At 41.3% G+C, this 121,896-nt stretch overlaps 4 protein-coding genes across 11 annotated transcripts; 3 read left to right on the top strand and 1 right to left on the bottom strand.

The window, feature by feature from the left end:
* Positions 1-13,469: 13,469 nt before the first annotated feature.
* Positions 13,470-72,924, top strand: MARK1 (microtubule affinity regulating kinase 1). Of its 8 annotated transcripts, none has more exons than XM_082049051.1 (18): positions 13,489-13,905; positions 36,839-37,042; positions 37,729-37,782; positions 44,629-44,677; positions 45,829-45,894; positions 46,896-46,966; positions 47,931-47,987; positions 51,704-51,940; positions 52,030-52,149; positions 56,276-56,375; positions 56,959-57,071; positions 58,334-58,508; positions 59,622-59,815; positions 62,362-62,462; positions 64,709-64,870; positions 65,683-65,937; positions 68,671-68,715; positions 70,826-72,924. In XM_082049051.1, exons 1-18 carry the CDS (start codon positions 13,855-13,857, stop codon positions 71,178-71,180), a joined length of 2,409 nt encoding a protein of 802 aa, XP_081905177.1. In that variant the 5' UTR covers positions 13,489-13,854; the 3' UTR covers positions 71,181-72,924. The 8 variants fall into 8 exon arrangements, 7 of the variants coding, with proteins under 7 accessions (XP_081905181.1, XP_081905177.1, XP_081905178.1 ...); XM_082049052.1 differs by having other exon boundaries at positions 13,490-13,905; positions 65,686-65,937; XM_082049053.1 differs by having other exon boundaries at positions 13,491-13,905; positions 58,334-58,487.
* A 3,097-nt stretch (positions 72,925-76,021) lies between these two features.
* On the top strand, positions 76,022-80,311 carry LOC309437780 (required for drug-induced death protein 1). Its single transcript, XM_082048479.1, has 2 exons — positions 76,022-76,593; positions 78,923-80,311. The coding sequence occupies exons 1-2, from the start codon at positions 76,306-76,308 to the stop codon at positions 79,040-79,042; spliced, it is 408 nt and encodes a 135-aa protein (XP_081904605.1). The 5' UTR covers positions 76,022-76,305; the 3' UTR covers positions 79,043-80,311.
* Positions 80,312-90,258: 9,947 nt separating this feature from the next.
* On the bottom strand, positions 90,259-90,663 carry PFN3 (profilin 3; the record flags this gene model as incomplete). Its single annotated transcript, XM_082048121.1, has 1 exon — positions 90,259-90,663. One exon carries the CDS (start codon positions 90,661-90,663, stop codon positions 90,259-90,261), a length of 405 nt encoding a protein of 134 aa, XP_081904247.1.
* A 929-nt stretch (positions 90,664-91,592) lies between these two features.
* On the top strand, positions 91,593-101,621 carry MTARC2 (mitochondrial amidoxime reducing component 2). The gene is made up of 7 exons (XM_082048366.1): positions 91,593-91,941; positions 92,148-92,321; positions 95,204-95,366; positions 97,050-97,190; positions 98,224-98,285; positions 98,374-98,445; positions 98,986-101,621. Exons 1-7 carry the CDS (start codon positions 91,670-91,672, stop codon positions 99,113-99,115), a joined length of 1,014 nt encoding a protein of 337 aa, XP_081904492.1. The 5' UTR covers positions 91,593-91,669; the 3' UTR covers positions 99,116-101,621.
* The last annotated feature ends 20,275 nt before the right edge of the window (positions 101,622-121,896 follow it).

Here is a 121,896-nt window from a genome sequence, read left to right as displayed (position 1 = left end):
ACTAAAAAGAACTGATGTAGAGACAATTAAAATAAATGGAATCTGTCTTGTAACTCCATTGGGATTTGGGATTTACATGCCAGAATGCTATCAGCATTTTATCACAAGCTTATGTACTTCCCAGTAGTTTTTCTTTCTCTTGGATTTGAAGATCACACTCCTTGAACAGATCACAGGAACTCCAAAAAGAGGCAGGCAAGGAAACCTTTATAAATGTATAGTAAGGGAAATGGATAGATCCAGTAAACTAAACCCATGACAAGCATGGACAAGAATAAAGATCATATAACTACTGTATGGTCAGAATCATAATTCTATTTTTTTTTTGTAGTTGACCTCTAAAGTGCAAGGGGTGTCATTCTTGCCCCCTTGAAACTGGTGGGATTTGTGCCACTGACTTCAAGACAGCCAGGATTTTACCCCATGTAATGGGATATGAAACCAAACCAAAATCCCAAGTCTTCCTTAAGCTCCGACTGACTGAAAATCCAGTTTCAAACTTCAGAGCCCATGTTCAGCTCTGTATGTAACAGATGCAAAGCAGAGGATGTCATCTTGAGAAATACATCTGTAGGGGAGCTAGTCCCACAGACAACCTGAGGGAAAAAGAAAGCCACAAACAAAAAAATCTGTTTTTCATGTTGGTCTTGCTACTGCAGCTAACTGTGTTTGAGTCAGCATGCCTCTCCACTTCCCCCAAAACCAATGTCTTTTTCCCCATTTTCTTGAATGAAAGCATTTGAAGTACCAAAAGCTGTCGCTAAAAATTTGCCTGCTAATGTCTCAAACTAATCAAGGGGATTTTTACTAACAAAAAGGAAAATATGATTTATGGCTGTGTTTAGAAGATAACCAGATTCATGATCATTTTTATGGTACATGGGAGATCCCCATGGAGAATGTTCCCATATCCAAGTCCCCATTTAATAGAAGAAAGAGATTCTTCTGTTGATGATTCTGTAACACGGAAGAACTTGGGGTTTAAAGATCACATTTATAATGTGATATGCGTGACTTCATTTGCAAGTGTAATAGCTAATTGTACATAAAGGAAGGGCTGTGTTGCTTCATTGGCAATATACAATAAATTATTGACACAAAGAGTATGTGCCCAGTGGCTGCAAATTCCTTTCTAGAGGGAATCTGGAAGGATCATAGTTTCTGGAGGAAATCCCCAGGTGCAATAATTAGTAAGTCATTTTCACTGTCCTCTCTCTGTTCCATCATTAATCTGTCCTCTCATGTCCACATTCATTGTACAATGATCTCAGTGGACTGCAATCAGAAATTAATAATGGATTTGGGGGCTTGCCTTTCCTATATTTCCTCCTCCTGCATCTCGTACAAGGGAGATTTTACATCTCCCTTGAGCAGACATTCACAGCGTGGAGAATCTCTGCCTCAGAGTAAACCGATGTGTGGAAAAATAAGTCAGAGCTGGTCCAGAGAGCAGTTGACATGATGCAAGACGGCTGCCCACTGCACAGACTTGTCTATCTTTCTAAGTGACTAACTGCAGAACTGGCAGTCAAAAGAGCCCTCTGAAAGCTGGGATACATCCTGGATGCGTTCCTGACTGAGAATATTGGGAAATACAGACAGACAGGGAGGAGAAAACTTGCAGAAGGCTCTTCGTCTGATTTGCTGACTGCTGTTGGGAAACCTCGTTATAGTCAGGCCCCAACAGCAACATCCTGAAAACATTTAGCAATAATATGTTTCCATTATATTCACAAGATGTTATAAGACAGCTAGACACACACTGTTGCGCATCAGCAGCATGAGATTATCAATATCTATTCCCACATGCAGAAGAGTAAAGACAGCAACTCTCACCTAACTGTCAGCCCTTTTGCTTTTTAGCGGTTATATGTTTCTGTTTAATTTTTCCTCTGGATTTTATTAAAATCACAGTGGTACAAGCACTCTGCGAAATTTTTATTCTGTACTATACAGCTTGATAAAGTATTTTGCAAGCAGGGAAACACAAGTGAGATTTTAATGGGAAGTACAAAAGTGTATCCTGGATACAGTAAGGTCCATTTACCTGTATCAAGAAGAAATGTCACACTGAAATGTGTGTGCATGTGTTACCATGAGATAACACATGCCTTCTGGGAATTAGGAAACACTTTGCTTTGCTTGTGCCTTCAGCAGACCGGCAGGAATTATCTCATGGTAATAAGTAACCCAAAATGTCTAATTCCTGCAACAAGATGGCAAGGAGAAAATAAACAATTACTTCATTGTTATGAAAGATCACGTTCCTTCCCACTGACAAAAATGTTAGCAATTAAGGATGCCTTGGGAATGTATCTAAACTATCAATATGCCTGTACCTTGCATATCTATGGGTGTGCAGTTTATTATGCATACAAGTATAAATATATAGTGACAGGTATAATTTTCAGATGTGTGTAGACATTTGGAAAAAAGTTCATGCCTATACATAATAAATTATGCACATGTATTTATCTTTACAACTTTACTGTTTAATGTGATGTTCTGCTTTAGTCGGAATTTGGAATTGCTTTGAACATGTGTCACTATTGCAACTTTTAAAATGCTCTAAAGGTTAACGCTGCAAGATCTATCAATATTTAATTTTGAAAACAATTAAATAGGCATATTTTAAAGGATTATATAAATGGAATTGTTTCTATAAATTACAATTAGGGGATTTTTTTAAAGACTTTTAGAAAGAAGCAGCTTTAATCCAGAGAATAATACCTTTTGTCTCAAAAATTTCTTGTTTTATAGGTACTATGTATTGAACCTTCTCTTGATTAGAGCAAACTGCAGGATTATGACACATCATAAAGCATTTGCCTGCATACGTAACTTTTGAGCTTACTGCGGACTTATATGCCTGAAATCTGGCACAGACAGGTAGGCACGTAACTGTCTCTTTTTTTTTTGCCATCTCTGGGCAAATTTCTACTACTCTCAGCCTTGGGTTCTTTAGGAATTTTCCAGAAGCCAAGGGGGAAAAAAAAGTAGGAAAAGAAAGGAAGGGAGGATGTTAATATTTGACTTTAGGATTAGGATGGCTTTACGTTAATTATTGATTTGTGTTCTTTAATGTATATGACATGTCTCTTCAGACTAACTAGATAGCTATAGAATACTAACGACCTTTCCCTAGACTAACATTAAGCAAAATATTAACAACAAAAATTGCATTCCTTCAGTCTTCTTATTGGTAAGAGATCAAAGAACAAATTTGTAGCTCCATAAACATGGGCCTCGAGACACATTCCTCATACCAAGGTGCAGGAATCAGCCTCATTCATCCATTTACAGGATCCTGCCTTTGCTGCTCATTATTATTTGATAAATGACTAACACAAACATATTGTAGCCAATGGCTTGCTCATGAACTATGCATTAGGACAATTGCTTAGAAAACCAGCTGCCTATAGTTGGGCCTGATTTGTCATATGGCACAGTTTCTAATCCCTGTCTGCACCACTTTCCAAACCATAAGAAGGTTTCAAGATGGTCCAGTTGTGCAGTTTATGAACTGGATGAACATTTGCACAAATATTTGCAAAACTTTCGTGCTACCTAGAGATGCTTGTAAGTAAAATTCTGTTGATCAGCATTGTCAGAGGAAGCAAAAACATATTCTTACTGAACTCAAGACCCAAAAACATGAGGAAAAAAGACCAGTGAAGCCTGAATTAACATGTAGAAAGCACAGCTTCACCAAAAAAAAAAAAAAGGCCCAATAGCTAGGGTAACAGACTGCATGTGAGACAATTTATTTTTTGGGTCTCTTGCTACTGTAGACTTTCTGGATAGCCTCACTTATTCTTTTCATGCTTCTGTTCCCATTAGTGTGAAGGGCGTAAGATTTCCCAAGAATCTCAAGACAGACGGGCAAAAGTGCATTTTGTAATTGCACTGAGCAGATCTGAAGGGAGCAGGATTGGTAAGACCAGTGAAATGCAGATGAGTAGGAAGAGTAAGAGTTTACTTTCTTTCTCTCTCCAAAAAGCATTTTCCCTGAGAACCAGCAATCATGGCATTCTCTCCTGCATCCCTCATGCTGGTGGGAATAGAAGGAAAGATGGCTGAGATTGTGGGGTTGTTCTGTTGCAGGGAAACCAAGAGCAAAGGTGAAGAGAAGGATGGGATGGGATGGGATGGGATGGGATGGGATGGGATGGGATGGGATGGGATGGGATGGGATGGGATGGGATGGGGAAGGCTTGGAGAGCTACTGCTGGGTGATGGCGCCAGCAGCTGTGCTAGTATGAAGTTTGGCTCAGCCACTCAGGCTAGGACACCCAAGGATGCCTGCTGCTGTGGACCTGGTCTAAAGCTTCCCAATTGCATGGGATATGAGGGCCATTATGAGCAAGATACTCACGTGCCACAGTAAAAGAGGCTGTATAAGTACTGGAGACTTTTCATCTTGTCAAGGTATTCCCATATTCATTGATGGCATTTTAAGTCTATACTAAGGGGCCCAATCAGTACATTTCTCTCACCATTCATTAGTGTTTTTCTTGTTGCTGGTCACAATAAGTGACTCTACAGTGAGCATGTGGTCGTTAAGTATTAGTCAATTTTGTTGGACCACCTACCCTAACTGAACAATCATTTTCTTGGCTTTGTCCCTAGGCATTCCATTCTCACCCTGCTATTTACTATGCCCATTTATTGCATAATTTGAATTTTAGGCTGCTCTTCTGTAGAACTTGCAAGGACCATGATCTTGACACTGAAGTTGCATTTATGTGTGTCTTTTAGCACGGATCATGTCACAACATCAAGGCTTTTGTTTATGTGAAGCTTTTAATACACTAGGCCCCTGATCTTCCTGAGATTATTAAAACAAGTGCTATAAAGAATAAGTAGCACTGATAATTAGTAATGCAATTACAATGAGAGTGGAACCTATTCACCATGCACTATTTTGATATTATTCCTATGAATTAACATTTGCTTTGGCCCATAAGGTGAGTCACACAAAGGACTGTCTGCATTAACAATGATGGGGACCAATTTGTCTGCTGGTATATACTGGGATGGCCCCAGTGAGGCCAACAGAGAGGAGCTGTCTTGCATCCCTGGGGATTATGGCCTTGGCAGCTCTATCATGAGCCTCACTTGGGAGTCGGATCCAGTCTCTGGAGTGTTTTCTCTCAGAGGTAAATAAAATGCATAGCTAACTAGGAATGAAAATTAGGAGAAGAAAAAATACTCACACAGATGTGTGGTTCACTTTCAGTGACTCAAGTGTACTGTACATGCTACATCAAAACAAATCTTTGCAATTACATTTTTCTTGGGGGAAGGGAGGTGTGGTTTGTGTTGTTTGGTTTTGGGGTTTTTTTGCTTTTTTTTTTTTTTTTTTTTTTTTTTCTGAACTCCTACACCCTGGTTAAAAGCTTAAAACAGGCTGAGTTGTGCAAGGCTGTGTGGAGACCGATTAGGCAGGAAAGCGCGCTGTGACACTCCCATCCGTGTGAAAGAAGAATGGACCAGCTCCTGAGGTCCGTCCTCACCAAAGCTTGATATTCCTCCCACTTGTTCATGTCAGCAGTCCTGAGGCAGGAGCAGGAGACGCATCCAGCCCTTACTCAGCAAGAACTGCTGTGGAAATCAGAGGGAAGGGTGCGTGCTCAGCTGCTTTTCAGCCATCAGGATTTGAACTACTGCGAGTTCTCTTTCTAGTAAGAGCTCAATAAAAACTGACCAGAAGGCCTTAAGATTTGATCCAGTGGATTTTCAATGTACTCCTGTGGACGTAAATATTGGCAACACAGGAGCAGTGCCAAAAGTTAGGCTGGAGACACAAACCTACCCTGAAAAATTTGAATATATATTTCAGTTTTGCAACTGAAGTAGATTTTGGCATTCTCAAAGATGGACTTGCAAACCATACTGTAAAATGTTTTGGTACTCCAGTGAGATCTTTTGTCCCATACTTTGTTGCAACCTTATCAGATCTCTGTTAAAAAAAAAAAAAAAAAAAAAAAAAAAAGGAACTATTATCTTAAGTAAACCATTAGCTTACTAATGTTATTCTGAGATATGTTAGTTAGCTTTTTCATGCTCTGAAAAAGTACTGGACTTTACATTATTTTACCCATATGTCCTTAATTGATTTTACATCACTATCACTAACACTGCTTAGCTGAGTTTTGAATAGGTTATCTCAGAATAAAGACTGGCATTTTCTTCCACCCCTGTAAGCACTGGCATCATCACAGTGTTTTCAGTGGCTCTAAACTAAGTTGATGAGTTACAGAGAAGAACAACTTTTCCTCTAGCAGCAGAAGCATACCAGGTGTCAGATCAGAACAACTGGCCATGGTTAACCCCTGACAGATTTGAACAGTGACCTAGATATCAGAAGCAGTATATCACCTAACAACATGAAATACAAACATAATCCATAACCTTTATTAAATATAGTGTTGCCTTTCATCCTACTGCGGATACGTCATTATCGTGCTGTGGGCAAAGATGAAAATAGCATGCCTGATATTATGCATTTATGTAATGCATAATAATGCTTAGCATACATATAGCACTGTTCATTCTCAAAGCACTTAAAATCATTTAAATGTCAAAAAGCTGTGAGGTAGATCAGTATGTCACTTCCATTTTGGTTTTTTTTAATCACTATTTTCCACTAAAACATATTTGTAAATGCATGACATCAAGGAACAATAGATCTACGGCCAAATTCTGATCAAATTACTTTGGTGAAACTGCTAATTATCTTTGAAGCCAATGGAAAATTTCCAGCAATATAACCAAAATCAGAATCTGGATCCTATTCCTACATGCCGTAAAGCTGAGATGTTATTGGATAGCTTGGTACATCTAAAAATAAATTCTTTGGTCTATTTTTAGCTCATTCTGGAAATCGGGTTGACATTGTTTCTTACTTCTCTGGCTAACTTAAAAAGTAAAATCCGACTATGTGCTTCTTTTCTTGTTTGCTGTGTTTTCCTATTTGTTTCCAGGAATGCTCCTTTCACAGGCCGGGCAGGCAAGATGATGTGGTTTTGCAAGATGAGGGCGCTGGTGTCAGACTACAGCCCCGTACGCTCAGTTATCACAACTCAGGGTGACCACGTAACTCAGAGTAAGGTCCTTTTTGATCTCCCTGCACCTGACTTCAGGGTGTTGGTTTTGTGCAGTCATTCAGTCAATGCAAAGTGAGCCCTGCTGCCCAGGTCATTTTACACCCTCCTAGGACTCTTTAAAGGAGACCTCTAGAATCTGTCGTCTTCTAAACCCACTGCTGAAGCTACTGCAGCCAAGGTTATTGCCAGCTCCAGTTCATGCCTGTTACAGGAGGTCCAGATGGCCTTTCTTTGCCCCTGGTAACCTCAGAGAAGTAGGGATAGATTTCAGCTTAGTCTTTAGCTTCCTCTAAGAGGTAGTCAGTATGACTCACGGCAATACGCCGTTGTTTGCCATTTTGTTCCACATACAAATTGTGGGAGGGATAAAATACACTTTCTCTTCTGGAAGTAATACATGCATTTGAACAGGCCACTGTGGTTTAACTGTTAAAAAGTCCAGGAATGCCTGTGTCAGTTCTTCCCTTCCAACATTTTATTCTATCCTGTCATTTTGTCAATTATCTTTAAGGCTGTTCTGCCAGTTCAGTGCAGTCAGCAGAAAACAAAACAGGGGGGGAGATGAAAAAAAGAAAAAAAGTACCCAGCATCCCAAGCCATTTTATGCCTCTGAAGTGGTAGAATGACTCAGTAAAAAATGAAAGCCAGTCCACTCAACAAGATATCTTAACCAAATGAGATATTACAAAAAGATTAAATGAAAGTTGTCCTAAATAAGTAAAAAATATTCACTCACACAGGCACACACACGCATGCTTAAATCTTGCAGTCGGAAGTTTAGTTCAAATCTTTCTTTCCTTGGTCATCTTAAACACGGGAGACAAAAGAGTCCTGGAACTGATGTGGCACTAACTGGGGATCATACGGGGTCTTTGCAACAGTTACAGAATCATTTATTGGATTAACTCTCATCAAAACTGGATTGAAAGCTGTTCTAAATTGGATGGGAATATGCAATGCTGCTGTGGGATAGCTTGGCATCTTTCTGCATCAACAAGCTCTTGTTGTGCTACTGTAGAATGCATCTTTGGAAAAAAAATAGATCCTGCCAGGGAGAGCAGCTCCATTTATCACAGAGTTTCTGTTTCCACAGAAACCACACCACTAAAGTCTGCAGAGGGCATATGTAGAGTGAGAACATCTGTGACCACTTAGGTTAATTGCCTTTCCCAACTCTTCCCCCACTGCTGGTCTCTGATGGCCCTCTGAAGATCAATGGCAGATCACCAGACATCTTGCTGCAGGCTTTCTGCCATCCTGCCCCATCTCCTGGGGTTATCTAAAGCTGGTTTTAAATCCGTACCCAAAGGGTCCCAAAGGACTACTCATACAGAGTCTGCTGTCTCCTTTGTCCCTGGCTTCCTCTCTGTTCCTGGATAGACCACTTAGTCCCTCCGCTCCTCAGATCTACAGCTGAGCACCAGCTAGGGAAGCTTCCCAGGTCCAGTGCAGTGGTGCATTATGTCTTGTGTGATAGCTCAGATACAACTGTGACAGGAATCACGCAAGTACCTGCTTTAAATAGTTATTTTACTCTTTAACGTGCTTTTGTAACAAGTAAATATTTTTCACATAAAAGGGATACCGAGACATTGCATTAAGTTACAGGTATTCCCAACATGCTACACTATGTTTTAATTGTTATTACTCTCTAATATATAGCCTAAGAATGCTAATATTAAAAAAAAAAAAAAAAAAATAAAAAAATATATGGTCAGTGCTGACACATGAAAATGATTAAAGCCTTACCTCCTCTGCCAATATATTTAATCTAAACTCGAGCTACAAAAAGGAAAGAAAGAAAATGAGATTTTTTTCTAAAGCAAGTTTGAAACCACTATTGAAAGCCACAACAGTAAAAAAAATACTGCAGCAAATGGAAACAAGGGCTGAAATTCATGCAGTTGCCATTGCCCCAGGTTTCATTGTGGTTGTACCTCAGCGCTACAGTGGCTTGATAGTTTCCTTTTTGAAACTCTTCAGATGTGGGAAGAAGTTGGCTGTGGCTGTAGCAACTGGGGGCGTCAAAAGAAAGATGAGATATCAAAGCTGAAGGAAACAATCAAAACTAGTTATTTTTAGCAATGATTATGAAGAGCCGGTACAGAGATCTTTAGCAATGTAGGACCAATTTATAACACCCTTCTGTTTTTTTCAAGCCATGCCTAGGGATGGAGCAATAGTCCTTACTAGATTCTCCAGACCATTGCCAACCCACTTGTTCTAGAGGTGGTGAAATAGATTGGCTTCTGTAAAATACATTGGCTGATACCATGCTAGAGGCCTTGGGGATGTGCAAGAAAGCTCTAGAACTACAAAGTTGTATTATGATTTTATTATACTCCTCCCAGAGATCCGGGCTGATCAGTGGCAAATTCTGCTTTTATTTACTGTTTTCATACAAAGTTCTTACATGGACATTCTTATAGTTGTTCCTCATAATAGCATCAAAACTATAAAAATCGTTACCCAGAAAATGTGAAGACACAAACTTATCTACATATAGTGACAAATTTCAGTACAACTGAGCTTGAGACAAATTCTGGCCTATTAAATGTATTTAAACCTTTTTTTGCATATACTTCATAAGAGTATTCACAAAACATATGTGTTCCTATTAAAATGGAAAAAAAAAAAAAAGCTCGTTTGGAGGCTTAAGGTATTTGGGGCTAATTATACATTATTTAACTTTTAACCAAGACTGTACTTCCTAATGGTTCTTATGGCAAAGCTGGAATCTTGACTGTAACTAATTATATATTTACAAAGTCTACATCTGTTCAGGGTACATATAATTTTGTCCTGTGTCCCTCATGAAAGTAAATAATCCATGAAGCCCTGTATCTGCAGTTTGTAATGACCTCAGGAGTCCTTAATGCTATTGCAGTCTTATTACATGCAGATGGAGGTGCATCACTCTTGCATATTTGCCAGGTCTTTAATTTAATTTTCCACAATACAGTACATGTCCTGGTGCAATGAAAGGCAATAAAGACCAAGATTTTGCTCTGTTTTATTAACATCTTAATGGTCATCTGTTCCTGCAGTATTTTTGAACCTCTCACCCTTTCGCTGTTGAGTATTCAATTTTAAAACTGCAGGGAAAGCTTTCACTCAAGTTAGTGTCTGAAATTGCAATTACAGTTGTGGATGGGATTCAGTTACTGTTAAGATGGTGGACAGGGCTGAAGTTCAAGCAGGTCATTAAATGAACCGCAGACCATCTGAGGTGGGTCCAGAGGGAGCGCTGGAGCCTTGTGCCAGGCTGGAGGGACCAGGGTTTCTGTGCTCACCTGGCTGCGCTGCTCTCATCCAGCACAACCCTGCAAACAAAAAGAAAAGCGAGCGTACCACCCGCCAGCCGGCTTCATGGAGGAGAAGGAGGAGGCACATGGGCTTGGCTTTGACAAGGCACGAAGCAACGAGTCTGTTCTGCCTGTGTGCAGGGAAGCTGCAGCTGACTCACTGCTGGAGCTTCCCTTGGGAGGGACCAGTGCCTACAAAGCTGACTGACACCTTAGTTTCCTCACTGAACAAAGTTGTCTAGTCGTAAATAAACATGTCATTTCTGGCAAAAAAATGCAGAGAATGAGTGCATTTCAGAATAATAATAACAACGGTGTAAGGGCTCAAGTCTTGCACTCTGCATCCTCTCTCTTTGCCTGAACAACTAACCAGGAACAAAACAACCTGGTACTCACTCAGGCTCAAGCACGGGCCTGTGCAGGTTTCTCAGAGCTTGGGGTAAAAGATCTCAACCATTGCCCAGAGCTTTCTATTGATACAAGACTGTCCCTTTCACTTCTGATATGAGGAACCAAGGCTTCCTCCAGACCCTCAAAACATGGATCCCAAGCAAAACACTCCTGCTAGTTCCCACCTTCCCAAAATGACAGTCTTTCCCTTGCTGCCTGCTGTTTGCACCCCTCCACAGCCACATAAGCTGTGCTGCTGCTGCCAACTGAGCCCTGCTTGTGCTCTCTGACTCACACTGGCACCAAGCAGGACTTAATGCTGTTTGAAGCAGCAATAACTTTCTGCATATTTTAGCACAGGCCTCAGACAGTTTGGAGCATCCTTCTTCCAGGCCATTCTGGCACTCAGCCCATTGCCCACTGTCTGTTTTGTCTCTTTGGAGAGCAGCTGGGGGACGACAGGACCATCTCTGTGGTTACCTTCTCCTCCACACAGCTCCTCAGTTCCTGCATTTTTTCACTCGGGGAAACGAGAGGCCTGTAGTAATAACCGAACAAAAGTAAAACAAGCTATTAAATGAATGAGTGACCTTATTAATGTGAAAGAAGATGATAACAGTAGCAACTATGGCCAAAACAACTGCAAAGCAGATCTTCAGCTAACAAGAATTATTCCATTACTACACTTTTAATTTGTGCTGAACCAACATTCTCCTACGAATAACTGACCAAAACATATTCAAATCCTAAGGCAGGAAGTCTTTCTAAGCTTTCTCTTAGTGGTGCCATTAAACACATTTAGAAGACATTTGATTTTACACGCCTCTCCGACCACAAGCACGTACACAAATCCATACCACGACTGGCTTGCATTGAGAGTTTTGACCAAGTAAGTGTTGCAGAGTCAGGCCCCACGCAGAGCCCCAGACACAGCCTTGTTCTTATTTGGGATAAAAGTGAATGCATTTTGATGAGCTAAGTAACCAAACTGGGTTAATATCCAGTTTGTCAACAAACTTGTTTTGGCATGCTGGCTAGACCATGTCTGTTTACCCCAAGTAAACCCAATCTTGGATTTTCTTCCCAGGAAAATTAAGGACCTGGAAATTTCCTTTGCAGCTGATATTGCCAGCTATGTGAGGAGAGAGCCAGGAGGTCACAGAGGCCCTTGCAAGCATTTGGGAGGCTTTGGGCCATGGACTAGCTGGGAACCTCCATCATACCAGACAGACAAATCACGCCTGCTCAGAGCAACGTGATGCTGAATGTGCAAAGAGCAAGTTCAGTTGCACTGCTTGTACAACGTGGGGATGTTCTCTGCCTGTGCCTGCATCAGCTACACAGGAAGAGCTGTTCTCCCAGACACGTGGAGACACTGTTGGCTAACCAGCGCTGAGGAGCTGGGGGCACCTCTTGAATCACTCCAGAACTAGCACAGCCAGAACTAAAAATACTCTATTTAGTGTGTTTACATAGAAATATAGGCACATATATATAAAACCCATAAATATAAGTAATAAATGACAATCCATGACCTTTCACAAGCACATAAGGGCCTCCTGGACACAGGCATATGACCTACCAAGTGCCTTCCAAAGTACTTTTCATATGGAAGGCCTTTCAGAACATGGACTGTGTTACCAGCACTTATGAAGATGTTTACAGCCTCAGCTGTAAAAAAAAAGTCAAAATATTGCAATGGAAATTCAGGCACATTGTTTTTAATTTGGTTTTGGTGCAGGGGAGTTTTTTTTTTTTATTTTTACAGATTACTTTTAGAATTTGGTGAGGGGTTTAGTTGGTTTTATAGCAAAAGCTGCTGTCATGTAAAAACTAGTGACTTTTCAAAGACAAAAATGCATGTATGGTTCTAATTTAAGTACATGAGGTCATCAGTTCAGTGTTTGAGGACCATGTGCTGGTCGGACACGAGCAGAGGGACGTGTCGTACCGAGTCTTGTTGATCCGATTTCAGCTTCAAGTGGGTAAAGGAGGCTGGCTGGCTCAGGCGGACAAATAAATGACTTGATTTACACAGATGCTGACACAGGGGTTTAGGAGCCTCCAGAAAATCTGCGACCTGCGCGGGAGGGGAGAAGAGCTGCTCCACTGCCCTCTCCGAGGCCGGCTCCTGGTAACGGGAGAGTCCCTGAGACCTGCTCGCCAAGCCGCAGCGAGCCCCTGCACTCCCGTGGGGCCCGTCCCGCGTCCCTCAGGCAGGAGGGAGGGCGGTGGCCAGCGGGGATCGGATTGTCAGCCACCCCGGGAGCCCACAGCCTCCAGCCTGAGGGACGCGGGACGGGCCCCACGGGAGTGCAGCCTCCCGGCAGCCGGAAGGACGCGGCCGGCCCTGCCGCCGGGCCCTGACCCGGGCTCACCGGGACGCCCGCTCCCCTCGGCTTCCCGCACCAAGCAGCACACCTGTCCCGACCCGCTTCACCCCAGGCCCGTACCCAACGCGCCCTCCCGACCGGCCCCCGCCCCGGACGGGTGCCGCGCCAGGAGGGACGGTGGCGCCGGCTGAGGCCGCTCGCCCGCCCAGCCCGCGTTTGCCGCGCCCGTCCGCACCACCCGGCCCTTCCTGCGGCGCGGGGCGGTGAGCCCGGCCGGCGGGGCCGGGCCCGGCGCGGCGGGGCGGGGGCAGGCAGGAGGAGGGGAGGGGTGAGACGGCGAAGGGAGCGCGGGGCAGCGGCGGCAGGAGGAGGAGTCGGTGCCGCCGCCGGATGCTGCGAGGAGGCGCCGCGGCCCGCCCTGCGCTGCCGGCCGCTCACCTGAGCGGGCAGGAGGGAGGAGGAGGAGGAGCCGGCGGCCGAGCTGCGCGAAGCCCGGCGGCGGCAAGGCGGGCGGGAGCGCGGCGGGCGGAGGGTCGGCCGGGCGGGCGAGGCTATGGCGCCGGGCGCCTAGCGGGGCCGGCAGCGCGGCAGGAGGCCCGCGTCCCGCCGTGAGCGCCCGGCTGCCGGCGGGGGCAGCCGGCGGCCTCCGCCGCGGCCTAGGAGAGCGGGCGGCCTTCCCTTCGGCGCGCCGGGCGCGGCGCCGCTGCGGCCCACAAGATGTCCACTCGGACGCCGCTGCCCACCGTCAATGAGCGGGACACGGAGAACGTGAGTACCGCGCCGGGCCTCCCTCCGCCGCGCCCCTTCCCCGGCCCGCTGTCCTCTCCGTAGCCGCCTCTCCCGGCACCTGGCAGCTGCCCGGCCTGCGCTGCCGCCCAGGCCAGGTGCCCGAGGGGTGGGCGGGCCGCGGCCGTCCCCTCGCCCGGCGGGCCGGGCGCTTCCCAGCGCCGGGCCGGCACCGCCGCCTGCCCGCGCCTCAGGCTCCTCCATGCGGCGCTGCTGGGGCGGGTCCGGAGCGTTGGGCTCCACGTCGTCCCAGCCCGCCCGCGGCCCCGGGCCTCCCGCAGGGTCGGAGGCGGCTGCCGCTCCGCACGGCGGCCGGGCAATCCCCTGCTGCGCGTTGTTGGGCCGGGCCGGGCCGGGCTGCCCTTATATGTACTTGGCTGTAGGCGCACACAGGCGGTTGGCTTCCGTCCCCCGCCGCGGAGAGGCCTCCGGGGCCGCAGGCCGAGCTGCCCTGCCTTCATCCGGCTCCCATGCCAGGCACCCCGGTCCCTGGGTCGGGGCACCCACTCCTGGGCTTTCTGACCGCCTGGCACTAGGCCCTGTCTGGCCTTTCTGGGATTCAGTCCTAGTTGCTCTTTGTTTGGTTTGCACCTCGACGATAGTCCCCGGCGTTGCTGTTACTGTATTCCTTCCTCTGTTTTGCTTTGTGTTGCGTCTGAGAAAAGCTGTGGTCATGTCCTTGATAGTTCCCGAGCTGATTGTTTGTATCTTCCTTTGTATTCTGTTTAAACATCTTTGTGCTTTTCCTCTGCTCCGCCTGGACTTGATGAAGTAGAAGCAGCGTTGTGCTCTGTTGTGGTGGTCTTCCTGCAGTCTTGGTTATGATAGATGTGGTACCTGAGAAATCGTAAAGTTCTGGACCATGTCTGGTCCTGTCCATCAGTGGTGATTATTTAAATAGCATGGGAGGTGTGAAATTTTCATCTTAAGTGTGGGGACCAATATTTAGAGAGGTATGTCTGGAATGTGTGCTAGATATCGTTCGTTGCCTTTGGGAAGGTGGCAGAAGGTACAGGAGAGAAAAAAGGAGTTGTAGGAAATTCAGCGTGTGCAATCACATCCAACTTCTACTTGAGTGGAAAGTGACCAGTAAGAAACTAAGGAAGATGGCCTGGTGGGTTGAAATGGGTTGAAGAAGATGCTTGTTTGTATTGCATTAATCTATAAAAGTTCTGGCCAGCAGTAGGAGCTCATGTTTGTTACTGTGCAAGCCAAAGCAGCAGTGTCTACTGAGTAGGTTACCGAATTATATTAAATGAAAAGTGGATATGAGAAGAGGGTTTGGAAGTCAAAGGTAACAGAAATGAGATAATATAGTTAAAATCCTGGCTTAGTGTCTTCATATCATTGTGGTTACTAGTTAAAGCTTAAAGCAAATAGGTACACTTTATGTGTTCTTACTTTTTGTGGACTGGTGAGACCTGTATTAGTGTCAGAAGAAAAGCAAGTCCTTGAGGTAAAAATGAAATTTTAGATTTAATTAAATGACAAAGTCCAGGTTTGAGTGATACACGTTACTCATGAATCTCCATTTTAAATATATATCGGAATGTAGAGGAGAGATAGATGACAGGAAGGGATAAGAAATATTTATGCGCATATCTAGTAATATAGCACATAAGACTTGCAAATTACATTTGTACAAGGCTAATGGAAATATTCTTACACATCATCAACTTCTATAGAATGAAGACTTCAATTAAAGTCTTAGTAGTTCATTTAGAAAATATTACGCTACTTTTTAATGCTCTATTTGGACACCTAGAGATAAGTGAGGAATTATTATTATTATTATTATTATTATTATTATTATTATTATTATTATTATTATTATTTCAGAGGGTGCATTTGGTATGTAAAAAACCCCAGGTTTGTAAAGGATATCAAAATATTGAAAATTGCAGATTTGCTCCTGAAAATCTTAGCATAAGTCTGTAACCTAATACTAATGAATATAATCCACCAGTAAAGAGCTGTGTGGTAGTAAGTTCCCATCTCTGCACAAAGTAATTCTAGAGCTGTCATGATTATGGCATCTACTGGGTTTTGGAGCAGGTATCTGAAGGAGGTGGTTGCTTCTGCCCTCTGGGGAGCCTTGGGAGGCCCTCTCTGGCACCTGTGGTCTCCCTTATGTAGGACTTTTTGCTCCTGTGTGTCAAATGTGGGATGGAGGAGGAGGAGGAGATCTCTTACTGATTTTCCAAACAGCAGCATTCCTTGGTTTAAAATGGACTCTGCCAGGGTGAGGTGAGACTCTTAATTTACTTTTAATGTGCTTCCTCCTGCTAATAAATACTAATGGGCCAGAGAAGTGTTTGTGCTGATGTGTCTCGATGCACAAAGTGTAGCTAGTGAGCTCTGGGTAACTGAGGTGGTAGAAGGGAGAAGCTGTTGGAAAGAATGAGGAGTTAAAGAGCAGTGTGCATATGAGTGATTTTGTCCTGGTACTTCCAGTTCCCAAGTACATATATTAGAAAAGCTCTCCCAAGTTCTGCAGCTAATGGTGATCTTTAGGAGAGCACTCATTTCTTCTGTCTCATACACGTGGCTGTCTCAGCCATGTTGCTCCATTGTGTGACTCTCAGGGGACAGACTGTAGCTCTGTGTCCCAGGGAAAGCTGATTGATGGTTCTGAGTACAAACCTACATACACATCCAGCTGTGCATTGCACGTGGCGTGAGGTCGTTGCATGAAATCATGGGGAGCTGTCCTACCACCACCACCCTCTGTCTCTTGGCAGCTGCTTTCCATGCTCTTTAAAGTAGAAAATAAATACAATTTCAACATATGCTCTTCTCAGTGAGTATTTAAGCATGTCTTGTCATTAAAAAAAAAAAAATTATAGTAATTTGATATAGCACCTATCATAAGAATATGCATTCCTTGAGGAGTTACGGGAGCTCCTGGTAGGACAGGTGAAAAACGTGCATATTTCTATCGTTCTTTGCGCCTTTTAACCCATAGTGCCCTTTGAAAATAATCTAGAAGGCAGAAGATCATGCGGCAGATCGGCAGATTACTGGATAAGGTTTTATCAGAAAGCTGGAGTGAAAGGTACAGGGACCGCTGACAACGGACAAACAACAGGTGGAGGGAAACGGTTGTAGTTAAACAGTCAGTATGTGTGTAACCGATATGCCCATGTTACAGAAATTCACCCCCTTTTCTTTTACTTTTTGCTGTTCTTTAGGTCTCCCAGTGCTATGTTTAACTTTCCTAGCATATGTCCATAAATATTTTTCATTAGAATTATTATTTTTCTTTCACAAAAGCTGTGTTTAAGGGAAAAAAAAAATAAGAGTATGATTGCCCTTATTCGTATTGAACAGTTTATTGGGAAACTTGAGGAAATTATTGGGAGGACACAGTGCAGTGAAGATTATTTTTTTGCTTATTACCAAATTTCCTTTTTTTCAAGTAAGAGGCAAAAGTGTTCAAAATAATAATTTTCCTGTGTTTTGATTTTGTACATGTATCAAGAGGAAGCTGTAAATACTTAACATTTTACATAGGTTGTGGTAGGTAATGTTTCAGTGCATTCAGACACTTGCAGTTGGGATTAGTTTGAATGATCTGAGCTTCCTGTCTCTGAGGTGGAGAGAGATGGGAATCAAACATTTTGAACTGGTTGCTCTTTTGCTTTCATTGGGTTGGTATTGATTGAGGAAAGTGGGGCTTTCGTGTTTTTCCTTCATGTTGTATTGTGTCATGTAATTGAATTGGGGAATGGTTTTCCTGATTTAAGGCAAAATAAAAGAAATACATCAGTATATTATCTAAAATGTTTTTGGGGAGCTGTGTATAAGAAAAGACTCACAGTCGGCTGTATACTACTTGCTTTAGTAAAATTAATGAAAATGAGAATGCTATAGTTTGCGTTTTCTGACATAAGGACTGCTTAGTCTGGCATAAGAATACTTTTTCTTCTGTAGTAAGTGGAGTTTAATCTTTGGGAGGTGTTACTATTATTTATAAAGGTATTACTGTTTGTCTTGTGGTGTCACCCACATAGCTAAGTTTTAAGGTACTATTTTGTTTTGCACTTTTCAGCCATGGGAAAGTTGGTCAGTTCTGCTCCAGAGATCTTGCATGTTTATGGCAGAAGAAGGACCAAGCAAGGCAGAAGTGCTGGATAACACTGGCTGGAGTCAAGGAGGAATGCGGGAACTGTAGTTTATCTTGCCTAGCCACTGCCATATGAGAATGATAAAGAGATGTCATGGCAGAGGGAGTTTTAAGGACAATACAGTGACCTATGATCATGTCATTTGCTTCATTATCATACAAATAATTATAGTTTTGATACACACGCCCATTTGCAGGCTGGTGAGCGGAGGGTGATGTCTCAGATGGCAGCTAAAGTGGGTGTGGTTAAGAATGACTTTTTGGTAGTGGAGACAAGGAGACAGCTGCTTTTTAAAGAGGAAAAAAAATTGAACAGGGTAAGAGGTAAGAGGATGGAATGGAGTGGCCAGGTTAGGGTTATAGTAATTATACCATGTTTAATTTATTTCTGTGGTTTTTTTTCTTCTGGAGTTGCTTTTGCACAATAAGAACACATGGTTTTGATTTGGACAGAGGGGGCGTGGGAGAAAGTATCTGACAAGAATTCTTTCTTTCAGTGCCTTAAGCAGAAGAATGGCCTACTTTCCAAGCCTTATGGGTTCAAGAGTACAGCTGTATCTTTCTTATCCACAGGACATGGGCTTTAGCAAAGTGGAGAATGCCTGTGGTTTTTTTTTTCCTTGTAAGATTATTTTTCTTTATCATAAATACACCAGTAGGTCATATGTTTGTTTGAATGGTAAGAACAGGGCATGTTCTCCTAATCTTATTTTGAAGGTTTGTGTTTTCTCTGTGCAGACTGTTTTTTGTTTTGTTTTTGTTCAGGTCTTGGGCAAGCTCCTAGGTTGTGGGGAAAAACACATGTTTAGCTAGAACATTATGCACGGAAAGAGCAGGGTTCATTTTGTTAGGAAGCAGGTTATCCATTTTGAAGTTAACCTTCTGTGTAACTCAGTCATGGCACAGGTGATACAGATCTTCAGTCTCATTTTCCCTTGGTAAAGAGAAATATTTTGGAACAAATGAGTGAAAATGTAGCTTCACATTTCATTGTTCTTTCTAGGCAATGTAAATATAGCCATATAGGCGTATAGTGTTGAAGTTCAGAAAGAGTTAATGCAGTTTGATTGTACTGCTTGTTTCACTTCGCTTGAGGTTCAGAGGTAAACATGAAGTTGGATTGTTTGTAGTTGGCATTCTGAAAACTACTTACATGGTCAGTGGAGTTAAACGCTGAACTAGAACAAGAAGATTATGTTCCATGGAGCCTTGTTATCGGTGGGGTCTCTACCGTCATATTTTTCTGATCACATGGACGTACTGTTTATATGAATACAACTTTTTAATTTTTCTAACTCTGCCCTTAAAATGTTTTGTTCATCAGTAAAGGCAGGATTGTTTTTCCTTGCAGCATCCAATTGTATTTAGAAATTAATCTTTCCACTAGAGTTGTGGTTTTAACCATCACAATTGCTGTTGCTTGGCATAGGGAGCTTTTTCTAATTGATATCAATATTTTAAACATAGATAAAGTAGCAATCCGTTTTTTGTTTTATGTGCGTATACAGCCATTTCGTTTAAACTATGTTCTCAATCAGGGCTTTGTATTTGCACTTGCAGAATTTTTTCTTGTTTTCAGAATTTAATACAGACCTATTCTTAACGTTTGAGAGAGAACTTTAAACACTGTTTTCCACTAGTGCAGATTCATTGAGAAGCTATCTTGTAAAAAGGAGAGATACTTGTGGAGCTAGAAATCTATGCTGCAAATAAAGCCCAAAGGTGGATTTCTTACAAATTGGCCTACTAACAACTTGAGAGTTTGAGCAAACCTTTCACATGTTGTGATATGAGAGAGAAAGCATTTTATCACTTCTGTTTAGATATTATCTTTTAGTAGCTTCAACCTTTTTTTGTGTTTATTTTTTTAAAATATACATTTTTGCTGTATGCTGTCCTCCAGGTTAAATACACTACTTGTAAGTTGCTGCAGACAGTGACATGTTTCAAACTGAGCTTATTTGTCTTGTGGTCATGACATGATCTATTAATTTTATTTGTTGTTGGAAACACGATGCTTGCTTACTTGTCTCCCACCCCCTTTTTTTTAATCTTCCTGGAATTTCAGAATCACCAGGACTTTTTTTTTATGACTTCATAATTTTTTCTGGGTCTTCATTTTCAAATGTTTACTTCTCTCTAGGTAGTGGTAAATTAAGAAGTGTTCACCACAGTTGAATATTTCTGAAAAAACTATGAAAGCAGGTTTCACCAAAACATTCACATCATTCAGTGTAATGAATGTAATGCAACTGCATCTCAGTTTTAATAATAAGCTCTTTCTCCACATCAGCTACCAAGCCTGTTAAATTGTTAACACGTTTTTGTGTTCTCCTTGCTCAGTGCTAAGGAAGAAAATTTCTCTTTTGTTTTTTCTGCGAATAACTTAGTAAAATACTAAAGCTAAAAGATTGCTGAGATCTCAAGGTCAATTTCAGACTTTGTAGCTGTATGTGATGATGCAGCTTAGGCAGTTTTGGTGTGCATCCTAGTGAATCTAAGGTTAAAAATCGCAAGAGACTAAGATGTTGGTTTGTTTTTTTTTTTTTTTTCTGAAGGCAGGTCTCCTTGTGCTTGTTTCACCTTATTTTTTCTAAGTAGTGACCAAACATGCTGTAGCTATCATGGCAAAATAGTTTAAGGCACAAGCAGTGGAAAGCACTCTCTGTGCTTATGATAATCCTGCTTCTTTGTGAACTGAGATAGCAGTTGCAAAAGAAGGTGTGTTTTTGTGTTTTTTGTTTGTTTTCAGATGAGCATTTTGTTAGGGATTTCTTTATGTAGGCTTTCAAAGAAAATGCAACTTATGCTGCAAGGCGCATGTTCACAGTCATAATAAGGCGTGTGCACAGTTGAATTCAGCTGGGCTCCAATTAACCTCTAAAACAATAAACTGGACATGATCTTGAAGCCGGGGCACAGCTTAGGCTGTAATGATTGATCAATAGACTGTATTTATGTAAAAGCCAAGAGTGCATGTTTTTTGTATATCTCTGTAGAACAGAAGATCATGATGTTATTCTAAAATTCTCAGTCTTATCAGGACAGCTGATCGACAGTCACTTTACATCACTTAAATCATCGTGGAAAGCAGGCTCTCTGTTCTGCTGGAATGAATGCATTGTCTGCGTGTTTTCAAGTTCTTGTGTTCTGTTGTTTGTTGTATATGGATCAAGGAAAAATAAATTTTCTTTAATCTTTCTGTTCCTATGCTTGTGGGACACCTTAGGTATAGGCTGGGGGTGATAAAATGAGAAGTTGCCTGCACTCCACTTGTTTTGTTAGCATTAGCATGGCTTACTGTCAAGGTGATTTCTGTAAAGACTTGAGTGCTCTGTACCATTGACTCCTGACCATTTCTTTGCCAACTATCACAAGTTTGCAACATTTTGTAAAAATGTAAGACGTATACATTCATAATACAGTAATACAATGTGTTTTGAAAAAAGGGGTTATTTTTCTTCACACTTGCATTCTTCAAAAGACAGGCAATATATCAGAGAGAGGACTTTTGGTTACAGGAAGCTTTAGATAGTTTCCTGGTTTTAATTTCCAAGCTGTTTACCCAATCTAAAGAAGTACTTGCAGAAAAAAATAGGCAGTGTAACATTCTTTAAACTGCTCAGTCATTTTGGATGCCCAGTAAGTATAATACCATGACATGTGTGTTCATACTTCTAATGGTTTCCTGGGTAAGGATTGATAAACATAGTTGAGTTGTACTGAGGAGACAATGAAACACGTTAATGACTTCAGATCAGTGTCCGCCTTGTTCACCATGACCATTGTGTTGTGTTGACAGTAAGTGGAGTAATAATCCTGTTTTATGTTTAAACATGTGGCACGTAGAATCCACAAAAGTAGGAAAATAATCATGTTAATGAGAGCAGATAATGATATCCAAAGTTATGATATATTTTAATGGATTCTACATAAGGAGGTTTGTCCAGTAATGTTGCAGAACGGTATTTTAAACATACATAGTTGTGATATGAATAGCTTGAATAATTAGACAGAACTTTATTTCACGTCTGAAAGCACTTGTGTAGCACATGGATGTTCACACAGCTGAACACAGGGTGACCTGATAGCCCATGGCAGTCTTTTGCAAGAGCAAGCGATATTACTGGTGACAATGTCTAATTGTTTTTGTATTATAAAGTAATAGTAGTGCATGATAACTTTTAAAATCTCAAGCAGAGACAAAATTAGGCAAGCTTGTTAGAGAGAAGTGTTATCTTTCATTAAACAGATGTGGTTGGAGAAAATAGATTAGATTTGGATAGATGAGGCTCCAGCAGGGCTTGCTGTAAAGGCTCCCGCCCAAGGCTAACCTCGTGGTAAAACCTCTAGTACTTCTGCTCCGCCGTGCTTCTGTAGGAGGGCCCCCGCCTTACTCGTGATGCAGTAAAACACGCACCTTCTTGTAAGTGGAGGCACAGCCTTAGTCACTGCGATAGAATGCTATTTTCAGCTCTCTTGGAAGCTTTCCTCCCCGCTTCCTACTTTCCTCACTGTTGGTTCTTTTCCTTCTTAACCCACTGCTTAGAAAGAAAGAAAAAGAAAAATAAAAACATATTTTGCTTGTCTCCAAGCAGCGCCCTTTTTCAGAGGGGAAAAGGCCATTTATTTGTCATCTTAATGTTAAAGGTTATCACATAGACCATTTTTCTTATTTAGGCCCTCAAATACTTGACCCATTTCATTTTAAAACTTGGCAGTAGTCTGTAACCTGCCATCACAGCAGCTTTATTGTTGCATGCTTCCCAAATCCATCTTTCTGTGAGTCTATTTACCCATGTTCATGAACTTGCTCGCCATTTAATACCTGTAATTTCCTATCTTATCCCATTCTTTCTCCCCCACCTTGTTTTCCCTCACATTTTGCTTACTAACATGCTTTTGTGCTTGAGCTTACGTGCTTGTTGCTGACTTCCTTATGCTTCTCTCTCTTTCTGGGACCTTTTCCAGTTTTGCTCATTTAATGACATAAGCAAAACCAATACAAAGCTTTACTGAAGCTATGTAGTTGTAGCTTCTGTTTATCCTTCAAGAAATAAATATCCTTTTGTATGAATCCCAAGGAGCATTTTATTATGGGAATAATCTGAATTGTTAAGCTAAAGGGAGTGAAGAAATGTTTTGCTGTGGGTGGATTGAGGGGAATTGTTTCTGGTTTGGGGACTATTCTTGAAATTATTAGCAAGAAGGATTGTTAGAACTTTAAATACTTGTCAGACACTGTTTTCCTCTCTCTCCATTTCCTTCCCTCCCCCCTAGTAAAGTTAACTGTGCTTTCTTTTCTCAGATAACAGCAGAGAGTAACCAAAGCTTTATAATGATTACTTAGAAAGGCCATACAATTTTATAATGTTCTTTGTAGAGAGAGATTTTTTTCATAAACTTGGTAGATACACGAGGAATTTAACGTGCGAGAATTGCAGAATTAGGGAAAGCAAAGTGTAGGGCATACTGCAGTACGTGTAGCAGCAGTGTAAATTACTTGTTCATAAACAGTAAATATCTGAAATTCCTTTTGAGAGTGCATGCTTGGCTTCAGTTGTATATAAGTATCTTCCTAATTCTTAGATGTTTCTGTCATTACTTAAAATAAGCAGAGGAATAGCTTAAAAATTCAGAGAATCTTGCACATTAAGAAGAGTCTGATTCTTGCTGTGGAAATTACCTTAGCCTGTTAAATGCTACATTGAGCTCTTACAGAGGATATGGTTGTTTTCCACAAATGGGTTATGTATGTAATGTATTTACTCATATCTCTATTCCAGATAGTATTATCGATTGAAGGTAATATAATTCTTTGAAGCATTTGGGTTTTTATTTAGTAATTTTTTCCAACTGTAATCAGATTTTCCTCCCACTGCAATTTTGGATTGTCCACCAGTGGTTTAAAAAAAAAAAAAAAAGGCAAAATGTCATTACTTAGTGAACGACTAAAGTAGTATTTTTCTCCTTAAGATCAGGCTCCACAAGGAATAACAATTGTAATAATTCAATACAATGAGATGTATATAAAAATATTAGTACTTTCTTTGAGTAGTATTTACCAGGTATATATATGAGCGATAGGTTTTCAAATTTGCTTTTCTTAATATGACATTAAATGAACAAGGCTGGCTGCTTTTGAGAGTCCTTTCTTCTAGTTGTAGATGTAAGATGGCCCATGGACAAAGAGAGTTTGTGAAGTGAAAGCACTTCACAATGAAGCTCTTGCTCCATCTACTGCATAGTCCAGAGAAATCTTATCTAAAGAAAGTTACGAGCAATGAGGGTTGATCTAACATAGGTGCTGGAATTAGTCATTGAAAGACATAATTATTAGAGAAAGTATGCCTACAGTAGTGTTTGTAAACAGGCTAAAGGAAATTTAATCCCTCAACCTTTGCAAAGCAAAGTAGGCTGATAAAATAAAAACTGCATTTAAAGGTTTGTTTTAATAAAGCTATTCCTGCTTATCCAGTGATGGCAGAAGTATAGCGCTCATATAAAAATCAAATTCAATGTTTTCTAAATATAACAAGATATAACAACAGCAATAATAATAAGTATTTTATTTTTGTTTGACCTTTTTTTAAAGCTTTGTATTTTTGTATTGTGTACAAGCTTTTTCACTGTTACTCATTAAATCAATTTCCTAGTAATGTGTAATATTTTGTTTAGATAGGATTATTTTCAAAGTGTGTGGTGTCGAGCCTTCTGGGGTAGCATAGAAGAGACAAACTGGATGCCTGTATCCATCTGTATGTTTTCATTCCCTTCACATAGTAATTACTAAACTAAAGAAGCTAGATTAAACATACCACTTGACTATTAGACTAAATTTATTGTGATAAAGTGAAATATTAATGGTGTATGAGCCATTTTCTTAATTAAAAAAAAAAAGACAAGAAAAAGCAAACTGGGAGACTGTCAAGTATATTGGCAGGTAGTATAGTTATCATATATTGGAGTTAAATTTGCCTCCAGGTAATTTTTGAGGAAAGATAGAAAGCTGTGCCTTATTTCAGGCCAGCTATTGGGGGTAGGAAGATGGTAGAAAATGAACCTATTATTTGTTAGGTGTGTGGTGAAACAGGAAAGATATTTAACGCAATAGCTCTCATCCCCTGGAATTGGAAGGGTTCTTGTTAGTTTGGTAAATTAAGGAAAAAAAATTATAAATGAAGTTCCTGGTGAGCCTAAGATGATGTAGGGATCACAGCATTGCAGAAGGGGATATGTGATCATGTCTCCTACAGCGCTGTGCCTTTCCTTATCCCCTAAAAGGCAAGGAGCATCTTAGAACCGTGAGTGGGAGAGGGACCCTTGGCAGGCTGATGGTGGAGGAGAGAATATGATGTTGCTGTCTGACCCATCCGAGTAGGAGTAATGATTCAGTGATATCCATTTGAAATCTGTATAAGGATAACTCTCCTTTAAGGTTCTGAGGATGGAGTCCCAGTTGCTGGTTGGTAAACTGATAATCCCTGTCACCTGCTGACATTGTCTGCTTTACTGACTTTCTCTTCCTTAAGACTGAATGAAATTAATTCCTGTTTTAATATGAGATGGCATCTGATTAGGTAAGCCACCTCAACTGGGGATTTCCAGACTGTAAGACGCATTGTTCTAGTGTTATCCAAACTGTTGTGATGCCCAGCTCAGGACAGAACCAACGGTTGTCACTGCTAATCGTGGTCTGGAGGCCACCATTGCTGCTACTGGTTATTTGCTGTACCTCACCGTATAGATAAAGAAGTATGGAAATGTCTGACTTTGACAGCTTGCAGGCTGGGGTAATGTCTAAAGACCATAGCTGGGGATCTGGGATTCCTCACCTGCTGATTGTCAAGGACTCAAGAGAGAAAGTCATACTTTCTTTTTTTTAAAAAAAAAAAAAAAATCTATACTTTTTTCCTTGCTGTTGGGTTGGCCGTCTGTTTTAATGACTGTATTAATTTTGAATGCATATTAGTTTTTGCTCAACCCTTTAATTGTAGATTCTTTGACTTGTATTCTTAAGCTTCATCAGTATATATGTACATAATTTCTTCCACATTTTCTTACCTTTTTATTTTAATGGGCTGAGTAAATCAGGCGGCTGTTGGTTTTAGTATTTTCTTTGCATCCTCTGATGTTTTTTCTTTCACTTCCTTTGCTGAGTTATATAACACAGATTATTTCATTTATGTTCATTCTTTTTCTTGTGCTTGGATTTTTACATCTCAGCTATATTCATACATGATTTCTGTTTATGGTTTGAATTCAGTACATTGACAGATACCTGGGGTATATATGCAATTGTCAGTGTTCATTATCTACCGTATTACTATATCTGCCAGTTTAAAGGCATATAAAGAAATATATTATTGTTTTCTAGCTGTATTAGAAACTTCGCAAAATCTTTGAGGAATATTGCTTGTGTTTGCTTTTTATTTCCTTTTTCAGTTTAGGTTCCTAGTTGCATATATTTGTAAAGTGCTAAATTGTGATAGCTTGTGATCATAAATAATTTAACTCTAAAATAGGTGGATGCATGAGTTTAGAAACAAGGGACTTCAAGGATATTATAGTCCAAGCTCTGTATAGAGCACACTCTTTGATCATAAGACATGAGCTGGTCCAAGCAGCACACAATGTTTGGACAGCTTAAAGTTAACTGTAAATCTGTACAGAGTTGGGAATATGTTTGCTAAGTTGAAATGTGGTGTAGCGTTATCCATATAAAGGTAAATACTTACTACAGCCCAACCGAGGATATTTTATTTGATCTGTTAATGAACAGTTAGATGAAAAACGAGGCAGAAGGCACTCAGCAGAAGATTCTCTTCAGTTTGCTTCGTATCGTTTTTTTGTTTTGTTTTCTTTGGGCTCACCATGTCCCACTATACCAGCTGGCTTCAGTACATCATCATAATCTTGCTCTGTATCTAAAATATGGTTTACACTTTCAGAAGACCAACAATGTTCAATGATGCCCACAGCTCCTACCATCAGATCAGACCCTGCTAGAGTGTTCTCTATAGACAAAGTCATGGAACCTTGATAGAAGCGTCCTACACCATATAAGGTGCTTCCTTTTCTTAGGAAGGTGGCTGGTTTTCCCATGCCAAAATATACGTTACTCCTCAAAGTCAATCTTTGTATCAATGCTTATAAAAAAAAATGTGTTTGCAGAATGCTGAGTCTGATCATGTCCTAGCTTAAATATTAAAACTGCATCTCCCTGGCAGGTGTGGTCCAGTAGGCACTGTGCACTTCTGTCTTCTGAGACAAGACTTGTTAATGACACCAGAAGGCCTTAATGTAGAGAGATTGACCAGAAAATATTATCAAACCTTGAGGCTGAAGAAGCTAAGCTATTAATAGTATGCTGTAGTGCAAGAGGCCATGCCAAGTGCTTCCTAGCTCAAGAAGGACTCCCTTCCCCTCCCCAAAGGCTGCAGGTCCAGTGGAAGGCCATGAGATAGGCATTTTGATCTGCTGTACATCCATGCATTATTTTCCTCTTCTAATTCTCAACATTTACTGGTTGCTCAACTACTTTTAGATAAATTTTTGTTGTATGTACTTTATTATACAAAGGGAAATATTAAGATGAGTCTCCATGACCTTTAGATTAGACTTCCAAGATTGCTAAAAGCTGTGTGGCAAAAGAACATTAGAAAATTCAGAATACTGGGTAGCTTCATTGAAAACATAGCTTGACATGATCCTCAAACATCACAGAGGCTGCACTGCCATGTTCTAGGGTTTCTTTTCTAGGACATGTGTGCGTCAGTGAGTATGTATTGCTATCAGTTTGGATATTTTAATTGGCCATCTCATCACTTTCTAGAAGCAGGCTTTACTACAGAAAGTTAATAAGACCTTCAGGTAAAATAGTCTTCAAAATAAGATGGTGATCTATCTTGATGGATTCACCATTGGATCCGTTGGATTAATCTAGTAATGGGGATGTAAAGACGTTAGAAATGCTGCCCAGCTTCCCACAGAAGTAACTTAATTTTCCCTTTTATGTAGCAGAAATGTTAAGGGTGCTTTGCCCATGCACATCACTCCTAAAGGGTAGCTTTGTAAGCTCGCATTGTGTGCTCTTCTATCTCGCACACCCTGTGCAGATACACAACACAAATAAGCAAGTCTGCTTATTTGTTTGTGGGATTTCCTTTGGTTTGTGTTTTATTTGTTTGTGTGTGGGGGTATTCTCTCACACCCCACCCCTTTTTTTTTTTTTTTTTTTTCCCTTTCTACCTTGTTGTAGAACATAAATATCTCCTAGCTTAAGTTTCACTGCTGGTGTAGATTTGCCTCTGGATCATCAAGAAAAGCGCTGTGATCAATTTTCTTTTCCATGTGGAAGCACACTGTCAGGACAGGAATAAGGAGGGTTTAACGTGAAGCTGCTGTGGCCCTGTCTTCCTGGTGCTGGGTGTTCCACTTCCTCCTTTGGCCTGTGCTGATGCTTGGGAAACTCTCTGGGGGTGCTCGTGCTCGGGGAGTTGGAGGTTACCCTGGCAGAAGGGACAGCTGGGTTTTGTCTGTCTTTGGTCCCTGTGTTGACTCTCCATCCCGCTGCCCCAGTTGTGGTGCGGTTGTAAGTGGGTTGCAAGCATGTGAGCTACTTCAGCAGCCATCATGCCACATGTGGACTCTTGCAGAGTTGTTTTAGGTGTGCAATGGGCAAGGAGAAAATTCCCATTTTGTAACCTTTGAGAGAAAGAATGAGTTGGGATTTGGAACCTGGTCTCAATTAGCTGTGTGTTTTCCTTCTGTAGAAGAAACCTCAGCTGGACCAGAAAACTGGTGGTTTGGTCACGAGTGTCAGAGACACTTAGCTCTAGAATCTAGTAGCCCATTTGTGAATAAATGTTGCCTCTTGCTGCTATTCTTCTCATCTGGAGAAAAGCCTCATGTCTGCAGACTGTAAAAACAGCCTTTTCCCCTTAGTCTTGAAGTCTGGTATTTAAGCATTTTCTGTTTCTTGTAGTCCTTCAAGCACCTGAGAAGCTCCATGTGCTTGACATGATCCTGAACTGTAAGTTGTTTCATGTCTCCGTTCTCCTGCCTTTCATCAGGCCGGTTGCAGAATGACCTGACTGCATCATTTATAAGCGCAATAAAAACTCCTGCCAATTTCCTTTGCCAGAAGTTTTGCTTTCTGGGTGTGTTCATGTTCCTGTTTGGTTGGTTCAATTAATGATCAACGTTAGCATTTAGTTTTCTTTTCTGAGGATTTTTGAGCAAACTGTGAGTGCCATGGCATTCAGTAGCAGTGCCCTGTAGCTGCCTGCATCTCTGGCTGCTGGTAGGGTGTTCTGGGTGAACTGGGAACGCTCACTGGGAGCTCTGTGCTGGAGAGCTTGAAGATCTTATGAAATAAGTCAAACAAAAGTCTGGTACGGTTAAACTGATCGCCCCCTGAGGAAAGAGCAATGGCTGGCAAGAAATGGTGAAAGAACTCTTTCTGTGTGAAGGGCAGTGTTTAATTGTGTCCAGGAGGCTGCAGCAGGAATGGCCGTTCTCCTTCCTTCCCCCTCCTGTAACTGCTGCTTTTCAAAAACACAGGTTTGTGTTAAGTTTTGTGGGACTTTAATAATTTTATTTTGACAAGCTAGGGAATGTTATACTCTTTTGCTTAGTAGGAGTGACTGTAGCTTCTAGTAGTATACCAAATGACAAAAATTACTAAATGTGAGAGAATTTTAGGGAAAACTCTGTTGTTGTTTTTTGGTTTTCCTTCCCTCAGTTCCATCTGTGCTTTACTGCAGCAGCTTTTAGCTGGCTTGTCTCAGTTTTCACTGGGGCTACAGGGAGGGTTCAGCTTTGTTGTAGCAATTAATGGCTATGGTATGGGCTGACTGTCCTGAATTAGCCCTGGAAAATCTTGTTTGTGTGTTTGGGATGAGTCAGGAAGGAAAGTGGCAGGTTGAAATAACTGTGCCAATTCTGAGCGAAATGGAACAAAAGCAGGAAGGTCCTGTTCTGCTGCACCTGCACGCCTGGCCGGGCTGAGGGCTTCAGGCCCAGGGAGAGGAGGAAGCACGTTAGTGAGTTCAGGTTACGAGACCTGATTTAATGCTATGAAGGTATTTGTTTTTATGACTTCTCAGGGGATGACCAGCACATTATATTATTTTTTTAATACTTAAAAAGTATCTGTCGTTCCATGTGATAATGAATGTCACTCTTCCATATGACATTACTGCTGTGTTAAAAACATAAAATTGGGAGCAAGCTTACTATAACATGGACAGGATTTATGACAGGTTAGTGTCACCATATGAAAACTGAATGTTCTAAAGCACCTTGTGTATGAACTTTTGAAACTCAACATTAGCTATGTATGGTGCTGCACTGGTAGATCGTGGCCTCCATTTTCTATCCTAGATTGCTTCAAGTATGGAGATGTAAACATTGCATCCTGTGTAGTTTGTGATTAGAAAAACAATTCTGTCTCAGAGTTGGCAAACTTATTTCTGATATGTCTCACAAAGCTATATTAAGCACTTAAAAACAAACAAAAGAACCCAAACAAAACAAATGCTACCAAAACTTCTAAGGGCCTTAGATACCATAGTAACAAGCACAAGATGAGATTTACTAAATGTTCAGCATAAGTTTACCCATCACCAGCATATATTTATGCTTTTAGAAAGGAATCTTTATTGTGTATTGAAATGAAGGGATTGCATTTCATCTTGCAATAGAAATACTTTACCATTAGTTTTGAAGTTGTTTTTGAAATATAGAATACTGCAATTGGGAAGAAAAGGGAAGAGATACAAGAGTAAGGGAAAGTTATTTTGTTTAGTATTTCACTTGATACTATATACTGAACTCCATGCTTATAGTTTGGTTTGGGTGTTTTTTAAGTTTTATATAAAATGCTTTTCAGAGTTACAGCATCAGTTAATGAAATGTTTCCGTATGCTTGACCGAGGTAGCTTTATTCAAAATCATTGTTACTTATTGCTGATAGCTTCAAGCTCTTTCAAATGTTCATGCCTGGAATTCCTACATATTATGTAAATCTGATATAAACAGAAAGATGCACATACGTGGGTTTGATTATTTTCCTTGTGTACTTCTGGAAGGCCTGTGTGTGCAGGCTCAGAGTACAGGTACAAGTTAAAGACAAACGTCACAATTTTGTCTGATTCTCTTCTGTCTCTGCCATGCATTGACTTTGGTATCGAATTTAAAATCTGTATGTATTTTTTCCCTCACTCTGTGTGTGCTTCTTGGGTTTTCCTGAGCTGACTCCTGCATATTATCCTGTTTCAGTGGAGCAGGTTGATTGCTTTGGGCCTTGGTTGTTGTTTTTAGTTTGTTTGTTTTGTTTTTTAAATAACAAAGTTTTTGTCATGTATAGACAATCTAGTATGCATTTAATTGCTGGTAAGAAATCATGGAATCATGTGTGCATACATTTAGTCTTTTTCATTGCTCCCTCCAAAGCACTTTTTCACATGTCTGAAAGATACGAAAAATTAGAGTACATAGTGCTCTATTGATGTTTTCATTGAGATTAGAGGTGTTTTGGTAATTGCAGTGTGATGTGATTGGTACGTGTGGCAAAAGTAAGCTGTGCAGATATGAGATTTACCTGGAAGAGGAGTGCCAGAGCCCTGAAACAGGTTGCCCAGAGAGATTGTGGAGTCTTCTTCTCTGGAGACATTCAAGACCCGCCTGGACACATTCCTGTGTGATCTGCTCTGGGTGAACCTGCTTTAGCAGGTGGGTTGGACTAGATGATCACCAGAAATGCCTCCCAACCCCAACCAGTCTGTGATTCTGGGAATCCTCTTCTTCTGGCACTACCTGATGGATCAGGTACTATAATGTTGTGCAGTTCAAAGTTGCACCATTCTTCATAACTGTAAAGCTGGACCTCTTGGTGCTCTTGATATACGATGCAGAACAAGCTGATCTCAACATTTCAGTTGGTTTCTACATTGAGGTTTACCAAGATCTTTCAAAAAATAGGACTCTTATAGTTTAGTTTGATTATTTCAGCAACAGGAAGACTTGCCTGAGGTGGTTTGCTAGAAGCTCCTAGGTCCTAAAGTAGTTATGGACAGCAAGCACTTAAAACATGAAAACAGCTGGACGTCCAGGACATTACTTCCTACCTTTCTGCCCTTTCCTTCCTGTATTGTGAATCAAAGCTGGTGCAGGTCAGTGCTGTTCAGAAGACAGTCTTCTAAACCCTTCAGAGTTCCTCTGTCTGGGCTAGCTATTCTGATGACCTTGCAAAATATGACAGGTAGTACAAATGTTCATCTGTATGGCACATACTTCAAAATGTTTGGAATTACAAATATAAAAAATTGGCTGCAAGAAACTTAAGTTCATAACAGGAGGTAATATTGAGAGAGAGAGTGTGATGGTGTGCCTTTTCTAGCAGTATGTGTGCACACTTTGCTTTCATGGGCTGACTGTACCAAGGAATTTACCACGTAGTAATTCAAGAAGGGGAAAATTCAGGACTAAGATGTTTGTTTAATCAAGCGAGGTGTATTTGTAGGCAGATCAATGTGTGGAAGTTGCCCTGTTACTAGAGAGGCCTTCAGTGTTGTTTGATTGAGAAAGACTTTGTGGTTTGGTGTCTGGAATGATTTTGGGGACTTTTTAAAACTAAACCGTAAGAGCAGTTAATATATGTGATGATGTCAGTTTAATTACAGTGTCTAATCTGTGAGAAAACTGCTCCAGTGGCTAAGTAGCCAAAGGATGCTGAATTAGTGAAGCACACACTTTGTATCTACCTGGTGGGGTTAGTTCTTCTGCACTTTCTTGAGGATAATGTGTCTGGGCATCAGGTCATCTTGCTTTTGCAAAGCTGCCTGGGGTAAACAAGGAAAACGATAGCTTTGAGTCTTGGGAAGCGATGGGTCAGGTTAGTTCTCTTGTGATTTTAGTGCTGTTGACTTTCTGTAATTAATGGGACATGTCAGGAACAAGCCTAGTTCTGAGTCATAAGTTTTAATTGAGCTCTCTTCAGTCACAATCGAAAAATTGAATACTAAAATTACTTTTTGGAGATTTCTGAAAAGGCGGTGGAGCTGGGTCTCTTTAGTTTGGAGGAGACTGAGGGGCGACCTTATTAATGTTTATAAATATATAAAGGGTGAGTGCCACGAGGATGGAGCCAGGCTCTTCTCAGTGGCAAACAATGATAGGACAAGGGGTAATGGGATCAAGCTGGAACACAAGAGGTTCCACTTAAATTTGAGAAAAACTTCTTCTTAGTAAGGGTGACAGAGCACTGGAACAGGCTGCCCAGGGGGGTTGTGACAGAGTCTCTCTCCTTCTCTGGAGACATTCAAAACCCGCCTGGACATGTTCCTGTGCGACCTCACCTAGGCGTTCCTGCTCCAGCAGGGGGATCGGACTAGATGATCTTTTGAGGTCCCTTCCGAACCCAAACATATTGTGATACTGTGATTTGGTTTTGTATGGGATTTTTCTTTTTTTAATAGTTGCCCGACATGCGCAGTACCTAAATGCCTACTCTAATATACTGTTTCAGCACTAAGCTTTTGTCACTGATGGACCTTCTTTGTTTAAAATTTAATTTTCTTTTAAGAAACATCCAATTTTATGTTGATTTCTAGGCATTTTATTTCGCACTGACATAAAGTGACCATACTGGAAGTTATGTTTATGAAGTACTAGTAAGATAGTGTTTCCCACTAAATTATATATATATATATCTTGAGATATATTATCAAGATATCTAGAGAAATATCAGAATCTTTCATTAAAATTCTGTGTAAACAATGCAGGTCATTAGCTGGAATTGGTTTTAGATGGCAATGAACTTCAAGGAGAGTGTTGGTTTTTACAGCCTTCTTGTTTCCAGCACCCTGACAAATTTCTCAGAATTTAGAGATCGTTCTTCTGAAATGGCATTTTTAAACAGCCACATAGTAGCTGATGCATAATGAATGAACATGTTGTAATAACCAGAAAGATCTTAAGACTACATATCTTGTCTTTCTAGACAGTGTGGATGTTACATCCTTCTGTGGAATTCAGCTTTAGCACTGTTTGGAAATAATCTCTGAGATGCCATTATTTGACCTGATTTTTTTTCAATATCTTCATTATATTTCAGTTTTGTTGAATGCTTATTTGTAGAAGTTGATGAGTTTCTAGTTTAAATTCCTCTGTGCTTTCCAACAATAGCAACATGTTTATGTGCAAAAGAGAGGCCTATTTCAAGACTTAAGAAGAATAATTTGAATTTCATTCAGTGTTGTTAAAAGTTCAAAAATTATATATGTGGCTTACAAGCTAAGAAACTTGACCTTCTTTATGCATGTTTTCTGTCATCCTTGAGCATAGCTGGGGAGAATGGTTGACTCTGAAGATAATATAAGAGGGAATAATTAAGAAACTATCTGGAGTGGCTTAGTTTTTCCATCATAGAAAGACCAAAATTGAGAATTGTCATGACCATGAACCTTGTTACCTTTTTTCGGATTCGGTTCTGTGTTATATTGTCATTAGGATTAGATAACTGCTTTACCTGTTAAATCTGCATTAAAAATGATCTATGCTGTGAAGCCATCTTTCGCTTTGCCTATGGCATTGGTTTTGTTTGCCTATCCAACTGTTTATCTAAAAGACCCCTTCCAGTATCTCCAGGCAGTAGGCTAATCCTATGACGTGTATAAAATTGGCAATTGATATTAGGGTTGCTTCTGGTAGGCATTGTATTACAAGTAGTGAAAAACTAATTGTGTGCATAAATAGGCTTGAGGACTTTTAAAATTTGCTTGTTTAGCATAGTGCTGTAGCTCTAGACAAGGTTCTAGGTACGGCTATAATATGTTAATTATTATATTAATATAATATATTAATTATTAGCACCATACAAATATTGATTTTTCAGGGTGTTTTCTTAGGCAAGACTTGTATTTGGGCTCTGGTTTATTGCATGGAGGACTCGTATCTGATGTTGAAGGAATGTTTCAAAACCTCTTTGCCTGGAGCTGTCCGTCTGATCCTCTCTTTCCAAGTCCACAGAAAGTATTTTAATTATGTGCTTCCAAAGGATAAATACTATTGCTAGTGTGCTATTTTATGGTTGAATAAATTTGTCTGATATACAGAATCTAAACATGTCTGGCTTGCTTGGTTCTGCAGTAATTTGGAAATTGTTCAGCAGTGGGAGTAAAGTAGTATTTTGCAGAGAGACTCGGGTAATGAAAAGACAAACAGAAAATTCTATTTAGGACTGTTCTGCTGGCCATAGTGAATAATTAATAATGCTGGAGGTGATGTAAGCAGAGTTGTGCTACATTTGGGAAGAACATTCTGGTTGTGGTCTACTCCTTGTTTTTTCCGGTTGCGTTGCAGCTGTTTGCAAGTTTTCCCAATTCTACTGGTGCTTATGTCCTGAAATAACTGTGCCGGGCTCAGTGGGACTATCTGTAAGCCTGGGTGTTTACAGGAGGGAATTGACTTAGGTCTATAATAAATGCAGTCTGAAGTTGGAAGCACTGCTTTGAATTCTGTTTTGTATAAGAAAATAGCTACTTGCGTGAGGGATGACGAGTGAGATCAGCATAGGCTGGTGTTAGGTTGGGTACTGGGAGAAAGAGTGGAACCTCCTGCTGCCTTCTGACTCTGCTTTCAGCGTCAGGCCAAAGATCTGGGGGCCTTTGGTCTGTAAAGAAACAGGATCTCTATAAAGATACCAAGATAGCCACTTTTTGATTGTAGCAGTGAATAGTGGGAAAATACTCAGATGTCTTTTGAGTTTTGTTGGTGCTTTATGCTTAGCTGGAACTGAGTGAGCTGGGAGTAAGCATCCCATTCTGTTACAAAATCTAAACACTGGGTCTGAGAAGACTTTTTCTGCCTACAGTATTTGCCTACCTTAAAAGCTGTAACTTAAAAGATCAGAGGCTAAATTTTACCTGTTAAACATTTGTATCCATCTACCACTAATGTCAGAGAGCATTTGATATACTGAAACACTTAACACCCCTTTGACATCTTCCCTTACTTTGGTTTCTCCTTGGAACATGTCCAAGCCCCATCTGTATCTTGCCTCTTACATACTTGGAAGTTAAAAGAGTACAGAAGCACTGCAGATTTCAGTGACTAACGTTTAATGTGGGATGATGTGTGGCATGCATTAAAAATAACAGCCTTTTAGTTCTTCAGACTTTTTGAGATTTAAAATATATTTATATCATGGAGTTTTCTTTAAGAATAGATTATTATTTTTAAATATGTAGATTATTACTTGAATGAGAACTTCTATGACTTACAAAAATATACAAACAGGTTTGAGGAACAAAGCTTACTTGAAGCAATATTTTTCTCATAATGCTGAGTGAAGAAAGTTAAGGAAAAATAATTGAATGAAACTTTGTTTCCAAATATGCCAAAGTACAATTTTTTTTTTTTTTGTACTGTGTATTTTTAAAACACTAAATTTGGTTATGATTAGACAAGTTTATTTGCAACATAGTGGTGTAGTTTGGCATAGTTTCATATTTTAAAAAGTCTAATCGTTTTTTGGTTACTGCCTAGGTGTATCTAGTTTTGCTTTTGGAGCTGGTAAAATCTTTCTGCAGATGTTTTTTCTCAAAACATTCATCAAACTCTGCCTGAAAACAGCATGTCCTGCTTGGGCTACCATCCAAAGTTGTCAGTTACATTGTAAAAGTAAATAAGTTACTCCCCCTACACCTTTTTATACAGTCTGTTCTGCTGTAACTGTCTAAAATACCAGTAGTTAAATTCCCAACTATTTTATCTGTCTTCCAGCATACCTCTGTGGATGGGTACACTGAACCACATGTGCAGCCTATCAAGTCGAGTAGCAGACAAAATATCCCCCGATGTAGAAACTCCATTACATCTACCAATGAAGAGCATCCTCACATTGGAAATTATCGCTTACTGAAAACAATAGGAAAAGGAAATTTTGCCAAAGTGAAACTGGCAAGGCATGTGCTTACTGGAAGAGAGGTAAGCCTTTAAAAAAAAGGCTGATAGAATGTTTTATATTCTCTTTGACTATCTTTGCTTTTATATTACCTTTCTCTTCTGAATAGAAAAAGTGCATATTTTGTCATCACAAAGGAAAGTGCAAAAAGCGTGTTTCAGAATATAGGAAAAGTTACCTGACGTGCATGAGTGTTCTCCATCTAATGGCTCCTTTTCTTAGGAATGTAAATTCTTGGTGAAGAGATCAAAAAGTTTATTGTGCATCAAGGGGTATTTTGAGGTGGGAGTGGGTCAGTTCATCCCCAACCATTTCCAAAACCAAAGAGAAATCTAATGGTAGTTAGACTTTGTTGGTATTGATAAACTTACTGATAGATAGATCCTTGATATTGAAATGTATTGAGACATAGATTGATCTCGTGTTTGAAGGCCCTGGTTTTGCAGTAAACAGGATAACATTATTTGGTCCAAACACTGACATAAGTATAAAACTGATTCCTTGGTGGTACCATCTTGTGGCAAAGTTCTGAACTCCTGCTGGAAGATCATAATAGGTGAGGAAGTTTTGCTTGATGAAATGCATAAAAGTAGACACATATACGTCTTATAGGCACATCTATGCTTTTGCTCACAGAGGTGCAATATATTTTTGTTCAAACATTTTTCTGAGTTTTGTAATCCGTGGTTTGCTTTTTTTTTCCCCAAAGGTCGCTGTGAAAATAATAGATAAAACCCAGCTAAATCCAACTAGTCTGCAAAAGGTAAGAATACACCATAATATCTGAAATTCTATAAACAGTTGAACTGTGATCTTTTATTTACTTGTCAAAATGTTTGGTCCCTTTATCTTGCTAAACAAACATCTTGGTATACCTGTGACCTTAGGAGACAGTGGTATCCTACTGGCTTGGCTATAATGTGCATGTGCAATTTGTCTGAGGGCAGTTGCTCTGCGTGGTTCCTATCTAAACATCACTTCTTTGCTCTTCCTTCCTACTTCAGCTTTAATCTTTGCTGACAAGAAAATATCTTAAGTACACAAGTAGTTTGTCTACATACTAAATCAAGATATAATGCTGTAAAGGATAGTATTTTTCTTGGATTTTTCTTTAATGTAGTAATTAGGTTTTGTGGACATAAGAGTGCCAATTTCATGGCTTTAATTTAATTTTTACCTTTTGTTTTTATATTCTTTCAGCTTGAATAAAATATTTGTTAAACTCAATGGACCTTTAGCAATTACTTTTTGTATATAGAATTGACAAAATGGCTGAAAATAATTGGAACATTCTTGTTTATTTGTAACTGTAGACAAATTCAGAAGTCCCTCATAACCATTGTGATGAGTGTTTCTACAAAACCCTGGGGGATTTTTGTTTGGTTTGGGCTTTATTTTTCTATTTATGCATATGTTTGGTTTTGGCTAAAGGACAGAAATTTTGCATTGTCCTATTGGAGGTTGCCCCTTAAAAAAAAAGGGGGGGGGGGGATATTTTTTCGTTACAAATACTGGACTGCTGCTGTCCGCAGCTGTAAAATGAGAGAGAGAAAGAGAAGCTAGGGCTTGTTTCTCTTTTATCTCTGGCTGCCATTACATTTATTTTATTGTGTAACTTTGATTATGGGAAGTTAAATATGACTTTTTTTCTTTGATGTCTTTTAATTCTTTGATTTATTTGCTTTAATTTCTCTTCTGTAGTATTTTTGAATGTGGGTTCTTCAGGATTTTTTTTTTTAATTCAACCTGCTGTGCAGAGTCCATCCAAAATTTCGCTATCCTTACATTCTATATTCTATATTAAGCAAATTTCTTTGCTAATACTTGGGCTAGTGAAGAGGGCCCCACAGAGGCAGGACGTGACAGAGCACACTGGGGAAATCCTGTGCTGCTCATGTAGCTTGTTTCCTACCTAGCTTGGTATTTATGCTTGGAGAGTCAGCTGAATTTGTCTCATTGTTGAACGAAGAGAGGATAAAAAGCATTAAAATGTCCAGGAAAATGAAGCATGAAAAAGATAGTTCTAGGGTAATTGCTTTAGCGATAAGATATATTTACACAAAAATATTCAACAGTAATTTGATAAATCATTCCAAGTATAAATGAAACTTTCATAGCTTACAAAAGATGCTGTCACACTGCACCACTAGTACACAAAACACTCATGTAATAGGACATTGCTGCTGTTACGTGTTTTTTGAGTGGGAAGATGATAAGAGAAACACTTTTAGGTGCAGGTAGAAGCAGCTTATCATAGAGCTAAGGACAGAAATTGAATTAAGTGATTTAACAACAATTCCGTTCTTCTTCAATAACTTCTAGAAATATTTATCCCATGCATCGTCTGCTTACACTGGAAAGCGTGATAACTTGTTGGTATAAAGTTTTCCTTTGTAACATCTTAATTGTAATTTTCAGAAAAAATAATCTTTGTTTTGAAGCTCTAAATGTCTTCAGCTTCCTACAATTTTTCTGATACTTTTGAGTGAAGCTGAATATTGATTCCCTGAAAGCTTTTAAGTAAATGTAAGCACAGTTTTTGCAGAGTCACTCAGGCAATTGTAGTTTTTTAAAGCAAATAAGGGTGGGAGGGTGGTTCATCAGCATGCTTGGAATTATTTCTTACAGTATTCTGATAGGTCATTTGTGTATTGTAGATAAAACAATAAAAAAATTCTTATTCTGTTCCATGAAATCAGTCATCTTTATTTTTATTTCTGCAGTGAACTATTACGTAAAGTTTGTGATTCTTTATGTACAATGTAGTATCATTGTAGTGTGAATTTTTATGATTTGTCAGCAGGGTTATACTGTATGTAGCACTGTTAAGTAGTCAATTTTTATTTCAAGAGGTAACATTGGAAATGGGAAGTGGTGATAATAGGAACAGACACTTTTCTAATTACTGTTTATAGAGGAATACTGGAGTATGTTATTGCCACAAAAATACCACTCCTGAGTTCGAACCCATCTAAATTAGCATAGTTGACAGGACAGGCTTTAAAACTTCAAAGCTGGTACGTTGTATGCAGGTCGGCAAAACTTTTAGGCCTTCAATCACTATTGATTATTATTAATCAAGCAAGATGAATATGTAGTGATCTTAGGCACAGGGTTATTCACAAAACCATCCTCCTGCCATTCACTGTACTGTAAGGGATACCAAGTGCAAGTAGGTTTTGCCATAGTACTTGCTACTGACTTAATTGAGTTGTCATCATAGCTTCTCCTGCACTATTTTGTTTTGTAAACAGAAATATTTGAGCACATACTTGAGTTTCTGACAGTGTCATAGAAGCTGGGTCTGTAGTTAGTCACGGATATGAAAACAAAGAAAGTGTTTAGTTTGTTCTTAGCCACTCTCCAATGTTATTTATGCCATATGGTATGGACAGGGTACTTCACAGACTTAGTTATTTTATCTTAAACCATCGAATTTTAGGAGATGACACAAGTAAGGTGACCTTATAAATTTTAAAATTTGCATCCTTGTGCATGCAACATGATAGTCTTAAGTTATATTGTATTTCTTCCTTCAGGTCCTCTACCTCTTTAAACAGATAAACAAATTAAGGGCACTACCTTTTATTTTGTTTTCAATTTGTTCAGTATGTGGTTCTCATCTTAGTGAGCGCCTGTTTAGAAGATAGAGCTGGCTTTTTTTGTGAACTCGCTGTCTTGATCGTAACATAGTGTGCTGACTCAGCTTTTTCCAGTTATGACTATAATTTGTTCCCAAATGTAAGTATTTGGGTTTCATCATAACTAGAATTTATATCAAAATAGCTGTTCTATTTTCTGCATGTCTGCTACACTGGAAATGTTGTCTTGTACTGGCTGTGCTAGAGCTGTTTCTGAAGTATTATTCTGTCACTCTTCTGTAAAATGCTAGCACAGCAGAAGGTGCTTTTTTTTTCTTAAAGGGTTCGATTAGCAAGTGACATTTCAAATTTTCCCTTTTTTAGGGTGTCGGAGGGCTTCTTTTTATTTTTAGATGTGTCTAAATCAAACTTAGGTTCCTTTTCCCTACTGCACCTTTGAGAGACCTTTACACATCCCCTTTGACTGCATGGGCCAGGAACAACACAAGGTGTAATGTGGCTGTGTTTGTGGTGTCTACATGGTGCTGTTCCATTACTTCTCTTCTTTCAGCCTTGCAAACAATTTCTTTCTTTCTGGCTTGGAAAGTATCTGTCAAGCCAAGCAGGTTTAGCAAAGCTACTTGACTTAGTTATATAGCAGTATTATGGAATATATGAGTTACATCTGCCTGATTTGTAAATGCCTATACCTGAGTTACTTCAGAAAAAGGTCTGAAAATATCAGGTTCCAAGTACACAACTGCTAGAAGCTTGTCAGAAGCCAATAACAACTGCAAAACACCGACTCTGAGAGGAACATGGATCTCCCCATGAAGAAGGCAACCTTGTGTGCTGTAGTTTCAGCAATGGGCAAGCAGCTGGGGAGGGGATTTCAGTAGGGACTACCATCACCTGGAGTCTTTTGATCTTTTCCAGGGCAAGCTGTTTAGTCAGCAGGTAGATGCCAAGATTTCAAATATTCTTTCAGTCTTACTCTACTGATTTCTCTCTCTCCATCCTCTGATACATTTGGAGGGAGGCTTCTCTGGAGATATTCATAACCCACCTGGACATGTTCCTGTGCAACCTCACCTAGGCATTCCTGCTCCAGCAGGGGAATTGAACTAGATGATCTTCTGAGGTCCCTTCCAATCCCAAACATACTGTGACATTGTCCTATCTGAATAATAAAATAGCCACTACCCATTCAGCTGGTTCTTGACGTGATTTGTGTGGATGAGCATCTTCTAAGATAACTTTGGCTGCTCCAGCCTTGTCCGGTAGTTGCTCTAAGCATGCAAATGCATTTCAACCAGCGCTATAAGTGCCTTTGAGTCAAAATCCCCAGACAAACAAGAAGCCCACCTCAGAGTCACCAACCATCAAGATTCACCTTCTGACTTTGAATACATTTAGAATTTGCCATAGAATAGCTGCTTTCTTTCAAAAGGTTGAGAGTAACTACTTCATTTCTGAAAAATATCTATTCAACAGGATATATAATACAAGATGTTGTAAAAAATTGTATTGGTGTTTGTATGGAATAAAGCTATGCTTTGGAATTGAAATGGCCTGCCCAGGGAGGTGGTGGACTCACCGTCCCTGGAGGTTTTTAAACTGAGATTGGACGTGGCACTTAGTGCCATGATCTAGTAAATGGACTGGAGTTGGACCAAGGGTTGGACTTGATGATCTCTGAGGTCTTTTCTAACCCAGTCGATTCTGTGATTCTGTGATTTAGGTCTTGGTAATGTCTTCTATTCAGAATCAGAGCAAGTAAAGGTTTCTTTCATGTAACAAAGTACCTGCATCAGGCTAGAAGTCACTAATATTCTCTGTTGAGGAAAATAGACTTTTATTCTATTTCCTGATATGCTTTTTCCTTTATGGAAGAAAAAATTGTGTATTATGTGGAACAAAATCTAGTGTCCCTGTAAAATCAATTTGAATCTTAAACCAACTAATAAATTTCTAGATCCTGTGAGAATATTGAGTAGAATAATGCACATCAATTTTTTTTCAATTGCTGTGCTTCACATTATTTGTAAAATTGTGTTTATTAGTAATATTTTTTCTAGATTTGAAATTATTTTATTTATAGAAGCCAAATATTGTAATCCTGCTTATGAAGACGTGTGTTCATTGCTGTAACTGTTAAGTTATGAAATATGAAATATCTTTCTAATCTTCTGGCAGGAATTGCAGTTTTCCACATACCTGCTTAAAAGCTCTTCTGAAGCTATACCACCTACTGTTTTAGATTTGTTAGCTTCTGACTAATTGCTGTTGATTTAACTGAGAAACCTTTTCTTGTGCAACAAATTAAAATACCTAGAAAAACATAAATGCACAAAGAACAGCCTGGTATGAGGGTTTTTTTTCATGAGTATGACTGGCTTTATGAGGAAACAATATTTGCTGAAGTTATTTCTAGTGCATAGTATTACATGCCCATGTGTTACATTTTGAACACAAGCAAACGGTATCATACTGTTTGTGTTTTCTCAGAAAAGTGCTTTTAGAGTCTTTGATTCCTTCTGAAATCGTTTTAAGGGCAATTATAAGGCAAGTGGATAGTAACTAGCTTGAAATAATTAAGGTAGAACTACAATAATGTTACTTGATCAAAAGCTGAATTTCAAAAAGATGTTACTCTCTAGTCTTGTAGAATAAACTCAAAATTCTAGAAGTGTTATGACTAAGTTGCACAAATGGAGTGAAGAAACATCAGTGTTGTCTAAGCAAAAGAATTTGTCTTAACTCGTAGCTTCAGGCATCATAAAATAGAAACTAAAGTGCTACTATTTGATGAGGTGTTCAGTCTCTGGCTTACATCTTTGTACCCTTTTGCAAGAGTAATATCTGAACAAATGGGACTAATTTTGAAAATGGAGGGAGACAAGTCCTCTGAGACATCAGGCGAGCAAAATAGCAACAGTGCACTTCTGTGTGCTGAACCAAGCTTCTCCATAAGGAGGACTGTAGAGCTAAGATGTTTCCAAAATATCTGAACATTAGGCTGAAGCCAGCAAGCTTTTCTTCCTTCATTTCAGGATCCTACTTCAGCCCAATATGGGACCAAAGAGCATGCAGCACAGTAAATGGATGTCACGATGCAGATATGCTGTTCACTTGAAGTAAAACAGTGCAAGCTTAGACAGCCTCAAGTATAGAGTAATAGGACTATGTAGTCGTTTAGGATTGCTTTTGTTTGCCTTCTTCCCTTCAAGCCCCTAGGTTAGTCTTGCTTCAGCTCTTATTTAATCAATAAACCCATGAATACTAGAAATTTAAGAGCAAAGATGCCTTGTTTCTGATTTTAAGGAAAAAAAAAATAAAAGGCAAACTCACCATTTTCTTAAGTATATACACTTGGGGCTATGAGTTTGTCCAGTTCTTTTTAATTATGTGACTCAGGATTGTAAAGCAGACTGTAATCAGTCATAAACATTCAGGCCTTGCTGTGGGAAGAGGGGACATTGCTGTGTAAGTTTTGGTAGTTGTGAGAAAAGTGAACTCACCTGCTTCACATCTGTGGAGTGGCAGGACTGCAGAACATCAGGATTACTGGTCTCTAATTGTGTTTCAACATTTGTGTGTTTGACTTTTCTGTAGTGCTACACCTTATGTTTGCACCTGCAGTTATGTATGTGTTCAGGGTGGTTAGCTGAGCTTCCCGATCACCAAAGAAATGAGAGCAAAGATGTAACAAAAACCTCCTTGAATAATCTGTTGGGTTTGGTCAGTGTGAAAATCCAGAAAGGGCTTTAAAACTTATCTGTGTCTGTTTGTATAAAGCTTAAAAATCAGTTTGGTTTTGATATGTAGTTGGTAGTGGTTATTTTTATCTAACGTATAAGGTATAGCTTACCTATTCTGCAGTTCTCTGCACTATATTTATCTATAGTCTATGCTAGTGCTATTTTATGTGGCTTATGCTGCTCCTTTTTGCCATCTAAAATTGCATATCTTCTGTAACTTTTCCATCATAAATACACACTAAGAAAATTGTCTTTCTTCCTTAACAGTTGTTTCGAGAAGTACGAATAATGAAGATACTGAATCATCCCAATATTGGTAGGAGCCCTGCATTTCTGCAAACTTTTATTATTATTATACTGTTTATATTTTAGTCTCTTTGGCTTTATTTGAATCTTTATTTGAATGTACTTTATGTTACACTTTTGTTCATGAAACTTTCTTGAGATAACAGGAACAGTGGGCATTCAGGAAATGCTTCATTGTCTCCCCTCCTTTATTGACTCTGGCTGGAACAAGAATTTTGCTCTGAGGAGATCAGCTGCTCAGTCCAGGAAAGCCTTAACATGGAGTAGGAGGTGCTGAGCGCTCCAATCTCTTGAGGGTCCTAACTCCCCTCGTCCATTGAAATTACTCTTGAGACCAAAGAGCATGAGTTTCTTGGGTGAAAGTAGCAGAACTCCGTTGAGTCTAGGAAAGACTCCCATTGACTGATGTTTCCAGAAAATCAGAATTACAAAGTATGTAATTTTCCCTTTCTGCTTTAGTTCTTTCACCTGCCCCACAGCTTCAGGGCCCTACTTTGTGATGACAATTCTTCTGGCTGAGGAGGGCTGGACAGTCTTGTTCCAGAGACACTTAATGGTCCTGAATCGGCCAGAGGGCTTGTTGCATACAAGGTATGGATGAGGTGTACAAGTTATTACATGCTAGGTACTCCCTTCTCATCCCTCAAACTGTTTGTTGCTTTTCCAGCATTCTTAGCTTCTGCTGTTTTTTGTTTTCTTGGGGGTGGCGGTGGGAGTGTGTTTGCTTTAAACAAGTAGGTACTATTACAAGCTGAGGAAAGTCTTTTAAACTTAACGTTTCTGGTATCCACTCAGTTTTTAGTTGGTCAGAATCTCAGATTTCTAACTGGAAGCAGTTTAATAGTGAAACAGGGAAGGTTTGTATGATCTTAAAGACGTCTGTGTCAAATTAAACACTAATTTCAGCATGAACTCGTTTGTACAGTGTGCATAAACTTTGGAGAAAATTGTGAATTAATATGCTTTATTATCAACGGTGATTTAGAAATTAATTTTGCTTTTTTCCCCTCAAAAGAATGCTAACCTGAAGGCTATAAGGTTTTAATATGGTTTAGTGTTATCACTGGCCATAAATTATACTCGCTTCATCAGTATAATTTTTTGGTTGTGCTGTGCTTTTGCTCCCTGCTGCAATCTCTCTCTCATACATTTTTCTTGCAGTAAAATTATTTGAAGTTATTGAAACTGAAAAGACGTTGTATTTGGTAATGGAATATGCCAGCGGGGGTAAGTGGATTCTTAATTCTGCTTTAAGGATAAACTGAAATACAGAAAACCATGCCCGTTCCATGCCTAGGACCGATTTAAGGATTTTATGGTCTATGGGTTATTCCAGTCTGGCTTTTACAACAGTCCCAGTGGACCTCCGAGAGCTGACTTTCTTGCTTGCATCCAGTTCTGTAAAGTAACCTGTTAGGTTTGCTTAAGGGTAGTTACTGCTCTGAGGTTTCTGCTGGAATATCAGGAGATAATCTGGTGCAGATCTTGGCAAAAACTTTGCTCAGTATTTATCTGCTATATTTAGGCAACCACTTGTGCCTCATTTTGTCTTGCAAACGTGTGCCAGAGCACTTGGAGAGACAGGTCTGGGGGATGGGAATAAGGATCCCAAGGAAAGGGACTGGCAGGACCACGGGGAGTGAGACGGTCCGTGGGTCTCCGCTCGAGGAGCTGCTCAGCATCTGTGTGGGAAATGTCTGAGTGTGGGAAGGGAGCCCAGCACAGGGATAGGGACCCACTAGGAAAGGCTGCTCCTCAGCCACCCCAAAGGTGGGGATCTGAGAGGCATTGGAGCAGCTTTATTAGAGAATAAGAAGGAAAAAGCTGAAGTAATACAGATACTGTCAAGTGAAGCCACTAGAGATAAGTGAAACAAATTCGGTAGATAAGAAATTGCCTGTTTCCCAGTTTGTCTCATATGCAATATAGATGTTTTTCATTATTAGTCTTCGTTGTTTCACAGTGGTTTTTAAGCAGATTTATCTTTTAAAATTGAAGAAGCCTTAGTGTGAAGGGTCCCTTTTTTGTATGTCTTGACTATTACATGTCTGAAAAATAAAACCCAATGCAAACAGCAAAAAGGAATTTTCCTTGTCTGCTTCTATATCCTTTCCCACCAAGGGTGGGGGGGGAGGGAGATGTTGTTTTCAAGCATTATTTCATTGTGCATGACAGTCAAAAGTAGAACCTGGGCAGCAGGACTGATGTTTTGTGCTTGTCATGGTCAGGAGAAGTGTTTGACTACCTAGTTGCACATGGAAGGATGAAAGAGAAAGAAGCTCGTGCAAAATTCAGGCAGGTATGAAATTAACATTTACTTTTTCTTTTTTCTGTTTATGGTGTTTTCAGATAGACAAGAGTGTGAGCATACTTTTTTTACTTTAAAGAAATATTCATTGTTGTGATAATGTTTATTAAAGCTGGAGTGGAAAAAAATTCCCTGAAGAGAAAAATATCTGCTTCTTACGTATTATCTAAAAATAGTTACATTCTTTTTTAGTGGATGTTCCTAAGAGCCACACTTTTTTTATTGTGACTCACTTGAGGTTTTAGTCCTTTTCTGAATATTTTAGAATTTAACAGCTCTTGTATCTAGAGATGTTATGATGACATGTATTGCTGTGTCATGTCACGCCGTTTCATGTGAAGGATATTCTGTAAGAGGTTTTTATGTTCTTGTTACAAACTTTCTCATATTAATCTTTTTCTTGCCCTGTTTTTAGTGATTATTTTGTGAAAAGCTTTAATTGGATAAATAAAAAAGATCTGATATTTTTCAGAATTAAGGTATATAATTAACATGTAAAGCAACTACTTTTAACTTGCTGTTTCAGACTTGTTTTTTGTTACACATATATGAAAGTTGTATACGAAAACGTTGAGTAAGCTATTCTGTTAGGAATGAATTGCAGAGATATGCTGCAGATATTTCAGAATATAAAATCTGAGATGGTACATCCCACTATGGGGTTATGAGGTGGAATAATGTCCTTTTATAGTTATTGCTATTGGATGATCTGCATTTAAAATAGATGTTTCTCTTATTACCTTAAGGAGTATGTATTTTTTTAATAAGAATATGAGCTGCTTTTAGGGATGTTTTAGTATGTGAGCTTTAATGACATTTACATGAATAGTTTCTAAAATGAAAGCTCTATTTATTAATTTCTTATGTTCTACTGAATCATATCATGAGCCAAAATTGATAAGTCATACGAAAACTTAGACTGAAATAAAATATTTCACTGATTATGGTGTTTCAGATTGTATCTGCTGTGCAGTACTGTCATCAGAAATGCATAGTTCATCGGGATCTTAAGGTAGGCTGTTACTTATTTTTCATTTTGCTGGTTGATAATATAGACTTAATTTCTTTCTATATACTTGTCCTTGCCACTGTTTCTGAATGCCTCAAACATGTGAATGAGGGAACTGTAACTATCACTTGTATTTTACTCTCAGTTTTCTGAAGCACAAAAATAATGTAGCTTGCCTGTTGGAACAGGGGAGAGACAAGAATAGAACATGTTAGTTTCGTTCCGGTTTTGCCTTTAAAAAAAAGACACGCGCGCTCCAAAGAATTGTACCTCCTGGCATGCAGATATCTATACACTGAAGCTATAGAAGCTCAGTGATACCAGTCAGCACTACTTAATGAAAATATTTTCAGGTAAAACGTATTGCAAGATATATAAAATGGTCTTGTCTTAGTGATTCATAAGAAATATGTTTTTAATCCACATGAACTTCTCATTTATACTCTACTATTTAATTGAGGCAGAAGAGTCTAAGGTGAAGAGAAATTAGTTGAACTTCCTTTTTTTGATGCTTTGTAGTCATCTGTCTGCATAAACATATCAGACCATGTTAAAGAGTTCAGAGTTTGCAGGTGCAACCTAAGGCTTCAGTCTGAAGTCTTCTTTGTGCCAAGTTTAGATATCATGGGACTTGGACGCAAGATCTTCACCCACTTAAAAGTTGGCTTGTGCTCTGGCTTTGATGTCTTTGTACATTTACAAAGAAAACACACTAGTGTAGGTTCTTTTTTACTGATGTGTCTAAAAACTTGTGAAAAGCTGAGATTCAGTTATTCCCAAGGGGTTTTCTTTCCACCAGTATCTTTTGTCTTAACTTTATTATAATACACTGTAGCATATGCTTATCCTGTGTCTTACAAATCTGTTCCCTAATACCTCTCAATCTGCCAGCTCCTGTGTGTGCATATGGTGCTAGATAGCAAACACATCCTTCTCTGCTGAGTCCTCCCTGCCCCAGGACCATTGTCATCTGCTGATGGAGGTGCCTGGCCAGCGCTCGGAAGTCAGAATGCAAGGAAGGAAAAGGCTGGATCTCATTGAAATCTTGATTTAAAAAAAAAATATAATAAAAAAAAAATTTCCCTATCTTACATGGTGTTTTGGAGACTGTGAATGTTTTGCCAAGCTCCCTGGAGCTTACTGTGGCTACTGTTGTTGAGCTTTTCAGAAGGCTGTACCCAGGGACCCAGTGGCTTGGCCGGACAGGCTGCTTTCCCTGGTTGCCTCTGCGCTGTGCTTGGCTGGGAGCAGGGAACCAGCCGGCTCCTCATGTATCTGGCACTTCCTGGCTCAGCCCAGCGATGTTATTGAGTCTTATTGCGTTAACCTCTGCAGTGATTTAGCATCCTACATCTCATGCTTTCTCCTGGAGCCTGTTACAACCTCCACCCCTCATTCATGTCTCCGTTCCACAGCACATACACAGCTCACAGCATTGCTTGCTAGACTATCCAAAACCACTTTGCAGCGTTTGCACAGGATCCCTTTTACCATCTGTCACAAGTATTCTGCTGCTGGTCTCCTTCCTATTTGCAACACAGGCAGGCAGAGTCCAAAGTATTTTCTTTGCTTGCTTGTCATCTCTTGGATGGAGTTATGCTAGACTCATTTGAAAAATTCAGTCTTAGGTGTGATTGAGAGCCAGTCAGCCTAGCTGATGAAAAATGCATTCCCCAAATAAAAAAAGGACTAAACCTATGGCTTTGAGGAGGTGTTTCCACTTAATCTCTTCTTTCCAAATATTTTGTGTCATCTGTCTCATTTAAAACTCTTTGCATGGAGCTGCAGAGAAGGAAGAAGCAACTTGAAAGTTGTGTCTGCGTTCACATCTGCTTCTCTTGACTTTTGTCCTGGTATGAGTATGCTGACCAGTTGACGTTGTTAGCGCTGCAAGGCAGAGCACCACTTTGGGGATTTTTGATAAGCCTTTTGGACTCTAATAGCAGTAATGGTAAATTTCATCAAATACTTCAGACTAACCGAGGAAGACATGTAAAAAAATGTGCCAGTTTGTCCAGACTGTTCTGGCAGAAGAGGAAGGAGTGCAAGGTCCATGGGTACTTAAACTGTCTCCCTTTAATTTTCTATGATTATAAACAGCTTGCATAGAAAGAGCTATAACCAACTTTGCTCATCCTGTTATGCACAAAACTTAGCTTTTCAGTGAATGTTAATGTTTTTTGCTCCGAACATGTAGCCAACAAGAGCATAGTCTTTCTATTTGGCACGTTAAAAAGGTTTTTTTGGTGGTTTTGTTTGAAGTAAGAAACCTAGAAGCATGGGGTACTTGGGTAGCAGTGTACTGTTGGACTGGGAGGACTATTGTAATCGCAGAGCAGCTGCACTAACAGTAATGTTTTCACCACAAGAAAAATGAAGTCTTTGTGCACTAATGTAGAAGGCTGTCAAATACAGAAAATATCTCTGTCTGCAGGCACATCAGCTGGAACAAGCTGCAATTAGAGGTTATGAGTTGGGAAAATAAAGTATTTTCCAAGACAGTTAGTTTATAAAAACGGGGCCTATTTTACTCCTGAAAAAAAGCTAAATTATTCAAAACAAAACCTACAAACAAATAAAACCAAACAAAATCATGTTTACCCTTTTAAATCAAAGCAACTAACAAGTCGATTGCTGTTTCTCTGATCCTGAACTAAGATACTATTTTCTGAGCGCAGTATCCGATGAGAGATGCCTGTATTTGCTATAAAACTCATGTTTGGCAATTAGGCGAATCCTCTGCTCTGGCTGGTGTCTGTCCCCCTGCTGAAAAAGGATTCCTGCGCTGCTCAGCACTGCTCCTGTGTTGCTGATCTACAGATCAGGAGCCAAGACCCAGTGAGATGGGTAAACATTGCCCAGTTCTGCTGCTCTCCTTGCACAGCATCCTTGCATTTTGAGAAATGCACTTTATTTTTTTCCAGTAATGTATTAGTATTCCTCTAACCCCACTCTTAATCTTCTGACCTACCTTTGATACTCAGTATGAGATATTGTTTACTGAATACTTTCATCTATGTATGTGTGATGCGTTGTATTCACATGATGATTGCTGCACAGACATTAATATTCTTAGATGTACAATACATGCATTTTTTCATACAGAATGTTATACTTGAGTGTTAAACACCTTGATGCTGTTATTGCTGAAGCAAACACTAATAATTACAGGGAGATTTTTTTTGTTTTGTTTTGGTACAAGATGCTGAGATACAACACGTAGCTTGAAGTGTTTCATCTTGCAAGCAGGAGAGATCTTCTTTTAAAGTCTTAAATCCCTTCTAACATTTACCCCACCAAAATGGTAGATGATGTCTGGGATTATCTGGGATTAGATTTATGCTCTTTGGCATCAGAAGCTGGCATGAACCTGTCAAAAGCTGAAGCTGCTGTTCTGAGATGTCTAGATACTTCAGTCTAAACCTGAACTAGGTTATTTGTTCCAAAGCAGAAAATCTTCATAGCTGAGTCACTAGCTGACTTTAAAGTCTGTGTAGCTGCTTTTAACAGCTGTATTTTCCTGAGTAAACATAGTCGATTTTCAATCTTTGTAGTGTTTTAAGGGGGATTAGTTTCTTTTGTTCTGCAAGAAAGATACAGATGGTGAACCATTTTAGGAAAAGAAACATTCTTGCATTTATTGATAAATGATACACTGTAATATGTTGACCTTATTCTGATACCTAAATTGTCCTTTTCCTCTTCTGTTTTTTTCTTAGGCAGAAAACCTTCTACTTGATGCAGACATGAACATTAAAATTGCAGACTTTGGTTTTAGTAATGAATTTACGGTTGGTAATAAACTGGACACGTTTTGTGGAAGCCCGCCTTATGCCGCTCCTGAACTTTTCCAAGGGAAGAAGTACGATGGTCCCGAAGTGGATGTGTGGAGCCTTGGGGTGATTTTGTACACACTAGTGAGTGGATCGTTGCCATTCGATGGTCAGAATCTAAAGGTACAGCTGAAGTATGAAAGCCTGGCTTTTATTTCATTTAAATCTTCTATGTCATTAGTAGGCTCACCTTTTAAAACTTTACTTTAAAGGAACTGAGGGAGCGAGTACTGAGGGGGAAGTACCGCATTCCATTCTATATGTCCACAGACTGTGAAAATCTACTTAAGAAGCTGCTAGTACTGAATCCAATAAAACGAGGCAGCTTAGAAGTAAGTAGTTTCATCTTGGGGGGGAAAAAGGGGATTTCAAATTAAGAAATAATATAATAATTGCTTAAGACTTCTTTATTTTTCATTGTAGGTACTTGCTGTTTTAAGCACCCAAAAGTCTTAGTGTTTTGTTTGGTTTTTAAACAGTGCAGCTTGAAAATAGAAAGTGTTAATGAATGAAAGTCTAACCTTAATTGCAGCTGACTACAGACTATCATTTAAGAGCAATTCAAAGTGCAAACTGTTCCCACTTGTTTCGGTCAGATAATGGAGCTAGTTCAAACCATGTGGAAAGCAGGACAAGATTGTAAATATCTTCTGCTTAGAGTTTTTCAGAAAAAAAAACAGAGGCAGGCAGTACTGTCAGCATTTTTGACTAACAATTTCCAGCATGACTTCTTAAAAAGGATAGATACAACTGTGACAGAATACTAGATGGGTTTTTTGTTTTAGTGCTGTAATACAGATGAAGACTAAGAACTCTTTGAATGATAAGCTAATAATTGCTAGTTATTTCTGTTCAGCCTGTTCTTTCCCCCATCTGGTAGCTTTGTTTCAGAACAGCTGAAAAATTAACATGCCTAATAATACCTGCTGTGTCCCTCAGCTAAAACCTCTTTTGAGGATTTTTTTACTGAGTTATGGTTTTTTTGTTGTTAGTAAGTTAGGTTTTCTCTTCACAGGATGTGGAGAATATGTGTGCATCATTTGCAAGGTGTCTAAAGGTTCAGTGTTTTTAAGGGGCTGTTTTATTCAAGATTGCTGTATTGGCAGATACTTATGGGGTAACTCTGGAGCTGATATTTAACGTATACTTTGTGTAGAGTTCACTCTAAATGCTGTTCTGTTCTATTTTGTGAGTTCTTTAACGAAGAGCCTTCTAAAAATAACATCTGCTTACCATAGACATGAAAGTAGAGCAGAAGGTAAATAGAATGGCTTTAAAATAGTCTTTGTATGAGTTAATCACTGGTGACTTTTGTTTCATCTTTCTGTGCCTACTTGTGCAGCAGTGGATGGTGTTCCAGACAATGAATCCCATTTAAGCAGCTTTTTATTTGTAGTGGCCTGACTTACATTTCCTGGCATGAATGCTACCTGTGCAAGGAAGCCTGCAGTTACTGAGCTCTGCCTGCATGCAATTTATTTCAAGCTGATGCTGGTTTGTGACTTGTTATAACTAGTTTCAACATGAAAAAAATATGTGCTGTAGAGAATAGTGAGTGATGGCTTCTGCTTTACTGATATTCGTTAATTATGTTGTATTTATTACTGTCTAGATGACACAAAGATAAGAGTGTGGTCACTCAAAGGTAGTGAAAGATCACTTTTTTCCTGTGTCGTGTTTAAGTCTTAGGAAAATAGATTTTCCTTTTATTGAGCTTTCCTCTGGATTCACAGCAATTTCTCTTCAAATCTAATTTTGCTTCCACTCTGTATATTGTAGTGTTCTTTTAAAATTCCTTCTTGTCCCTGGAGAGAGGTGTTGGGTGGCAGCCTCGTTGCAATGGTGTAGTTGTCACATTGTATGGAAGAGAGCCAATAAATGATATGTGTGACAGAGGATCTTGAGCCAGTACCAGAATACTGCTGATCATGGACGTTGATCAGTATGCTAATCTGAGGGAGAGACACATCACAAACTTTTTAAACATTAATGTTCCTGAGATCATGTGTTTGTTGAATTAGAAAGCAGTGGTACATAATTTGGAAAGCAATTATTATTTCTTCTGTCTGAGCACTTATAAAAATACTTATTTAGAATGAAAGTGTATACTTATTAGAAGTTCCTAAAAGTGGAAAGACAATGTCATCTTAGGTGGGGAGGATTTTTGTTTGTGCTTAGTCTTTTAATTACTTGCTCAGTCCCAGCCACGCATCCGCTCCGTTCCCGTGCCTGTTTTTCCCAGACTGTCCATTAGGATGTTTGTTGGTGACATTAACACCAAAGCTGAGCCTGACGCAGGCTCAGCACCATATGGGTTAGGCTTAGCAGTTTTCTTCTGGTAAGGACCAGGTAAATTTTTCTTAAAATGGTTCGTCTGGACTTTCTTATGGTTGCAGCAGAGAGAAAACATTTTAGAAGCAAGAGAACATTGTTGTAACACAGTAAATCTTCACAGGAAGAGATGGAAAAAATGCATCGTCAGAAAATATATCTATCTCTCTTAACTATCAGTATTTCAACAAATTCCTCCTCCCTGCCTAGTCTTCAGTTCTTTCCAATCAACACTACGTGAAATTCCCACAGAGCAGATTTATGCTTGCAAAGAGTAATAAAGCAAATAATTTTGAGATGGACATATCTTGAGCCAGGCCAGCTTTTTTTACTTGATGGTTTTTCTGAAAATTGAGGAAAGCCTCTTCAATAACATGTAGTTGGTTGAAATTCGGTTTGGGTTGATCTTTAAGAAATACATTTGGGTCAGATCTTTAAATTCCCTGACCAAGGCTGCTGCTCTTTAATCAGCTGAAATTAAACAGATCCTGGAACTAGATCATATGTGTCCCTTCAAAACGCTTGATAGTAGGAGCCTGTTTTAAGAGTTGTGCAATAACTCAGCATGCCTACGAGATCATGTATTTAAGACAAAGGCTAGCAAAAGTTTAGATATTTAACAGATGGAAACCTAGACTAGACTGTATTGAACAATAGATCCACCTAATGAAGAGACATGAAAAACTGTAAGTGGGAATTGTTTGGTTTGTCTCTGAATTCAAGAAGGATCAAGAAAGGGGAGGTAGGATTCGAGCAGTGTGATTCCTGGCATCCAAACACCTCATTGCGCTTAAACTTTAGATTTAATTAACAGTGTCTTTTAAAAATTGTAATGGCAGATACTGCTTACTCTTTGGGGAGTCTTATCATGTTACTGCAAGGCTCCAAATACATAACCAAAATCTATTGTCAAATGGAATCATGCTCTATGTGCCAGAAATGTGATATAGCAATATGTGTTCACAATTCCTTCCCCTTTATCCCTCTGAAAAGCCAAAAAAATCAATTCTGTGCCAGAGCTTTGAACAAATCTTCAAGTCTTATTGTCAGCAAAATGTTAACTGGCCCAAATACAAAGTTCTGTATTGTTCTTGTGAGGATACAGCTATTTGGGTCTGTCATTTGGCAGCAGTGTTACGTACCAAGAATTTGGTTATATCAGTGGAAAACTGACTCTTTCCCTCTTTGTGAGAGATAACTAAATTCGGTGTTTGTGAGGCATATTTGGAGCCTGTGGGCAACTTGACTTGCTGGCACTTGTTTCACTCTTCTGTCAATCTAGTGAGCAGTATTAGCATCTGTCCCTAAAGAGGCATGTGTGCCTGTTGCTGTAGGAGGTAAAGTGTTTTTAGCTGATTTAAAAATATGGAATATATCCTGAAGAAGAAATTGTGGTGGTAGCTGTGGATTCCAGCTTGGAATGTCTTGCAGACATATCAAAGATCCAGGCCAAAGCAGAGGAAATTTTCCAAAGAATGCATGAGAATTTTTTTAAGGAAATATCTGCATGGCATAGAGAGAGTTAAGAGGCATTTCTTCCTCCAGCCAAACTGTGAACATATTTAGGTCAAGTGCAGTGAGAGGATTCATAGGAAAAAATGGCCAGCTGGCATCATGATCCAGAGAGCAATGACTGTAGGAAGCATCGGCACGCTCCTGAAATATTCCTTAACTTCTAGATGCTTCCTTTGTTATTATTTGAAGGAGTTATTTATTGTGATAGAGTTGGTATTGTAGTAACGTCTAGGCATCTCAACCAAAATTCGAGCATGTGTGTTGGGCACTTGGCAAAGCAAGATTAAAAGACGATGGAAGTGAAGGGTACAAAATTAAAGATTTTTGTGTGTTGGAACTGCAGGGGTTTTTTTCTCTCAGTAGATTTTTCTGATATTTTTGGTAGGGGGATTGTATTGTAAAGGGTAAATATTAGGTGGAGATTGAATAAAAGGATGCAAAAGATAAAATAAGAAACTAGTAAGATGTGAGGGGGAAAAGGTGTGAGGGAAAGAGCAGCATTCAGATTATTATGAGTTTTAAAGTTTGGGTTTTTTTCCACAGTCTAGCTAGCATGGATTTAATTTGGTATGGTAAACAGCATATAGACCTAAAGTTCACTTATTTTCTTAGCAAATTATGAAGGATCGGTGGATGAATGTCGGCCATGAGGAAGAAGAACTAAAGCCATATACTGAGCCTGAACCAGATTTTAATGACACCAAGAGAATAGGTAAGACTTGTACAAGGATGTTGTAGCTGATGTACATTGGCAATTTTATCTTTAAGTCAAACTAAAATTTGAGATGCAATCTCATCATACAACTGTTTTCTTTTTATTTGAGAAATTTCATTATAATGCTGCTTATAACTGCTGTTGTGACTTCACTGATCTGACATGAATCTACAAGCACAGCAAAAGACAAGTAAGATTACAGAATTTAACAGGCAGAAGAAAACAGATTTTGTTATGAGGGCAACAATTTTTATCAACCGTTGTCAGAAAAATATATTGTTTTGGCCCTGTAGCTATTAATAGTTTCTATTTGCCACTATTTTATTTGTTTATTGAATGACACTTAATGTTGAATAATGTTGAAGTATGTTGAATAACATAATTGAGAGTTTTCAAGAAGAAAATGACCACGAAAGAGGAGAGTTGCAGCCTTCTTGATTTTGCATAGAAGATGATGGTGGTTGAGTTGAACCTAGTTACCTGTTAAAGTATAAGGGTTTTTTCTGTTTTCCTTGTTCTTAAGTTGTCAGTAAACCCAAGCACTTATTCTGCTAATGTATCTGCTTCTTTTTACTTTTAGACATTATGGTTACAATGGGATTTTCAAGAGAAGAAATCCATGAATCTTTAGTAAACCAAAAGTATGATGAAGTCATGGCTACTTATTTGCTTCTGGGTAGAAAACCACCTGAAGTAAGTGCTGTCTAATTTATGTCTTCTATTTTGGCCTTTATACCTAACTGGGTTGAGTATTCTGGCAGTTGATGTTTTTATGAACTGTTCTGTAACATCTTTAAAAAAAAAAAATACCTGTGACTGATAACTTATTAGTGTCTTTCCCTTTTTCATATCTTCTTGGATATTTTGTTAGTTCCCATATGAAGAAATAGATTGAATATGGTGTCTTCATGTTTGCTTGTAAATATGTTAAATTGCTTTTTTAAAAGGCTGGCTGTTAATCTGAAGTGGCATGACTTCTAAATGCTGAGTCTTCTTCCTGTCATGTGTGTCTACAGTTAAAACCAGAAATAGTTGATTTGACTAGAGCAATTATTCTTCTAGCTGCTAAGATGTGACATCCTTTGTGTCTCAGAGCTGTACTCACCCTTTCGAACTCAAATACTATATTACAGTATATTTTATCATTTAATAAATAATTGCGTTGTCATAAATAAATTTGTCATAGAAAACCTTTTGACTCTTTTGGAACTAGAGGAATCTGTAGATCTTTTGTGATCACAGAGATTTTCAAGAAATGAAGCTCAGACCACGGCTTTTCTTTTAGAAGTATTTTTTTCCTGCTGCTTCGTTGCCTTCTTTCATTTCCAAGATAGTGTAGATCTGATATGTGCATCCTTGAGTGCGTTTTCCCACAATATCTCTGAACGAGAATTCCCTTGTGATGGCAGAGCATGGAGGAAATCTGTCAAAAATTATTTTGACTTAAACTGCTTGAAAGAGGGGATTTGTCTTTTTTACTGCTCTTACTTAAAACAACAAACCCGTGACTGAGTTACATACCCTATAAAGATGTGTTGAAGTCCAGAAAGAATCCTTGAATCCCTAGTACTTGCCTTTTTAGCCCTTTTGACTCAGTCCAATGCATTTTGAAATTGTTCTGAAGCTATAAATGCTCTTTAAGCTTTAAAAAAAAAAAAAAAGCAGGGGGAGCCGTTCTTTGGTTTAGGTTTTAAAATAGCACAGTTTTTAATGCTGGAAAGATTCTTCTAATTTTATTTTGAGCATTCATTAACTTCTTAGCTTTAGCTGTGTGTTTTTTAAAGCACATTAAACACAGATGAAGCGATAAAACTCATCTTGAAGAAAATGAAACTCTGGATACAATTTTAAATTTTAAAAAATGCCTTTGACTGCAATGCTTTGCTTTATGAAGCCATAAAAGTACCAGTAATGTTGAATTTTGTTTACGCTTTGAAAAAATGTTTTTCCTGTAGTTTGAAGGAGGCGATTCCTTGTCCAGCAGCAATTTGGGTCAAAGGTCTCGTCCCAGCAGTGACCTCAACAACAGTTCGGTGCAGTCTCCTGCTCACCTGAAGGTCCAGCGGAGTATATCGACTAACCAGAAACAGCGGCGGTTCAGTGATCATGGTGGGGATGACATTCCAACAAGTAAAGTAACATACACAATTAAAGTCTGAATGTGCAGTGCTTTGTGAACCTGGCAGGTCCACCACTCTGTGCATTTGTTGTGTATCTTGTCATGCTCCACTGTGATGCTTTTATTTGTATGAGCGCTTCTATGGTAAATCCGGGTCTATGTAATCTACAGATTTAGGTTTTTGGACTTGTTACTTGGTTGATTCACTAAATAATGAGCTTGAGGATGTTTCCTGTTTAGGAAGTAATAGCAAAATATTGGTCTGGATAAACTCAAAGGCAGCAAACCATTGTGCTTATCAGTACATTTGGAGTTGGGGACAAATTGTTTCCAAGTGGCAACGATTTTACCAAGTATTCAGGAAACATTTTCAGGTGAAAGTGGCTACATCAGAAGAGAGTGCGTATTTAAAACTATTTTTTTTTTCAAAGAGAACTGTCAAATTACTAGAAATATTTCTAGAATGTTTGGCCTTTTTCTCTACCTAGTTTACAGTTTTATTTCTGATTTCCCCCTGCCTTTTTGTTATTTTCCATCTGTGTTAGCGTGGTGGTGTTTTTTTCCAAAAGAGTAACCAATATTGTGAAGATTGTCAGCAGATGGGATTTTATTTCAAAGGAATGTAAAATTATAGTGATGGAGGATTTGCCCCAAAGCATTTTAAAGAATGATAAGAGGAAAAGAATTGCAACTTTTCCAAGTATAAACATGCTTTTAAACAAAGTTCTTGAGTTTCCAGGGGAAAAGGATCTTTCACAGTGTTTAGAAGAAACGACATGTGGCAAAAAGTACTAAAAAAAAATGTGGACAGTATTCTTTAATTTCTTTCTTCATAATATTGCACAAATTGCATAGATTTAAAATGAGAATTCAAATACTCTTCTAGGTTTTACATATTGATGTGAAATGGGAACTAATTCTGAACTGCAAATTGGTCTTGAGGAGCGAGTGGGTAAAAAGAGTGTAGGCTGTCAAAGCTCAATTTAATAGGTTGGTGCTGAGTTTGCAGTCATAGTTTTTCAAATGCTTTTTTTAGACTCAGGGAATTATATTTAGACTATTTTGGCCAAGAAAAACGCAGTGATTATTTTTAGGTATTTATTAATACTGCTTTTATTTGGCAGTTGGTCCCTCAATTCCTCCCGCGGTGTCGTACACAAAAAGGGCTCAGGCAAACAGCGTGGAAAGTGAGCAGAAAGAAGACTGGGACAAGGACGTCTCCCGCAAACTTGGCAGCACTACAGTGGGGTCCAAAGGAGAGATGGCTGCAAGTCCACTTGTGGGTCCAGAAAGAAAGAAATCAACCACAGTTCCCAGTGTGAGTGTGTTGTGCTTTGGGCGTATTATATTTATTTTTCCCTATTTAAACAAAATCTGCAGCATAACGTTACTATAGACATAACGGTTACTGAATAAGCCACTAAGTCTATTTCTGGTGACTTTTACTGGCAGACAGAAATAAGCTACAGTGGTGTCTTTTAAAATAAACCTTTCACTTCCCCATTCCATGAGAATGTCTGCACTTGGGCAAACTGAATATCTGTCAAGACAAATAGTGGATATTTAGGGAAAAAACCATAAAAGCAGAGCCAATACGGAGTGTTCTTTTTCTGGCTTTTAATGCTTGTGTGTCTACAAGGAAGTCAAGGGACTTCCTGAATCAGAGATTTAATCTGAATAATCCTACATAATGTCCCTCATGAACTTTTTCTCTGTAAATTTATCTGTTTAGCTTTCTGAAACCACTTCATTTTGGACTTCAGAAATGGGGTGAGGTGAGGAGGAAAAACCCACTTGTTCCCTGATGTGTGTGCCTGTTGATGTTACGAGTTACAACCTGATTCTTGAATTAAGAAATTATTAAATTGCTAGTTCTTGTATTATGATATCATTCATAGTTTTGTAAATCGCTGTCATATTACTGCCTCAGACGTCTTTGTTCCAAATAGGACAGTCTGTCTCTCCTAATGTGAAAGCATCTTACTTTGCCTTGTAGAAGTTCATGTGCAGTAATATCAATGTTTAGGGTACACAATGAAAAAATACCGCATAGTGTTTAAACAGCTACTTAGGAGCAATAGTTCATGGTGGGGAGGAGGCGGGGAGAAAAATAAATACGCATTAATCATCATTTAAGATACTTTTTTCTATTTAAGAGACACTATATTAAATACAGGAATTCTGGCCATCTTTTAGTACAGTCGACAGGCAGCAGGAATTCTGATTGTCCTTTGGGATTCTATGTGCTGGCTCCCATCTTGGTTATTCTGGGAAGATGATACGCATTTCTGCTAGAATTCTCTTTAAACAAAATAAATGCTGAAGTTCATTTAACTCTTAATGTTCCACAAGCCTTGTCTACAATACATCTGCAGATGCTTTGAACTTTTTTTTTTTTTTCCAAATTTTAAATAGAGTTTTTTCCCCCCACAAAGTCTTTGGAATTATGACTATGTGGATTGCATTCAGGGACTTTGAGTCTTCTAAGATTAGATTTCGTGTCTGAGCTTTCCCAAAACTATATTGCCCCAAAGCTGATTACAGTTACGTGTGGTACAAGCTGATACGTCAAAAGCATTTCTCTGCTTTGTGATAATTAGATGGACTATCTTTGAGAAATTGGTGTACTTGCTAATGGCAACTTCAGTATTTGTACATTTTTAGCTCTGTTACTGTTTTGGGGATTTTGTGAAAGGCTTTGTGATGGGCATGATTAAGGAATAGTGGCGTCTGATATTGCAACAGTAGTTAAGGTTGAGCAGCTTGCCCAGGAAAAAAAGGACTTGTTTTTTAAAAATAATTAAAAATGAACAAAGCTAATGTGGACAATTTTTAAATACTTTTGTGTAACTTTGAGGGTAACAGGATGTTAGGGAAGGCAGGATTTCTTTAAAACATATTTATCAGCTTCAGTCATAGTAGTCTAACTTAGCAGAGTTTCATAAACAGTTACTGCAGTTGTTAATCTTCCTTACAAATTGGCTTTGAAAACAGTTTTTTCAGTAGTCTCTGCAGGGTGATCATCATGCCAAAAAGTTCTAGATGAGGGAGACCTAAACACACAGCAAATCTTGCAGAGTTCATGATGTCCCACAGTACCCAAGTTTATTTGAAGTCTTTTGCCAGCGTGCACGAGTATGTGATGTCAGTACTTTGCAAACTATCTCCAATTCAGTATGAACTGTATTGAAAACTGAGACTTGTACCATGTGTACTGAAAGTTAAGGCTTCAGCCGCTAATCTGTGCGTGGCAGGGGGAGAAGGATATTTGTAGGGATCTTATGAAGTGTGGGCAGACAAAGTCTCATCAGTATTTGTTGCTGCAAGACCCGTTTGCCATGTTACTGGTATCATAATTTCTGGGTTGCTGACACAGATCGATAATCTTTTCATTTTTCTCTTGGAAACTCATTTGACAGGCGGCAACAAACTGTAAAGCTGGAGGCCTGGTTGGCAAACTAATTTTCATAGAGAATCCTTTCAACCAGCCAAATAGATGCGTTCTCTGGGATTCCAGTTTGTTCCTTTGATCCCAGAGACAAATAATTCAGTTAACACAGTATGTGAGAATTGGATAATAATACTTGGTAAAGCAAGTGTCAGGAAAATGAAATTTCTCTGTTTTCTTTTAGTGTACTCTCAATGGTAAACTAATGACATGGTGAAAGAGCTATTGGAAAAAAAAAAGCTGATGATATAAATTATTTGTGTCAACAGATTGCCTAGTACATTTGAAGATATTAAGAATATACATAAATGGCTGAAATTCTGTTTTTATTTGCTTCCAGTGCTTACATTTTTGTAGATTGTAATATACAATAAAAGAAAATACTTCATTTAATTTTAGTCTCAATTTTCTTCTAGAATAATGTATTTTCTGGTAGTGGAATGACAAGGAGGAACACTTATGTTTGTGAACGTTCTTCGGATCGCTATTCTGCAATACAGAATGGGAAGGACAACAGGTATTCTTCAGCTTTTCTTGCCTATTAATTTGGGTACAAGAACTGAGGCATAGAAGAAGCATGTTTCTGAAATTAATATATTACATTATGAAGCATGGCGTGAAATACATAAAGTCTGACTGTATGTTTTCAACTTATCTTCCACTGCATTTTCCAGGTATAGGGTGAAATTTATAACTAAATGTGTAGATCTGCCTTTGCCTCTTTTTATGGAATCGCGTTTATTACCAAGGGTTGTGTTCCAACACAGAGTAAAGTAGCTCTGCTCACAACTAATTAGGCAGTTCTGCTGTGGACATCTTCAGATGGATTTGCCTTAGCACTTTAACGTGATCCTTTCTCATTTCTCCTATTAATCACTCAAAAGTTGAAATTGTTAAGACTTGTCAATCCTTTTCAACATAATTTTTTGGTCTAAATAATATTTTAGCAGTGATGGTAACCATTTGTATCTGTATGTGGGATGATAATTACACTCAGTTTAGTATGTTTTATTAAAAACAATAGTATTTAACACTGCCACAATTACTGTTTTTTTGAAATATGTTCTTTGTTCATCCTTGGTGTTAGTTAACCTCTGTACCTGACTGCAAAATGAAACACTGCCTTTAATGGAATTTAATAAACTAGGTTTGGTGGGGTTTGGTTGGTTGGTTGTTGTTTGGTTTTTTTGTTGTTTTGGGGTGTTTTTTTAGTTTGCAGCAGTAGATCTTACTCTGATTTTTTTTTTTTAAGCTGTTTAAATAAAACAGTTACGGTAAAATGAAACAAAAAATTGCAAGCATGAAATAACATTATCTAGTAAACTAGTTTGGTTTAGTTTTCTGTTTTAATGTTTAAATTTTTTAATGATGCATTAAATTTTAAAAATAGGAAAAGTATTGGGCCGTTGATCTATAGCAAAACGAGCTGTGGAACATGTAAAGTACAGCTATTTAAAGTGCTTTAAAGAGTTGTTTTAAAAAAGGTGAACACTGATTTTAGTATTTAATTTCAAATTTTCTAGATAGGTGCTTTCAAATGTCATCATTACAAATCTTTGTGTATAGTTTAAAATATTTGAACAAAATTTGTAACAATCCTTCTTTAAAAAGAATGACAATAACATATATTTTTTAGATTTAGGGTTAAAATATGTACTACAATAATACTTCTGACTCACAAAGACTGATAAAACTTTTTCTTTGAATAGATTTAATACCAAAACCACTATAATGAGAAGGGATTTTATTTCAAAGTTTTTCATGTCACAGTTACTGTACTTTTTTCTATAGTATTGAAAAGACAGGCAACTCTTAATCCTTATTCCTTTCATGAGTGCAATGGATATGCTCAGCTCTTCCAGCATATTCTGAAAAAGGGAGATTAATTTTCTTTCGAGTTGTGTATTTGCCTTTCCTACAATACGTTGTGTTGCAGTTGACTTTGGATTTGGTGTAGTTGAACATTTTGTCATCAGATTTTTTTTATCCAAAATCTTTACCACTTTGCTACAGATATTATTTAGCTTTGGGACTGTTGTTGCTAATATATCATTAATGTAATTTCATTTGTGCTTGTAGAGGCAAAGCTGTAGTTTGGCTTAAGTGACTTTTGTTTTAAAAATTAATGACACAGCAGTTTTACCGCTACTTTCATCTCTTCTTCACCACTTAGGCGAAGCAGAAATAAAAGTACTGGTAGGTGGAACTGTATCTTGTAAGAGTTGGCTCATCCTCAGCCTTGCAGTGGCTGGGATAGTCCAGAGAACTACAACTTGGTCCTTCAAAATCACGATCTCTTCCAAGAGATAATGTGACAGCGGTTCCAAATGTTTTAGGTGTTTGTTTTAACTGAAACTAAGGGTATTCACTTCACAAAAGGAGAGTCTATTTATTCAATCTATTTGAAGTCTTTTGCAAATTTCTTTTTTGGTATTTTTTACGTTTTCCATGTAGTCTTTGTAGCCTTTCTTCAGTACTTTGAATAATGTGTGTGTAAGCTTTAATCTTGGGAGGAATGAACAGGCCTAATTGAACACGCATGGTGATTCGATTTATGGGCAAACGTAACTGTCTCAGAATTCTGTATTCTTTAATTTAGCTGACTAAGGCAGCCTGGTCACCCATCTTCTGGTTATTTAAACAGTACTTGCTATGTTCTGAAAGAAAAAAAAATAGTTCTTTTCCCTGTTTTCTGTGGGGGTTTTACACTAACCTTTTCCCTTTTCGTTTGTCCGCCCCCCCGCCTTGCTCCGGTGGCAAAAGCCTCACAGAAATGTCTGCGAGCAGCACGTCTTCTGCAGGCTCCGCAGTGGCTTCTGCCGTGTCGACACGGCCTCGGCATCAAAAGTCCATGTCTGCCTCTGGTCATCCTATAAAAGTTACACTGCCAACCATCAAAGATGGCACTGAAGCTTACCGACCAAGGTAATAAATTGATTTTGTTTTTAGTGACATGCCCTTTAAAACTGTGGTTGTTCAGTTCATTATACGCTTCAATATGGTTGCAGTGGATTCAAAACTGTCATGTTGCATTCTGTTTCAGAACAGTAGCTTGCTCAAGTAATGTGGGTATTACAGGTGATTTAAGCCTGATTTTGTTCATCACATGTTTGCACACAGTTAAAGAAGTTCCTTGACTGCCTCCCTCTGGAAGCTTCTGGAAAACTTAAGCAGTTAAAAATTTAACTAATTTAGACAGGAGCATACAACACAGGCCACCACAAAAATTCAAAAGAAATACTGAAATGCTAACCTCTTGGTTTTGTAGATTGCTGGGCTTATTTCTGTCTAAAAGCAGCATAGTATAGTTGCTCTTACTATTAACTGCCCGTATAGCTTTATACATTTATTTGTGCCAGATGATTACTTCTTCAGAAATATCTCTTGGGTTTTGTGGAGTGCTTGTGTGTTAAAGCTTTTGATGAATATATTTTTCTGGAAGAGGGCTGTGAACATTTTTAGATCTTACTACAGACTTTTCTATCTTTTTCCTCTGGCATATTATCTGTGTATACTTTTTTAAAAACTGCTTTTAATACTTGAGATAATTTGATCTTACAGTGATAATATCTCTTGATTATTTTTAAGTGTGAATCATAAGAACAAATCAGTAGCAGATTCAGGTTTAAAAAAAAAGAATCAAGTGGGGTTTTTGTCCTGTCTTTGAGGAATGGTTGTCATGTAGGAGGGTTTCTAGCATATAGTCTTTCTCTTTATTTATGCTTCTGTTTTCCCAGCAGTGCAACTCAAAGAGTGCCTGCTGCTTCCCCGTCTGCTCATAGTATTAGCACTACCACTCCAGACCGAACCCGCTTTCCTCGGGGGAGTTCAAGTCGAAGCACTTTCCATGGTGAGCAGCTCAGGGAGCGGCGTAATGCCACTTACAATGGACCGCCCGCCTCACCATCCCATGAAACCGGTGCTTTTGCACATGCTAGAAGAGGGACATCAACTGGTATAATAAGCAAGATAACTTCCAAGTTTGTTCGCAGGTTAGTACCTCGATTTTTAAGAGAAAGAAAAAAAAAGGTGCCCAGCCTATAACTAGGGCCATAATTGCAAAATCATTGAGAATTTCCAGTTTAAGTCTGAAGTAAATGTAAATTTAGCTAGAATGCTGCTTGTTTTGTGTTTTCCTTCCAGAACCTGCCTTGTTTTACTTCTCTGTGTATATTGTAACCATTCTGTTTGACCAGCTATTCTGATGCTTTATCCTGAAGGAGCAAGAGAAGGCTGCTCAGAAGGTTTTAAAGTTCATGCTTTACAGCTAAAATGCTAAGATGCTAAAATTAAGTTGAAATCACGTGAACTTAAATACTGAAATCAGTGACTTAAAAATGAGTCATTACTTAATGTTAACAATATTTTGCTTAATGCAGTTTGTTGCAAGGGCTATATTTACAACTATGTTATTGCTGTACTTAGGGGAAATTGGTATTTACAGATTGTTTCAGAGAATTCTAAAATATTTGAATAAATGAGAAGCTTAGAAGTGGGCACAAGTCCAGATGTCTGAAAATACTGATGTTTTGGTATCATGTTACCAGCTTTTTCAAACGTGAGTTCAGGATTCTGAAGGAAGAAAATGGGCACATCCTGGACCTCCCTACATCCCTGTGATGATGCTACCAGTAATAATACTGTGAGGAGAGGTGCTGGGAAAGATTTTCAAATACACTGTTTAATAGCAAGTGACTGACTTGGCAGTCACAACAGCTTTCCCAAAAGAGGACGTAGTTTTCAGTTTGCCTCTTTCTAACAGTGATTTACCTCTAATCCTTAAGCCTGTTTATTGACATATCTTTACTCTGTTATTGTCAGTTTTACAACAATTGTATCTTGGAAACCGTTTTGTTTTGTTTTTTTCAGAATTATGCTGTTAGGTACAATTCTATCATTTGTATGTAAAAGAGTGATAAATTCAAAGCTAGGTTAAGCTAGTAGTTGCAAATTTCTAAATAAGATATTACAAGGGAAAAGAAGCAAGAAAGCTATAAATGCATTGATGTTCCTCATAAAATTAATTTAACTTGGTGAGCTGGTGCTGCATCAATGTGTATCTAATACCTCCTGTGGTGACCTAAAAAAAAGAAAAAGTGAATTATTTTCTTTTTTCAGAAACATGAAGATACAGGACTATGATCCTCATTTTTGGTTTCTCCAGCACTTATGTAGTTGGAGGGAAAGAGTCTGTTACCTGGTTTTGAAAAGAAAAAAGTTTACAGCAAAGTTAGTCAACTGTGTTGGCAGTATAGATTTCCAAATGGGAAGAATGGCATTTTCTGTTAAGTAACTACCCAGTTCCAAGAGCACAGGATCACAGGATGTTTTTTTGCATTACAGTTCATTGTTATTTGCAAGGAGCAGTGTCTTGAATTTTTTTAAGAGTCACATCAGAGAATTAATATTTTCATTATGTTAAACTACGATATTATAATAACATTGTAAACTATGTATTTCGAATTAGCCTACTGTAAATTGATGTATTTTTAAATGATCTTTAGAACATTTTTATACTGTTTCCTATTATGTTTCATTCTGCTAAAAATACATTTTCTTACAGTGAAGGCCCTGTAGGGATTTTGTTTGGTTTTGCTGTTGTTGTTGTTGTTGGGGTTTTCTTGTTTTGTTTTTCTTTTTTTAACCTTTGGACTGTTTGAGACTTTTAGTGGCTGGGATTACGTGGATGGGAGTTATGTGGGGGGGTTGCTATTCTTTTAGTTGGATCACATAACTGCATGTCTTTTAACTTCTGTACTGTTCAGGAAATCATGGTTTAAAGCATACTTTGATTAGAAGGTGTGATTAAAAGACTTTTTTGACTTTATCTTTTGGCAAAGGTAAATGCCTTTTCTGGTAAGTATATGAAACAAATGCATAATGAGAATGCTTAGTCAATAGGATATTGAAGTATTTTGTATCAGTGGTTTATGTCAAATGATACTTCTTTGTTAGTTACTAAAGTATTTGTGTTTTGAAGGTATTAATTTAATTAACTAATGGAAATGGGGTGCTAAAATGTACAGCAGCACTAGGAACGTACCTAGGTGGCTTATACAATCTATGGATATTTTTCAAGTTGTTCCACACTGAAAAGGCGTAATACAAAACAGTTCCTTGGTAAACTACAGCTCTAATTCAACAAGATTAAAAAGATACATTTAACCTCAAGCTCACCAGTAATCTTACCAAAGTCAGTGTAACAGCTGATTTGCTTAAAGTTAAGCAGATGTTGAAGTCACCTTCCTCAACTGGGCTCCAAACATTTGGTCTCGCAAACTCTTAGGCATGTTGTATCTTTAATTACTCGAGTGTGCTTAAGCACCTGCAAGAACCTAAGTAGGCTGGGGACTGAGGTCTAAAAGCCTGGCCAGGAAGGGTGCAAAGTGGAGCCCCATGGACCACCTTGATCGACTGCTCCTCTGTGCTTGCTGGAACTATATGTGGCTGTTGCTCTGTCTGCAGGAGGCTGAGAATAATGTGTTAATTTTACCACCAGTTAAAAAAAAATAAACAACTACATGTCAGAGCTGAAAGAAGTTACGATATAAGGGAAAATTAAAATTACAGCTATGAAAAAACTATTAAACGCTATCAGGCTTGACTTTATTATACTGATTTTTTTTTTTTGTTCAATAGCTATTTAACATTGTTCTAGATGTAGGTTATCTTAACTTTAATTTTTCACCTTTATCATTGAATCTCAACCTTAACTTTGTTTTGAGGGATCCAAGTGAAGGCGAAGCCAGTGGCAGAACTGACACCTCAAGGTGAGGAGCCACTATTAATACTTCGCTCCTAGGTCTTTCGCATCAAGGTTTAAGTGATTTCTTAGATATTTTTAATCAGGATGTAAAATAGAATAGTGCTTAAAGAATTTGCTTTTTAAAAATGTTTTTATTTGGGGGGAGGGGGGTTTGGTGAGGTCCTTTATCCCTTATTTTTTGCTTTCTTGCAAGTATTTAATATAAAACTTTATTTATACACATTCCTTTGAATATTAAAGCCCCCTGTAGGAGTTAACCAGTCATATAGGCACTTAAAATCCTGGTTTGGCTTATAAATGTTTAATGGTGTTTACTTTTGGTTTCAGTGGAAAACGTAGTATACTTCGTGTGTGTGTGTATGTATATGTATATATTAAATTCTTACCATAGTTACATACTGTGTTCATTACTTAGGCTGCTGTTTGCCAGAAGTAAACACCTTATAGTCCCTGAGAAATGAATGTCACTTTGCTCTGAGAAATAAAATAAGTGACATTCAGACAAAAAGGGTGATGACTGCTAAATATTGAATTTGTATGGCAACTGCTGTACACGAATCTATAGATGCTTCGTTAGAAATAAAGCATTCCTTCATGTGCTCATTTTCCAGTATATCTGCTCTTTTGCCATGTTTCAGCATTTGGTTCTGCATTTTTGGTGTGCTTAGCACAGTGCATAACATTTTATTTTTATGCTTTCTAATGAACAGGCATTGTAGTTTGCATTCTAAACTTGCCACTTACAGAAATTATCGACTTAGTTTTGAAAACAGAAAGCCTTTATTTAAAAAGGAAAAAAAAAAGGCAGCAAGTTCTTAACAGGATACATTGTATAATACACAATGCATTTTATCTACATTAGCCCTTTTCAATTCCAAGTCTATTAGCTGTCAATTTCTTGACGTGGAAAGAGAGAAGACATGAATCAAATGTTCAAATGAAGTGTGAAGTTGCTTTCAGCTCTTGCTTTCATTCTCCAGCTTCCTCTACTTTTTGTCATCCTACAGTGTCTGTTTTGGGCTAAAAGTCGTTTGAGATCTTATCTCTGCCATGCTCTATCCCTTAATATCGATGTGGTTCTCTGGGGATCACACTGAAAGTTAAATGAAAAATGCTTGTTTTGACTCCTCTCTGAATAGCAACAGTTTATAGACTATCAAAATGAGAACAGCAGCTTTCCACAGTGACGGATGGGGAGGCATCAGGCATATTAAATATCTGGGACAAGAGCAGAAATAGCTGTGGAATTGCTTTAAAATAATCAGTGCTGTTTCTCAAAATGCTTTCCACAATGGAATAAGTAATCTATTTGGTACGGTAACGTCAGTAAGAACATTCATTGGAAATTACTCCCTTGAAATTTTGTCCAAGTCGTTTATCAAGTAAAGCACTTCATGTCTGTATGTCACTGTTTCTTCTTGTGAAAAAGCTGCTGACCGTGTACTCAACTGCTTGACAAACAAGCTGTTTACAACCAAGTTACAGCACAAAATTCTGCTTCGTCAGTTAAAATAAAGTGCATTATTATGAAGTCATTTTTACAGAGAGAGGTCAAAAATACATTATAGATGCCAAAGGGGATAAACGTGGAAAAGAGGGGTGGGAACTTACTGAAGACATATGAATTGCAGGGTGGGACTTCTTCCTCTGCTGCTTTTACAGTATGGGTTACGCTTCAGGGTGGTGTCCCTCAACTTCAGTTTTGTTGGTGTATGGCATGCTCCAGATCATGAAATCAGCAGAACTTCAGTCATGCTTTTACATAGATTCCACTTTCTTTGGAGCAGTATGGAGTAACGTGTGTCTGCCGCAGTTACCATTGCACATCTTCTCATCAGAATGTTTCGGAGCAGGGGTTTCCAAACTTGCTTTGCTTCTGTGCCGCTGCTGGGAGCTGCGCCAGCGCTGATGGCAGCTGCCAGCGCTGTGCTGAAGCGCCCGTGCGTGCGGGAGACGGTGCACAACTGTTCCAGCAGTTCCCACCTAACTCTTTTTGCAGTAGCTTGCGTGTGACAGTCACAGTTTAGAAACCCCTGTTCAAGAACTGTATTTCTCTTCTGTCTCCCGGCTGTACCGCTTTTGGTTTTAACTGCTCTGTATGTCCCTTCTTCCAGGAGCACTTCCGGGGAGCCAAAGGACAGAGAGAAGGAGGATAGCAAAGATTCGAAGCCACGCTCCTTGCGGTTCACGTGGAGTATGAAGACCACTAGTTCTATGGACCCAAATGATATGATGCGAGAGATTCGGAAAGTGTTAGATGCTAATAACTGTGATTACGAACAAAAAGAGAGGTTTTTGCTCTTCTGTGTCCATGGTGACGCACGACAAGAGAGCCTTGTTCAGTGGGAGATGGAAGTCTGCAAACTGCCACGGTTGTCGCTCAATGGAGTTCGTTTCAAGAGAATATCTGGGACTTCTATCGCATTTAAGAACATTGCATCCAAGATAGCGAACGAGCTTAAGCTGTAAAGAGAACCTAAATTTTTTGGGATCAGGGAAGATTCATACATGATCTACACTTTGAATGTACTGGTTACGCCTAATGTGATTGGCCTGTGAAACTCCCCATGTAGAAATTGCCCTTATTGCAATAAGGTTATACATAGTTATTCAGAATTGTAAAGTTAAATCCAGTATGACCTATATTAAATAACTGTAGCTAAAGAAGTTATGTTCACATGTACAGGTAAGTATATAGAGCGTTCTGTTCATTTTATGTTCATAGAGTTGTATAATAAAAAGATGACTGCTTAAATTCAGATCTTGTATAGTTGTCTAGATTTCTGCACAGAAATGTATGTTTGATGCTTTGAGTTGGAAAAGTTCTTCCCTATCATTTACATTTTCGGTGGTTTTTATAAGTCTTACCTCTATCATGCGTTTTTTAAAAAACTTGTGTCCCGAGTCAAATGCACAAAAATAGTTTTCACAACTGTAGCCTGACCATTTTTAATTATTTAAAGATTGTTCGTGATTTGAAGCAAAAGTCGACGAATAATCGGCTTTTGTTCTGCACGAGACTGTTCCTGCTTATCTTTGGCTCTTATCCTTGTTATTGGACAGTGGTTGGTTGGGGAAAAAACAATACAAACATGTTTACAGTGTTGGCACTTACAGTTTAAAAACTTTGTTCTGCCTTGGGTCAGCTCAGAGCTGTGGGGGAACAGAACCCAGGCGTATGTGATGCTCTGCCCGCAAATCACCGCGCTTACTCCCATGGCCCGTCAACAAATGTAGCACCAAAATGGAGAACCGTAACTATTTCATTTGAATATCATGGTGTAAAATATCACTTGTTTGCTGCCTTCAGAATACTATAAATTCCATTTTATGGAAATCTATTAATATTGGGACTGTTTAATAGCACAAGATAATCTGAAGTGTTGACCAATTGTATAAGTTACTAATACCACCTCAGGAATTAGCTTGGCTTTTGGAACATGTGCCCCCAAAGAGTACATGTAATTCCACGTAATATTTTACAGCTAAACATACATTGTTTATAATGAGAAATTGTTGATTTATGCTTTTGTGGTTGTACAGTTTGTTCCCATGTAACCTGTTTGTGTTTAATATTTTACCAGATTTCTTGTATTTATTCCACATCATTATGCTTGTAATGTGCAGCTTTGTAATTAGGCACTTGCCTACAGAAAAGAAGAAAAAAAAACACAACACATTTTTTTCCTTCATAATTAATGATTATAAACTATGTAAAACCACTAGTACTGGTACATTTTAATACTTGTTATTTTGTACTGAATTAACCATAGAGGTTGGTTGTGCAATGTTATTTAATGTCGTAATTACTGTAATATCAACATATGGGCCCCATCTGCACACTCTTGTGAAGAATAGAAAGTTCATTAAGAAATTGTCACTTTAAAAAATAAAAATTAAAAAAAAAAAGCTGTGGTAAACTCTGTAACCCTAAGTTAGAAGGCTGTAAGTGTAGTAAATGTGCCATTCTCTAATGGCTTCTTGACCGAGATGGATTTTTACATACTGTACTGTGATGTAGCTTTCCTATGTAACAGTTATTTTTGACAATGGACGTGTATTGTTGCCTTAGAAAAAGGGTGGTGTTTGGAAAGAAAGAACTGTAGCCCCTTTTCTTTTTTTTTATTTTTTAATCTGATGTTCGTTGAAACAAAATCTGATGCAAGTCATCTTGATTCACTGGTGCACTCTATTAAAACTTACTTGAACAGTTCTCATACTAAAATACTTGTTGTTTGCCCTTTATAAAAGCACAGTAGTTACTGCAGGTAGCCAAGTAGCCTGCAGGTGGACAGACTTTGGCTTCGACACTGTGAATTTGGGTTGAGCGCTGCCTCAGTTCTGTGGTCTTGCACTGGCCGGAGAGCATCGGGGGTTCAGCACTTTCTTACAAATGTGCGTCCAGGAGCTTTTCCAGAAATTCACCAAAAATCAGCTTCGGGAAGGGGCTTGTGCATCTGCTTAATTTACGCGTAAATGTCCGTGGATGTTCAGTTATCCTTGAAAATACACCACTGGAACATAACCATGATGCTAATCGAAGATCATGTGTGAACTTAGTCATGAAACAAAACCCTTTGCTTTTTCGGAAGGTTCAGTGGAAAAAAATATAGGTCATGCTGTGAGACGGTAGATTAAGCGCTTAGGAAAGCTTCCCGCTGTACAGGCCCTGTGTTTGCACGGCTGACTTTGTCCTAGATTGTCGCTGTTTTTCAGCGCTTCGTGTAACCAGAGATGCATGAACGTTACACGAAACGCAGCCTTGCGGGACGACAGAGGTTACAGATTTTAGTTCCGCTCTCCCATGAAACATGGCCCCCAAAGTGCCAATTTAATGTTTCTGTATATGGATGGTTTACAAATGGTATTATTTCCAGTAACTGCCAGCAGTGTGGAATTGCCCTGATTCCCAGCCCCTGCTCACCTCCCTCCTTTGGCCTGTTGGAAGATGAGCTGCAAACCATGTTCTGCTCCCCGTAACAAATACACCAAGAGCTTCAGCGAGGGTGCGATCCGAGTGCGAAAGGTGTAGCTGCATCCAAACGCCTCCTTTGGCTCCCTACATCTCCTGTTCCTGGCAGGAATAAGATGGGAAGATCCAAGAAAGAGGCTGGTTTTATTGGCAAGAAGAGGGTACTTGGCATGGAAATCAGTGAGATGTCACACACTGAACCCCCAGTGCCTGTTTTTTGGGTCCCTCAACAGCTGCCTTGTTACGCAGCCTTTATGTGTAAGCTACTCCTTGGGTAAAAGAGATAACGTTTGGATCTGAAGTGCAGCTTGACTTCAATATGGAAGGGGACCAGCGTGGCATTTTATCAGCACGGTTTTAACTTGGGAAATCCAAGAGACTATTAAATGCCACATCACATTCCACAGCTCCAGGAAGGGATGGGGATGTCTTGGATCTTCAGGGAGCTTACACATTCCATTGGAATTCCTTGGCAGCATTTCTAGGGGGTGGTTGGGGTGGGGGTGAGGGGGTAAACAGTTCTGCCGTCTTGGGTTGGGGTCGTGGTGTCGTTTTATTGATTTATTTAAGGTATACAGACACTTCCAAACTGAGTAGATCCCTTTGCATGCATGCCAGTTTAAAACGTTATGACATGTAGGTCAATGGAAGGGCTACAAACGTGCACTCTTGCTTCCGTGGATGAAAAATGATGCTTGATAAGCAAGTGGCATTGTTAATGCCATATAGTTATGATAATGCTAAAATTCCACGGGCTGTTAGATATGAGACTTTTGATACCCAGGGTCATACACCTGAGAGGTACCTCGGGCCTCTCGATCTCGGTGGTTCCCCTGCTGGCCACTCAAACATGTAAATCTCCATCAAGTGATGTATTCTCTGGGGTTTTGATAGCTGAACTCTGGAAGATAAAACAAACTCAGGTACAAACCCCGTGTGTGGGGAAAGGCCTGCCCGTCTTAAGAAAACATTATCTTTCACTGTCCTTGCACTTCTCATTTAGGGGCAAAGTATACCTTTAGTAATGGATCTATAAATAGAAAACCTAGACGCAAACACTTTTCAAAACCCCAGAAAAATATTTAATGCCATTTTTTTTTCTTCAAGGTGGCTCGAGGTTAACAAGATGAAAGATACCATTCAACAGCTACTAACACATTATTGGTATTTTATTTTTCGATGCTGCTCCTTAGCATCAGGTGATTACTTCATCCGTCAAACTATCGAAGGAAGTAGCACATGAAAATCTACAGCAATACACAAGAGCATGCAAAATTCAACTCCCCCACCTTGCTCTTTCTGGCATCCTACCTTGTGATTGTCATAAAAATAGGTATTTAGGAGGGGACCTATGGTGCTACTCTGTTCCACCAGCTCTGCAGTGCTTAGGACATAGCTGCACCTCCAGGACATGGAGTATGAAACCCTGTCCTGGTGTCAGGTCTTCACCTCAGCCTTCTGGAGATTTAAGTTAAAACCCTGATGATGCCAGCAGGAGTGGTGATGCCTTTACTATAGAATAGGGGAAGAGACAGCTGAGACTTGGCTCACACTCTCCACCCTTCAGAGGACTGGCCAAGCTCTCCATTACACAGCTTTCCGGCTGGAGCTGTGACAATGGTGAAACAACATCCCTGTGGCACAGAACTACACTGGGTGCAGGATTTACTTGCTGAATGTTATGGGCATGTCTCAGGGAGACTCAGGTTCAAGGCTTTGTTCCCTGGTAAGAAAATTCCACAGTAAGGGATCAATCTGTCCCTTTATTGCATCTGCTCACGTGAAATATTTGTACATGCATCAAATGCTGATAAATACACCAACTGGATTAATAAACGATATCAATCCTCCCTGTAGAATTGTGTGTTTCGTGATTTACCGCAGCTACACGAACACCGCTTAGGACGTGCAGCTGTTGAACTGCAGCCCGAGCAGCTGCAGAGGCAGCGAGCTGTCAGCTTCCCCCGCCTTTAGGCAAAAACTTCGCCTTTAAATGAGGGCTCCGCTACTTTCCCCTTGGCCCGGTGTAGCAAAACGGAGCCCCCCCGACCGTCGGAGATGCTGTTCACCCGAGGCTGTAGGCAGGAACACCTTTCATACAGAGATCACCAGGGCGTTTGGCCTTTTTTCTGGACGGGAAAACAGCGTGATCTCCCAAACGCGCTGCTGGCACGGAGCGGTGCGTGGGATGCCAGGGAAGGAGCCATTGCAGTGTTTCGCTGGGGTCACGGCGCGGAGGCCGAAGCGGCCGGGGCACAGTGCGGGGGCTGCGTCCCCCTGTCCCACCGCCGGCGACAGCGCGAGTTTCCCCTCTCCCGAGCTAAGGCGAAGCACGTCCCGGGCTCCCCGTGCAACTCCACAGCAAAGCGGGACACGGTTTTCCGCAGTAGAGCCGCGGCGGGGCCGGGGGTCCTGGTGCCCAGCGCCGCGGTCCCGCCAGCCCTCGCCCGGCTGCCCCGGGCCGGTTTCCGCGGACACAACCCGCAGGACGGCGGGGACCGGGGCGCCTCTTCCCGCCGCCGTCCCGCCCCGGGGAGGGGGCAGTGGCCGCCTCCGGCCACACCTGTGGCTCGGCGGAGGCGGCCGGAGGTCCGCGCAGACCGGCCGGCGCCCGGCGGCATCATGACGGTGGGTGCGCGGCTGGGAGCCAAGGTGAGGAGCAGGTACTCCCGCCGCGGGCCCGGCGACGACCAGGTCTCCATCCTGCCCGGCGAGGAGGAGGAGGCGGCGGCGGCAGCAGCAGCAGCGGGGGGCAGCGCGGGGGCCCCGCAGCCGGCGGCGCCGGAGGAGGAAGGCGCTGCCTCCAGGAAGGTTCGCTTCGCCCTCCTGCCCGGCTCCTACGAGCCCCTGCGCCCTCCGCGGGCCCCCAGCAAGCGGCCCTACGGGAAGCGGCTGAAGAAGTACGGCAAGGTGAGGGCAGGGCGCTCCCGGACCGGGCGGGCGGCGGGGTCTCGGTACCGGCTTCTCCGAGGGGCTCTCGGGAGCCCCCCGTGTCCTTCTGGCGCTTTAGGCGGCAGCGCTCAGCCCGCCCGCCCGCTCTTGCCCTTGCCGGGGAGCAGCGGGTCCCGCTGGGGAAGGCACGATCGTCACCGACCCTCACCTAGATCAGAGGGTCGAAAATCTGCCGTTTCGGAGTGAAAATGACACTAAGCTGATCCATGTGACGGGGGCTTTGCCTGTCTTTGTTCTGCATGTCCCTCGGCGTCATTGTTTTGACACCATTCCTTAAAACTTCTAGTTAATTGGCCTGCCTTTTTTTTTTTTTTTTTTTTTTTTAAGTGACCGAAAGAAAGGCTAATACCTTCCCTCCAGTACAGCAATTTGCCACTTTGCCTTCTAGGTGTTCCCTGAAAAATCAGTGCTGTGAGTTAAAGAAAAAAAACGCAACATGTTCTTTATTGTGTAACTACCATTTTGGATCAAAATCGTTCCTTTTCCTTTCCTGTGTGGAAAGTCACGAGTCCTGCAGTCTGGTGGTTTATTTTTTTTCTCCCTCAAGGGTGGGTGCTGTTGATTACAAAAGTGATATCTGGAATAATTTGGTTATTTTTCTCTTGTTCATGTCACTTAAACGCAGTTCAGGTATGTCTTGTAGCAGAGAATAGTTTCTGCGTTAGCAGGAAAAACCTGTTTGGTGCCTGGAATCTTTTCCTGCCGGGGAGATTACAGATATCAGTACAATACCTGGCTTTCTACTGCATTCTTTTAAAAAATGATGATTTTGCTACAGATATGCTTGCTATGTCTGACATGCAAAAAATGCCAGTTACGTTGGCAAAGTTACTTTTGAAATTCACAGAGTTTACAGATGACAGCACAGTCATGAGCTGCCTCACAACTGCTACTGTTTCATAAAGGGATTAACAGAATATTTCATTATTTCGTGATGGATTTGATACTCCGAGTTTCCAACACTGTGATTTCCAAATCACAAAAAACACATAGTACGAAGCAGTCTCGAGTCCAAAGAGCTTCCAGCGTAGGCGTGATTCATACAGAGCAGGTTGGTGAGTGCCATTGTGTCACAGAAGTTCACAGATTTGCTGTTGTGCTATCGCTATACGTGCCGGTGGTAATAAGGGCACTTGTGATGGCATTTAGAGCATGGGGATGTTCCCTTTTGTACCGGTCAGACAACATCCCCGTGGGGAAGGTTTGCCAGTTTGGCTTTGGCAGTAAACACCAACTCGTGGCAGCACTGGTGAGGTCAGGGTAGGTAAGTTGTGTAGGGTGCAGATGTGGGAAGGGAAGGAGGAGAAAGGAACGGCCCCGCATCTCCTGCTTTGTCCTCAGGCTCTAAACGCTGGATTCAAGCTGCCTTTTTATTTTGCCATCCAAACTCCTTGCAAGTAAGTTTCCATAGGAGTAAATGCAGCGAAATTCAGCTATGTAGTGGCATCGTGACAGCTGAACATTTTCATGTGCCAGTACCACTGTAAGCTAAGTTTAAGAGATCCTAGGAATATAATAGATATTGACTGGATTTCACCAATCTAAAAGTGTGTCCTCTGTTTCAGTGTTTTCCATAGTACAAAAGATGGTTTTGATCTAGTCCCACACAACCACAGTGTGTTGCTAACAATTAATTCTGGTGTTCGTCCCAAACTGACCACATTGTATTAATTCTCCAGTCATGACCAACCATATGAGCAAAAACCATCAAGAGTAAAATTAAAATTAGGTTAAGGTTTTTTGTTTAAAAAACCTGTTGCAAGTTATTTCTAATGCAGTACACAGATGAGTTTTTAAATGTGTACAGACATGAAAGTGGCTCAAAACATTCTTATTTTGACCAAAAAAATACTGTTTTGACAACAAGCTATGAAATTTCCATAGAACTATTCTCAGTGATTTACTACCTTTTTGTTCAGCACTAGTTTTAATAGCTTATGTGCTTTTAAAAGTTACTAGCATACAGACACATACCTCTAGAAACTAGGTGTGAATTTAAACTAATTTTACTCTTGAATAGAAGCCCATGTAAAAGCCCGGCTTCCTGTGGAGGCTGCATCCGTTTGGTTTAACTATACCCTGTGGGTGTGTATTTCGATATAAAAATAGATGGTAAAATGCCATTCCATGCCCAAGCCCTCACTAGCCGTAGAAGAAGTTCATTTTCTGGGTGGATGACACTGTGAGTTAAAGAGGCTGTTGGAACAATTTTATGTGAAGGTGTTTTCTCTCACCCCTCCTTTATTTCTTTTTTAATGTATCCCCTTTTACCTGTCTGTCTCCACAGAACGTCGGCAAAGCTCTGCAGAAGGGATGTCGCTACTTGGTGGTCGGCCTGCAGGGGTTGGCCACGGCCTATTCCGCTCCCTTTGGGGTGGCAGCTCAGGTGGCATCCGCCATGCGCTAGCACAGCCCCACGCGCCCCGCCGGGGTGGACACGACCCCATCGCTGCTTTCTTCGCCTTAAACCTGAGACCCGCACCTGAGAAACCTCTTGGACAATCAGCCCCTTTCCCCCGACCGAGTGCTCTTCTCTGCAAAAAAAAACCTTCCAGCGCTTTATAAAAATCAGACCGGGTTGGAGAAATGCAAGGATGGGGAAATAATCTTCGACTAATTGAGCTGAAGTTGGTCCTTGGACGTGAGCTGGTTTTCTGCGGCTATGTGTGGAAGGGAGCCAAGGATGTACGGAAAAGCAAGTAGATGAGGGAGAGAGAAATGAAGGGAAGCAGAGGATTTGGGTGCAGCTGGGGAGGTGGCGATTGGAGTCTGGCTACAGAGAGGAATTGTCGAAGCAGTGGAGGAAACAGATAACGAGAGATCAGGAAAAGAGGGTTAAGATTACGAGTATACTTAAAAATATACTTGGATATAAGTGGACTGTGGTCTGAGACATAGTGAACTTGGCTGCATCATGGTTGTTCATCTCAAACACTAGAAATCAAGGGCCTTTAAATCTTAAAACTGATGTAAAAATCCAGAAAGAAAATGAGGCGTGTTTGTCTTCTGATTTTGAAGCATTAAATCATAGAATCATTTCAGTTGGAAGAGACCCTCAGGATCGTCGAGTCCAACCAAAGGTTCACTGTGATTCGTATTTTAAACTTTTTCTCTGCTGCTGTGAAACCTGCAGATATATATTTTTTTACTGAGAATGGTCTTTATATCTGACATACCTGATTTTGGAAGCTGCGGCTGTAAGAAAACCCGGTTCTGTGGCGCTCACTGGAAAAGAAAATGGATTACCAGCTGCATCTGAAACAAATCCCTATGTACAGCATTTGGTATAAGAATGTACGACTGTTTTTGTATAAGAATGGGGCCAAATAACCTGCCACCTCCATCTTCATTTCCATAGGTGGAAGTTGTAGCTAGAGAATGTCAACATCAGATGGCCCAGCTCAGTGGTGCGGGTGGAGCAGCTTCCGTGTCACACCTCCAGGGACAGAAATTTTGGATTGATGACACAGGAACAAGGAGTTTTATGGGCCTTCAACATTCTGCGGGTTTTGTGGTTTGTTGTTTGTGGTTTGTTTTTTTCTTTTCTATCAGTTTTTTGTGGTATCAGTCAGTTATTTCCCTGCTAGCATTTTCTTTGTATTATAGATCTTTCTAGTTTTGATAGTGTTTTTGTAATCAAGGAATTGACTTATCTGGAAAAAAAATACTGTTCATTTGTGCGGGTTTTTTTTTTTTTTTCCTTTTTGGAACAAAGGGGTTTGCATGTCGTAGCAAACCACACTTTCTTTCAAATGTAGCAATGAAACAAAAGTGGATCCATGTGGTGTGTTTCCCTACAAGCGTAAGCGCAGAAAGGAGGCGTCGCTCAGCGTGGCCCGGGCAGCGAGGGGAAGCTGCCGTGTAAACTTCCCCGCGTTGTTCTGCCCGCGGCCTCAGCCCTCGCCCACAAGGACACTGTTGTGGCCCAGACTCTGTGGGAACGCTCGGGAAAATGGGACTAGATGATCTTTCGAGGTCCCTTCCAATCCCTAACATTCTGTGATTCTGTGTGAAAGGCAAGGTCTGGAGATGAGGCTGCAGAGGATCCGAGGTTGCGTGAGTTGGGGCAGGAATAGCCACACAGGGATTTCACTCACTGATTTCATGCCTTTGGTTGTTTCCTTCAGCTTCCTTCTGGGGACAGATTTGTCCCCCTGATCTGTCCTGCCAGCATGCCAGAGGGTATTGATCACTGCTGTGTCTTCTGCGGGAAAAACAGGGCTGCCTTGACATCCACATGCCACACCAGCCTGTGCATTTTGGGATTAACTTCACATTTTGTTACACCTCTCTGTTTTACAGTGCATGAATCATTAGGTTTGTTTGTTTGGAGTTTTTTATGACTAAAGCAACGCAGGGGGGATTTGTGTCTCCATTTTTCTGTGTGAAATGAGTGTCCATCTATTTGTTCACATATCTTCTGAATAGCAAGGCTGCTCCCTCATTGCAACATCCAGGGTCCAACCCATTCAGTGCAGAGAGTTTCCACGAAAGTAAACATGAACTTTAACTCATGAACGGCTGAGCACAGTGGTTACCACTGACTTTTGCCTGCTGACCTATGGTCTCTGCTCGCCTGGTGCAACTTTAAGGGAATAACCTAGTTGCCATCCATACAGAACAAGAATGATATGTAAATGGTGTGTCTGTGTGAGCCTGAGAAATGAAAAGCTTGATGTAGATTGGAGAGTCATCTTCTGCAGAACAGTGTTTCTAAAACAGACCAAAAACAAAGAAAGAAAGAGGAAAGAGAAAGAAAAGTAATCAAGTAACCTCTGTTGTTGCTATAAAAGACCTGGTGATTCATGCCAGACTATTTTCTTTCCTCAAAATGAACTGACGGTTCTCACTGAGGCTACCGATTTGTGCTGCTGATCAGTCCTCCTTGAGCAGTAATTCACTCCTCAGCTGGTGGAGTGAATTTGTGAGGCCAAACCTTGGCCTGAGGGTTTGTTACTCTCTTCACCAGCTCAGCAGCATCTACAAAATCTAAATCTGGAGGGGGTGAGGTTCATTTTTCAGCAGGCTGGATGGCAGAGGGCTGTTCTTCCTGTCAATCATGGAATCATTTTGGTTGGAAGAGACCCTTAAGATCATTGAGTCCAACCTTAACCTAACTCTGGCACTAAACCATGTCCTAAGAGTCTCATCAACACATCTCTTAAACACCTCCAGGGATGGTGACTCCACCACTGCCCTGGGCAGCCTGTTCCAGTGCTTGACAACCGTTTCTGTGAAGAAATTTTTCCTAAAATCCAATATAATGGCAGCATCCCTGCTGGTGCAACATCTTGGTGGCTTGAGAGACAAGAGGAAATATTCCCCGACTCACTCAGTATGGGTTGGGGGGTCATCCTGCTCAGACCACAGGAAATGGCAACCTCCATCTGAAGAAGAGCTATTGTGCTGGAATTCTGCAGGTGACTTGGAGGAGAGTGAGATGTCAGTGACGGTGGCTGGGACAGCCTGGGCTCTCCAGGACAGCCCTGATGGTATGACAAGCCAGGAGATCACTGCAGGATGAACTCTCAGCTTCTGCACGGGCTTTATGTGCTCCTGGAGAGACTGGCCTTGGAGGAGCCACCCCAGCAGGCTCAAGCCATGGGTGCAGGCAGGCTCTTTTATTAAACCAGTCTTGTCTGCAGCTTGTTTCCAAGTTCCTTTTAGGAATACAATGGACATTTGACCCTCTTGTTGACAGAGGTAGGATGTGGTGGATAGTACTGCCGGATGAAATGCATTTCTCCCTTCAGGTGCCTTCTTGGCACCCCTACCAATTGCCTCACCTCACAGGTTTCTGTTTTCAGTGGTGTGCTACTGTGCTATCAGGTTCCCTTCAGATTTCTACCCACCTTTCACCATGTTTTATAGGAAACAGCACGATATGTAAGTGTGGGAAGCTGAACACATGCAAGAGTGGCAAGAAACAGTCAGCTTGTCCAAGCTTGTCTCAGGAATGAACTCTACTAACCTGACAGCCTGGCAAGTTGCTTCTGAATTAAATCCCTGGCTATTCCTATTGCCTGCTCAAAGAGTCATGGAGCAGAATAAAGCTTATTTCTGCTGTTTTTGCCAGAGCATTTAATTACTACTCTGGCTTACCGCAAGCTCTGAGGAAATGGCAGAGGACTCGCAGCTATTGTCCTTTGTCCTGCAACATTAGCAGCAAGGAAGCACTCTGGCACTGCTTGCTTTTGAAGTGCTGGAACTGAGGAGAGCTGCACCACACCACGTCACTTCCAGGGCTTTGCCAGTCCCAGGCCAAGGTTCACTTCAGGGATGAATGACCCTTCTGTCCTTTGCTTGTCTGTAAGACTGGGAAGGGGGCAGGATTTGTCTTGGGTTGCTGTAAAACCAGTTGTCTCTTTTTCTGTATCCCAGATCCCTTGTTAGCTAAGCACTGGCCTCTTCTAAGACAAAACTGGTCCTAAAATGTGTACCAAGTTGCTTTAGTTACCTGTGCAGAGTGTGCTTTGGAAATCCTTCTTTTTTCAAGGAGCAGCAGAGAGCCTAAAGAGCTTGTAGATTAATGGAGATCATTAAATTAAAAGAAGTAAAGGAATAACATTCTCCCCTTCTCCTTGTAGGAAGTAGTATGAGGCTACCAGGCCTGTTTTGGGGTGAAGTATAGCCTGAGCTCAGGGTGATGCACCTTCCTGAATCCTGTGCCACCTACGAGGGTCTGCTCAGGGCTCTGGGCTTGTTCAGCGTGAGGAGGGAACACTTAGGAGGAACCTGACAGCAGATTTTCAATATCTAAGAAGGAGTTGCCAACAAGATGGAGCCAGGCTCTTTACTGAGCTTTGCAGTCAGATGGCAAGAGGCCATGGTCATAAATTGAAAGCGGGAAATTTCCAGCCAGATACAAGCAGGAAAAAAAAACACTAATATGATAATTAAGCATGAGAAAAGTTACTTCAGGAGGCTGGGGAGTGTCTGACCCTGGAGGCTCTCAAGGCATGACTGTACAATCATAGAACCATAGAATTGTTAAGGTTGGAAAGAACCTTTAAGATCATCAAATCCAACCATTAACCTCACTCTGCCAAATCCACCACTAAACCATGTCCCTAAGCACCTCATCTACACATCTTTTAAATACCCTCAGGGATGGTGACTTTCCTGGGCAGCCTGTCCCAATGTCTTGCAGCCCTTTCAGTGAATAAATTTTTTCTAATATCCAATCTAAGCCTCCCCTGGTGCAACTTGAGGCCATTTCCTCTCGTCCTATCACTTGCTACGTGGGAGAAGAGCCCAACCCCCTCCATGCTACAACCTCCTTTCAGGTGGTTGCAGACAGCGATAAGATCTCCCCTCAGCCTCCTTTTCTCCAGGCTGAACAGCCCCAGTTCCCTCAGCCGCTCCTCATCACACTTGTGCTCCAGACCCCTCACCAGCTTCGTTGCCCTTCTCTGAACTCTCTCCAGCACCTCAATGTCTTTCCTGTAGTGAGGGGCCCAAAACTGAACACAGGGTTCAAGGTGGGACCTCACCAGTGCTGAGTACAGGGGGTGATCACTGCCCTGGTCCTGCTGGCCACACTATTCCTGATACAAGCCAGGATGCTGTTGGCCTTTTTGGCCACCGGGGCACACTGCTGGCCCAATGATCCAGCCGGTCTAGATCCCTCTGTATGGCCATCCTGCCCTCCAGCAGATCAACACTCCCACCCAGCTTGGTGTTGTCTGCAAACTTACTGAGGGTGCACTCAACGTTTCTTCATCCAGAACATTGATAAAGAGATTAAACAGAACTGTCCCCAATACTGAGCCCCAGGGAACACCACTCGTGACCAGCCGCCAACTGGATTTGACTCCATTACCTGCAACTCTTTGGGCCCAGCCGTCTAGCCAGTTCTTTACCCAGCAAACAGTGTGCCTGTCCAAGCCATAAGCAGCCAGTTTCTCCAGGAGAATGCTGTGAGAAACAGTGTCAAAGGCTTTACTAAACCCCAAGTAAACAACATTCACAGCCTTTCCCTCACTCACAGGTCACCTTGTCATAAAAGGAGATGAGGTTGGTTAAACAGACCCTGCCTTTCATAAACCCACGCTGACTGAGCCTGATTTCTTGGTTGTCCTTGTACGTGCCATGTGATAGCACTCAGGATGATCTGTTCCATGACCTTCCCTGGCACCGAGGTTAGACTGACATGCCTCCTTTTGGCCCTTCTTGTAGATGGGGGTCACGTTTGCCAACCTCCAGTCAACTGGGACCTCCCCAGTTAGCCTGGACTGCTGATAAATGATGGAAAGCGGCTTGATGAGCACCTCTGCCAGCTCCTTCAGTACCCTGGGTGGATCCCACCCAGCCCCATAGACTTGTGTGTGTCAAAGTGCTGTAGCAGGTCGCTAACCATTTCCCCTTGGATTATGAGGACTTCGTACTGCTCCCCGTCATTGTCTTCCAGCTCAGGGGACTGGGTACCCAGAGAACAACTGGTCTTACTATTAAAGACTGAGGAAAAGTGGAGGACAACCCTGTGTGAATTCAATGTTGACCCTGCTGTGAGCAGGAGGGTGGAGGAGAGACCTCCTGAGGTCCTTCCAGCCTGGGTGACTCTCTGAGGCTGTGAGTGGGATCCTGCCATGATAAGCAGAAAGCTTATATTTACCTACCATATGGAGATGTAAAAGACTGACATCCTCACCCTTGCTAAAAGCACAGACGTTAAGAATAAAGCTTGGCTTCTTTCAACAAGGAGCAACTTGAGAATATGGCAGCACAAACTGCCTGAGGAACAGTTTGGCCTCCAGCAAAGTTTCCACTGCATTGCACGGTGCCTGCTGAAAGGCAACTGTCCTTTAGTGCCATCTCCTGGGAAAAAAATCAGATTTCCAGCCTTGTCAGCCTGCCTTGTTGTTCTGCCTCATCTCCTGCAGGGATTTCCTGCCATCCCCTAGGCTGGCCTCCTGGTTTGGCCAGACCCACATTCAGGATGTTGGGTCCCAGAAATGTGACGTGTGTCTCCACATATCAGTGTTTTCTACCCAGTTGAATCCTGAGCCTCCTGTTTGCAAGTGTTTCAAACAGGAAGCCATAGGAACATTGTTCTTCTGTTGTTGGGGTTTTTTTTTTGAGTGTGTGTGTGTAGTTTTTTTCTTTCCCTTCAACCCCTAAAAACACATTACACTTTGCCCTGAGGTTCTTGCTCTGCCTTAAAAATGTTCATTAAGGATGCTTCGCTGCAGGAAGGGATAAGCTACAGCCACTTCTTGTTTCTGAATCTCATCCTCTGCTGGAAAGATCACAGCTGCTTAAGACAGGATGTGTAAATTCAAACACAGGGGGGACAGAGGTGGGCAGACTGGAGTGACCCTCCCCAGGAGCTGCCTTGGACCCGAGCTCCAGCATGCCATCCGTACTTGGATCCAGATGCTTTCTGTTTTCCCATGTTTCTGCTGCCTGTAAAGCAATCCTTGCTCCTTCCTTTCCTGGAACACTAAGCTAGCATTAGATTGCTTTTTCAGCTCTGTCCGAATTGGGGTGGGGACTTTCCTGTCCTTGGTGGATGCTGACCACCCCCATGATGGCTGCTGAACCATAGCTGCAGAAGTGGGTTAGTCCTCAGGCTGCAAAAGGAATGCACTGCTCCCCAGTAAAGCCCCTCCTTTGGTCCTTACCTGCTCTCCCAGATGACATGCAGCTCTTCCCCGACTATTCAAACTCCTAAAGCTGCCTGACTGATGTTATATTCACCTGGAGAACTACGTTTTTGGAACATGAGAACTACTAATGTCATTAGCCTGCATTAGTTAATACTGGGCTGAACATTTGCCTGGAACAACCCTTTCTATAATGTTCTGGTGAATTTAGAGCACCTGAAGTTAAGCATTTGACTGGAGGAAAAAGACAATTTTCAATTCATCTTCTTACATGACTGGACAGTGACTGAAGTAGCCTACCAACCTGCCTGGCTTTTATGTATTTATGATTCTCTGTGTAGGAAAAAGCTAAAAAAAAAAAATCCCTTTATCTCATTACTCTGCCTCCATTAAAAGGTATCCATCATTAATTACTCTATTTTTAATTCAATCATCACCAATTATTCGCCTGAGATTTTTCCATACGTGAATTTCACTGAGCTCATTTCTAGTGCATGACTCACTGAACTCTGATTTCCTTGAAGATTATAAGAGGAAGCAGCAAAGCTTTTATCCTCCCCTCCTTTCTACAAAGGAATCTTTTGAATTTACTGTTTGTTCTAAGTTTGGAAGAAGGTTAAAGTTTGGGCATGTGTGTGGGCGTAACATAATTTTTATCATATCTTGCTGGAATCAGAATAGGATGACTGTATACATGACCATGTCAGCCCCTCATCCCTGCCTTTTGCTGAACTACCAGAAAGCCACTGGAAAAATACCTGGCACAACCCTGGTGTGGGCATTTAACCCCTATTCCTCCACTGAGACAAGCCAGATCCACATTTAGATCTCTCCTAACAAGCTGCCACCTAATCTAGGCCAGCATTTTGCTATCTTTGTAACCAGGATTTTTTTGGTAATGTCTATTCAAATCTCCCCCTCAGCACAGTATTTTATGACTTTCCAAACTGCAGCACTGTGCACATATCTGAAGACCTACAGGATCCGTAGTCACTTGTCTTTTTTAGTTGAAACAAGTAAAATTCTTGAACTCTTTTCTCATCATTCACCTTTCTTAGACCTCTGATTGAGCCACTGCTGCAAGAGTCTAGTTTCACTTCTAGAATTATCTCCAGTTGCCCACTGCATCTGAAAGCAGATATGTCATTACTTTTTCCATAAAACCTGTTCCACTTGAAAATCTGTCACATGGATGCTTCTGAGCTGACACCATACTTTTTCAACATAAACCAGCATCACCGACTTCCAAGATCGAGAGAGCCCAGCCCCAGCTTGCTGTGGGGTTGATGCTGCAAATCCTCCATCTGATCAGACACATTTTAAGCAGCCTGAGGCAAAGACCTGCTGTGGAGAATTTCAGCACAACTGTCTTGAGGTTTGATGGAGCTAAAAGCAGTGGAAAACACAGTAATTTCCTGCTCAGTGCATGTTTACTGTGCCCACTGTGGCTACAAGCAAACACAGGCCTGTTACATGAGAGACTATGGATTGCAACGAAAGCAGCACCTATGTTTTGTCTGAATTGCTCTATTCACATTGCTTTATAGCAGAAGGAGTTGTCGGCTCCTAAGTAAGCACAGGTACACCTGGGATGGAGGATTACAAAAACCTGATGGTCAAGCTATTTACTGGAAGCTTTTTGAGGGGTGCTTGTTGTATGGGTGAAGGTTTTTCTCAAAGGCTGCAGTAGTAGGACTGAGACATTAAGCCACAGCCATGTGCTCTGTAGCTATTTCTAATTTTGCATTCCTTGTATCACAGCAGGAGGGGAGAGATTATGCAGATGCTGCCGCCTTCTGTTGTTCCTCTTTAAGCTCCTTCATGCCACAGTCTCCAAGAAGAGTCAGGGCTGAATGTAGCAGCTGCTTTTCAGGGCTGGTCTGAAGAAAATCTCCTTAGGCTCCAGGCTGGAAGATTTAGGGAGTGAAAGTTTAAGGTCCTTCTTGGATTTCAGATTTTTTGCTCTAAAGGAATCTGTAATCCTAAGCAAAGGTGACTTATTGCTGAATTTAGTTAACAAATACTTCAAACGGAAAGAATTTGCTTTTGTACACCATTGTGCTGCCCATAATGTATAACTAGGGAGGAGCTGTAGCTACTCACAATGCTATTACACTATATAGTTCCATACTTCTCCAAATTCTCATGCTTGTAAAGTATATATACACTCCAGACCTATTTTCTCTGGCACCCAGAAGAAGGGAGCAACCAGTAAATCATCCAAATTTTTTTATTTTTATTCCAAATCCTGTCATTTTGATGTCTTGTAGACTGAAGTTCGGAGGGCAAAAGCGTTCTGCATTTTGTGGTTTGCAGAGAATACTACCAGTGCTTGAGAAATCACAGGAGATAGTTACTCATTTTTGCCTCAAGCTTGTGAAAATAAGCATCAATATTCATAAGGAATGCCCATGCCTTTTAAAAAACTTGTGGTCAGCATAATTTTTTTTTTCATTTATTGCATTTGATGCATTGCTTTTATTGTTAGATTCTAAAACTAGTTTGTGTACTTGTGTTTTTATCCCTTTAGTACTTAATTTGTTTTGATTCATACTTGTAAACACAGCTTATCAGACAGTGTTTACTTATTAGACAGTCACTGCAGCTTTGTTAAACATTTGCTAATACAATAGACGCCTGCTTCCCCGTATAGCGTTTTCTGCTCCTGTGGGTGCAGTTGCAGATTAAAGAAGTCTGTGTGAATTCAATTAAATTACAAAACATTGACTCCATGTTAAATGAGAAGATTAATGGTTATCGAAGAGCATTCAAGTGCTCTCAGTCTGCTCAGCAAGGCTGGCTCTCCTCTTGAGTCTGTGGCAGAGTCATAAAAGCCACCATGCGTAATTAGTTTTGACTCAGTGGGTCAATGATATGAAAGTGGTGTGGGAAATCTGGTCAAACCAGACCAAGCAGTTTAGCACCTGCGATTTACCTGGCACAATGTGGGGGTCCCAAGGGTATGGAGGATGGGGTGTCTCACTGTGGGTGAGCGGTCACAGCCTGCCCGTGCTGTAGCAGGACAGCGTGTGGTGGATTTGGGCTTGCTGCCAGGAGCGATGGAACAAGGAAAGCCTGTACATGAGGAGATCGGCCCTGCTGGAGACAACCCTCAAGTCTTCCTGGCATCGGTCCCATCTCAAGTGCACCAGTTCTGCCCCATTTCAGACTGGGTGCTTAGGGTTACAAGCAGGAGCAGGCAGGGAGGGTTCTACTGGTGAATGGAGGAAGAAATCTAGTGAATGGAGGAGGAAATCTGCAACGCTCAGCACAAGTCCGTGTCCTCCCGGGTGTCCTGGGGGGCTTACAGGGACGCAGGATCTCAAAGGCCAGACAGTGTGCCACAGACTCAAGACAAATAACTTACCTCATAAAAAACCCAATTTGCTCAGTACAGTAGCATAAGAAGGGGTTTCAAATGATGTGGAAGGTGAGCAGGTCTGTCTCTGCACATGCCTTGCACACAGTCCACGAGCAGCACAAGGCTCTTTTGATTAGCAGTTAATCTCCAGAACAAACTGGGCCTGTTCCAGGGGCAAATTCAACCTAAACAGTAAGTCCTGCTCATCTTTATGTTGTGGCCTACTTGTAGGAGAAAGGTCTCAAAACTCACGTATGGCATTAGGGCAAGATTTAAACAGTGAAGTGGCGAACAAGAGGGCAAAGGAATTGCCTTCCCTCCTGCCCTTTCCCAAAGCTAATGTTATCAGAGACCTTCACCCCAAAATCAGTCAGTAAAATGAGAGTAACAGGGAGTGATCACCCAAGAGGGCAGGGAGACCACTCAAGTAATACTGAGCATCTAATGAGGAATGTAGATGTTACCTCCTTGTGCACCACAGCTGGTCAGGTAGCCTGTCAGTGTCCCAGCACTGCTGCCTGCCCAACACCCCACCACCTGAAAGAAGCAGGCAAAGACATACACAACAAAATCAGGTATATTTCCTTTCTCTGATATAGCAACAACCATGCCCCTCTGCTCAGGCAAAAGGTGTCTGTCTCTTTGGCACTATTTGCTTCATACTTTCATGCCCACAATGATATCGTGGACCTTTTGGTTGAGGGCTCCTCCATGGACTCCCTTCTTGCCCATGAGGAAGATCAGGGCTTGGATGGTCTTGCCAATACAGATGGATCTGCTGTCACTGCCCTTGCTTCTGACATCCATCACATTGTCTTCATCCACGAGCAGGTTGTCACGAATCACACTGCACTTTTTGCCAGCTACGGTGATTCCCGTTAGCAGGAGTGTTTTCCGATCCTGGCCTGTGATCAAGCCCACTTCTTGAGGCGAGATGGCTGCAAGAATCCCTCCTGGCTTGGCGGCCCACACGCATTTGTTGTCGAAGAGTCCCACAATAGCCACATCTTCTACATTCCTGTCTGCCAGGATGCTGTTGATGTAGTAATTCCAGTAATCCATCGTGGCTCAGCTACCCAGATCTCTGAAATGCCCAATGCCAAGCTTTCCTGTTTTCCGCCTGCTGGCACTTTGGTCTCGGCACGCTGAGCCTCAACCTTCTGAGCCCTGCAAGCTCGAATGGGGGAGCTGGGTGAAATCAACAGCCAAGGCTCTTCCTTTGCCTGTGACGAAAACCCCGTGACGATAGTGGCGTTTGCCACTCCAGCCTGTTCTATGATGTCATATTTGCCTTGCAGCTGTCTGTCCCACCAAGTGACTTCCCCATGACCCTGCCGACAAGAGGGAAACTCTTGGAGAGGCCTCATTGGCACCAAGCAGCTGGCATGGGCAGTCAAATGGCATGGGACAACCCTACCCCAGCCTCACAGAATCATAGAACAGTTTGGGTTGGAGGGCACCTTCAAAGCTCATCCAGTCCAACCCCCTGCAATGAGCAGGAGCATCTTCAACCAGATCAGGTTGCTCAGAGCCCCGTCCAGCCTGGCCTGGAATGTCTCCAGGGATGGGGCATCTACCACCTCTCTGGGCAACCTGGGCCAGTGTTTCACCACCCTCATTGTGAAAAATTTTTCCTCATGTGCTGCCATTTGCTGCCCCCACACCAGCTCTTCACCTCCCGTTTCCCCCTTTTTCTCTGAGCTGCCCCGAAAGGCTGAATTTCACGAACTCGTGCGTCTCTGCACAGTTCACACTTTCCCTGCAACGTTGCTTTCTATAAAAGCCCAGATACTTAAAGAAACGCATGTGCCGCCTGTATTTTCTCAAGCTGGACGCTGCCAGCGAGCACTCAAACTTTTATTTTCCGCGTTGTGACCGCAACTCTTTCTTCCGCCGACGCTCCTGGCCTCGCGAAGGCCTCGGGCTGAGAGAAGACGCACCGCCCGCCGCGCACAGCGAGGCCCGTTAGGCGGCAGGCGCGGCGGGGCCGGAAGGGGCGGCCGCCCGCCCATGGGCCCGCCCGCGCCCCGGCCCCCTCAGCGGCCGCCGCCGCCGGGGCCCAGTCGCCATGAGCGGGGCGCGGGGCGCGTTGGGCCTGTCGCTGCAGGCGGCGCGGCCGCGCTGGCTGTGGGGGGCGGCGGGGTTGCTGCTGGCGCTGGGCGCCGTGCTGGGCGCCTGGCGCTGGAGGAGGGGAGCTGGGCGCCGCCGCCGCTTCCGCCTGGAGCGGGTGGGGACGGTGTTGAAGCTCTTCGTGTACCCCGTGAAGTCGTTCCGGGGGCTGGCGGTGCCGCAGGCGCGGGTGACGCTGATGGGGCTGCAGAGCGGGGAGCTGCGGGACAGGTACGGCGGGGGCGGGCTGGGGAGCGGGGGTTGGCGTGGTGCTCCTGCCCGGCCGCAGCCCCGCTGCCGGGCTCCCTTGGGGCTCCGCGGTTGTGGGGTGTTCTCTTTGGAGAGGCACCTGTTGTGCCAGGGTTGCGGGGGGACCCTGCGCCCGGCCTCGGCCTTTAGCCCTGTCCAGTGCGTTTCTGTGTCCCGTCACGCGACAGGTTTTGGCTTGTGACCAAGGAAGATGGGCACATGGTGACAGCTCGCCAGGAGCCGCGGCTGGTCCTCATTTCTGTGGGCTCTGAAGACGGGCACTTGACCTTGGACGCCCCCGAGATGAAGCAGGTGTGCGTGCCTGTGAAGCTTCCCAGGAAAAATCCCGTGCGGAACTGCAGGTACCGAAGGACCTCAGCGTGGAGGAGTTGTGTGACTTCCCTGGCTTTAGGGACTTTCCCGCCTCACCCCGTCTCCTTTCTATAAACACTCCTACGTACACGCTACATTATTTCAAGACTGTAGTGGTTTCCATTTTCTTATGCAGGAGTTGGAGGGTGAAACTTCCTGCCATGTGTTATTCAGGAGTCCAGGATTAATTGTTGCAGCGAGAGGTCTACTCTTAGTCCGCTAAACACTGCTGAAAACAAGCCTTGTGAAAAGATGACACAGTATTCAAAGACCGTACATTATATATCTGCCAAATGAACGGTGCTCTTCAGTCTTCATAGACTGTCAAGGTTACTCATTTGCGTTTAGTGTTTTCATTTTGCTTGGGTGAGCAGTTGCATCTCAGAGCCTCAGTCACACATATTGGTATTTCTTGGTCACCACTAGTATATGCGTCAACATTTTTGGATACATGCTGGCTATTTGGAATTGGTGAGATGTTGGTGTTTAGATTCCCTCACCCCTGTCTGTAGGCGTTTCACTGATGTGCCTAAATTAATAACTCGGTTGGCAGAGGCACGCTCTGTGGTCACAGGGGTAAGATGGGTGTCCCCACAGCAAGTCATTCCCTGTGCATTGTATCTCAAAGCGATTTCATGTGAACAGCTTCCAAATGTAGTCATTCAGCTGTGCGCCTCCAGTTATGCTCGTTAAATTCAGGACTAGTTATTTTACGCATGTATTGAAATCCATGCTGGAAAATTGCTAAGGGAAAGCAGAAAACCTTTTCCCTGTTAAAATGTCAATTAATACATAAGGCTGTTTAGTAATTGTAAATGGTGTTAGCCAATACAAAGATACTGATAAGTGTGTTTCCTTTAGATAGCAGAGAAGGTTAATGTACCGGCTGCTATAATTAAAAATAAGAGAATGCTGGAAAGGAGCTGCATTGACTAGCTTTTAGCATAAATCTGTTGCTGTGGAAACCCTTGGTTAGCATAGCTCAGTATCAAAGCAGGTGCAAGTTACGAATTATAATGGAGAAATAGGACAGTCTTTCAAAAATCCATCTATAATGTGTATATGTTAACCAAAGACACACACGCAATGCAAAAACGTGTTTTTCAAGATGATGTTTTTCTAAAATTTGCTGTGCCATTAGAAAAAGATTTAAATAGACTACATGCATTTCAGTAATAAAAATATAGCTTGGACTTTTGAATTTTGAATCTCAATGTTGAGGTTTTTCTTTTTTTTTTTTTCCCCATAACAAACTATTGCCCTCACTGGCTTTAAAATTGCCAGATTTAGGAAATGTAAGTAAGCAAGAGTTAGGTACATATAAATGGACTTCAAAAATTACCACTTTGTCTGGTATTATAGGTGGTCTCATAGGACGTGAAATGAGCGATACCCATAGTTAGACATTGCCTTACACTTTTCAGGACGAATCCTGATGTTTTGGATGACTGTGCTGTCCTTAAACAATTTGCTGTTTTTCAGCTTGAGGCTGATGCCTTCTCATCCGTTCCTAAGTGTGGGGTTTGGGAACAAGAATGTATTCAGGAAAATGAAGATTTGGCATTTGCTCTGAAGTTCTCTCCCAGCTTTTGGGTGGGAATAGCTTTTTTGCTCTGTGGTTCGTGCTGCTGGCAGGGTCCTCTGCACAGACTTGTGTATTTATTTTGCTGCTGGGTCAGCACGGTGCCTTCAAATTGGGATGCAATAACGCATCTTGATGAAAAAAGCTGCACAGACGTTAATCTTTAAAACTGGTAAATCCAGTTGCAGATTTTACTTGGATATTTTAAAAGCCTGTGTTTTCAGGAGCCAAATGTAGGACTGAAGCCGTTGTGTAGGCACAATTTCTATTTCTGCAAATGTTGGAGGGTTGTTTTGTTTTTTTTATAGCCCTCTGGGATATTGCTACAGGCACCCTAATGATTCGTTTCTCCCTGAGATGAGTAAAGGCAGGCTCCTGGGAGCTGGGCTCAGGCTAGATGAGCTGCCTGAGCATCTCTATTCTTTAAGCTGTCCCAGGTATGATTGCAGAGGTAGAAGACACCGCACGCAGCGCATTTGGATGAAAATCACTACTTTGAAGAGCATAGTAAAACTGTTCGTGACTGGTGTTGAAGTTCGTTGGAATGTTGAGTTGAGGTTTACTTTTTCTTGCCAGTGAAGTGTTTCTTGCGTAAACTTGTTTGTGTCCTGCTGCCAGTGGCTTTTTGTGCCCTGTGGACTTCGCCTCCGTTCTAAATGTTTAACCGCACTTAGCATATAGAATAGCTCCAAATCTTAGGTTTGAGCTTAAAAGTTTCACTCAGCTCTGGCTAAATTTTTATAGCACTAAAATCTGAAGGAAAGCTTCCTTAATAATCAGGGACATTTGCAATTAGTAATATTTGTAAAATATTAATTACGGTAATTAACCACGTCCTTTCAAACTGTTGTTCATTTTCTGAAATTAATTACCTTTTAGCTGATTTCTGGGTGAAATCTTTTGGTGTTGCAGTCACATGCAAATGCAAGAGTGGACTCTTTTTTCGCTTGAAAGTGTGGCAAACAGGTGGGTTTGTTGCTGGTCACTGATGTTACAGTTAGCTCTGAGCACCTAAAGGCTATTTCATGGCTCATGCTTTCACCAGCTGGTGTCATCTGGCCATGTCCATGTTCCTTAACTTTCAAAACAAGGTGGGCACTAGGAGGTTGCACACTGGGAATGATCCTTGTGCCGAATTCAGAAGCCAACTTCCACCTTGTTAGAATCCAGGCGGTTTGTTTGCTGTACCTTGCTACTACTGTTAGAACAAGTTATTTGCCTTTGAATAATAAGCATGCTGAAGCCTTCAGCTTTCCAGCTAACTTGCTGATGTGTCTTGTGACCCTTTAGAATCTTTGGGCTGGATATCCAGGGCAGGGACTGTGGAGATGAAGTGGCTCAGTGGATCAGCACTTTCCTGAATTCAGGGCCGTATCGACTGGTGCACTTTGAGTCCTCCATGGTGCCAAGAAAGTCCAAGGACATCATAAACCTTTTCCGAACCACAGATGAGGTAAATTAATGGTCTTTTACTCAGAAGTACTTTCTTTTAACCACTTCCACCCACCAAAACTTACCCATTCCATCATTGGTGATTCAGCCTAGTTTAGCAATCTCTGTGTTCATCTACTTAAACCACATGAATATTCTCCTTTTCTGTGATGATATAATGTGCGCAAATTTTACTTTAAATCTGTTCTAAGCTATTGACCATTCTCAGCTAAAGAATCTGATACTGATATTTGAAGAGGTGCTATTACACTGCAGAATTTAATAGCATTCCCTTTGTGTCTCAGTGAATAGAAAAAGTCACATTTTTAGAGATGTTTTGATAGTGTAATCAGTGTTGCACAGAAAACCTCCATTCTCTATCCCTTGTTAACGTCTAGGCGTGTACTGATGGGTGTTGTTACCTCATATTTTGTTTCAGGGAACGATGCTTAACCCAGGGCTCCATAGTTGTGGGCCTAGGAATTAAAATCCAAAGAAGGTTACAGAGGTTTCATCTCTCTCTCTTGCTGTGGGAAGTGGCTTGAAGGTCTGATATTAGAGAAAGTTAACGCACGTAGGGAAAGGAGACGCTGTGCTCAGACATCCTCATGTCGTGCGCCACTGATGCCCATCTTTTTGTCTGAAAAACTCTCTCATGTGAAGATGGTTTCAACTGTAGCTGATGAGTGTAAGCTTTTTAAGCAAATATAAATTGTGAGTATCTTGCCTTACTGATGTGATATTATTATCTATAGGGCATCAGTGTTTTCCTTGTTGCAGAACAAGAAGAAGGTATATTCAATTATGGACTTTTATACGAATGCATTTATTATGTAAGGGCACTAAAACCAATACAGAAGACTAGGTTTCAGCAAAAAGGGTTGCAGATTAGAAGGGGTGACATTCAGGAATCCTGGCATGAAAAGAGGGCAGAATTTTTTACATAGTTATTTTAACACTCATCTCCTGTGGTTGTAAAGGTGTGTACAAGGGGAGGGAAAAGATAATATAAGAGAAAGACAGGAGTGCTATACACTAAAATTCTTGCCAAAATTTATCTTTTTTTTTTTTTTTTTCTTCCTGTGAAACTGACATACATAGGAGTTTTCTTGTAATACTATTCTTCAGCCTTGTTTGCTAAAATGGCAGCTCTCCCAGTTCCAAGCAAACTTAGACTGATGAATGCACAGTGCAATTTAGTGTTGCTATTCTGGATGTGAAACTCCCCCTGGTGTTATTATAAGGTAGATTCATTATGCAGAGACATTTACTTACTTAATTATAGTCAACAAACATAAGTTCAGGAGGTCCATAAACATCTTAAGTGCCTTTCATACCTTAACATGTTTTACTGATATACTTAATTCTGTCGGTGACACCTAGAATAAATGTCTGGGGCATGCATACATTATTATTTTGTAAGAAGTTGTGCTACCTTATATAAATTTGGTTTAATTCTATGAGTAGAAGTTTAGTTTTACAATTCGAGCAAATGAAACTTGCTGTGGTTACTGAACTAGGAAAAGGCATATTATTTTACTTGTTAACCTACTTGCAGGAAAATTAAAACCTGAGTGCAGCAGCCTAACACTGTCAAGTTGATGTGTGGCCACCGATTCCAACATATCTGTCCTTGTGCCATTCAGTAACTTGGCTCCCATGCTTTCGCAGCAGCCTCAGGATTTGTTTGTGTTTGTTTATGTAGGTTGCCTATCCTGACTGTAGCCCAGCCTTGATAATCTCAGAAGCTTCACTGGAAGATCTAAATACCAGGCTGGAGAAGAAAGTTAAGATAGAGAATTTCCGACCAAATATTCTTGTGGCAGATTGCGGTGCTTTTGAGGAGGTAAGATAACTGTCTTAAACGTCTTTTTGAAGCCTTGGTTATGTTTTATTGTAACTTGATTTCCTTGTGTGGTGGTGCCTGCAAGGATGAGGAAAGCTGCTATTCTGTGATTTTATGTATTTATTTATTTTTTACAACTGGATTTCAGTGAGGTACGTGAACTGCTCACATCAGTTCAGTGAAACATTGAGGAGGGAGGCAGGTCTGTGAATGCTTATTTAGCTTAGCAAAGGATAAAATAAGTGTATCTAAATGACAGGCTCTTGCTGAGAGCTCATCTTTAAGTATGAAGTTGAGAAAGCTATCCATGCTGTAATTGATCAATGATTCAAACGAACAATTTGTAAATTGACAGTGTGATGTTTTATAGCCTTTGGCAGAAGAGTAAAACTGACCCTTTAAATACTGCAGTCTGTCACTGCATCTCTGGCAATATTCTGGAAGTTCAAAAATATTATCTAGGAAGATATCTGGTGATGAAGTAATATTATGATGGTGGCTTTTAAGTGTTTTTGTGTCATGTTGCCATTTATTTCTAAAGAATTTGCTCTGGATAGATCTGATCATTTCCCAAAGCTAAGAAATGCCTAACATAGGAGTGTGGTATTTTGTCTTCCAAGAAGGATTATAACAGGAAGGTTGTGTAGACAAGAAGCAAAAACTTACTTCCACTGAAAATTCATTTTCTGCAAAAACAGTGATTTATTAGAGGTCACAGATCAGATTATCACAAATACAGTAAGAATAAGCTTCCTTTAGGTTCAGACAGGTGCACGCTGCAGAACAGGTTTTATTACTTGTGGATCTTTCTTTTCAGATATAATTACTAGTGGGTCCTTAACTGTATGAATGCAGTGACCACAGAATTTTCATTAAAATAGTACAATAATATAGTTGTACTTACTTTGAAGGTGTGAGTAAAGGTGATCATCTGGAATGGTACTGCTTTTTCTAGGAATGGCTGTGCCACTCCGGGGAAAAAGGGTTGCATGTGGATATGTCTAATCTATGCATAATATTTACCTTCCTTCAGGACACCTGGGAGGATATTCTTATTGGCGATGTAGAGCTGAAAGGGACAGTGTGTTGTGCCAGGTAAACATTTGAGACTGTTACTTTATATCAATGTATAGAGATGCATAATAAGAAGCAGTTATTGATTTGGCACTGTCTGTCATTGCAGGTGTATTTTAACAACTGTTAACCCAGACACTGGGGTCCTCGACAGGAAGGAGCCCCTGGAAACATTGAAAAGGTTGTAAAAACACCATTGCTGCTTAGACTGTGGGAGTGGGTTTAGGCTAGATCCCAACAGATGTTAGACTGGTGTTTTAAAAGTGGTTTGAAGTATGTGTGGGACATAATAATGCAGTGTAAAGGTCTGTGTATATTGGCTTTCATTCTGCTTTCTGTAATTCTATATGGTAAGAAAATTCAGGAAGTTCTCTCTTCTTTCTTGCAAACTTTACATTCCCTGTCTCTTTCATCTCTGCTAGGGTGAATGCCTGGGATAACAGGTATTTCAAGTATTTAAAGGTCTAACTTTGCAACTTTGTAATTTCTTTTTATAAAGTCTTTTGTGTGTGCATTATACATGGATAAGTGAATACAGTCTGGCTGTTTTTTCTCCATTTCAACAGCTTGGTTCTCTTAACTGTAGTATTTGTTTAGTTTTTTGTCTAGTATGGTGACCAAAACAGGGCATCACTGTTCATATGTCTTTTTTCTCATCACTGATATTTTGATGTTTAGAATTTTCTGCCACTGATCCTAAAGCAGTGCTCTCCCTCTGCAGTTACCGCTTATGTGATCCATCTGAGCGACACATATACAAATCCAGCCCTCTCTTTGGAAAATACTTTGCCGTTGACAAAACTGGAACGATTCGAGTTGGAGACCCTGTGTACAAGATGGTCCAGGAGTGAGAGAGATTTTGATCAGAAGACGCCTTTTCACTTTGATATGCAAATTGTTTTCCCATGATCATGTTCACCAGCATAACTTTTTCTTATTCCTTGCAATGTTTTTCGTGCTATTTTCCTTCGTAAGGTGCAGGGGGTTCTTTGAGGCTATGAAGTTTCAATGATTTCAGATCATGTCATCTACTAGCATGCCTGTAGCAAGCACATCTTTAGTTTTTTTGGAGGCCGTAACAGAAGAAACTCTAATCCAAGATAGACTTCACAGCACTACTAAGAGTATCACACCTTGTAAAATTTTATGTCAAGCTCGATATCAGAGTCCAAAATCATGTACGAGGACTTTGCGTGGTGTATTAGATACACTCAGTGCCTATAAAGAGCCACAAAAGCCATTCATGCCAAGTGTAAAGTAAGTATGTTGGTCACAGAGCTGCCTTTACAGGTGAACAGGGAGTGCAGATGACAAGGCTCTGTCCTGGATTCCAGCCTTCTTTGGTCCCAGGCATCTTACCCTGCCTGTCTGGAGGTTTGCAGTGTTTCTTACCCTGCAGTCATTTCCTGAATATTGCCACTGTCTTTTGAGATTGGAGCAAGATCAGAAGGCGAGGGGTTTGTGAGCTGATGAAATGCTACTCCTAATGTACAGGTGGGAACACTGGCTGGCGATGAGTGAGACTGGGTGTTCACTTAGTTTCTGACCTCTGCTTGATAGAGTTTGAACCATCAGTTTCTCCTGTGAAGCACACCATGACAGGCTGCAGAGTAGTGGTGCATTTGCTAATGTATCAGTAGAACTTCCAGTTTAACTAAAAGAATTAAGTGTTCACTGGATCAGAGACTTTCTGCATGTTGGTGGAGAAGAAAAGCTATTGGGAGCGATCTGATTCTGAGCCTGCCCTGTTGCAGCTGATGTGCAGGTCAATGCTGTAGGACTCTGTGTTCATGCATAGTTCCTCTCTGGCTTAGTGACTCTCTTACTATGGAAAGTTAGGCTGCTAAGCACACGTTTGGGAAAGCTGTGGTTTTAAGCTGAGCATGTTAACATCCTTACTGGTTATGCACCTAGATCTCTGGTTGACCCCCATCCCTGCCCCTATTCTAACCAATATATCAGCCATTTGTGTGAAGCTGATAAGTATATTTTCTGCTTTATTTTATACTGCATAAAACATGGCAGGAAGCTAGTTGGATTATGGAAGTAGTGTCTTTAAATATTACTTTTTTATTTTTTTTTAAGTGGCCTCCAAGACAAAAGCCAGATGCCTTTCAAATGCTTGGATGTCTGTTGCTTTGTTATGGATTACTGGATCTAGAAAGAGTGTTGAACTAGCCAAAAAGAGGAATCTAATCAAGCGTGAAGAAGGACAAATCATGACCCAATTTGTTGTTTAGATTCTTTGTTTTCTGTTGTGAATATGAAACTGAAATTTTGCTGCATGTTCACAACTCAGACCTGTAAAATGCAGAGCTGTCGTGCCTTTGAGCAGATTTGGACAGATGTACATGGCAAGCCTAAAGCGGGCGTGGGGAGAAGGTAGTTTTCTGTTATTTGTGAACTCAGAGTTACACCAGATTTCCTTTCCTTAGCAGAGTCCTCTGTAAGTGTTAAGTTTTCATGTGACAGACAAGTGCCCAATTCATACTGCATGTTGCATATTTGTGCATCGTTATGCCTGATACAGCAACTAGTGGGAGGAAGTGAGAGAAAAGACATCTTCTAAAAAGCATAAGTTGAAGATCCTTAACATTAGAAGCTCAAACCTGTGGAATTCCTAATGGTGTTACTAAAGAAAGACAGCCTGCTGGCCTACCCGAGTAATTAGTTAAGTGTGTGTCTCTTAAGTCAAAGAAGTGGAAGGAAAGAGAGCTGAATTTTTGCCTCTAGCCAAACGTTTTTTCAGTGTTGTTTTAGCATCACATTAAGATTTATGTAATGCAAATTGTTTGGTTATAGATCATGTTGCTTCTTGTTAGGCTGTCATCGATTGGGCTAATTTGGAAGTGCGGCTGTCTTTCCAATGAGAAACTGCATCTGCATTCCTGTTAAGAAAGTGCCATATGTCTAAAATCCTGATATATCCCTGTAAAAGCCTCTTAAAGAATTTAGCTGTAATCCTAAAACAGGTGTGTGTCTTGAGTACAACAAATTTCACAAATTACACTTAAATCAATGATGTGATGAAAGAGGGCCATTCTGGGAAGTGGAGGGTGTAACTGAGGAACATTACAATATAAATATCTTAACGTAAGTGTTGAACTGCTGTAACTGTAGGAATTGTATTTGATTTTGCTAAAACCATTTAGGAAATTGATTGAAAACATGTCAGTCATAAACCACTGTTTTTTAAAATGTGCACTTAAAAATGTTAATTTTTCTTTTAACTCCAGAAGAAGAGAACAGCGGTATAAACTTCTATTGTATCCAAACTCTTGTAACGTGTCAAACTTGTGAATCTTCTATTTTCTTTGTTTTCTGCTTTGGCATTAAACTTCTGCTGCTTTTTCCAGGGCCTCGTATATGATTAACAGTGATGATTATTTTTTTAAATCTCATCTCTAAGTTCAGGAAAATATGCAGTTAACTAGAGGAAGCTATATGCGTAAGAGAGCAGAACCACCAGATATAAGTGGTCTTCAGGCTCAATTTTACAACTTTTGTGATCTAGATGATTAAAAAGATGTGTATAGACTGTGTTATTTTTTTCCACAGACTTATGCAAATAGAGAAAAATGTATTTGAAAGTAGAGAAGTTTAGTACACTCAACACAAGGTCATGTGTCCTATTCAAGTCTCTAAGTATAAAGTCAAAACTTCCTTTAGAGTACTTAATGCACCAATGTAGTTCTTGCAGAAGATTCTGTGAGAGGAGGACGGTCCTTGTGGGAAGAAATTTCTTGGTTGCTTAAGATTTGAGGTAGGTACATCTTCAGCCAAGACTCCTCCACCCCAAAAAGAGAAAGATCCATGCTTTTGCCTCTTAATGAGAAAAGCAGCCTTCCAAAGGCATTGCTCCACTTCTCCATTAAAAAATAAAAGAGGTTCCTAGCCCTTGCCACTCCAAATGGCAGAGGTTTCAAAAAGGCCTACCACAGGGTGTTCATTTCTGGTCTGTTCCAGCACCTGAATGTATCTGAGTACTTGGTCACCTTTTCTGCAGGCTGAACATCTTTCCTAGAACTACAGTGGCTCTTTTCTTCATTTGTTCACGTAGCCTTTTGGGGTGTAGTGCAGCCAGATAAAAGCGAGTGATGGGACGGACTTGGGACGCTAATGGGTGGTACTCGCTGCTGATGGTTGTCTTCTTGCCTTCTCTGGAGAATGATGTTGCTTATCTTGGTTTTACAACTTCAGTAAATCTTTTACTGTCTTTTCCAAGTGTCCTCTTAGGTGTGCTGTGCTGAGACATGTGGGATTTTGATTAATGTATCGTCTGACTGTTCTGTAGCTGCATGCCAAATGTTGACCTCTTGAAGATGATATACTGGGAAAGAAAGATGCAAAATCAGTTTGGCATATAGGATGTCCCAGGCTTATTGGTTTAGAATGAATGTATTTGTGGTTAATCCCACTGGTGTCAGGAGTTCTGCTTCTCTGCTTTGAATCTTCACCCCATATTGAACTTGAGGTCTTGGCAATCAGCAGTGCCAAGAAGTAAATAACTGAGTGAGACTCTTTCTTCAAGCCTGTCCCAAGTCAAGTTTTGTGCCTGGTTATTTTTGTTTCAGTTGCATCTGTGACTGGAACTGGGCCCTGCCAGTGCAGTGACTGAACAGCAGCCTGTGCTTTAGGGAACCTTCCATCAGTTGTGTGGGACAAGCCCAAGCCAGGCGGGGACACAAGGCTGACAGTAAGGACATGAAGGTGTCACATGGATCAGCTTCTTGAGGATACCATGCACACTATCAATCTCTGAGAAGGAATAACTGCGTTAGGCAAAATCTTGCAAGATGCTTTTCTGCTTTGAGATGCCCTCGCAAATTCCGCAGCAGGGACAAAACGAGTGGGGAAAAAATCAGCCAGGAAGGAAATCTCTGGAAGCTGCTTTCAAGGCAGGGGTGACATTGCAGAAATGATGCTTCATTCAACAAAGCAGTTCTTTCAGGGAGTTTTTTCTAAAGTCGGCAGATTTATCTGTAATAACCTCTGATTACTGAAATGACATATGAATAGTTGAAATAACCAAGAAGCTCTCTGTGAAGGTTAACACATTGAATGACTGGGCAGCACACCCTGAATGAAGGTGCTGTGGTAACGGCATTCCTGGGGTTGCAGTAGTGGTGATGGGAGGAAAACAGGCTCCTGTTTTTGAGAGCACAGCTTCTTGAAAATGGTTTTGTTTCTCGTATGCCTGCCTTTTTGCCAAAATTTTGGTATTTTTAGCACCATTCTTTTAATATCCTTTTGGTGGTCCAGAAAAAAAGGGAAAAAGCACTCTTCATGTTTTACCAAAAAACAAAACAAAACAAAACCAAACCAACAACAAAAAAATCCCACACCTCTCGGGTGCACTTTCACACTATTTTGGAAGAGCACTGGGGAAATCCCTCCTCTGAGCACTGGGATGCTGTGGCTCAGCCCCAGGCACCAGCCAGCTGCCTCCTGGCCGTGCTGCAACAGCTGCGTGCAATGGAGGTGGCACCAGCGGGTGGTGGAGGGCACTGAGAGTCTCAGTCTCTCTTGGGTTTTGCCTCTGCATAGTAACAAGCTTGTGGAAAATGTTGTTGAGTGTCGTTTCTGCAGCCAACTGGTGGAGCAGGAATCACTTCTGAATGACAGCCAGGAGTCACTTGTAAAATACTCTGGTGACCAGAGTCCAGCAGTGGGCTACAAAGATGATGAGGGGCCTAGAGCACCTTTCTTATGAAGAGAGACAGAGAGCTGGGTCTGTTCAGCCTGGAGAAGAGAAGGCTAAGAGAGAATCTTATCAATGTTTATAAACATCTCAGGGGTGGATGTAGACAAGATGGGACCAGACTCTTTTCAGTGGTGCCCAATGACAGGATGAGGGGCAACAGGCACAGAATGAAGCACAGGAGGTTCCATCTGAGTATGAGGAGAAACTTCTTTACTCGGAGGGTGCCAGAGCCCTGGAACAGGCTGCCCAGAGAGGTTGTGGAGTCTCCTCTGGAGACATTCAAGACCTGCCTGGACACGTTCCTATGCAATCTGCTCTGGGTGAACCTGCTTTAGCAGATGGGTTGGACTGGATGATCTCCAGAGGTCCCTTCAAACTCTAGCCATTCTGTGATTCTGTGACTACCCCGTGAAGGGCTTGCAGCACCTCGAGCATGTCAATTCAGCACCTGGCAGGCTTTGGGCTTCCTTCAAACCCCAGGAGAATGGATGATCATCTTCACTTTCTCAGAGAGGACCAGAGTGAAACAGGAGAGCTGAAATGCTCTGATAATGACAGTGTCAGCTCCTGTCAGCATTTTGCCGTTAGAAAGGGGTGGCTTGCCTATGCTGTAAGGAGCTTGGGTTGGTGCTGTGGGGGGTATTTTTGTCTTGTGTTTGGCATTGTGGGATAGAGACACCTTTAGCTCTTCTTCCCTCAGGTTATGGGTTGTAGTTGTTTCCTTTTCTGAAGCAAAGGCTGGTGATAATGGTGTGTTATCACTAGTAGCTGGGGCTGATCCACAGCTACTCTGTGATGGAGGCAAAACTGTATGTTGTTCCTTCCAGGCAGAGGGCAAAAGGCTAATCTAAGTTTTAATGCTGCCTGTTGGAACAGGAATAGGAATGGCTTCTCTGCAAGTTGTCCTATCTTCCTAACTTTACTGCAACCCAAGCATTTTGCTCACATAAACAGATAGGATTTAAGCAGACCTGTATGTACAGCAGCCCTCAGTTTGTGGGTAGCTGAGCAGGAGAGCTCATCCAGGTTGGGCAACAGAAAAACGTTAGTAAGTGGTAAAGACTGGAAGAAGCTGGACTGGATTGTGCAGGTATTGGGAGAGGCTTTGTTATTGGAGACCTTTAAGGGCAAGTTGGGCAAACTTTGCCCAGAAATAACATATGTGATCATGCCTTGGGGCAGGGATTAAATCAGAGGATTTGCCACAGTCCTTTCCAGCCCTTTGGTTTTTTTCCTTTGCTACTTTATGCTGTGAATTCTTTCTACATGTGCTAGTGCATCAACTACCGTAGTGATGTCCTTTCCCAAGGGCACTGCCAGCATAGATGTGTTATGATCTCTGTCTTCCCTGCTTATAGAAACATGTTAACCTGTGCTGATGCACTCTCCCAAATCAAATTGGTCTTCGGAGGATGTAAGTAAAATTAATGCATAAGTATACCACAACTGGCAGAGGCTGGAAAGGTGCGTAAAACATTGTACCTGATAGGTTCAGCCGTTTACTGTATAGATCTGGCACTTTAAGTTGTTAAAAATTGCTAATTCCTGCCTATGCTAGAACAGATAGCTTTGGTGAGAAAACTGTGCAAAGAATTGACAGTTTAAAAGTGATTTAGATTGTTACTTAACTTTCACCTTCTGGGAAAAGAAACGCAACAAACCAAACCTATGGCATATGTAATGTGTGGACACAGTGAAAAGCTGAATTAGCCTCATATATCCAGAGAGTACAACAGACCTGTGCGGTTTCACTTCAGGTTTTATTTATGCTTGTCAAAACTCACAGCACAATATGGTACATTTTCAACCTCATTTTCCACTGGAAATTGCTTTTAGAGTGACTCACTCCTTATTTGTTTTCTTTTTATGGTTCCTGACATGTTCCACATTTCAGTAGCTCATCTTTTGAATACACACAGCCTTAATCACTGGCACCTTTGGTTCTCTCCTTTGAACTGGTAAAGTTAAGGGATGTATGGCTTATACATCCAGCCTCTCCAAGAGTGAGACCTGAAAATGAAGAATCATTTCACCTGAATACAGTGAGGAAGATTTGACTTGAGATCTCAGTGTGCTGCAGATGATCTTCACCTTTCTCCTTCAGGATGTTTTTGTGGAACAGCACTGCAGGGATTTGTGCTTCTTCAGAGCTCTGGGTTTTGAGGGTTTTTTGTGTGTGTGAGCTGTTTAGCCTGATAAGCTTTCCACACAGGAGCATCTCCGTTACCATGTTGTTTACATACAAAAATGCAGCACTGGAAATGTAGCACTTTTGCTGCAAAACCTGTTCCAGCTGAAGTCCACATCCAAGAAGTTCCAGTGCAGTTGTCTGCTGTGTACCTGCTCACTAGAACAGCTGTTTGTGGATAAATGAGAACTGTGTCTATAAGGAACTTCAACGCAATAAACCGAACTCTTCCCATTTTCGACCATCTTACAAAACTCATAAACTTCCCCCAGGTAAAAGAGTTCAGCGTGCGCTCTCTAGCCCGTTTTAGGACTGCGCATGAACTCGAAGCTCCCATAAATATAAAAAAAGCATAGGTTTCCAGGAAAGGGAATAATTAATTTGAGGGACTGATGTCCTTTGCTGCATCCCGGAGGACAGATCCAGCTGAGGAGCCTTCACTCTTGCCTGGAGAAGCTCTGCATTTGGCAACACTGGGTCCTAAATCTGTGCTAGCTCTACAGTTGTCAGCAAACTATTCTCCTTCCTCTATCCTTTTCCAGATGTTCAAGAAGTAAAGCTGCATTTTACTCTTATTGTCAGCTGTTTGACAGTGCTGCTGCTTTTTAAATAAATACAAAAGTTAAGATCTTAAATCACTGATAAAGTATAAATACACTTTAAAACCACATTTGAATACAGTTGCTGTTGTTCACCTGTCAGGGCTCTGTTACTGTTAGTGGAGCTCAGCTCACCCTTAGCTGAATGTTTCAAGGAGTTTGCTTTGCTCCCCTTGCTATTATATTTAGGTGTTTTGGTGTCACTGGAAATGCAACTCCTTCTGCTGGGGTCTTGGAAGGGACCTCCATCTCCCATGCGCTGCTTGTGGTGTGTCCACAAACACACCACTGGTTGTTTTACTGTTTAATTTTCTGCCCTGAGCGTCAGTGGAGGTTCTGCCATTGTCTTCCATAGAAAGAGGATCGGGCATTTGACTATTTAAGATTTTATGTGCTTTCCTTATTTTACAGTATTTCAATTCACTTGTTGAACCCTAGGAAAAATGTATAATAAACTGGTGAACGAGGCCACCCACACTAGGTAACCTGTAGCCTTACAAATTCTCCCAGATACACTTTGAGGCTCCTTGCAAATCCAGAAAGCACCCAGCTCCTTTGGTATCAGGTGGGGGGGTTTTAATGATGAGCTGGGAAAGCAGAGCTTTGCATATCTACAAACAGGCATTGCAAACATATTTTATACTGCAATATATATTGCCCTCTTTTGTTGCTGGGGAAAGAAAAGTGCCAACTAAAAAACTGTGCTTTAGAGACAGTGTTTCTGCTTTTCTGATGCTGAGTTTAACTTTTACTGGTACTTGAGGCACAACTTAAGTGATCCTTCTCTGAATCATCTTAACAAACTGGTTTCACTTCCCGTGATGGTGTTTCTTAAGGCATTAGCTGCTTCAAGAAGCTTTTCAGTGAGGAGATGCCCCTTCCTGAACACTTCCCACCTAGCTGCAGGGTCCAGCAGAGGAGTCTGGAGCTAGTGGTGCCAAGGCACCCTCAAGAGATGCCTCTGTCTTCTCCTAACTATGAAGAAAGCAAAGACAATCAGGTGCATGGAGAAATCCAAGCTCCCACTTAGAAACTGAGCAAAGGAATACACTTACAGCTATCTGACAATATTTTTTTCCTGAACCACGTTTCTGAAATAACTACTGTATTCCTGTTGGATTTGGGTTTTGCATCACATAGACCTCTGGAAAAATAAGATCCCTGTACAGATCTTATGACTCACCAAACTTTATTTATTCTTTCCTGTCATGTCATGAGGTGATATATTGATGTTTGATCTTCAGGTTTTCTTTATGGCATGAACTTATCCATTCTAGTAGAACAACAGTCCTGAAATGAATATGAAGTATGTTTTAGATCATATGTTTTATCTGATCAGCAGAGTTATGAGGCAGAAGGAATATGACAAGGAAGGCAGTCCTGGTTTACTGTACTTTTTCTAGGAGACCAGTGTAACTAGAAGACAGGTTAGAGGAGAGGGGTGGGATGGCTTTGCTTTCTTTTCTATGCTATTATAGCTTGAACAATGTCCTGAAAAAATATGGTCAGGCTGTCAAATGGCTGTGGTGAGTCATTTCATCATGAGTGTCACTATCTGTATTACAACAGTATTTATTCATTTGCTTCCCTCACCACCTGTCTGCTCTCCCTGTGCTAGTATGTCCTTGTGGTTTTGCTTTGTCTGTGCTCACAGGTTTTTCCTGAAGGGGCAGATACTCCGACAAGTGCCAAGGTTCTGGAGAGCAAGTGCCCCATTTCTGGGCTCTGCTGCTGTCTGAGCAGTGCTGAGCAGAGTCTCGAGCAGGTCCTGCTGAGCTGGAGCTGGCTGCACCTTTGTGCAAGCGCTGAGAGGAGATGCTCCCTCCTGCAGCCACAACCAGCACATAGCATGGTAGTGGGTGTGGGTGTCAGTGACAGCTTCCAGAAATGAAGAATATGTTGGGGCAGCAATTATCTACCTCTGTACTGTGGATGTCCCATGTATAGTCACCCTTTCTTCAACTGGACTGCTTGAAAAGAGAGTGGTCAGAGTACCAGAGAGGCTTAATCATCTGTGACAAAAGTGGGTATGGGAAGGTGAAATAAATAAAAAGATTATTTCATCTACATTACCCCCAGTCAGCCTTTTTAGGAAAAGAAAGCTCAGGCAGCAATATTACCTTCATGCTACACATTAACATAGCATTATTGGGTTCCATTACCTTGTTAGAATTACATTAGAAATACAATAATATTGTCCAGTCATTATTACCATTGAAAAGGCATTACTTTCTGGGATCAGTTTTCCAACTAACTGCATACTGTCTGTTGCAAATGGGACTATAACTCAGATTTTCAAAAGGCGGAGACTCTTTTGAGGGTATGTGACCTTAGGAAGGTTCAACCTTTTGTGAGTAATAGCTCTCACTTTTTACTCATGGCTGCATCATTCTGTGATTTGAATAAGCAGCTCAGATCTTGTGCAAATGAACAGTGTTTCCAATAAGTGTGTATATTTACAGTGCGTTTCATATATAAGAGTTCAAATCAACTGAAATGCTAAAAAGTTTGTTTAAATCAGATTTTTCTTTTTCAAAGGATTCTAGATATACATGGCTTGATGTCACAGGCTTTCATTTTGATCAGCTCTTAGACTTTGTATGTGTTTTATACATCTCCATCCATAAACTTATGTATGAAGCCACAAAACAAAACCAACCAACCAAAAAAAAAACCAACCCACACAAAATGCAAACAAACAAAAACCCCCATAATTCTCAGGTAACAGTCACAGGCTTGAAAGAAGAGATGACTGCTTTTAGAGGTATGTCTATCAAAAGCAACATTGACTGGGTTCCTTCTCACAGATTTATGTATTAGATGGTTAAGTATCTTGAGAAGCAGCTCATGGTAATAGAGAATAATATATTGGAAGGGTAGTGGTGCACATTTTATCCATCTGTTTTCTGCCTGTAGCTGCATAATGGGAATCAGGATTTCTCTGTTCTCCTGAATTTCCTCTTTGCAGTGGCTAATGCAGAACTCATTTGCTTTTTCTTTTGTTAATGCTTATATCTTCATTTGTCTGTTAGTGAAAGTAGACATGTGGGATTTTACCTATAGGCAGCCTAAAGCTCATAGGACTGGCATAATCATTTGGAGAAGAGCAGTGGAACAAAATGGATGAGGCTTTTGTTTAGATGGGGATTCTGTTCCTGGCTCTGCCTGAAGTGACCCAGCACAGCCTGAGCCTCCTGTACTTTATCTCTGACACAGGTGGATTGGTACTCGCCTTCTTCATAAAGTAGGAAGGTGGAGCTGGGCTTACTTATGAACTATCTGAAGTGTCAGTGTTATTAGGCGTAATGAGGGTAAGAAGTAAAAGTCTGACTTGTGGGTCCTCTCCAAGCGTTCCCCTGGCTAGCCAGGCACTCCAGCAATACCTGCTGCTCTTCCAGTACGTGCTGGGGTTTACTGGTTTTCTTCGGTTGTTTTTATAAACGATGGAGAAGGCACAGTGAGTTCAAGAAACATGCTCAAAGTGGGTAGGTGAGGCCTCTTTGGAAGTGCTAAAAAAGCATCCAAAAAGTGAGGTGATTCTTTTATTTTTCAGTGAGGGGATTTCACAGCGGTGCCACGCCACCTCTCAAATCCTGTTGGACTCTCTTCTTGTCAGAATCTGAATTCTTACTACAAACCCTAGAAATACAACAGGCTTTTTAAAGGTGTGCTGTTAAAACAGTGTAGTTTTTACTGTCCTTATTTCTAGAAGTTGATGCAAGTCAATATAAAGGGTGAAGTGTCCTAAAGTACAGACATATTTTTTACATTGTCTGAAAAGAAAAATAAAATTAAACTGAGGCTGACTGACCAGGGTAAATATCAAAAGGTTAAGGTAGGATTTTTGATTTGTTAGCAATTTTGAAGGATTAAAATCTCCAACTCCCTAATTACTTCTTTTTGGTATCACAGATGGCATCTTGAGAATCTAGCCTGACCACAACAGGAATGTCAGCATGAAAGATTTTACTCTTTCAGGTTTTTCTCAGTTTGTTTCATCTAGAAATATGAATGGAGTTCAGATGTAATTCAGTAGGGACCCATGTATAAACATTTTTCTACTGTCTGCATTTATCCTAAGCTTTAGTGTTGCTCATCTTCTTTATCAAAGGGAACTCTTTAAAAAAAAAGAAAAAAATAGGCTCTTCTCAGATCAGCTCTTTTTAGGTGCTTGCTTTGCACTTGATTACACTGTATTTATGTCTAGATTTTCTCAGTTCCTTTTGTTATGGCAGTTTTCCTTGTTTTGGATGGGCCTTTCAAACCAAAAAAGGCAAAAAGAACATCAATTAAAGAGAGTTGAAGGTGTGATATTTAAACCTCTTTAAATCATACTCATTTGTGGTTGAAAAAGAATTCAGTGTATGAACTTTGTTAGGGTCTAGGGTAAACAATCACTACAAAATGAGAAAAATGTAATTTAATCACAGTTAGAGCAGATTAATTGTGTGTATTAATGTGACAAAAATGTGTATATGTGTCCTCAATAAGCCATGTACAGAAAAGCTTACTTGGGATTTCATGTACTGAATCTTGAGCAAGAGCTAGATTTTGGTTGCTAAAACCTCCTTTTCCCTGGCCTGATCTCCCATTTTATCATCACCCCAGCCCTGGGTCTTTGATATTTTAACACCTGCTGGGTCTCAGGTTGAATCCAGTTAATTAGTCCATGTGTTGTTGTTTATTTCAATAAAAATACCAGATTACGTACAGAGAAATTAAGCAATCTTTTCAGCCGCTGAGCACAGCCTCACAGGACAGCCAAGGACAGCTGTAAAGTTCTTCTTTTTAAGAAGTTCTGGTTAATGTCAGCTGAGAAAGCTCTCAGTAAACAAATGAATAATTGATTGCTCAGCTTTCACATAGCTACTGCGTTTCTGGGCTCACATGACTCATTTGTGAACCATTCCTGTCGTCTTAATGCCATAACATTGGAGAAATGATGATTGTTTCTTGGAGGATTCTTCTGCGGACATGGTTGCCAAGACCAAAGCTGTAATGGTTTGTTATTATGACCTTTGTTATTCCATTAGACTCAATAGCTTTAAAAAAAATGATGTGTGCATACTTTAGGAAAGTTTTTACCCTTTACATTGACCTGACATCATAGTTTATACTACAAAATGTATTAATGACAAAGTAGTGTTTTCATGCCAGGAGGACAAATTTTAACAACTATAATCTGCCCTTAGTCATCATAAATACAAATGTATTGGTAAAACAGACCTTGTTAATGCAGCCAAGACAAATGCTAGAGCATATATCAAATCAATTGAAGCACTAGTCTATACACTCCACGATTTTTTTGTGCAACTTCAAATACATTATTGTCAAACCACTGTTAACATGCATTTTCCAGGGGGTATTATAGAACAGTAATGGCCCGTCAGATGCAAACAATCTAGGTAGTTTTTCTCGATTACTTGAAGATGTGCAAATGTCTCTGAGAATATGGAAAGGCATGGGATCATTCCATTAATATTGTTTTGATGGTTTTTTAATACTTGAAAAATCAACAGTAAAAACATTGTGAGCATGACAAGACTTGCAAACTGCCTTGTACAGTAAACAGTTTAATTTGCAATAAATTCTGTGCGTTATAGTTAACTGAAGTACACCCTGTTTAGTACCCTTTGCTCACTGCGGTGATGATATGAAGTAGGCTCGCTATTTTCAGTTGCTGTAGCACTTCAAAGCCAATACACCATCCACAAGTGCTCCTTTCTGCTTCCATAAATTCATTAACCATATGCAAAAGGCAGGTTTGCTTTCTTCCTCGGCTTATACCCTTCCTTGGGCACACAGGGGCAGAATGAGACCATGAAAGAAGCTATGAAGCAGAAAAGCTACGTGCTTTCTTCCAGCTCTCATTCATGTTTTCTAGCTAGCATTCAAAGAGCTTTTGTCATGTGGATGGACCTGCTAGGAGAGGTCCTGTAAGAAACTCTTGAGTCTCTGTTTTTTCTAATGCCTTTCTGGAGGGAAACTGCTTGTCACTGTACCAGTGTACTACCTACACAACTGAGTCTCTCCTTGTGGAGACTTTGCTGTAAGGAATTCATGTAGAGAAAGGAAATAATGAACTTTCAAAACTCTTTCATAGACTTGCAAGAAAGCAGCATCGAGGGAAATCTGGGTGTTTGTGTGTGGGTTTGGAGCAAAGAGAAGTTTCTTCACTCTGTTTGCAGGAGATGTTGAGCTGATCAAATAGGTGTTTACAGGGGAAATGCACCAGAAGGTCTCACTCCTGCTAACAGTGGTACTGAATAAATGTTTCTATCACTTAACACTGCAGTAAGGCAGTGAGAATACTTTTCCTACCCAGAATGTAAACTGAGGACCAGGTATTTACTCCAACAAAAAGTGATGAGGAATTCTTAACATCAGGGAGCAAGAAGAAACTTAGCTCAACATCTGTGCAAGCAGAAAACATCCAGTGCATGTTGTTATCCCATGCAAATGGATAAGAGACTCATCTTTCTGGTTTTAGACCTAAATCCTTGTGGAAAACAGTATGCATCTTAGGAATCCTGGATGTGAAGTTATCATGCTTCTGCTTGGTGCTGTTTAACTGCTGAATTAATCAAGCACAATTGCTTAAGGCCCTGGAGGAAAGGATGTAATAAATCTTGGGAGTATTTGTTCTGGCTTATGGCTGGGAGAAGCTGCGTAACATTAAATCAAACGTTATAAACATTTGCAGTGGCACATTTTCCTTACTCGGGGCACTGTGGCATGAGTCTTGAGAAACTAACGAGGGTATGCCCTAAGGGATGGATGCTTTTTTTTTTTAATAAGTGACGGCGTTGCTTGGTGAGGGGAGGGATGGGGCGGGTTGCTCGGCCAGCCATGCCGAGCGCTGCCGGGTAGAGGGCAGTCGGACACCGTGGACGCTGCGGGGAGCCCGGCTTGGGCTGAGCCTGCTGCTGGCTTCCCTGGCCTGCCTGCCCTGGCCCGAATAAACTTGCACCGCCTTGCACAGACAGAGAGATGGATTCACTGTACCCAGAGCCTGATATTCCTCAGGAGTTGGACAAACTGCTGCTGGTACATGGAGCTTCTACTTCGCGCTGGGAGCAGGGCCCACAGGGATGTGCTGCAACAAGGTGCAAAATGGTCCTCCTTAAAAGTTGTATCTTCCTGAGTTTAAAATGGAGCTGCCTTCAGTTGCTTTACTCGCTGCAGTGGGGGACAGTCCCAGCGCTCTGCACCGAGCAGAACATGTGCTGTTCTTATGCGTGGCACGTCCTGCCCTCTGGGACCTTGGTTGCTGGAAGCAGAGCAGGGAGGCAGATCCTCTCTCACCAGAAAAAAAATAAAAATCAAAAACAACAAACAAAACACTTGCCTGCCATTCCAGCAAAGGGAACTTTGTCTCCACTTCAGCAAACAACGTCCTGTTAGAGCTGGGGGTTTTTTTTCATTTACAAGTACGAGAACAGGCTGGTTGCACCACTCCTGCTCACTGCAGGATTTGCTCTGAGCCCTTCAAGGCTGCTTAGGACCCTTGAAAAGTGTATATGTTGTCAGCCTGTATAGGGGGCCAAGGCTGGACCCCTCTTGTTCCAGGGAAGGAATGGTGAGCTGAAGTGTCTGGCTGAATCTCCATCCCTCTTCCTTCTGCTCCAGCCAGGGGTGTGTGAGGAGCTGCTGTTTCTGCATCCCAGCATCCTTCCCTCCACGACAGTCGCTTGCTGGGTGAAGCAGGCAGGAGGGCTGTGATTATTGTCTTGCCGTGGTAGTCTGTGGCCCTAGATCCAGTGCCAAGAGCCAGTGGTGGTTGGTGCTCCAAGGTCAACATCAGAACTGTGAAGGCCTGATGTGTTCCTCCGGGAATAAGGAGGAACAGTATACCCCGAGGAACCACACCCTGTGGTATAAAGTCTTCTTCTTGCTTGGATATTTGAGCGCATATGGATGATGGGAGGATGCAGCTGCTTGAATTGCTAGAAAGCGTCACTTGTGAAATGGCTGCAGTAGATGCCTTGCAGAATTTGAGCTTTTATCATTCCATTTGTTTAAAGGAAGGCAGAAGAGGAAAGGCAACCAGGCTTTTGTGGTAGGGAAGAACATGGTGACCCCAGTATAAATCAGTGTGTTGTCATAAGTGCAAGTCTGCAGCCAGCCTGAAACAAGAAGCTAGCAGCCCTGTTTAATTCAGGGCTACTTAAAAAATGTTAGTGCTGTCCCTTGGCTTAGGGCCAAAAGGTGTAGCTGTTACTTCAAATGTTTCAGTATTTCGTGACCATGTTGTTGGCCACGAGGTGGATGGTGGGCTGGGCAACCAGGGACAAGTGTCTGCTGCCAGGGCTGAGCAGGTGCTGTTCATCCATCCCCTTGGACTGTAGAAGACCAGCAGGGGCCAGTGGGATCGCTGTGCTTGCGATAATCTCCAGTCTGGTCCCCGTGCTCCTCCGTGTGCCAGGCCATCTCACCCAGCTTCTGCAGGCTGCCCAGATTTTCCCAGTAGGAGCCATACAGTCACCAGGCAGCATACCAACAGAGAAATTAGCTATGCTTTGAAAAAGCAACTGAAAACATAAACTATGTGGGATGGACCTGCATCTGGGGGGCTGGCCAGGGGCTCTTCTGCTTCACATCTTGCAGTGGCTGCAGCGTGAAGAACACCCCCAGAGCTGCACAAGCTGTCCCACCAGCCTTGCAAGCACCTCAACTGGCCAGCTGTTTCCCAGCTGGTCTTAGAAATATCATTAGGAAAGTGCTCCCAGCTGAGAGGCTTTTACTCATCAGAGTGATATTTTTGTCATGTTTCCTATTGGGTTGGTGAGAGGATGGCTTGTGAGCATCTGCATGTGCTTGAGCAGCTGAGGGACCTGTGCCTCTGGGGTAGTGGTGAGGGTGGCCAGGCATGCTGAAATGTCTCTGGGTTTGCCTATTGCAGCCTCAAATCCAAACAAATAAACTCCTGGCTCTGATGCTGGCAGTGCTGGGGATGCTGCCGGTGCCTATAGGCACAGCCTTGGCTGGTGACTGTCTCTGCTCCCTGGTGGATCTGGACCACGTGGACCACATGTGTGCATCTCATGCATGGTGCCTCGGTCCTGACCACTCAACGCCACACTGGTTATGTTTGCAACAGCTGTAGAGAGCAGCAAGGCCACGCCATGAAGTATAATAATTTTTTTATTAGAACAATTTCCTGGAGAGCTTTTTTAAATTTTTTCCGCCTCTTTTTCCTTCTGTAACATTGCTTTAGGTTTTAAGAGGGAAAGGAAAATAATAAATAGCCTAGAGAAAATAGATTGGCGGGACTGTATCATATAACACTGGAACAAAGGGGCATTCAATGAAATTAAAAGGTGGCAAATTCCAAACAGATAGAGGAAGTATTTTTATACGCTGTGTGTTCAGGCTGAGGAGCTCCCCACCACAGGAGATAGCAAAGACCAGCAATGTGGGAGGTTTTGAAAAGGACTGGCGTTTGGGTGGGCAGTGTGAATGCTGAGTCCAGAGAGGGTATGTTGCATTAACTGGATAAAAATACTAAGCTTTTGCCTAGCTTCTGCTATGCAAAAGATGACCTCAGATTATCACAGGCTAGGTTCCGAAGTGGGATGGGTTACTTCAGCACTTGGTGGGACTCCAGGAACAGGTCTGAACATCTTTGGGATAAAACAGTGCAGCGGAGGGGGTCGTGCAGGGAGCCTGTGGCAGCACCAAAATATGAGCATGGGTCCCCTGAATGCCAACCATCGGGCCATCCTTCCTCTTACAGCCAGGCTCTGGCTGTAAGAAGTGTTCTTCGTGTGAACAAGGTGAGCAAGGCTTGGCCACAGACACTCCAGACTTGCCTCTGGTGAGAAATCGTAATTGCAAGTGTCAAGAAAATCGGGGTTTATTCCTTTACTTCAATCTTGTCATAAAAATAAATCTCTTTGGAGATATTCATAAAAATTAATGGAAGGCTTGAATAGAGCTGCTTTTTTTTTTAACCTCTTTCCAACCTAATAAAATGTATTGCTTTTTCTCCCAAGTATTTTTATATTAGCAAGCGGGGGCTGCCACTGGAGGAGAACCGTTCTAGTGCTATAAAATCACTCCAGATGGAGACCCTCTTGCCGACCGCTGACTTCAGGCCCAAGCAAAGTTGAAATGTAATGCTTGTCTTGATGGTCACCATCCTTGGCCAGGAAATGAAGGAATGTATTTGGCTGAGGGAACAGCAGCATTCTCCCCTTAGGATGTCTGATTTATTGTATGTCTGTTAAAACAATAGTTTTGATATAATTTTTAGAGTTGCTTTAAGGAAAGCAAGAAAATGAAGATAGATGAAATGGGATTGGTGCTCTGGGCTTGACAGGCGAAGCACAGAAATCGGTCCCCAAAGACCTGATGCTAAAAGTCACACTAAACGTCTGGATCCAACTCTCCTTGGCAGATCATTTTCCCATCTGCTTGGGAAAGTCATCGTCGCTCTCTCCCAACAGCTGACACGGGGATGCAGCCAAAGCTTCCTTCTGGCAGGCTGAGGCAGCAAGGGCTGTGTCTGCCCGCCGCCATCGGGACCGAATGCCGAAAAATAAGTTAAAAATACAAAACTTGAGTGGTGTGCAGGGAAAGAAACCTTTTCCTGCATGCAGGGGCAAGATCACTGCCACGGCGGCAGTGAAGTGAGGGGCTGAGCAAGCCCAGGGCGAGCTCAGCCCTGCTCAGGACTTCTCCACAGAGAATCTGGTGTTCAGACGCGCTGCTGCAGCACCAGGGGGGCATCCAGGTTGGAAATACGAGGCCACCGCCAAGAGACTCAGTAGCAGTAATGGAATAAGGATTTTCTGTGCCCTAGCACTGAGATGCTGAAATGCTTCAGGGTTTACCTATCGCAGTCTCAAATCCAAACAAAGAAAATTTTGGCTCTGGTGGGGCAGTGAACAGATGCTGCCTCTTGTTCTTTCTGCTCTGGAGAAGGCAAAGGAAGTTATCTGTTAGCCGATCCAATCTAAGGCGTATAGTCGAAAGGATCTTTGCGTCATCCCTCATTTTTACCCTTGCAGAAAACCCACCCTTTCTTGTCTAGCAGATAATTTATGCTTGTTACATGTTTTATTTGGAAATTGCTTGCGCTGCACTAAATTTTGATTCTTTTTCTGTAGTCTGCCAGGTTTTCTGCACTTTTCTAAGTGACCCGCACTTAAACAGCTTGTCCTGGCTGCTGTGCTATTGTTCTGCACACATGTGCTATTGCCGCTATTGCTGCCGGACTGTTTGTCTTTTGATTACGTGTGACTTGAAGATTAAGCCTCAATGAGCCGGCACCCTTAGGTTCACATGAGTTTTCCTCTCCTGCAGCAGCTCAGCCTGGCAGGTGACTTGGGCATTGTTGTGCTGTGTGGGGCTACGTATGCACGTAGGAAGTTCACAGGGGAGATTCTTCTAAGCTTTTCTTTCCTGGTGAGTGATCTGTAAACACGTCGTCGAAGCCAAGCATTTGATTCTTCTGTTGTCCTCATGGCAACACGCTGAGGATCAGCTGTGAGCCGCGGGTTTTTCCCCCCTTCAGAAAAACTGGAGATTTCAAGGCAGTGAATTGTAATCCATTGTTGGATACCAGTTCTGTCGGGTTTCCTTCTCCGCCAAAAAAACAGACAGGAAAGTAATTACAAGAGCAGATGTGGCTTGTGACGTAAATGTTACTTCTGGTCTTTTTTTTTCTTTCTTTTTCTTTTCTTTTTTTTTTTTAAGTAATCCAATGGGCTGATTCCAAAGCAACAGTCAACTGACATATGGGCCTGTGGTGGTAATTTCAAGCTTTTCCTTGATTCAGATGTGTCCAGGGACAATTTTCAATACCTTACAAGTCACTTTTAAAAATAAATTAACAAGTAAGATGGAATTTTGGAGCAGCTTCAATATGCACCCTGCTTAACTGCCTGTGTGAATCCCACCACTCTACCTGCTGACTTAGTGAAGTCTCTGTCCTGAGCAAGATATTGAAGTGCTGCTTGTAAATCCTTTGGAGTCATAAATCAGTCAGTATTTTGCATCTCACGTTTCCCTTGAAGACAAGTTAATTCCATGGTCTAAAGTCTGGAAATAGAGCTGGATTAAACTGTTTAGGTCTTTTAAATCACCTCATTTTCAGGATGTCATGTAATTTCTGCTGAATCAGATCTGGCTATAACAGAGTGTGTTTGTAACCTTTCTAGGTGCTCACTTGTCCAGGTGTTTTGTAAGGAGAAGCCCAGTGAGTTGTCACATTTGATGTCCCTTTGTGCCTGCGTTGAGACCAGCAGTCCAGCTGACTGCTGTTCCCTTGTCACAGCCCCTTCCCTGGGCATTCTGTGTCAGGGTGTCACTCCAGGGCTCTGAACAGCCCCCTCCCCAGGCAGCTACAACCCCAGAGCTTGTGTCTTGCACCAACAGCTGGATGTGGCCCTGGGCTTCCTCAGTGCCTTGGTGCTGTCGCTGAGCTGCACACCAGCCTCAGGGAGCACTAACCACCACTGCTGGAGCCCCAGGAACTGGGCTCTGAGGGTGCTCATCTCTTTATGTACAAGACTTTAATTCTTCCCAAACTCATCTGGCAACATCTGCCCAAAGCTCGTATGTCAACTGGAAGATGGAAGCAGAGGCTATAACCAACTGGCACACCATCAGATGGTGGCAGAGCCAGGAGCAATGGCTGTGCATCTCGTGTGGGGGCTCATATCAGTGAATGTCCCATGAGGGAGGGAGCATACCTGCTGCTGGCCCAGCACCATGGGGTCCCTCTCCCTGCCCCCAGTCCCCGAGTGCTGTAGCAGCACAGAGACTTTCCAAATAGTAGTGGACATAAAACCCTCACGAAGTAGGGCGCTCTGAAGCTTGATTTATTTCATAGAATGGTTTGAGTTGGAAGGGACCTCCAAAGCTCATCTAGTCCACACCCCCTGCAATGAGCAGGGACATCTTCAACCAGATCAGGTTGCTCAGAGCCCCATCCAGCCTGGCGTTGAATGTCTCCTGGGATGGGGCATCTACCACCTCTCTGGGCCACCTGCTCCAGAGTTTCATCACCCTCGTCGTAAAAACTTCTTCCTTATATCTAGTCTGAATCTACCCTCTTCTAGTTTAAAACCATTACCTTTGTCCTATTGCTAAAGGCCCTACAAAAAGATTTGTCTCATCTTTCTTATAAGCCCACGTTAGGTACTGAAAGGGTGGAATAAGATCTCCCAGGAGCCTTCTTCAGGTTGAACAACCCCAACTTTCTCAGCCTGTCCTCACAGGAGAGGTGTTCCATCTCTCTGATCATTTTGATAGCCCTCCTCTGTCACCTCTCCAACAGGTCCGCGTCTTTCCTCTACTGAGGGCCCTAGAGCTGAACTCAGAGGTCCAGGTGGGGTCTCACCAGAGCAGAGCAGAGAAGGGCAGAGCAGAGCAGAGGGGCAGAGTCATCTCCCTCTAACTGCTGGCCATGCTCCTTTTGATGCAGCCCAGGACATGGTTGGCTTTCTGGGCTGTGAGCACACATTGCCAGCTCATGTCCATTTCATGCCCTTTGCTGGCAAAGGGTTTGCTTTCTTGTCCTGAAGGGGTGTCAGAGGACAGGAGGGGGATGGCTTATCTGGGGTAGCAGGAGGGTGCAGCCACAGCGGGCAGGAATGGCCGCCAGCGCGCTGCAGCTCCGAGTGGCACCTGTTTACATGAGGGCTGACTTTGTCTTACATTAAATTATTCATATGCTCTTATTTCTGGCTAGAAAAACATTCTTCCAAAATCTGTCCTGCCTCATTTACAGTCCCCACCCAGAGACCTCCTTTCAACTTGTCCAGGCTTCCCAGCACCTCGCCACAGGGACCAGTCAGGGACACAATAGCTCCAGCCTGTTTATTTCATTTCACTTTTCCTCTCCACTTGGCCGGCAGCCAGCAGAGATGCTCTTTGCAAAGATAATAGTTTCAACTTAATCATTCACCTCTTATGTGTCTAAAAGGAGTTAAGGATCCTGATGTTTCCAAGAAAAATAAATGAACAGAACTCATTGAGGGGCCACTTTAAGGATGTTTTATTGATTTTTAAAAAGGGGGAAGCAGCAATCCTGTTCGTGCACATCACCCATGCCTTATTTATTTTTTAAATGTGCATTTAAATATGCAGGGTTGATCACAAATGGAAAGATTATGAAGTGCTTCTCATTGTGGAGGGATTTGCAGCATGTTTGGAGAGACGGGTCCAAAGAGAATTACTAGTCCTCTTCATTTGGGGTAGTTGTAGAGCTGGAGCTGGACCTTGGGGGCTCCTTCCTATGCCTGCATGTGAATGGGAAGAAAAACTCAGCTATGTATTTATTTATTTAGGAACTGTGATTCTGTCTTGTTCCCTTTGGGCTGTTCATTTTGGTCTGATGTTTCAGAAAGTTTGAGGAGCCAGTCTCTCAATGATGGATCCCATTGCTATCACCAATTTCTTTTAGAAATGAAGCCTCTATTTAAGCCACAGAAAAAACATCTTCCTTCCACTTGGCCTGGCTTAGGAACAGTGATTTTGGGGTGGAAGGAAATCTCTTCTCACTTGTAGCTGGTGGTGGATTAAGACACCAGCAGCAGGCCTGAACCTGAGGAATGAGCTCCTAAATCTTATGACTTTAATTTAACCATCAAACCAAAAGCGACATTATGTTTGGGACTAAATCATAGGAGTGTGCCCTGGTAAGAAATGGTGCCCTCTGGAAGGGCCCTGTGGGCTGCCCTGGGCTTGGGGCAGGGAGCCTGGCTGAGGGTGCTGCTTTTCTCCCCACTCAGGTTTCCCAGCTCCAGCACTGGTGAGGCTGCACCTTGAATCCTGTCTTCGGTTTCGTGCCTTTCACTACAAGAAGGACACTGAGGTGCTGGAGAGAGTTCAGAGTAAAGCAATGAAGCTGGTGAGGGGTCTGGAGCACAAGTCTGATGAGGAGCAGCTGAGGGAACTGGGGCTGTTCAGCCTGGAGAAAAGGAGGCTGAGGGGAGACCTTATCGCTGTCTGCAACTACCTAAAAGGAGGCTGTAGCATGGAGGGGGTTGGGCCCTTCTCCCAAGTAGCGAGTGATAGGACAAGAGGAAATGGCCTCAAGTTGCTCCAGGGGAGGTTTAGATTGGATATTAGGGAAAAGTTTCTTCATGGAAAGGGTTGTCAGGCATTGGAACAGGCTGCCCAGGGAAGTGG

This window comes from Streptopelia decaocto (assembly GCF_964273445.1).
Source record: "Streptopelia decaocto genome assembly, chromosome: 3".
Lineage (NCBI taxonomy): Eukaryota > Metazoa > Chordata > Aves > Columbiformes > Columbidae > Streptopelia > Streptopelia decaocto.
Note: the sequence above shows the minus strand (reverse complement) of the source record. Positions and strands in the feature narration are given on the sequence as shown.

Bases quoted from the DNA above. Each gene is read 5' to 3' on its own strand.
- MARK1 (XM_082049051.1), top strand. From the start codon at position 13,855: ATGTCCACTCGGACGCCGCTGCCCACCGTCAATGAGCGGGACACGGAG. The intron at 51,941-52,029 runs GTACAGCTGAAG...TTTACTTTAAAG, and splicing joins TCGATGGTCAGAATCTAAAG to GAACTGAGGGAGCGAGTACT. The intron at 65,938-68,670 runs GTTAGTACCTCG...CTTTGTTTTGAG, and splicing joins ACTTCCAAGTTTGTTCGCAG to GGATCCAAGTGAAGGCGAAG.
- LOC309437780 (XM_082048479.1), top strand. From the start codon at position 76,306: ATGACGGTGGGTGCGCGGCTGGGAGCCAAGGTGAGGAGCAGGTACTCC. The intron at 76,594-78,922 runs GTGAGGGCAGGG...CTGTCTCCACAG, and splicing joins GGCTGAAGAAGTACGGCAAG to AACGTCGGCAAAGCTCTGCA.
- MTARC2 (XM_082048366.1), top strand. From the start codon at position 91,670: ATGAGCGGGGCGCGGGGCGCGTTGGGCCTGTCGCTGCAGGCGGCGCGG. The intron at 95,367-97,049 runs GTAAATTAATGG...TTGTTTATGTAG, and splicing joins TTTTCCGAACCACAGATGAG to GTTGCCTATCCTGACTGTAG. The intron at 97,191-98,223 runs GTAAGATAACTG...ACCTTCCTTCAG, and splicing joins ATTGCGGTGCTTTTGAGGAG to GACACCTGGGAGGATATTCT.